Here is a 125,307-nt window from a genome sequence, read left to right as displayed (position 1 = left end):
TTTGCTCATATAAATTAGGAAAAATTAAACAGGGTGATATCCCAGCTACTTGTATATTTCGACCGAAACTCATTCAGCCACCAGAGGGAATTCCCACCACCTTATACGCAGATGATTCCACGATATTGACGTCAGGCATGCATGGGTTCGAAAGTAAACAGATGTTTCACGGGTATTTCCCGCTTCTTCTTTGCAAGGACTTTACAAACGAGTACAGACTGTATCTTAATATCACCGTCGATTCCAACTGTCAGCAACCACAGAATTTTAGTCGTTAGAAATGACTGCCTCTGCTCCTTCACTTAATCACAAGGTCAGATGTTTTCGTAATAACGGCACTTTCTTTGTGACCGTCCAGATCTTGTAGTAATAAAACACAGATTAATATAAAAGTTAGAGTTCAACAGGTTCCGAGGTCCGAGCTGTTGAAAATTAATTAGGTATTTACGTTTTCTGATCACTTTTTTGGCAATGTTTACAATCTGAAGGAATATTTCCAAAGAATATCACAATTTGATAAATTTAAACACATGTTTTTATTACAAAATAATAATGCATCACATGATATTTAGTGCTGATGACAGTTCGGTGAAATTTATAGTTTAGAACCAGAGGAACTTGAAGACCCATACTTAGCCAATTGCATATCCAGTGATGGCGGATTTACTAGTTTTCGAATCACATTAAATTTTGGGTTGTTTTTATCGCGCAGCAAATTAAAAATTATGCTCTCACTAGTGGTAATTACACAACCAGCTTCACGTAAGCGATCTAATGCCAAATCTCGGTCCTGATTCAGACGGGAAGTGCAACAATCGGCTACAATATAAACATTAATACCGCAGCTTAAGAAATCGATTGCGGTTTGTTCGATACATACATGAGACTGGAATAAAATAAGAAAAGTAGATAAGAGTGCATGGATTTCAGTAAGTTTTAACTTTGAAGCAACTTTCACAACAAGGTGGATCTTGTGTTGTTAATGAAGACTCATACACATATGCCTCCGAAAACAGGAATTTTACCTCCAATCCATAGAGTACAATATCACAAGGTTTCTCTCCGTATATTGTTTTTATTTTATTTTCCAATTCTGGTACAAGCATACTGAACTGGGTTTTACTTATAATAGCTGCAGCATGCGATATATCTAAATCGGGAACAGTTTTTCCAAGCTTTTCAGGAAATTGCTCTGACACTATAAGAGGAATTTCAAACTCTTTACCGGCTTTGGTCTGCAAACAGAACTTTTACTATTAAATCAAAGGTCAAAAATATATTATATAAAATCAACCAGGTTTCTTACCAATTTGTTAGCATTCGTCACTAACCCCTCGAATAGTGGAATTACTGGTCGAAATTTCTCCTGGATATCACAGAGAAGGAATAGAGTTTTTTTGGGGTTAAGAAAACGTAAACGATGCGCCATGTTTACTGAATTTAAATTATAATTTAACAAATAGTTGGTGACAAAATTTCAATATAAGTTGATTGTACGTAAAGACAAAATGTTTATTTTATTTAACATGTAATTCAACTATGACTATAACACTTCTAACTATTTATGGCGATAAACTATATGAGATATCTGAATAAACTTTTTAAAAAACTAAATTCTTAAACTTCGAACCAGAAACCATCGCACATAAATAAACATCAGCTGTTTAATTTGTTAAATGCTTTGAAATATTCCTTTGTCATTCAAAATTACGGAGTATCTCGGCAGGCAATAGATGTTGTCTAGATAACTCTTTTATTTCATCATTGCTGGCGTTATTGTGGAGACAAATTTTTCATCAGTGCTGTGAGTTTATAGATAAAGAAAATCAACATATTTCTCTTTTTAGTTTTGACATTGTGCAGTCAATATTATATTGTCACTTTTCTTCAGTCTACGTTTTGTATTTTTAAACAACAATATTTTTCTAAGGGCATAAAAGTTCTTGCTGAAGTTAAAGTATTCGTCTGCTTCGTCTTTCTTACTCACCATTCAAATACAAAGTTGATAAGAACGAAGATATGTTTCGTCTGCAGTTGACAAATTTCATTCACGTTCTTTCAATCGAAATTATTAAATTTATTTCAGATCAAACCAGAATTTGCGAAGGATAGGATATCAATCAGACCATTAAAATCTGCTGAAATATTTCGCAAAACCTGGTAGCTGAACTTGTTCTCTTTTTATTTTGTAAACTAGGTTCTTTGTAGATCCGTCGGCGTATGTACTTTAAAGCGCCCATACACGAGCACACAAGTGCGTTCGATCGGTATGTGTGCGCTTGCGGTTTATCGTGTATGGGCTTGTTCGCGTACCGATCCATGTTCGCGAAAATGTTTGATTTTTACGATCGGTGCGCGAACATGTTTATCGTGTATGGCGTTGTCGGCGCACAAAATCTCATTTCTCTCGTGTCGCCGAACAGTGAAGATCGCGGACAATGGCAAGTGTTAAGGGCTTCAAAAAATCGATTTTTTTGAGGATTTTTTTGGGAGGGAAAGAAATAATTGATTCAAGCGAAATTTCTAGGCTTTATAGTTATATATTTGAACATCTTTCACAAATTTTTTGGATACGAAATCTTTGATATTCTGCCTTTGGGAAGCAATTACGCGATGCATCTCGCATGTACATTTTTCGGACGGCGGCCAGGATGCAGGTCGCAATTTCTATCGGAAACAAAAAATTCGAAGAGATTCATATTTTTTATTAATTTATCTTCTAGTTAAACTAAGAAAATTCCAAAAAAGTGTAAAATTTAAAATTTTATTAAAAATTGAATAAATAGTGGCTTTTGGCCAAAAAAATTTTACTTTATGCTGTTTAAAAATATGTTAAAACTTGACTTTTCTTAATATTTTTTTAGTTTAAATATAAGATAATTTTATGTCAATGATAATAAACTTTGCCCTAATTCCATACGACGTTTAGTTTTTTTCTATCCTGCCCGCCAATTAAGAATAATCGTAAAAATGAAAATCACGCTTCAAAGTGTAAACACAATGGCTACGACAGACTGCAGCGGCACGACAGTGAACTGAAAACGTCGTTGTTCATCTTACTACATGTACATTTTGAGAAGCAACAACAACACAATGGCCGACAAAACAACGCAGTTGTCCATTTTGCATGTACACAATTTCGTTGTGGCCATACTAATACCTTTCACTTCAATGAAATTTTAATATTTTGTTCAAAGTGAAATTTTTTATGCAAAAAATAAGTAAATAGGTAAATATTTTTGCTTTAAATTATCACTTGTTATTACAAATGATATAATAGGGCTATAATATAGCTATTTTATGCTTTTATTTGTAAAATAACGTCAAGTTTGTTAGAGCTGTGAATAATTTTACATTTTACATATTAGTGGCATCACCACTCTACCTCCTCTTTCTATCTTCCATTCTACTGTCAACTCTACTGTCGTCGTACTGTCGTTGGCAAAAATAGGAAGATATTGAAGTTAGCGAGAACGACAACTGTCGGCCTGCAGTCGTGTAGTCCTGCAGCTGTCAAAATAACACTGCCCATAAGAACGTGTGTATTTTAATATTTGACAGATGTAGTTTGCAGTCTGTCGTAGCCATTGTGTTTACACTTTCAAAGTTTTCGCTTTTTGCATACATTACATATACATAGTGTAAGAAAAATAAAAGTTGGAATAACTTATTAACGAAATACAAAGAAATAGATAAAAGAGCTATATTAGAAATAAATTCCAAGAAATGTTCCGCTTGTCTGTCGCACATGTTAACTCTGTGAAGAACGAACGCAAAATGGATTTGTGTGTCGTGTATGGGCAATCGAATTCATACCGATCGAACGCACTTGTGTGCCCGTGTATGGGCTCTATTACGCATTCGCCTAACTTTGGACATATTTTGATATTACGACTAATACCATGTTCAGACCGACACTTAATCACTCGATTTCGGCTGTTGAATGGATTATCCCACTAATCTTAAAAATTTATCAAGATTTCGCCATACAAAAATGACAGTTCCAAATCACTTCATTGAAATGATTTCAAACTGATCCACGCTAAATCTCTCTGTGCGACTCTGATTTTGCGCAATCTACTTGTCAGCACTGGAAATCTGTTACATTATCACAGCTGATTAAACACTACAAAGGGGAAAAATGTAAACAAACAAATTTTTATTAGAGCAATGAATCTAATTTCTGCTAAATTGCTAAATTGCTCTATTTATTAGAATTAGAATTTATTTTGTGACAAAATTTTTAAATAAAGATTTATCTTTACCCAATTTTAAGAATAAAATTTTGTGTGCTTCACATTTGTAGTTTTTATTTTCCTTTTTTAGTGGTTGCAATGAGCTAAATATTTTATACTAAAATAAGATTTTTTAAGCAGATTCGCATTAAGAGGCTCTAAAGTTAGAACGATTAGAAAGTTTTTAATTACAAATTAGAATTTGGGGCTTAAATATTGGCGTTTGTATATACGTTTATTTTTATAGTTTTAAGTATTATATTAAGATACTGTGATAAGAAGTGATATTGTTTTTGTTATTTTTTTTTATACTATTATACATATATGAATTGTTATCGTTTTTTTTTTCATTTTTTTATGTAAATAAATTTTTAATGGGTGATATAGGCCTACTGGGGAACCGAGCACCCAAAAATAACTTCGGTAACGCGCCCTTTTGCATTCCTCATAGGTGGTGTGGAAAATACGAATTGGGTGTTTTACTTAAAATGTCCAAAAAATAGCTTTTTTCCTGATCTGGCTACAATGAAAAATGTCATAAAAAACGCTAATTTTAAGGCGCTCTCACACTAGAATAAGTTTAAAATCCCATTTTTCCTGGCCGGACCTTTATACATTTACGAATAAAAATATATTTATGTTTAAATAATACTCTGCAGCATGCTGATCCTGAGTCATTCTTCCACATTTTTAAGGGGCTATACCAGTGTGACACTCTCAAAAAAAAAAATGTTTTTTATTTGCTTTTTCGATAGCTTATATTTCCATAAATATCCTGTGAAATCGGGAAGGTCGTATCTTGAATAGTTTTGGAATGGCAGCGTTCTAAAGAGCGACCGTTCGGAGGTGCAAACATACAAGTATATAGTAAGAGAACAGAGCGCGTTTTTCTCGAAACGACATTTTTCAAAATTGCTGGCGTCATAACTCAACGAGAAATTGACGGATCGACTTCAAATTAAAACTGAGTATTTTTGAATACATTTACTATACCTACAATCTTTTTGATTGATTGAATTTGGCATTAAAAAAACGAAAATTTTTTACCTAAAAAAATTCGATTTTTTTTTCAAAATTACGCCACTTTGTTAATTTTTGATATTTTTCAAAGATCGTAGGTCATTGTATAAAAAATATCTTTAAGTTTAATAAACTTCAAATTTTTCTGTTTTAGCTACTCATTCGGCCGGAATCACGCAAGCAGTTGGGGCACTTTTTTTTGGCACCTCCGAACACAGCCCATAACTCTGTTATTTTTCTAAATTTTTGTAAAAAAAAATCTTAAAATGTAGCTGAAAATATACCTTATTACGTTCAAAGAAGTTCGAAATATTCAATCGCGTACTTTCTCTTAAAAAAATTCACGAAAATCGCCAAATTTTTCATGCGTCACACTGGTACCCTTAAATCATAAAACTAAATAAAATTATTATATACATATGCACCAAAATTCAATATATTTGAAAAATTACTCACTTTTCTTGATAGTCCATTTCTTTATTTTTTCTTGTTTGTATTTGTAAAACATTTGTTTCACAGCTTTTTACCTTATGTGGTGAGTTTTTCGTGCTTTTTTCTTGCGAGGTTTGAGCAAGAATAACTCCACAAATCAGTTGTGAGGTTTTCTCAGGATAGGGCTGCAAAGCTCTATCAATCAAATAATTTTGATATTGTGAAAATGGGTGAAATTGGAATTGTATATAAAGACAATGTTCAAACCTGTTAAGAGGGTCGCAAGTAGTGTCCAACCGATGCCCAATTTTTGGCCGATGTCGGTGCCATTTTATTAAAAAAACTACATGAATATTATTACGTTAATGGACAAATCTATTTTACTAACTTTGTAAGTACATATGTATATTCAAATGCGTACATTTAAGTCCCAAATTTACTTAAAGAAATTGCATTATAATTTTCGAGCCTCTTTGTTCTTGCTTATCTCTTTAAACAAGTTTTACTTTTCAGTTCGCAATAAGTATCCACTTAAACGGTAGGATAACAACCTATAAGTGGGAAACACACAAAACTTTATTTTTAAAATTAGGAACAGAAGGTTCTTATTAAAAAAATTAGTTAAAAAATAAATTCTTATCCTAATGAAAAGGGCTGTAACTATTTTTAGGTCACAATTTTCCCAGTAAAGAAAGGGTCTAACTTTTTCCATTTTATTAAAAAAATGTCTTTTATTCCAATTTTATGTCAATTACTTTGTTTCCAAGGATTTACAAAGGCCATATGTATAACATTGGTTTATAATTATATATATTAATTTGAAGTACTTGTGAAAAAACTGATTTCATGAAAAAATAAAATTCACATACACATATACATACCTTTAAAATAAAGAAGAAAATGCTCTTTGAAATTTCTATATTATTATGTATTGAAATCAGAGTTGTATTAGTCAATTTATGATAGGAATTATTTACCGCGATATGATAACAATTTTGCAAAGGCATTGCTAACTGGAGCAGTTTGTTGAGGTGGAGCCATTAAGTCCTTTTCTGCAACTGTTTTTAAACTAAGGCGTGGCTTAAAAATTTGTATGTACTGTGTAAGTATTCCAATGCCAAATAAAATGTAATTAAAAATTAAATTAATTATTTTGTTCACTACTTTGAATAAAAAAATATTTAATAACTTTTGAAAAATATTAATTTTTTGTTTGACCTTGTATATACTGCATATAATGATTTTCGTTTTTCTAACAAACCTTATGTGTCTGTCAGTATAGGACTTTGTTCACATTTTTTAAATTCTTTATTTATTATTCAAAATATATATCGTCCCCCTCATCCCCCTTGGCGCCAATACACTTGTGCCAACGTTTTTTTCTAATCCTCGAAACAGTTGTTAAAGCAAATTTTCGGAATAGCCAATTGACTCAAAACGGTATTCTGGTCTAGAAATTTAAAAAAATCGAAATTTGTTTTTTTTTTTATATTTTCAAATTTTAACTATTCAAGAATATGTGTACAAGAGGATTTTTCAAAATTCAAATTATTTTCGGAGATATAGGCGTTTTTCTGACCGGCATCCAAACTGATTCGGCGGAACTAATCGAACAAAGACTTTACGACGAAACTTTAAACGCGTTTTTTCTCAAAACTGACTTTTTCGGAAAAATACCCACGATTTTTTCAGGTTCTACTGGACCGATTTACTTGAAATTTTTATAGAGTCCTCTTTATAGGCTTGTCTATTGGTTGAAACCTAAACCCATCCCCAAAGTTTTATATATTTTATTATTTTTAAAAAATCGAATATCAGAAAAAGTGATCCAAAAAACTTTTTTTTCAGGCAGTCGCCATTGCATTTGAAAAAAAATATCCCATTTCTTCAAAATAGTTCCGGCCAGTGCGACATTATTCTAGATTAATAATCAAAATTTTTTTTTTTGGTTTCAGATAACTATGAGGGTTGAAATCATGGGTATGGTATTGGATAAAATTTTTATGTAGCCCCCACTTGAGTAATCAGCTCATAAAAAAATTTTTGAAATTTAGAAAAATTACCTGAAATTCATGCTCTATACCAGAATAACCCTTAAGTTTGCTGAATAGCCAGAGGTCAAACTGAGCTAAATCAGGTGAATACGGTGGCTGCGACACGATATTTGATTTGTTTATTTTCATGTGATATTTGCCACAGAAGTCACTGACAGTCATACTAACCTAAAAAAAATATTTCGACGAATGGGTTTTCGTGCAAAATTTAAATTAAAAAAGTCTTACTATTTTTTGCCTATTTTTAGTTCATAGATTTCTTTTTCCATCTGACTTTGAGTTGATAAAAATGTGTGATAAATTAATTAGATTAAGAAGATTTCTTTCTTAAATATATAAATATTTCATCTGCGTGTAAATATTTTTGAACACTTTTGAAACTACCCACAGTAGTTTCGAATCGCTGAAGTCACTTCATAAAATAAAGTCTCAGATCCCAACAATTCTTTCTATGATACGTGTGACTAAAACATTTTTTAAATGCTCTTGGTTTCTGAATAAAAGCAAATGCAATTCGACGAATATTCATTTTATCTATTATAAAAGGTTCATGGGTTCTTCATATAAGTGGTGAACGTGAGAGTTTTCGATTTCAGCATGGTGTAGCAAATTTGGTCAATAATTTCACCTCCTTACACGAAGCGTTGAAGTGGAATGCTCCACTTATCTCTTCGTCTCAAATGAGCTTCACCGACGCTGCCTTTACTTTCAAACACTGCTTATAAATACATACATATGTATGTATGTGTGTAAGCATGTGTTACTAGCAACGTAACTGCAAGGATATCATGCACATTCTTTTGTCATCTAGCACAGTTCAACGTACTAATCAAGTGTCACCGGCATTTGCCCCAACAGCAGCCAATAGAAATGCATAAGTAAACAAACCATACTCATAGACGAGTAGTTATATAAAAGAGCCTATGTTTTTGAACATTTCTGCAAATATTTACATGTGTGCATATAAGTACTTATGTATATGCGTGTATGTATTTGCATGCAACTTAAAAATGCGGAAGCATCAACATTCAAGTCGCCATCAGCAAACTTTTATAAGCGTTCTGTTTTCTTTTGACACAAAAAAGGGCGTAGAATATTGTGATTAAGCTATTTGTACCTAAAATGGTCATTGAGCAGATTTCTTCGGCTAAAGCGTAAAAATGTGTAACCTCGCAGTGAATTCTGAGACAAGTCAATAAATGGTACAATAAAATCCGACAGAAATCAGGCTGTCGGGAAAAAATTAAGTCAACAACAAAAACCACAATGTGTACAATTTATGAAAATATTAATAATGTGCGTAAATCACTTGACTTCAAAAGTTTAATACGATTAAAACTAATAAAAACTTTATATAAAACTCTTCCGGATAGTGAATCAAAAAAATGTTTCGAGATATTCAGTTCAAAATAAAAAGTGATTTCTCCGTTTTTCGAAGTTAGCTTTCAATATCGAAATGTTTGCTTTCAAAATTCGTAACTGAGCAAAATTGAAATATTAATAATTATCGAATGTAAATGACTAAAAAACTAAAAAGTATGAAAATTACTGAAAACTAAAAACTGGAACATAATCTACCTTTTCCTCTTATTTCAATAACGTAGAGAATATCATTTTTCGGTAAAGTTGAAATATCAAAGTTGGATGTTCAAAAAATAATAAATTATATTTCCAAAAGTACTAGCTTCATTATTTTATATCATTGTAAAAGTAATGAAGTGCTCTTTCTTCTGATATGCATATTTATATATTTTCCATGTTAAACAAGTAAAGAAGGAGAAGTAAGTTCGGGTATAACCGAACATTTCATAATCTTGCAACTGGATTAAAACCAGGGAAGTACCTTCAAGTACATAAGGTTTGTTAGTAATAAAGGGTCTAGGGCGAGTTTTCACCCGATTTTATTAAGGGGGTATTCTGGTTTAGAAGCCCGAATTTTAGGTATTTTTTTTGACGCGATAAAAAAAAATCAAAATTTATTTTGAATATAAATTTTTTACATGCTTTTTATTGATATTCTAAGAATACAAAACAAAATAATATAAGAAAAAAAATTGAATTAAAAAAAAAATTTTTTTTTACAAAATGGTGGAGGTTTGAAAAAAAAGTTTCGTATTTCCCTGTTTTTTGTGGTTCGGAATTTAAAAAAAAAAAAAAATTCTTTCGAAAACTCTTCGTAGTGCGATACTAAAATGTATAAGAAAGCTCTGGTAAAATTTCATGTGAATCGGTTGAGTAGAACTTGAGATATCATGCACACTGTTTCTAGAAAAGTAGTTATGAGAAAAACGAGTTTAAAGTTTGAGAACTAGTCGCGCGCAGTCGGAGTCGGAGTCACAAAATGAACTGTAACTCGGAAAATAATTTGAATTTCGAAAAATCCTCTTAGGGACATTTTCTTGAAGGGTTATACTATAAAAATATGCAAAAAAAAAATCGATTTTTTTGAATTTCTAAACCAGAATACCCCCTTAAGATAACTCACATATTGGCCGATATATGCGGTATACAGTCACCCCGAAGTTGGAAAATCTTTATATAAGGTATAAGGGGGCTAAGGGAAGAATTGACCCGATTCAACCCATTTGTAACACGCAGACACACTAGTATTATCATGAAAGGATTCTCTCAAAATTTCAATTATATCCCATACATTGACCGATATTTTCGGCCAAAAGTCAACTATAGACACTGGGGTCGACATATGCGGTACCTAGGGGTTTGAACAGTTTATGTTGGATTTGAACAATTTTTAGTCATAAGGTGTCATACTTTAAGGAAATTATTACTGCATAATTTTATTCCGTAACGTTTGCAGAAGTCCAGACGCTGAACCCACTTTTCGATGGTTTTCAAGCATAAATCGGCCGATACAGCTGCAATTTCACGTTCGATATTCGTACGAAGTTCATCAATCGTCGCTGGCTTGTTGACAAAGACCATAAACTTAACGTCGCCCACAGAAAATAGTCCAACGTCGTCAAATCGATCGAGTCGGCCAATTGATTATGCCATTTCGTGAGATAACACGTTCACCACACTTGGTTTTCAATAAATCGATTGTGACATTCGCTGTGACGCTTGAGGTGCCGTCCTGTTGGAACCACATATTGTCCATGTCCATATCATCCAATTCGGGTCAAAAATATTCGGTTATCATTGAGCGGTAGCGATTCCCATTCACAGTAACGTACCGGTCCTGATCATTACGGAAGAACTACGGCCCAATGACGTAGCCGGCCCATAAACCGCACCAAGCCGTAATTTTTTCGGGATGCAAAGGTGACTCATGGAGAACGTGTGAATTGTTGCCTGACCAATAACGCATATTTTGCCTATTGACGAAGCCACTCAGACAGAAATGTTCCTCATCGCTGAAAATGATTTTTCGATGAAAATCTGGATATTTTCAAGTAGTTGCTCAGCCTAATTCCTGAACATATGTACGACAATTCTGGTAGTCAAGCGGTTTCAGTTCTTGCGTCAATTTGATCTTGTAAGGATGAAGATCTTTTCGCAAAATTCGCCACAACGACGTCACAGAGATGCCCAACGCTTGAGAACGACGTATGGAAGGCTGATTTGGGTCTTCCTCAATTGATGTGTTAGCGACAGCTATATTCTCCTATGGGCACTTCTTTGCCTCACTGGCACGGGAACATTTTGTACCGTGCCTGTGGATTCAAATTTTCCTACTAGAGGCCCAATTGTTGATCTCGTAAAAATTTCGGTTACGTTCGAATTTAACTCTTCCTTTCTTTTTAAACAATGTTTGTAGAAACAAGTAAGGAAGGGCTAAGTTCGGGTGTCACCGAACATTTTTTTTTTTGATAAGGATTTAAATCGTCTTTCAGATCCTATAAAGTTTTATATATATAAATGATATTATGTCGATAAGAGATTTAGCCATGTCAGTCTGGAATTGTCTGCCTGTCTGTATATATTGGAAGAAACTGAAGATTTCATATTTTTAAGATATCGTTTTGAAAATTTAACATAAATGTCATTTTCTCTTGAAATCTGCTCATTTGTAGGAACCCGATATCGGAAGGTTTATGGTCCATAATGGGCGCCATACAAATTTGAACGATCGGAAAAAGTTCTTGTATGGACAACTTTCACATTTGACAAGATATATTCACGTAAAATTTTGTGTTTCTATGTTATTTTAGTAAGGTTAACACTTTTGTGATTTCCGAAGCGTGGTTAAGCCGATTTTTTCCATTTTTTGTATATCAGATCTGTATAGGTTGACTATAGCATATATTACGTCCAAATTCCATACAAACTGAACACATAGTTACTAACAGAAATGCACCTGTGAAGGGTATTTAGCTTCGGTGCAACCGAAGTTAACGTTTTTTCTTGCTTTTTTTTACTAGCGGCACAATTGTTGATCTCGCAAAAATTTCGGTTACGTTCGAATTTAACCTTTCCTTTCTTTTTAAACAATGTTTGTAGAAAAATTATCAACAACGTTAAATGCAGATGTTGATGTCATCCCAAATATTACTTTAAAGAATGGATTTCTAAACATGGAATTCTTTATATTATACCTAAAATAATAACAATAAGAGTTTTCTATGCAATATTTCCCTTGTTGGTGCATATCACTTTGTGAATTTTCACCATCCGTTAAAGTGAAATAAGCAATTGCAGAAGTACATTTTCATTGATGGCATGAAATAAGCGTTCGCCTAGATTAGATAGATATACAATACTTACATACATGTAAAAAAAAGTTTTCCTATTTGTAGCCATATGCAAATATGTAAATATGTAAATATGTATACATGTATGTATTTGTCCTGGTCGTGAAAGAGAATTGTTCAATTGGTTTGCAACAAATTCTTGCTTAGATGCCATAAAGGCACACCGCGCCGTGTGAGTTTTGGGGTGCACTTTTTATTTATTTGCATTGTAGCGACTTGGCTTGCGGGTCTTATGAGTTTTCAGAATGTGGAATTGCGAACTTCGGTAAGAATTGGCAAGTGAATTCCTCGTATATTTCGTGTAACGCATACAAGTTGTTGTGTGTTGCCACTGACACTTATTATTTTCATTCCATAAAACTTTGAAATGGTTTTCTTGCGTATCAAACGAGTGAGCGCTGTGCAGAGTATTTAAAAAGAAGGAGAAATGTGCAAGATATACTCGTACTATAACAAGTAGGGAAGACCTAAGTTTGGGTCTAACTAAATATTTCATACTCTTGCAATGCGCAAGGATCAAAGATGGGAAATACCTTTAGATACCTTTTAGGCGAAAGAATCTAACATTTTCCGACGAAACCGTGAATGAATTACGATCATGGACTCTAACTATGTACATATATATCTGCGCCAAACTTAACCGAACAGGCTATGTTTAATGCAAAACGTCAATTAGAAGACCGCAATTAGTAACATGACAATAAGTCTGAAGTCTATACCAACTTGAATAACGGAAATGTGCATTAAAATATTACATATTTTCGGTATAGAACTAAAGTACATCCAATATTATGCGTTCAGTTAATTATGTTAAGATATTCTACATATTGTATTATCCAATATTATATAATAAGGCCAATTGGAAGTTTGAAAATCTTTTATTAGGTACATGGGAGATAGATGTATTTTGGCATTTCTACATGTTATTAATAAAAATAGATGCCCTCTGAATTTCATTAAGGTAATTCATATACCATCACCAATCTACATATGGGGAGTAAAGTCAGCCGGACTGCCACTGTTGACAGTAATAACTTCGAAGTCGTAGATAATTTCGTCTCTCTTGGAACCAGTATTAACACCAACAACAATGTCAGCCTCGAAATCCAAAGCAGAATAACTCTTGCCAACGGTGCTACTTCGGACTGAGTAGACAATTAAGAAGTAAAGTCCTCTCTCGGCGAACAAAAATTAAACTCTATAAGTCACTCAATATTCCTGTACGGCTATATAGTGCAGAGGTAAAAAAAGGTGACGGCAGCAGATGAGTCGACGTTACGAGCTTTGGAGAGAAAGGTTCTGCTGAAGATTTATGGTTCTTTGCGTGTTGGCCACGCGGAATATCGCATTCGATGGAACGATGAGCTGTATGAGACATTGAAATAGTTCAGCGAATTAAGAGCTGCGCTGGCAAGATGGATGAAAACACACCAGCTCTGAAAGTATTCGACGCAGTACCCGCCGGGGGAATCAGTGGAGGAAGATCTTCATTCCGTTGGAAAGAGCAGTTGGAGACTTCGTTTGGAATCTCCAATTGGCGCCAAGCAGCGAAAAGGAAGAACGACTGGCGCACTTTTGTAAACTCGGCTATACCCGCGTAAACGGTGTCTACGTCAATCAAGAAGAAGAAGCATAAAGATACACTGTTGTGAGTAAAATGCGCTCTGTCATTTTTATTGAGATGCCTCATATGTTGGCCGATTATTCCGGAAAAAGTCAACCGCAAGTTCGAAAATCTTTCTAATAGGTATGATGGGAGTAGGGAAAATGTTGACCTGATGCATGCTATACAGACATACTATTATCAGGAAAATATTCTCTCAGAATTTTAATAATATATCTCAGACTTTTACCGATATTTTCGGTTCAAACATACCTGAAAAGCACTATTTGTGCAAAGTTTTATCTCGATATATTTGGGGTACTTACAACGTGTCATAAAGCATCGTAAAATCAAAAAATCATAAACTTTTATGCTAATGTAAAAAATTTGTGGATTGATTGAACGCTATGTTTTCGGATCCTTACATTTTATAACTTTATGAGATTATGTGAAATCCCTAATTCATTAGTGCTTGATTTGTATACTGGAAAGTGAAACAATCAGATATATAAATGATCAGTCGAGTTGAGTCGTTTTAGCCATGTTCATCTGGCTGTTCGCATATATATTCGTGAAGTAGTCCCTCAATTCTTGAGTTATCGGTATGAAATTTTATATGCGCACTTTCTCAACAATAGGCTGCTTATTTTTCGGAACCGCCGATATCGGACAACTATAGCATATATCTGCCATACAAAATAAACGATCGGAATAAAGTGCTTGTGTGGAAAACTTTCTCATTCAACGACTTCAAGAAAGAGATTATTAACCAAAGCAATACAATTTCTGATCAAAATCAGAATAAAGATTTTCATTTGATACCGTTTTATGCTGTAAAAAAATACACCTGGGAAAGTTATACAGGGTGCGCCATCTAACGTTTTAAATTTGAATTATCTATATTTCAACATTGGAAACGTCAAATACCATTCGGAAAGTGACAGATATTCAGTAAAAAGTCTAAAATTTACGAAATGGGGCGCTATTCACTAGAAGAAAACTGGGAAATATTGAAAATTTGAAAGTTTGAACGAGGATGGTCAATTTTACCGAAAAATCATCTTTTCGGACGAGGCTCATTTCCGCCTCGATGGTTACGTTAACAAGCAGAATTGTCACATTTCGGTCGCTACGTGCCATACAGCAAACGCTACACTAAATCTTTTACGCCCTATCTTCGAAAATCGTATAATCAGCAAAAGAGGTGATGTGAATTGGCCTCCCAGAAACTGCGAGTTAACTCCGTTGGACTATTTTCTGTGAGGAGCTGTAAAAGATAAATGTTACGCCAACCATCCAGAAACAATTCAAGATCTAAAGTACGAGATTCAAGCTGCTGTAGCTGCCATAAGGCCTGAAACCATCGAGAAAGTACTCCAAAATTGGGTGGTTCGGATAAGCTACTGTAAACTCAGCCGTGGTGGTCATTTGTCCAAAATTGTTTTCCACAAATAAATTTCATAAAACAACCTTTTAAATAAATGTTAGACCTTTGAAAAATATCAAGCCGTTTTTTCTTTATTGACTTTTTAAATTTAAAAGTTTATATGGCCCATCCGTTAGTATTATAGTGGCAATGAAGCCGAAGTAAACTTTTTTCTTGTTTAACATAAAGATCTTAGTGAATGAATATAATTGCAATGATTTTACATCACGCACCTATTTTATATGTGTATGTGTATTTATTCGTAATTCATTTGTTGTTTTATTGTATGGTTTTAAACTGGTTTAATGGTTAGCATGGCATGAATCAATTATGTACATATGGTAAGAGTACATTCATTTAGAGAGTTTCCATGAAGCTTTACTCTCTGTTATAATAATGCGTGTATGTTTACAAATTCGTGAGTTATAGTTTTTAAAAGCTTTTAACTTTAATAATGGGGACCTAATTGCACAGGTGAGTCCTTCATTAGCAAATAAAATAACTGAATGCTGACGGAAACTAAACGTTTTGTAATTTTAAATAGAGTTTCCAATTTGAAGTTATTTTGTTGTGTAACAGTTAGTTCTGTCGATAATGTTGTAAGCATTAAACTTTCAATAAACAACGATTGAAGGTGAGCTGGACGAAATTAAATTTTGACGTGTGTTTTTTGTTAGTTAAAGTGAATTTTTTGCTATGTTATATATTCATGTCAGCCGAACGGAAGATTGATTGCGCTGATTGTTGTTTTACACTCTCAACCTGTTTAAGTATCTTGGTTCTTGGGTGCTTCTCTGAGAACTTTTCTTGGAATCTAACACTTGACATACTATGTAACCCCTCTCAAATATTTTTGGTACTTACTATTCAGATAAAATAATACAAATACATATTATGATCAATTTTAGACCTAATTGTGTACACACATAAGTAGATAAGTCTGTTGAATTAAATATGCCCGAGTTTATTGGCTTGCTGTCAAATCGCGCTGCGTAGACTGGCGCTTACGTGCTTGCCTAAGTTCATTCGCTGATTTATAAATCGCAGATTAACTTAACATTTCACTTTGGAGGCCTCTCCCTCTTGTGTGGGCTTTGGAGTCGAAGTCAGACGAAAGTACTTAGCGTAAAGTATCTTAAGTAAAATAGGCAAGAAAATGAACTCGTTGATAGGAGTGAATAGAATGACTAACAAGTTAGGCACGGAAAATAAGAAAAACGAATCAGCTATGCACATACACATCTAAGTATGTATATAAAAGTTGTTCAACTGAGACAGGCTAATCCTTCAAATAAATTGTATATACGCAATGTTTTTTTACTGTTAGGAGACTTAACCAACATTATTTATGCATATAGAACGTATGTACAGTTATGCATATTTACGAAGGGATCCGGTTGTATCATTCTACACGTGTTAGGATGTTAATATGTATGTATGTTAGGCATAGTTACTTAAGCACCTATTACATAGTTACGACATTTGGTGTAAGGCTCTGAAAGCATATCATCGAACAACTCCGTTACTCAATGTAAGTATGTGTATTATATGTGATACATGAGTTAGTGTAATATTTTCTTCTTACATTAAATATACATACTATGTATATTTCTCCAAAAACGGACCTCAGTTGATGCAAAAGTTACATACTTTTATAAATTTTAACGAAGAACCTTGTTCAACTTCAAGATATTCATTCGGGTTAGAATTGAATTATCGGAATAAGAAAACAACTCGCTTTGTGAGATGGAATTTACAAAATAATTTAGAGTCAAATTATGTAGAACGGATGGTTGGATTCCACATTCGCTACGAACTTAATCGATTCCGAACAATTTGGGCAACAATAAATTATATTGTTTTATTCCTTATAAGTTTGAAGACGTTGTGATAAGCTGAAAGCGTTTTGTCGATTTGTAAGAGTCTTATTATCGAGTATACAGGGTTTGTCCGAAAGATATAGGACTGAGTCGATTTAAAAACAAGAAAAAACGTTAACTTCGGCGGCACCGAAGCTAATATACCCTTCACAGGTGCATTTCTTTTAGTAATTATGTGTTCAGTTTGTATGGTAGCTATATGCTATAGTTAACCGATCTGACCACTTTCTACGGAGATTACATTGTTGCTTTAGAAAATAATCTATGCCAAATTTGGTGAAGATACATTGTCAAATGTGAAAGTTTTCCATACAAAAACTTGATTCCGATCGTTCAGTTTATATGGCAGCTATATGTTATAGTAGTCCGATATCGGCCGTTCCGACAAATAAGCAGCTTCTTGAAGAGAAAATGACGTTTGCAAAATTTCAAAACGATGTCTTAAAAACTGAGGGACTAGTTCGAATATATACAGACAGACAGACGGACCGACAGACAGACGGACATGGCTAAATCGACTCAACTCAACATACTGATCATTTATATATATACTTTATAGGGTCTCCGACGCTTCTTTCTGGGTGTTACAAACATCGTGACAAACTTAATATACCCTGTTCAGGATGTAAAAAATATTTAACCAATGGTTACAATTCTTTAAAAACTTTCAAAATAGGCTCCTTCTGCGTCGATGCAGCGCTACCAGCGCGATTTTCAAGCATTGAAGGCGTCACGGAACGCATTCTCCGGAATAGACTTGAGAGCCGCGGTGTATGCTCCTGGATCCCCTGTGGCGGCGTGTGTCACTCGGAAGATTGCTTCTTTGTCTCGGGATCATACTCAAACATCCATGACTCGTCACCTGTGATTACGTTATTCAAAAATTGGAGGTCACTTTCACACATGTTCAAATTTTCTTGGCACACTTCCACTCGCCGCAATTTCTGGTCGTCAGTGAGCACTTTTGGGACCATCTTCGCGCACACCTTGCGCATGTTCAAGTGCTCCGTCACAATGTCATGAACCACAGATTTTAATAAATTTAACATCTGGTCAATTAAACGAATATTTAGTCGACGGTCTGAGTTCAAAACTTTGCGCACACGAGTCACATTGTCGGTGTTTGTCGCAGTCACACCTCTTCTCGGCCCTCCAAAAAGACCTGATGCCACCGAAACTCACCACTTCGTGCTAAAGCAACATCTGGGTGCGCCTGCTTGATCATACCAAACGTCTCTGTTGCAGATTTACCGAGTTGCATACAGAATTTAATAGCGTACCTCTGCTCTAACGAACGCTGCATTTTTTGGTGCAAGCCGAAATTCGTCGCGAGAAATGTTTGTCCTGACTCTCCAGGTGCTCGGAGACAACTAGCCAGCAGCTCGTTCGATAGCTGGGAAGGCCCTCTACCGAATCCTGTTGGTGCGCGTACGCTTCGAAGTACAGTCGCGGCGGAAGAAAATCAGTCCTATTACTTTCCGGACAAACTCTGTATAGGAGGTTTTAGGTATCATAACGGACCGGCGTTCTAAGCTGTCCAAGTGATATCCCACTGAGTATCGACCTCTTAACCTAATCTAAGTTCTTGTGATGTACTACAATTATTTGACAAAGCGAATTATCAATGTTTTTTATAAATTCGAGTATATTTGAGTTCGTATAATGTCAAAAGTTTAAGATATTCGACTTTGACAAGTTCTCTTAATACGTAGATTGCTTTTTATATTTCGGACTTCGAGAACAAGAACAAATTTTAATCATCAGAAATTGCTTTACTATTTTTCAAAATATTTTTTACTAAGATCTATACACTCTTGCATGTATTTTGAAACAATTTTCGAAGTACTTTTGTGACTGCGATTGAGGTATCTCCAAAACATGCCTTTTGAAAGCACCAACCGCCTCTTTAGGTGTTGCAAAACGTTGATTTCTGAGTTTATTTTTTACGAACGGGGAAAAAAGAAGTCATTCGGTGTAGTCAGGACTACACGGAGAATGACTCATGAAATCAATGTTTTGAGTGTTCAAAAATGCAGTTCCTTTAGTCGATGTGTAAAAGCTTGCATTGCCGTGGTGAAGAGTGATCTGTCTTCGGCGGTTTTTTTGATTTCTTGAAAGACAACTGGCAAACAAATCGTTTTATACCACTCGGAATTTACTTTTCTACGCTGTTTCAGACATATGGTATGGAGACATGTCCAGTTTTTCCAAAAAAGTGTTCGTACGCGAACAACGTTTGTTGGATTCGGCTCATCTTGAAATACACATTTATTCATCATTCTCGAATCAAAGCGTTAACATATCTATGGCGAATATTTTACAAATAACATTTTATTAGATTACCGAAAATATTTATCAAAAACCTTACCTCCTATCCTGTACCCAACATCATTCAGTTTTTTCTGAAAAATCATAGGACACAATTTCTGCTCTCTTTGGGTCTTATTTGTAATCAGTTATGCGTGGAAACTATGTAGATTTGCTCATTTAACCCAGTGAGATCAAAAGTATCGGTTTATATATAAATTTTTTGATATACTAATTTATAATTATGAAAGTTACTAGGAAAATAACGAGAATATTTTATATACATATAAAAATAAGTTTGGTTTTTTGTCTGTTCGCTATAGCTGACTAAACCGTTGCATGAAATGAAAAATGGCCTGAATCACTTTGAAGGGATTCCAATGATGGATGGTAAAAATTTAGAAAATGTTATTTTTTGACCGACTTACGAGCGTAAATTCAAAAAAAAATCATTACATGTTAATAAAAGAGAATGTTAAATTTAGACAGAGAATGTTATTTAACATTTAACTAAACTGTAACACACTGTTCGTGATAAGGGCAAAAAAATTTTCAGAATTTTCGAGGAAAATATACTACAATACCAAGTGAAACATGTTTCTCTTTGTTTACATTTTTTGAACAACAGTTATAATACTTGTAGATCGAATAAATTTTACAAATAAAAGGTAACATTGTTCAGTTATTTTCAATACTAAATTAAATACATGAACTTATACTCGTAAGACGGCAACAAAACAAAGAATTTAACGGAATATTGTCGTGTCAAGTGAGTGCATATTTAGCAGATTTATGTATTTATATGCTTGATCGTCACGACCTAACAGCACGTACTTATTTTCAAACAAAAGTTGACAGCACTCATGGATTTCATCACAAAAATTCATGTTTTTGGTGCGTTGTTGAATGTACTCTGTGGAGTGGCAGAAAGGCGGTTTGCCTCATGCTCATATTTTGATTTGGTTGGTTGGTTGATGAATAAAATAACACCGGATGAAGTTGATGGTGTCGTTTCGGCAGAAATGCCCGATGCAACGACAGATCCAGAATTGTTTAATGCCGTTGTTAAAAATATGATCCATGGCCCATGTGGAGAGCTTAACGTTCACTCGCCATGCATGTTTGATGCTTTGGTTTCGGACAGTGTTACTGGGAATGACGGTTATCCGTTATATCGACGCCGATCAACTGAAGATAATGGTAGATCAACGGTGATTAAAGTAAGAAGTCAAGATATTGAAGTAGACAATCGTTGGATCGTACCATATTCTCCGTTGTTGTCGAAAGTGTTTAAATAATTTTATCAGCAAAAAATAAAGATGTTAACGAATTAAATACAGCAATACAACTTAATGTACCAGAGATGTGGTTTCGTATAAATCTTTGGATACTGTGACGAATAAGGAAGATGTGGTGAATTATCCTATCGAATTTCTGAATTCACATGATTTGCCAGGGTTACCACTGCATAATCTTCAATCGCATAAGAAACGCCAATGCGCATTGAAATTTTATGGTGACAGACGGCAGAATTGTGCATTTAGACAGCTGATTGTGAAATTTGTTTATTTATTAAATGTCAAGAATCGATTCTTAATCGACTTCGACTACTGAAGATCGATTCTCAAAAATCGATTAGTTTACGAGAAAACTCGATTCTCGAGTAAAATTCGAATCGACTTTACCATCCCTACTGGCAGCCATCGCGTGCACATATAATAACCTCCGCACAATACTCACCACAAAAAAAAATGATTTTTTTTTCCATGTTATTTACATATGTATATGGAAAACAGAAAATTTGAAACAGTCACCTCTTAATATTAATATTAAGAGCTCATCTTTTGAGTGACTTTCTTTTTCACATTTTCGAAAGTTTTTAGCCTGTTTTTCAGTTGAAAAAAAGGCTGCCTCAGAATGACACACCCTAATGTACACGCACACCCTTAATTTCTGTGTTCTGGAAATCAGCACCTCAGGTTAGTTAACAAATACAAGTACATCTTCATAAAAAAGTATGATTAATGAAGCGCTATTTGCCAGTTAAGACACAGTATCAATGTTATTTTGAAAACGTCATTGCATAAATAAAAAAATGCATTCCATTTCTTGTCGCACTGGAAATAAGAGTTTGCAACAATTAACTCTCACAGGCCGCTGATAACAATATAATATCTCGATAAGCTAATCTTATCTTTTGGAACGGTGGAAATATTGGAAGCTAGAATATTACACATGGGGTGGAACTGAAAGCAGTGCTTACCTTTGCGACAGTCGAAATAGATATCAGCATAGTTTCGTAGCTTTGTAAATATTTGTGATGATTTGCCGGCAACTCTCTTTTGTTATACTTACATTGGCATTGACGCGCTGCGTCATAGCTGAAGCTATCGATGAAATCGAACTAGAACGTTTTTGTTATCCTGAGCAACATAAAAATACCCGTAAATCTTGTGAATGTAGTAATGAAGATTCGCCTCCATGGGGAATACGCTCCATAAACATAGATTGTAGTTACAAGATGATGAAAACAAGCGATTTTTCTGAAGTGCTGCCGCTCTATGTGAATACTTTGGATTTGTCGTGGAACAAAATGGATGAAGTGCCCACATTAGCTAGTGACAGTTTGCGTGTGCTGAATGTTATGCACAACAACATTACCAAATTAACCAACAAAAAGTTTGTCAAGGTTTCTAATCTCCGTGAACTCTACTTGGGCTGGAACAGCATACAATCAATCGAGTTGAGCACTTTCGACGAGTTAGCACACCTACAAGTACTGGATTTATCACACAATAATGTCCATACGTTGGGCCTACAGTTGTTCCGTTCGTTGATTATACTGGAGACTTTGGATTTGTCATGGAATCGACTATTAAACCAAACTGAGGGAATTCAAGACCAGGACTTTTATCGTACTTTTGGTGTAAATACGAAACTTAAGACCTTGCGCATGCAAGCCTGTAGTTTAAGAGATCTGGTTTTACCCGAAAAGGTGCCACTCATAAAATTAGATTTACGACGCAATTTGCTAGAAAAAATTCCAACGAAGCTTCCTGTTACCTTGGAGATACTTGATATCAGTGCTAATCTATTCCAGAACATTTCGTCAGTGATTACAGCTAATTTGTCATCCACGATGAGTGAGTTATTGATGGAGGATATGCCGCGTCTGCAGTCTGTCGAAGAGAATGCTTTCGAAACACTGATTGGATTGAAAAAGATCAGTTTTCAGAACAGTCGCCGTTTAACAAAGTTCAGTAGCAACACATTTGGTTCTGATGTTGGTCGCTTTCCAGCGTTACGAACACTGATTTTTCGTGGCACTTCAATTGGCTCATTTAATTCTACTTTGGAGCCTATTTTCAAACAACTCACCGAGTTGGATTTCAATGGTGTACCGCTTATCTGCGACTGCGAATTAGTATGGATCAAAGAGATACAATTAGAAACTAATGGTCGTTGCTATCATCCCTCCCAGTTGAGGGGAGAATCCCTAACGAGTGTCGATAAATCAGAATTCAGTTGCCCTAAATGGCCTCACTGGGTCGGCGGGCTCTTCATTTTCGGACTTATATTGCTGTGTACCGTTGGAATTTGTGCAGTAGTTATGTGTCTACGGCCGAATAGGGGTGGGGTTATTCTACGTCGGCATGTGGGGTCAGGCAGCCCATATGCCAGAGTTACCATTGAACCAAACAGACAGGAAAACTATTACTGATACATACAATTATGTACTAAGTTTAGTTTATACAAATGCCTACATATGTACATACATATGTACAAAGGGGTTTAAATGTATTAATAAATATTATATATGTTATATTGATATGTGTTTGGTTAAGTATTAGGAAATAAAGATTAGTCAAATAAAGTATTAATACGATATGATTAATATAATAAAAATGTATTTATTTCAAAGCATATACATATATTTTCTTATTTTACGAATATATGTAAATATGAAATTTAGTTCGCATTTGTATCTTTCTGATAACGAAATCTTATCTTTGTGTATACAGTTCAACAAGTGTGAGTTCATTGTACAAAGGTTTCCCCGTGAAACCGCACACTTTGTATCCCTGAATATTCCTCCATTATAATCGAATTATAAGCAGTTTTTTACGGAAAATGACGCTCTGAACACATAGAGAGCGACAGACTTCAAGCGACATCTCTCAAATATGAAAATACATACGTTCTTAAGGTCACAGTTATGTAGTTGTGCAGCTGTCTCAATAACTGTGTCCTTAAATTAAATTCGGGGAAGTTAAAAAAAGTTACATCTGTTGATGGAATATTGTCTCTAGCGGAAAAATGGCTAAAAGCGGTCGATCAAAATGGTACATATTTGTTTATTTATTTATTCGTATAAATATAAAAAAAATTAAATTGAAGTTTGATTAAAAATACGAAAAAATGTTTTCGACTACCAATATTTTGTGTATCATCTTAAGTCAGTAACTCTTTTCGGAAAAACTGTTGCGTTTGGATATATACAAAATTGTGAATGGACTACGATCATATCTGGTATCTTATTAATTTATATTAGCTGTCTTCGAGCCAAGCGCTACTCTTCAGTGGATCAAATAAGTATTATTATTGAAGATTACGTACTCACATACTTTTATTGATAAATTTTAATCGCGTCAACGAAAATTATATTAAAATCATATTTAAATGAGAAATAACAAAAATCATCGACAGCATAATTTTTAGGAAAACACGCCCATTTCCATTTCCATTTAATCAAAATATTACACATTATGACCAATATGTAAAATGTATAGTGTTGGAAGTATATACATATGTATGTATAATACAATAATTTGGACATTGCTTAGGTATACTTAATACCATGTTCAGACCGAAAATGTAAGAGATTAGATTATATTTAAGTATTTCATAACCCAATAGTGTTCTCACTGCCGTTAGAAAGATCAAAAAACAGCTGTTATTGTCGTTCAAGAATACACATCGCTCAATATTTATCAAAAGAAAAGATTGTCATATAGTATTTTGAAATAAAAAGACGGCTTTTTTAATATTTTCCATATAATAGAAATAATGGATGCATTTTTTCATTTGTTAAGTCGATTTTCAGATGAAATTAGATTCATTGCTTTAAAAAAAAATTTGTTTGTTTACATTTTTTCCCTTTGTAGTGTCTAAATCAGCTGTGATAATGTAACAGATTTCCAGTGCTGACAAGTAGATTGCGCAAAATCAGAGTCGCACAGAGAGATTTAGCGTGGATCAGTTTCAAATCATTTCAATGAAGTGATTTGGAACTGTCATTTTTGTATGGCGAAATCTTGATAAATTTTTAAGATTAGTGGGATAATCCATTCAACAGCCGAAATCGTGTGATTAAGTGTCAGTCTGAACATGGTATAAAAGCACATTTTCAAAAAGTCAACGATCATACGTTTGATCATAAAGCTGGTTAGAAAAATATTATATTTAGTACAAGTAAATGGTAGTATGGATAATTCGTGTATAGTTTATGGTATTGACCTTATTCCAGGAGTTTGAAATTGTATAATTAATTAATGTTATTAGATATATGGGCCCTAAGGCATGTATTGACCTATTGTAACTATCTTTTGAAAAAATAATATACTTTCTGGGTTTCAGCTTTCATCCTGTTCAACCCACTTTTGACATACAGGCCAAAGTTATCAGGAAAAGATTTGCTCCGAATTTCAATAACTGTAGGAACTGCTGTTCACATATTTAGTCCCTGCGGGCTGGAACAGTTGCGGTCCGATTTTGACAATGTTTGTTATAAAGTGATCCTCAAAGTGTTATTCCGATACATTTTTTGGTGCTTGATTTGCATACTGGAAAGTAAAAGAATCAGATGAAATTTAAAATTGTATAATGATAATGTAATACTTCGAGCAAAATATTTTAATTTATTACTGACTAGTTATGGAACTTTATAAATTTTCGTTTAATTGCGTTTGGTGGGCGATTACGCCCATCTACGAACTTGTTCTCACTTTTTTACCAAGTAACAAGTTCATTAAGGCATTATATGCCATAGGTTTACTTAGTTTCGTTACTACATGTATGAAATAAACTAACTAAAGTACTGTTACATTGAGAGGACCAAAATAACATCTAAGAAAACAGGCCTATCAAATGGCGTTAGTCGATCCTTTGGCAATTAACCCATCACAGGCTGTGAAAGCGTATCTTGAAATTTAACAAATGGACCCGTGTTGGAACAAGGCGGCATGGGCAAGTTTCAGCTTTCAACTCTTTGACGGTCAGACATCTTTCTACTTGTTTGCGACGACACTTGTTAATAAAATGGACGGCCAAGCGATTGACCGATTCCGTTTAGGTAAATGTGAGAACTTTGTTATATAGTATGTATATATGTTAAAAGATGAGTGCATTGTTAATATTACAAATTTCGGGTGAAGTTCTTCGCACTTTTCCCACAGGTCAGGCATTCCTTTAGTTGCCGAGGCCATTCGAAATATTCTTAAACTGACGACGCCTCTTATTTCACTCATCCCATCGCTCTGCTTTTTATATATAGAATCGAATTTGAAGAAAATTTGAGGCTCTTGGACAGCGTTCGTGGTCATAATTTTCTGGCATAATTTTGTTAACACAATCGTTTCACTCTACGCTCGGCTTCGACTAGCCTTTCTCGGCTTTGGAGTAACTCTCGGGCAACTGAACATTTTCTCGTTCTGCGGGCTTGAGGATTTGCGGACACATTTATCTTCGTCATGTTCGACAAGTAGTGCTCGGCGTACCCCAAACTCTCGCCGCTAAAGTAATCCGCCATTAGATTATGAAGTTATCCATTCATAGCTTTTTCAAACGTTCTTCATCAACATCAGCTTACTGCAAGCCTTGAATCGGAAATTGTAAATTTTGGATACCGTAGACATGACGCAACTTATATTTCCGGTTTAAACCGTCAATGTTAATGGCAACGATAGTTGTGTTCTGGCTAGCGGCTCTTCCTCCCAATCACTTTATTCATACTCAGCTTTAGTAACCCTGTACTCCAAGCTGCTCAATCCAACATAGTTATAGATGATTCTTCTTACAGTAGAGCGGAAGCCTTATTCTACAAACACTTTCTGACTGTACAACTGAATACTGTCTGTTGGGATAGGTGGAATCTCAACTGGTTGTGACCTTAAAATGATCCTCGATGGTTCATGTAACACATAATTTTGCACTCTTCGGCATCCGCACTGTAGATATACGTAAATACATTAGATTTGCCACTAAATCTTTAATTGTGGGATAGACCGTAGTAACACGGCTAAGTTTTTATCTTTATTCTAATATACATACATATATGGTATTTCCCATATTGGGCGTAACTGAAATGTAATGAGTAATTCTGGACATCCAAGTCGATATGCCAAGGTGTCCATAACTTCAGACCCTTATCCGTATGGATTAGTGCACTGTCTCGATAGCCTCTCTCTTTAAGCGTCCCTGCAGACAGTTGTAAGCTGCAGTTGACTGTGGCGGCGAACGTAGACTACTGGTTAGTTTTCTGCACGTTCGATCGAGTTTCGGTAAATATTAAATTTTTCTCGGTAGTGTAAGCAAATATGTCTGGTATCAGTTTAAAAGTTTGCCGATGGAAATCGACTTTGATCCGCCCTCTACTTGCTTGGCTCACACTGGCGTTCGCTTTCCTTCAACCTTATCTTGGTGCTGCGCCTCTGTCTACTCAGGGCGTTGATCTATGACAACGACCGTTTGTTGCTGATTCTATACTGTGACTTTGGTAGATATGCGATATACGATTCGATCCCTTATTGAAATAATTGTGGTTTAACTGTAGTAATACGTTAATTGCCTTTTATATTGCGTTATTACAGAACAAAAACAAATATTGATCGTCGAAAAATGCTTTACTATTTTTCAAAATATTTCTGACCGAATTCTCAAAGCACTTTTGCCACTCTCATTGAGGTATCTCCAAAACATGCGTTCTGATCGCCTCTTTAGGTGTCGAAAAACGTTGACCTGTTAGTTTATCTTTCGTGCTCATTCTTAAAAATCTATGATTCACCATCAGCCACGTTGTCATAGACTTGTCTCGAAGTACCGTAATGGTATATTTTAACATTTCCATCGACTAATAATCAAATGTTTATACAATCTTGTATCCATGATGATCCTACTGATGCCAATACATAGTTGTTTCAATCGCACGATAGGTCACATGACAATGTTGCAATATCAGTTTGCGCACGGCACCGTACTATCAATATACACTGGTCCTTAATGGAGCTCCATATTCAAAAATTAAGTTAAGTTCATCGATGAGCGCACTGTTCCTGCATTAATTCCAATTTTTGTGCAAGATAAATATTTTAAGTAACTGTAATCAACACAAATAGCTTTACTATGTCAAAATGTTCCGAATACTTACATATAACATCCAAAATTTCAAACTTTACGATAAATATAAGTTGGAAGTTGCCAAAGCTTGAAATGTAAAAGGAAACCTACGTATTTATAAGCGAAAATGTACTCATCGCAATGTCTCAACCATTTTTCGGCCTGCTGGAATTGAGTGAATTGTAATAGGAGTTTGAAGAACTAGGACTGAAAATTTGAGCCCTTAATATTAACATTAAGGGCTGGACCAAGGCATGTAAAAATTTTCCATAGAAAATATAGGACAATCGTGATTTTTTATCTTTAAATTTCTGAATTTGGAATTTTCATAGATAGTATATAATAAAAAAGCTATGAAAATTCCATACAGCCTTAACTAAAAAGCCGAATATCTCGAGAGGTATTAATGATAGCAAATAAAATTTCCTACAAGTTTGGCATGTACATTTTTTCTATAGCTCTGGTCATTTACGAGATATGTACTAAATATACAAAAAATGCTAATTTCGTGGAAAAATCAGGTTTGGAGCCCCGTACTACCTCGCCGGTGTGAGTTTCGACTTTGCCGCAATGGGCACTTTTGTAGAGTGTTCAATTCTGAGGAATATGTGTCTAAAGTCAAAGCGATGTCATAAAATGCCTCTGAGCTATCTCTGAGCTATAGAAATTTAAAGATAAAAAATCACGATTGTCGTGTATTTTCAATTGAAAACTTTTACATGCCTTGGGCCAGTCCTTAATACTAATATTAAGGGCTCAAATTTTCAGGGAAGTTTTTTAGGGTATTTCCACGGAAATTTCATGACGAAACTGAAAAAAATGAATAGATCAAAAAAAAAAAAACACCCTAATGAATATACTATGCAGTATACCATTTTCGGCTTCTGGTAAAAAGTAAATGGATCTGTCTAATATGTCTAAATTGATATAGTGTTATTTCACACTTTAACTGGTTATTTTATTAATCAGCCGTATTTAACTTCTGTTATAAAAAGCAATCATATCATGCTTTGAAAATTATAATCGAAATAACGAATAAAATATATTTTGCTCAAAAGTTTTGTTTGTGAAATATTCTTCACATTTATGCCTCTTCTAATTCAATTCAATGACTATGAAATCATTCAGTTCTTTGAACATATACATACATATATGTATATATATGTATATCTGCGTTTCTTTCGAAAGTTTCAATGACATGACGTGATTGTCTATTTCTCTATTTATTAATGTAGTGGAAAATTAAAATTATTCCTTTAAATTCAATTCATTTAAATTGCTCTCCAACGGCCGAGTTGGATTTTCTTCGCGAATCGTCCGAAAAGGAAAATATTAATTTTTCTTGCGAAACGTGGGAAAATCGCTGCAGTGCTTAAGCGAGTAACTACTTGAATATTAATGATTCGAAAGATATCGCTTTCTCGGAGGCTGGGCTGTGTAGGTTGCGAGCACAAAGGGAAAAATTCTAGGGTGTGCACATTTGCCAGCTATTCAGCCGTGCGTGTGTCAAGGTGGGATAATTTACTCAAGTTTGGTATCGACAAACGCTTCTACTATAAACGAAGCAACAGAGAGATGTTACAAGCAATTTGCTGTAATTCAAGGACGACAGAGTTCAAGCTGAAACTTGTGTGTGATTAGTGTGCTTTTTTGCTCGCTAACTCGAAAGGCATTTCTCTTGCCACTGTCAAATCGACTGCGATTGACTAATGTTTAATGATTTTGTTTAAAATCATGAGTTGTGTTAGAAATCCTTTTGGTGGCGAGCTGAACGTATTTTATCGTCCAGCATTACAATAATGCTTAAAACTGAATGAACTTACAGATAAGATAATAAGTTACTTACATCCATTTGTACAACCATTAAACAACTTGCGTCAAGGAATTTTTCAGAAAAATTACAAATCATCTTAAAAATTACCATTTTTTCGTTTTTTATAGCCAACTTAACTTCTTCACGCGCTTTCTAATATGATTTTTTCAGCGGTCATCGGGAGAAATCAGCGTTTTTAAGCATTGTTGGCTGCCATTATAGTTGCAGTAGATCTACTGTTCCAGAGCATAACCTATGTATATTAGAAAAGTGATTAAAACAGTGTTACTGAACTTACTGCTTAGTCACTTTCCGTGTTCATTGGCATCGAGTTACTTCATGATCAGACTACTATTTTTGTCTTGTAAAGCTGGTAAGCCTACAAGAAAAGGCATCATTGAGCACTATAGAAATATGCCAAGCTTTCTTCAGTGTTGGGATTCATAAAGGTACATATGTCTTCAGACAACTGTGAGGGATCTGCCAAATAAGCCAAGCTAAGATAATCCATATTTCACATCTACCTTTTTTTCCAAATTTTTATATTTCTCACAGAAATTGGTATCTTGTAGAACACCAAATTGAAAGAAATATCAGTTTATTTTATGAAAAAAGGAAAAAAGAGTGGTTCTTTTTATATTAATTATAAGTTATTTATACATAGTTAATTTCATTCTGGGGTTGTATGTATGCCCACATAAGTAAACATACATATATCTGAGAACTTAGGCGTGTGAATTTATAGATGCATTTGCACAGATAATTTTATTGTCACCGTTATTATTCGAGGTTATATTTATTTTCTTTATTTTTTAGTAAATCTACCGCAATTGAAGATTGAATTCGGTTTGCGTGTGTGTCTTCTTCGCTCGCGATTTGCGTTTCTCCTTCAAATTAGATACTTTATGTGGCACTTCTGACAGGGTTAAACTGAGTTCACGCTTGTAGAGTGAAGTGACTAAGCTCATGGGTTTGACAGGCGACACAAGATTAGTTGATGGTTTTTTTCTGTGGGCAATGAAATTGTAATTAAGCAGATTAATTGAGATTCAAATAAGAGCGCATGAAAAAGTCTCCATTCAATCCGAGATGATGCCATTGTCTGTATTGTCATTAATGTAATGGCGAAGTTAATTTAAGACATAAACTTTAATGAATATTATGTAAGTGGCTATTGCCGAAAGTCTTGTTGCATTCGGCTACATCAAACGTTAAAGTGCAGTATATACTTATGATGGTATTAGACTGTGGAATTTTGGACATTAATCGTATTTGTAGATACTACCGAACTACGTATATCAACTTTCATCCCTATTATAACCTCTCTTTTGGTAGCACTCATTTTCAGATTCTTTTCAGTTATTTAACATTCGAAAGTCATGAAACTCAGTCATTCAATTCTCATCGAAGTAGGAACTCAAAGGAAAATCTAAATTCAAATGCTTTAATCCACGTCCAATACGACACTAAATTGGAGAAGTGTATAAGAACTATGCTTATAAGCGCTAATTCATTTGGCCGAACTGTCTGTTTGTGGACTAGAATACCTCCTTAAGTTAAATAAATTCAACTTTCGACAATTTGCAGCAAAGTAATTTTGTAAATTTGTTTGTCTTGCTTTCACAAGTTGTCACAATATCAGAAAATGGGGGGAAAATTACTACACTAACAAGTAAGGAAGGGCTAAGTTCGGGTGTCACCGAACATTTTATACTCTCGCATGATAAAGTGATAATCGAGATTTCATTATACGTCATTTACATATTTTTCAAATACCGTATTTGTGTAAAGTTTTATTCCGCTATCATCATTGGTTCCTAATGTACATATATATTATACAGAGAAGGCATCAGATGGAATTCAAAATAGCGTTATATTGGAAAAAGGCGTGGATGTGAACCGATTTCACCCATATTTCGTACATGTCATCAGGTTGTTAAGAAAATATTATATTCCGAATTTCATAGACATCGGTTGAGTAGTTCCTGAGATATGGTTTTTGGTCCATAAGTGGGCGACGCCACACCCATTTTCAATTTTTAAAAAAGGCCTGGGTGCAACTTCCTTCTGCAATTTCTTCCGTAAAATTTAGTGTTCCTGACGTTTTTTGTTAGTCGGTTAACGCACTTTTAGTGATTTTCAACATAACCTTTGTATGGGAGGTGGGCGTCGTTATTATTCGAGTTCTTCCATCTTTGAACTGTATATGGAAATGCCTGAAGAAAACGACTCTATAGAGTTTGGTTGACATAGCTACAGTAGTTTCCGAGATATGTACAAAAAACTTAGTAGGGGGCGGGGCCACACCCACTTTTCCAAAAAAATTACGTCCAAATATGCCGCTCTCCAATGCGATCCTTTGTGCCAAATTTCACTTTAATATCTTTATTTGTGGCTTAGTTATGACACTTTATATGTTTTCGATTTTCGCCATTTTGTAGGCGTGGCAGTGGGCCGATTTTGCCCATCTTCGAACTTAACCTTCTTATGGAGCCAAGAAATACATGTACCAAGTTTCATCATGATATCTCAATTTTTACTCAAGTTACAGCTTGCACGGACGGACGGACAGACAGACATCCGGATTTCAACTCTACTCGTCAGTCTGATCACTTTGGTATACATAACCCTGTATCTGAATCTTTTACAACCGTTATGTGAACAAAACTATAATACTCTCCTTAACAACTTTGTTGCGAGAGTATACAAATTACTTATAAAAGTATATCTTTGTGCCTAAAATAAATAAAATTTGGCAAAAACTTGGCATTTTAGTATGTGACCTGTTAATAGTATGTGGTTTTGGGAAAAATGAATAAAATCTGGTCTATACTACCCCAACTGCCATATACTACTATATAATGCTTTTAGTTTTTCTAACAAACATTATGTGTCTGTCAGTATAAGAGTTATATTTAGTATATGTACTTGTATATATAAGATTGCTTGGATTTCGATACTCAGGTTGACGTTTTACACCATAAAGTATTTTCTTGGCTTTGATTCTTGTAAGTTGCAAGAGTATAAAATGTTCGGTTGCACCCGAATTTAACCCTTCCTTACTTGTTTTAATTTAATTTGTTGAAATATTAATGATTCCAACAAATAAAATGTAGTCATCAGAAAGAAGAGACAAGGGCGCCCAAAAATTACGATGGAGAGAGTTGGTAAAAGAGTTTTGGATATTTCCAATTCTCATCCAATTAAACCAGTTCCAAAAATTCGCGCACAGCTTACAATTCGGGCAAGAAAACCCCCTTAGTGCACACCGTCCGTAATAGATTGCGCAACGCCAAGCGCAGCCAGAAAGTTGCTCTACCTAGTTGAGGCAAATAGGAAAAGATACAAGCATTTTATGAAGAGTGCATATTAAAATCTCCAAATGTTTGGCCTAAAGTGCTCTGAACTGATGAGTCGATAATTAGACTTCGTTATTAATATGGCACGGTTTTCGTTTAGAACCAAATAAGAACTGCGATAAAGTGCACCTTAAGTGCATAGTTAAGTCAGTGGTAAATAGCTGAATGGTTTGGGAATGCTTATCCTCGAATGGGTCCGGCAATATGGTACGGGAAGGTAAAGTTGCTGTAGTAGTGTATTTAAATACTTTAAAATTGCACGCCATCCCCGAGAGTCAAAGTTTGATTTTCTTCTTCAACAGGGACACCGAATACGCTAAAAATGAATATACATATGTGTACATACATACTTGTACAATATTTATGCATATCTACATATTTTATATTTTTAATTAATTTATTTAAGAAATCGAAAATGTACTATATAATATACACATTATAGATCTGAATGTGAAACAATGTGCCTGCGTATGTGCGTATGTGTGACTCAAGTGTATGCTTCTCACAACTTTGTGTGTTGCTTAGATTCAGATGGTGGCCTTTGGTGTGCACGCATTCAAACATTTGACAAAAGCAAAACAGACAGAGTCAAGCAGCAATATTACAGACAAATTTATCTCTTAATATTTATATAAATATATACACATATGTATATAAATATATATATACATATGTATATACATATATATGTACGGATATGTTTGTGGCAACTATGACGGATGTTACAGTTTTGTGGCGCCACTTTTGTGCACGCCCCACAAAGGTCCTTCTTGTCCAAATGATGTTATTGGCTCTCTTCTCCGAATTTGTTGATATGACTGTGAGTAAGCTGATGACGGAGATAAAAGGATAAAGAGAGAATATTTTATTTATAGGGTAATACACTTCAACATGTCGCTTCTTATGTAGGGTCGTAAAATCTTGAATTTTACGTTTGTTAAAGGAATTACTAGTCCGATAGAAGAGTATGTATTTTTTGGTAGAAAATTACCTTGTGTTGAGAGAATTCCATGAGATAAAGACGTGATTTGCTCAAAATTCGTTAAAAGTGAAAGTTATTAAGTCATGGAATTCTGTTGGAGGAACTTTCTTACATAGGGTCAAATGTAAAAAAATATGATAGATGGACAACAATTCCTATCCCGATTCGGCAAGTTTGACCATGGTAACACTGAATGTATGACTCGGTGAGCTATCTTTGGGAAACAGCGCTTGGAGCATTTTGTTTTTAAGTGTATGTATGTAGATTACACCTTGGGAATCCCAAAATACGGCTGATTGAACAGTCGTGGCTTTCTTCGGAACAGGTTCGACAAACACAATTCCCAAAGGGCTAAGGGACACATGTACCAAGTACAGACGGACGGACATCACTCTGTCAACTCTTGCCGTCATTCTATATACATATGTATACATTATTGACTTGCAAAGATCCATGACTGGGAAATTCCTTTAGATGCTGGGGAAGCTTTGTATTGAAAAATGTTGCGGAAGACTTAAACACACATATATATATATGTATATAATATATATATATATATATAGTATTTTCTTGACTTATAATAGATGTGTAATTAATATGCCATGGACTAATAAAATGCTCCCAGGGTTTCATCATAGTACCTCACATACAATTACCAATTATATAGAGTAAAGTCAGCCGGATGTTCGAAAATATTTATATTAGGTATGTGGGGGCTCAGGGAAGTACTGATCCGATTCAATCTATTTTTGACACACAGACATACTATTGTCATGAAAGGATTATATTAGGATTTATATATTTTATATATGTATCTCACAAAATGGCAGATATTTTTGGTAAAATGTCAACTATATGTACTGGGGTCCAGATATTTGGTACCTAGGGACTTGAATAGTTACGGTTCGATTTGGATAATTTTTGCTCAAAAGGTGGCATACTTCAAAGATACTATTCGTGCAAAGTTTTATTCCGTTATATTAATTGCTCCATATTTTTTATACCGGAAAGTAAAAGAATCAAGTGGAATTTAAAATTCTGTTATAAGGGAAGGCGGTGTGATTGTAGTCCGATTTCATCCATTCTTGCACTGTGATAAACGAATATTAAAAGAAGGTCAAATACTTAATTTGGTTGAAATCGATCAAACGGGTAACGAGATATGTGATTGCACTTAAAAGTGGGCGGGGTCACGACCATTATCTAACTCTAAACCCGGCTTCTATAAAACTGTTTAAACCATATTTGGGGTAAAATATAATGTTTCTAGCTTATTTATTGTGCTTATTGATTGCGCTTTTAGTAGATTTTAACTGTACCGTTATACGAGGAGTGACCGAAGTTATCATTTGATTTCATACATTTTCGCACTATAGGTAGGATATAATAGGTATAAGCTTGAATGGTTTAGGAGATATAAACATTAAACCTATTGTAGCCGGGGCCGCGCTCACTTTTTCAAAACTTTTAGTCCGTTTAATGATGTTCTGTGGGTGTGGCAGTGGTCCGATTACGCTCATCTACAAACTCGATTTATCTTTCTGCCAAGGAACCCCTGTACCAACTTTCGTTACGATATCTCAATTTTTACTCAAACTATCAATTGCACAGACAGACATACGAGTCGAATTTCAACTCAACAGAAATAATCTAATAAAAACTCCTGAAACATTGCTAATTGACAGAAAATTGCTAAATACTGCAAAATCAAATATATATAAAAATATAAATTATAAAAGTTTGCACAGTTACTCTTTTCAGCAAGTGATTAATTCAAGTTTAGATAAAAATCAAGATTTTACTATTCAAAAAACACCAGAATCAGATAGAGAGGCAAATCAGACACCATTAAAAACAAAAAAAAAAAGATTTGAAATAAAAACAAAACATTAGAATGATTTTGAAATATCAAAATTGAAATTACTATCAAACAATTTCAAAAATTTTCAAAACCAAGAAGGAAATCAGTTAATATTTACAGATAGAACATTTAAATTTATTATAACGCATTTCAAAAAAATGCCTGAAACACTTACAATTAGACAAATGCGAATTCCCGAAAAAGAAAGCCAATTATCTTGGTTCCATTGTAACTCCCAATGAAATCAAACCGAATTCCCTCAAAGTCCAAGGCCTAGTTTTATACCCAATTTAAACAAAAGTAAACGAGTTCAGCGCATTCCTTCGATTAACCGCCTATTACCATAAATGTATTCCAAATTACGCTGACATGGCAAAACCCATGACCAATTGAACAAAAATAGAGGTTAAAAACTCTATTATGTATAGGTAAAACTATTATGCTATGTAGCAACATGTTACAAGGGTATACAAATTTTAATTTGTTCGGCCTCCTAGAATTGTTCGTTTAAATAATATCTTCAAATATAAAATATCATATTACTTGAAATAGGCTAAATCAAAGGAATCATATGTGTAACCCATTTTTGTGAATTTTTTTTATAGAAAGTCCTCTATCGAATATTTCGAAGCTCTTTGGACATAATCAGATATATTTTCAGCTATATTTTAAGATTTTTTTTTTACAAAAATGTTGAAAAATAACGGAATCATGGCTGTCTTCGGAGGTGCCAAAACAAAGTGCCCCAACTGCTGACAAGATTCCGGCCGAACGAGCAGCTTAAACAAAAATATTCAAAAAGGTTTGGTAAAAAATGTTCGTTTTTTTAATGCCAAATTGACAATTTGCAACCAGTCGAAAAGATCGTAGATTTGTGTAGTAGAATTATGCAACAATACTCAGTTTTATTTTGAAGCTGATTGGTCAATTTCTCGTTGAGTTATGATGTCAGCAATTTTGAAAAATGTCGTTTCGAGAAAAACGCATTTAAAGTTTCACACTTCATCTTTTAGTGACGAAGGATATGTACATATGTACATATATGTCTATACCTGCGGGCGGTCGCTCTTTAGATCGCTGCCATTTAAAAACTAATCAAGATACGACCTTGCCGATTTCACAGGATATAAAATAAACTATCCAAAAAGCAGAAAAATTTTTTTTTTTTGAAAGTGTCACACTGGTATAGCCCCTTAAGGCAGTTATGCAAACCATTTATGTTAGTATTAGTAATTAAGTTTAGAGTTATCTAAAGTAGGTTATTTATGATCCCACAAAATACACATAATAGTTTTGTTCTCTTAACGGTTTATTGTTGTAGCAAGTAAGCACACCTGTCCGAATTGAATTTAATTTGATTAGTCATATAATAATATTTAAAAATAACATTTGACTTCGAATGCTAATTTAAACCAAAAATGTAAATAACTTAATGAACTTGTGCTACAACTCTTGCCTCTCATTACATATCAAAGTATTGTGCATACTATATGTTATTAAATTGGTGCTTCAATACTACAAATACTTGAAATTTACCCAATGTACATAAAGGGGTAAAAAATCTTCCCCCTGTATTTTCCCAGCAGTAATTGATTTAAATTGAACCGTTGCAAATGTAAAATTTACAAGTAATTTGCATTAAATTACCCACATGCCAATTTAGCATATTACTTCTTGAGTATTTATTACGGTTATAATATCATCAGCCGGTTACCTAGGATATTATTACAATAAACGAAAGAGCAGAGGCGAGAGAGAAGAGAGCGCGCAAGCGTAGCAACAAAACGCTCAACTGGCAGCTGCTGAAAGGATAGAAAATCGCAGTCGAATTTGAACAACATCAGAAGTTAATTCGGGGTGAGATGTGGGTGACAATTCTAGCCATGTGGCGGTTGTTTTTGTGTGCCAGTGCCCTAGTGCCATTTGTAGATTTGGCGGTCGGTTCAGTCAGTACAGCTCTCCGATTCCGAAGCTTGTACGTAACTTAGCACTCCGAATTCTGGCCTCAGTTGCTCTGGTCGTGGGTGCAAATGTGTATGAGAAACAGCATTCACTTCATATCTGCGCTGGTTATCACTGCGGCATCTCAGTCATCTTTTAGTGACGAAGGAGTTCGGTTTGTTTTAACGGAAACGTGAATTCGAGTTAGTGGCTCTGGTATGAGCTGTGAGTAAAAAAATGGAAAAGGCCTCGCCTTAATTCAGTGGATATATGTTTTCAATACAACCCTAAATCAATGAATTGCTGTTAATGGCTTTTAAGTGACAAGTAAAACTGTGCTAACAAAAACAACTGAAATTTGGCAAACACAGCTGAGGCACTGCAAATAAAATTAATACGCTTTGTGTTAATTATTTGTTAACGCGTCTAGAATGCAAAGGTGGCAGTGACAGCCCAAAATTCCCATAAATCAGCACATAATTAATATTAAAAGTCAAGTGAAAGGTGTAGCACAGCTCTTTCCATTCTTAAAAAGGTCCACTGTAGTATTCGGATGCTTCGCGTGACCCATGAACACCTGTACACGAGGAGAAAAAAACACGGATTACATACATACATATGTACATTGCTATGTACTTGAAAAACTTTCTTCCATATGGCAAATATTAAAGCGTTAGGCGTTCAACCAGCTGAGTATTGATACACAGCACATTTGCTCATATCGTTCATGTATGTATGTATTATAAGTTAGTTGATTTATATGAAATATTTCATTGCACAATTATTAAAATTTACGTTATTTTTGGCCAGTTCAAAAATTGTAAGACTTCTTTACGGTTAACTCTTTCCAATGGTGTTTGTAAAAGTATGGCAAATTAAAGTAGATAGTCTACCGAAATTTGTCTTTATGTCGGTCTTTTTTAAGCTTTAATCGAATAATTAAGTTGGCAACCTACATAGGTGTACACATATAATGTATGTATGTATCACCGACGCTTAAAAACCCGAAAAAGACACGCAGAAATGAAAATTCCTTGTTGCCCCTATTTATCTTCCACTATTATGTTTGATAGGATAATGGAGTTCAAACTTTTTTTATACTCTCGCAACAAAGTTGCTAAGGAGAGTATTATAGTTTTGTTCACATAACGGTTGTTTGTAAACTAAAAGAGTCAGATATAGGGTTATATATATACCAAAGTGATCAGACTGACGAGTAGAGTTGAAATCCAGATGTCTGTCTGTCCGTCCGTCCGTGCAAGCTGTAACTTGAGTAAAAATTGAGATATCATGATGAAACTTGGTACACGTATTTCTTGGCTCCATAAGAAGGTTAAGTTCGAAGATGGGAAAAATCGGCCCACTGCCACGCCCACAAAATGGCGAAAACCGAAAACCTATAAAGTGTCATAACTAAGCCATAAATAAAGATATTAAAGTGAAATTTGGCACAAAGGATGCATTAGGGAGGGGCATATTTGGACGCACTTTTTTTGGAAAAGTGGGCGTGGCCCCGCCCCCTACAAAATTTTGTGTACATATCTCGGAAACTACTATAGCTATGTCAAATAAACTCTATAGAGTCGTTTCCTTCAGGCATTTCCATATACAGTTCAAAAATGGAAGAAATCGGATAATAACCACGCCCACCTCCCATACAAAGGTTATGTTGAAAATCACTAAAAGTGCGTTAACCGACTAACAAAAAACGTCAGAAACACTAAATTTTGCGAAAGAAATAGCAGAAGGAAGCTGCACCCAGGCTTTTTTAAAAATTGAAAATGGGTGTGGCATCGCCCACTTATGGACCAAAAACCATATCTCAGGAACTACTAAACCGATTTCAATGAAATTCGGTATATAATATTTTCTTAACACCCTGATGACATGTACGAAATATGGGTGAAATCGGTTCACATCCACGCTTTCTTCCAATATAACGCTATTTTGAATTCCATCTGATGCCTTCTCTGTATAATATATACATTAGGAACCAATGATGATAGCGGAATAAAACTTTACACAAATACGGTATTTGAAAAATATGTAAATGACGGATAATGAAATCTCGATTATCACTTTATCATGCGGGAGTATAAAATGTTCGGTGACACCCGAACTTAGCCCTTCCTTACTTGTTTCAGTATGTGTATTATATGTACATACATACTTGTCAAGAATCGATTCTTAATCGACTTCGACTACTGAAGATCGATTCCGAAAAATCGATTATTTTACGAGCAAACTCGATTCTCGAGTAGAATCCGAATCGAGTTTACCATCCCTATTGGCAGCCATCGCGTGCACATATAATAACCTCCGCACAATAACCACCACAAAAAAAATGATTTTTTTCCATGTTATTTATATGGAAAACAGAAAATTTGAAACAGGCACCTCTTAATATTAATATTAAGAGCTCATCTTTTGAGTGACTTTTGTTTTCACATTTTCGAAAGTTTTTAGTTTTTCAGTTGAAAAAAAAGGTTGACTCAGAATGACACACCTTAATGTACATACTATTGTTAGGAACGGATTCTCTCCGCATTTCTGTAATATATCTCACAGATTGACCTACTCATATTCCCGGTAGGTTCACTATAGGATTTGGGGTCCATATATCCAGTACAGCCCGATATGATTAATTTTTAGTCATAAGTTGGCACACTTCAACGAAAATAAAACTTTACAAGCTAAATATCATAATTCATATAATACTTTATAAGCTGTTGGACAGCAAATACATATTTGTAAATAATATGTGTAAATAAAATATACGCTTAATGTTTATATATTTATTTAATTTACATAAGAGTTTTGAAAATAGCTAAAATTAATATATAGCGCTGAGGCTTCTATTATAAAATTTAACTAAAAAGAAAATTCTTATTCTTACGAATAAATTGGTGTTGTTGTTGTCACAGTAGGAATATTCTCTGACACTTTTTAATTTAGCAAATTAAATCTGTTCCCCATCTATCCTATGACAAGTTTAATCTTTCTTTTAATTAATTTAAACCTGTCAACTTGGCTTTGTTGAATGAAATAAAATTATGTTGAAATGCAGGTTTATACATTATATGCTTGGGCAGGGAGTAGCGTGTGTCATCATCAGGTTGTAGGTATGGCCTGGTCGTTGTAGACCTTGCAATTCGTGCCAAGAAAAATCAGGTACCACTTTGTCCTTGCACACACTTGCTATTATTTGATGAAACTATGCAATTGAAACAGTTTCGCTTTGTGGAACGGGCTCGGAGTTTTCCTTAATTATGAATTTTGGCGTACCGTAATCCCTTAGATTTATTAAAAAGTTTACAAAACGTGTAAGGCGTAATCCTTACACTTGTTCCACCTCCTCTTCTAATATGTCCGAAAATATGTTCAGAATTGTCCCGGCAAAGTCTTCTTGTCTAGAGTTTAGTGAAGCCTGGCTGAGACAAAACAAAACCCGCCAAAAAACTCTTAAAATACTAATAATTAAAATAACCAGTCTCTAGTCTCTATAATTAAAATTCAACTAGTTACTTTTGTATATAATTGAAAGCTGGTCACAAAACTAAAAAGAACTCTTGTTGCCATTTTGAATATACTGAATAGAGAACATCATAGATATTAATCGATTGTCGTTTCTTTATATTTTGTAAGCAACTCAAACACGAAAAGGTTAAAAATAAACCAATTTTACATAAATTTCGTAAATATTATGAAACAAAATCAACATATATTTTTAATTGATAATTACTTTTTTTTAATATTTGTTACCGACATATTTATTTTCATTCAAGTGTAAAAACATCTCTGAATAATGAAATGTAATAATTGTGACTGTTTACAGAATAAATATCCCTACTTTCTCACTTATAAATTTTAACTTTTTGTTTGACGACGAAAATATTTTTGGTTGGCAAAACAGCTTCAAAATTACTAATATTGAAATTATCAAATAATTTATTAAACAAGAAAAAACGTAAACTTCGGTTGCACAGAAGCTATGTATTGTATATTTCTTCAGGGTGTTACAATCTTCTTTGCCACTTAAAATTAAATACCCTATTCAGGATATTAAAAAAATAATAATTTTACCTTTTCCTGAATAAAGTAATCTGACAGCATTAAATTAAGATACAACAAATGCTTTTAATGTCAACCGCTAAACAATAAAAAACTGAAAAGGCAATCGAGAAGAAACAATTTAAAAACGAGTATGATGTAAAAAGGTGCTATTGAGCAGATAAGTAAAGACCCTACGGTGAAATTTCAAATTTGTATGGCAAAATACCAGAATATCGTGACTATAATTGATACAACCAGAACAGCATCAGATTGAAACCAATTTTTCGGAAAGTTGGTTTAGAGAGCTTAATAATTCTCTTTTGAGCTGATATGATATCTACCAAATCTCGTATTAGTTATCTCCAAGAGCACTAAAGTGGAAAAATACTTTGCCACGTTGCCTTGCTTAAACTTTTCAAGGACATCTGGCTCTATAACTTGCCTCTACCTTTGCAAAAGTTTGCATTGGCTGTCCACTTTCCATCCCACGCAAAGATATTTGCGCCATTTCTCACGGGGGCCCCTGTTAATCTTATGTTAGTAATCTGCAAAATGCCTGATTGCTGTCTTCAGGTTTTATCCTTCTCGCCATTTGGCAGGAAGTTAACTTGCGGGTCATTCAGGGACCACAACTGCTACTTTCGAAATTTATGTCAGCTGTATGTGTGTATGCGTGCAATTCCACGCTTTTTATGTGTAAATAAAAATGAATGTAGAAAATAAGACAGCCAACTTTTTTGTAAGCAAAAGCCCGAAATACAAATGTGTATTGTAAACAGCTGATGCGGAAAGTTTAAACCAAGCGACGGCAGCGAACATACCGAACATCAGGCACGGTTCAGTGAACATTGAAACGTTGAACGTCCATACAACTTCTTTCTCGATTTGTTGTTGGTTCTGTTATGCATTTCATGTTGAGTAGGTGTGGATGTCAGCTTTTTGGTTGTTGATTATCGTCACCTGAAGTACTGTGGTCTGTAAGTTTTGCATATATAACAACCATAAGAGTCTTCACATTATTAACAAGAAAGAGAAATTCACCTTCTCGGCCTTTCTCAGTCAGTCAACAGCATTGCCATTGAAGTTTTATCGCTGTTCCATCAACCGAAAGTAACACAGACAAAGATGCCATAAAGGACCTGGCAGTAGCATGGTAGAGCAAAATGCAAAATGTTGACGTTGACTACAGACGTGCACATTCATTCAAACCAAACCTGTCGTCCTTCTACTTTGGCGCGAAATGTGGTCTCGGCTTGTGGCAGACGCAATTAGAAATTCGTAATAAGTATTTTTATGATCTCACTGATGTTAGCAGCCGAACGCAGAGGGCAGGCAGCTAAATTTATTTATGGGCATGAGATGAGCGCGTCTCTCGACTGCAGGCAGTTAGCAGCCGACAGTTAGTTCGTTGTAGATTCCTAATTAAATTTGACGACTTAAATGTTGCAATAAGCGGACACTTCGCTGTCACCATCGAAAGCTCGAAGGAAGCTAAAATATATGGGTTTACATTAGGTTGGAACCACAACTCAGCTTTGTGGTCAAATCTACTCAACTATTATCAGCAAATGTGACCATGCCAGAAGAAAAAAGAAGAAGAGGCACAATTGTGGACACAGACAAAAGGGTTGAAAGCAAATATGTAGTAAAAGCATCTGTGAAATACTTCTTAGTCCATATTTATAAGTGGCAACAGAAAAAACACCCCGAATATGGATAAATAATCAGCGTGCCAAGCTGAGTAGATTTAGCCATGTCCATCTGTTTGCTTGTATATACGTGACTAGTGCCGCAGTTTTTGAGGTATCGCACTGAAATTTTGCACATGTTTTTATTTCACCAAGAAGCTGTTAATTTTTGAGCAATTTCAAGCCAGCAATCCACTATAGGACTGATATCATACAAACTTATCGTTCAAAACCAAGTTCTTGTGCGGAAATCTATTTTACTAGATACTTATCTTCACGAAATTTGGCACGGATTTTTTTCTAACATAACGTTACAATATCCGAATATATTATTTACATCAGACTGCCATCGCATATACTAATCAAAGTTAAGAGTGGAATACGTTCCCAAGCACACTTTGGTCTAGTCCTTCCCCTGGCCACAATGTATGCAATATAGTGATTTTTGGCTAACTGCTTGACACTACTACGAGTATATTTATAATGGTCAATATGTTTGTTATTTAACTTTATCAAACTGATATATTTTTTTAACCACAATGCGGTTTAGCGCTGAATATAAATGAATGACAAGCATTCATTTTCTATTTAGCCACGTATGGTAATTGCCAAACGTTTGAAAGTAAAAATAAAAGAAAATAATGAATTATCCAAAAGGGAACAGCACGAAGTAAAATAATTGGGTCGCCTACTTAAGGGGTTAGGGGTAGTCGGAGGCACGAAAAAATGAGAATTTTCTGTTTTTTTTACTATTAAATCGTGTTATTTTACCAAAGTAGTAATATGCCATTATTATAGAATGTGTAGACTTGAAGTTAAATTTCAAAAAAAAAAAATAATTAATTTCCAAAGTTATAGTTGTTTGTGTTGACCCAGTTCCCAAAAAAATGTACTTGCGGTGACAACCATAAGTCCTTGGAGATTTATCTAAAATCAATCGGACAAAAAAAATTAGTTTTATAAATAGATAATCCTGGGCCTGATCGAAGGATTTTTTATTTTTTCAAAAATTAACAAAATGGCGGCCTCAGGAATTTTTTTTCTAAATTTTTGGGAAAAAATCAACAGTTAATTGATCTTAAAAAATCGAAATTTTTGAAAAAACAAAAATCCTTCAATCAGGCCCGAGTTTATTATGTTATTACCTAAAAGCTGTATAAATTTCATTAAAATCTACAGAGCGGTTTTCGAGTTATAGTTGTCACCAGTTCAAAAAACATAGTTTTGAGAAAAGCACGTTTAAAGTTTCACACTAGCGCGTTGAAGTGCCCCAGTTCTTTTTGTTATTTGTCGAATAACTCAAAAACTAGTAATCGGATCAAAGTGAAATTTTCAGGGCATATTTTTAAGATATTACACTTAAGGGGGTATTCTACTCTAGAAGCATGAATTTCGGGTAATTTTTAAAGTGTCGTAAAAAAAGGCAATTAATATTTTTATTATCCATTTTTTATGGTGTTTTTATTGATATCTTAAGAATACAGAAAAAAAATTTTACAAAAAAATATTAAACATTAAAATAATTAGAGGGGGGGAGAGACAGGTGTAAAAAAAAAAATGGCGCATCCTGGTGACATTGATCTCCTGGTGGTCTGAAAACAAAAATCAAAAGAAATTCTTAATCACTAAGGATGCTGTTATAGTCCCTATTTCAGGGAACACGAAAAAAAATTTGTTTGAAAAATGGCGACTGTCTGATAATAAAAATCATTTTTTATATATTTTTTTTTGAAATTCCTGAATTTTTTTTAAATATTAAAAACAAAAATTTTGACACGATGCTGGTAGAAACGATAAAGGATTATATGAAGAAGATTCACACAAAATTTCAAGTAAATCGGTTGTATAGAACTTGAGATAATGCCGGTACCGCGGTCGATACAAATCTAGTGAATGTATTTGTTATCGATTGTTAAAAAAAAATTAACGGTTTTTCAAATTTGAAAATTTTAATTAAATGCCGCTAGCGAAGCCAAATTGGCCACAGTGTACCGTTTAGTTTCGAGAAAATCGTGTTTAAAAAATTCGATACGGCCGAACCGGGCTAGGTACTGCATCACTAAAGTAATTGTAGCTCTTAAAATAATTTTAATTTTTAAAAATTCTTTGGAGGATATATTCTATTATTCTTAAGGGTCTAAACTTTAAATATATGAAAAAAAATCGAATTTTTCAAAATTCTAAAGTAGAATACCCTCTTAACGAAAATGCAAAAAAAAAAATAATTTTTTGAAAATTCTGACTATCCCTAACCCCTTAATTCTCAGGGTCATAACTATACTATTCGATTCCGGCAAGTTTTGTAGGTAGCTGTGGTTAAAATTTATGTAAGCTGCCTCTTTTTAGCTACAAAAGGGTTAACCGAACCGCTCGATGAAACTAATTTTTTAAAAACATTACAATCAATAAAATATTTGTATTAATTCAGTTTTCTTAAAAAAAATTGCATTCAAGTATCTTTTTCCGGCAAAACATATCTTGTGTTGTCTGAGGCAAAATATTGGCCACATACTTTTTTTATTTCGACTGAATATCGAAAATTTTTTGCGTTAACCGAGAAAAGTATCTCATTATACTAGTAACTCGTCGGCCTAATGTTTACCATTTTTTCCCAACTTTCCAATGAGTTGATTCAACGTATAAATTTATTACACATTTTTATAAAAAATAATTTGCTTAAGTATCTTGAACAAAGAATAGCGGAGGAGAACCCCTATATTTCAGTTTCTTGCACCAAATTATAGCCTTTTTTATCTTATTTCGTAGCTTATGCTTCAGTTAGTGACCGACGCAAAACAGTAGACCTAATCAGCTGATACGACCTAACTTATGAGAGCGCAATGTAAATCAACAGTCACCAATGCTTCTAACATCTACTGTATGTGGATATCCACTAAAATTGGATTTTTATCGTAAAAGTGCATCAGCTGATTACTGAATGCAAACCTGTGTTAGGTGTGCCAGTATCGATATTTTGTGGTAGCTAAAAATTAAACTAGAATATATTTGAAATATTTTTAAATTAACTAAAAGTCACAGCCGAATATGTACAATTATTTATAAATCGGTGGACTATTTTTAATAGTTGTATTTTAGTTTTGATCTTTAACATTATGAAAATTTTTGACTGAAAGTTAGATATTTACCAAACCGTGTAAGCGAATTGTGCAGTGGCACCATTGAACACATGAGAACAATAGATTTTTATAGTTCGTTGTCACTCTGGGCACAACTTTTGACACATTTCTTTTGTTACGAGCGGTAATTACGGAAGGGCGGGACGTTGGTCACTAACTGAAGCATTAGTTTTAACCCAATGATATTTCTGCTGAAGCGCAGTTTACAAGCAAACACCAATGTACATTTTATAGTGCTTGAAATTCAATTATGTATGTATGTTCTCGAAAACTATCCAACAGGTTAGATACAGAATAAACTTGTAGTAGCAACATAACACAATTCTCTTTGAATTTCAATATTATGTCTCACTGATTAACCGAAATTTACGGTAAAAAATCAGCCGTGGGGGGAAGAGAACGGTTATACTTTCATGTTGCGAGAGTATAAATATTGCAGATCATCAGCTTGTGCCCATTTCATTGGTTTCTTTAAACCTTCTAGTGTTATAACTTCGTACTTCACCTTAAAAAGTGAAATTAGATAAAATGGTTGGTGTAGTATAGATACGTTTCATAGCTCGTGATGTCCATTTTTTTTATCCGCTCATTTTAAGGGGGTATTCTTGTCTGGGATTTTGAAAAAAATCGATTGTTTTTTTGCATATCTTGAAAGTTTAGACTTTTAAAAATATGACCTTGGAAGGATTTTTCAAAATTCGACTTATTTTCGGAGATACAGCCGATTTTGTGACGTGGCGTCCGTGTTCACTAGAATTGTCTCCTAAACCTTAAACGCGTTTTTCTCAAAACTGACTTTTTCGGAACGATACCCACGATTTCTCAGGTTCTACTAGACCGATTTACTTGAAATTTTTATAGAGTCTTCTTTATAGGCTTGTCTATGGTTGGAACTAGCCCCATCCCCAAATTTTTATTTTTATTATTTTTAAAAAATTCGAAATACTCAGAAAAATTGATCCAAAAAAACTTTTTTTTCAGGCAGTCGCCATTTCGTGAAAAAAATTTTTTCCCACTTTTCCGTAGTTCCGGCCATTGCGACATTATTCTAGATTAATATTTTTTTTTTGTTTTTTGGTTTCAGATAACTAGGAGGGTTGAAATCATGGGTTTGGTCACGTGGAAATTTTTAGAGCCCCCTCACTTCGTCAGCTCATAAGTTTTGAAATTTTTTACTTTTTTTAGTTTTTAATTTTTTTCTGTACTCTTCTAAAATTAACAAATAACTAATAAAAAATGGATTGTAAAGATATTAACTGCCTTGTTTTTTTCGAAACTTTAAAAATTACCTGAAATTCATGCTTCTAGACCAGAATACCCCCTTAAACTTAAATTCAAAGGTTTCAATAGCACTAATCTATCTACTCAATAGTAATGTTCGAAATACTTGCTCGGCATATGATTGAGGTACATCATTTATATACTATATATAAAAAACTGTACTTTAAATGGAACGTTGATGAAGGAGCCTCTCAGAACAGCGGAAACGCTTTGCACAGGAAACGCTTTAAATATTAACGCAGCTGTGATTTTCAACGGAAGGCTTAATGCAAAACGCGTAAAGCCTTAGTTGCACGTATATTTATGTATGCCCTTAAGTATGCGTGTATGCAAAATAATTTGCATTTATGTACATGTAGATATCTCGTCCTTATTATTGCTCATTCAATGATCACATTTGCGAATGACTGAGTTGTCATCAGCATGTATTGTTGGATTTATGAATACACTGAAAAATCGCTTACGTACTACGTTCATTTGAGGAGTGCCACAAAGAGGATGTACGAAAAAACTGGTCTCCCCTGGTTGCTTTACATACATGTATGTGTGTATGTGCGTATTTTGAATGCACCAAATCTACAATAATTTCAATGATATCTCAAAAACTGAAAGACTAGTTACTATATATACAATGGGACATGCCTAAACCGACTCGGCTCGTCACGGTGATCATTTATATACAATACATATATACTTTATATATACATAGGTCTCCGAAGTTTTCTAAAAACTAAGCTTTTGAACTAAAAAAACTGGTTTGTTTGTCGACTATTCTTCGTTACTCGGTAAACTCTGTTAATTTTACAAAAACAAAGCGCACGTATAAAACTACCAAGTAACGACTAACGAATTAACAAAAATAGTCTAAATACATCTACTTCAAATCTTGTATGTCATGATTTTAATTCTCATTCCTGCACATTTGATTTATCTGATTAACTTTTGAAAATTAGAAACTCTATATCATTTAGAAAAGTTCATAAATGAAAAAAAGCATACATACATACATATTTTCTTTAAAGATATTCAACGCATTCGCATTTGAGCAGTGTTCTGATTTTGACACTACCATCTACTATAATATGAGAATACTAGATAATATACGCAATTGCCTGCGGTAGCTGGACGATATTCTCTCGTAGAGTTGAATTTGGTATCCTGTTGTCGAGTGGCAGCTGCTCACGTGCAATTAAAGCTGCGTAGTAGGGAGTAGATTAAACCAGATTATACACCAAGAAATAAATACTTTAAACAATAGAAATGTTTTTAAACCAATTTCAGCCAATTATATTCAGCTCTTCTGGATGTATTGCTGTATTATTTTACGATTCTTTATTACTATGTATGTTATATCATAATTATGGTGAAGGAAGTTTTATATAAGTTTAGTCTTAAGGGATCGTCTCAGTGTGAAATTTTCGAGAAATCGATTTCTTTTTGTTGCATTATCGGATATTAAACACTGTAGTAAACATTCTCTCAAATTCATTATCGAAAATCAAATTATTTCAGACGCTACAGCGTTTCTTGTAGAAAGGAAAGAGAGTGGGGAACATAGTGACTTCAATCTTTAAACGCGGTTTTCTCAGAATGATTTTCACTCTCAAATGCAGATATCTAGTTCCAATTTGGAGAGAACAATTTTAACGTCATTCGCTATCACGCTATGGAAGCTTTTATTTTTCTTTTGAAATCTTTTTATTTTTTTTCTACGAAAAACTGTCGAAAAAAGGGCCAAATTCGATATTATTTGTTCAAACCGCTGCCATTTTGCCAAATTTCAAAAAAACAGAAAAAAACTTCCATAGCGAGATAACGACTTTCCCGCAGAGTAATAATCTTTTTGAAATTTTTACTTCTCATCAAAATTGCGGCCGCAATCGTGGACATTGTACAGGACTTTTTTTAACGCGTAATTTCAACAATTTATTTAACTATTACATACCTAATAAATAAACTTAAAAAAATCATTTTGTATTCGTGATTAATGTATTTATTAAAAAAAAAATACGGCCGATTAGTTAATTTCAAAATAAAAAAAAATCGAGAAATCCCTTAAATTTCAGTGTAATCTTGCAACATTCTTGTGTATGCGTATATGAAAAGTGCATTTCCTGTGCATTTTGTGCTGTTGCTTGAAGTTGTTGCATTGCACAATCGACGATGCTCCTGCATAACTACATATTTAAAAAGAACGGGGATTGGAGAATAATATGCCATCCTTTCAAGCCCCATAAAATCTTTGTGTTATCAATCCATCAATTCAGCTGAATGTGAGACTTCGTTCCCTCTTTATCAGAAAAAATGGCTTACAGTCTAAACTTCATATTATTTGTATTGAGATTTATAACATTATGAAATCTTGAAACTTCTTTGCAAAATAAGTTGAGGAAGTAAGAAACCAAAGAAAATGTTGGTTGCTCGAAAAGGGAGGCGCTTAGGTCCATTGTGCTACCGGGTGAAATCCCCTATCTCGGCACCCGACCAACCGATTTCGATAAAATTTGGTACGTAATATTCTTCCTACATTCCTACGTCACAGTGTGAAATCGGACTAAAACCACGCCTACTTCCCATATAACACAATTTTAAATTACGCTTGAAAATGTCGATCAATGTGTGATATACATATACATATAACTGAAATTAAGAGATATCAGACCAATAGTTCCCTTAGCCCCCATATACTTAATATAAAGATTTTCGAACTTCCAGGTGACCTTACTTTGTATGATTGTTTTTACACCTTAAAACATTTCTCTGGCTTTGATTTTAGCAAGCTGCAAGAGTAAAAAATGTTCGGTTGCACCCGAACTTGGCCTTTCTTTACTTGTTATTACAAAATTTTGTTGCACTCAATGTAACTTATTTAAATATTTAAATAAAGCCAGGTGGAATCGATGTCGAACGAAATGATAGAGAAGACGTGCGACAAATGGAATGTTGTGAGTGAATCTGCTACGAGAACCATTCTGTTTGTCAGCTCGTGGTATACAGGTGCGGTGTGGAGTGATGTACATATGTGGTGTATTGTTGTGTGTTATATTAGGGTGTGCCATTAGTTTCCCTCACGGTGCGATATACTTCGTCGGGGGAGCTTAACTCATTTAAACATTGACAAAAATTTAATCCTCAATATAAAAATTTCCAATATTAAAATCACCAAACTCAAAAAAGTGTTCTAAGCGAAAGAATCGATAATATCCCTGTATTGGATAGAATAACCTTGTATTCTTTGATAGCTCCGACGGAGGCCATCGATGCAAAGAAGTGCTTTGGGCATGAAAAATATTGGGATTTTCAAGTCTGGCCCTTATTTCCACATTTAAATTTATTTTAACTTTAGCCTTGATTTTTATACTGCAAATATTTTTGGCTGAAATTATTGGCCAGAAAAATAAGTCATTCGTGACCAAAACTTATGTAAAATGGTGTCTATGGTCGAAATTATCCAAGCTAGGCAATTGATTGAAGTCCTTCATACAAATAAACATCATTTTAAATGACATATTTAATGGAATTCATATAAAAAGAAAGATGAATAACTTTAAGAGTTCCTTGGAACCAATTTCATCCAAAAGCGTTCTTTTGGTATTAAGGTGAATCCGGAAATGGACTCCATTAGGTTTTCGCATGTTTTCTCTGTCCGCGCAATTTTAAAATTCAAGATAATATGGTAAATAATTGCCTTGACCTCCATCAGTGCCAGCCGATTTCCTGATAAGCATATTCATAAAACATTTAATGAAATTAGCATATTGGTGATGATGTTTTCTCATATCTTCTTACCTATACACATTCTAGGACCCACACCGAACGGTAAATAGCTCATTGGGTTAATTTTACTTTTATTTTCATCAGAAAATCGTTCGGGGTCAAACTGGTTCGGATTAGGATAGTATTCGGGATCACGATGAATGCCAATTATGGGTACAAATATATTGTCTCCTTTCTTAATTTTAGCAATAAAACTTCCTTCGTCATCCTTAAGACTATAATCCGCAGAACAAATACGATCTGTTATGGTTACTGGAGGCCATTTTCGCAAAGACTCCGATATAACCATATCCATATACCTCATCTTCATAAGTGAATCGTAGTTTAAGGGGTTTCCGTCCAGTGAATTTTGCGTATGCAAAATCTCTAAGTAAAGTCTATCTTGAATTTCGGGGTTGTCAAGCAACTCGTGCGCTGTGAAACACAAACAAGCGGATACGGTTTCAAATCCGGCAACGAAGAAGAGCGTACACTGAGCCAAAAGGTCTTCATCAGTAAATTCAGCATGTTCTCCCTTCAAATTCGATGTTTCCTCTTCATAGTGCTGTTTAGCTTCCATCAATAGGTGTATCATATCGGGGCGTACAATTCTGTGTTCCTTTCGGTATTTCATAGCATCAATTACCAAATGATTGAAGTAATTAAGAATTTTGTCATCAAACAATTTTATGCGTAACACCTGAAAGACAGAACCAATCATAAATTACCATTTTTAAAATGTGAGGAACTTACCTTCATCACTTTCGGAACAAGTCCAAATAAAACAGCTTTAAATAAAACGAGCCCAGTAAACTCAGTAACCGCTTTTCCGGTCCGATAGAACTCGTTGTTTTGATCGTTGAATGAATTGATTCGTATGCCGAATGCTGTGGATGCAATAGCATCATTTGTGAATCGGGTGAAAAAATCTTTCATTTCGATGTCCACATCGTTATTGCCACTCGCTTGAATCTCACTGGTGATATAGTTAACCGCTTCAATCACACATTCGTTGATCAGCGTAAACATCAAACGCATTTTGCTTCCCGTGAACGCGGGTGACAAACAATTTCGCATTTCCCGCCACTTTTGATCTTTCAAAACGATCAAACTTTTCGAGAAAAATGTTTCGCCACTCTCTCCTCCGACAGAATTGTGATTTGGGAATGAATCAAAGTCTTTTATACCCACCTTTTTGATGAGTTCCAAGTCACGAATGTAAATGTTGCAATCACGCATCGAATAAATTCCATAAATTTTACTGGATATAATCAAAAATACTTTTAGAATGTGCCAGTTTTCAAACTATCGATAGCATTACTGATCAATCGGTGGATTATTATTTATATATGATTTATTATATGAGTTCTGGATTCTAGCATTTCTTTACTAATATATTTTATTTCAAACATTAAGTTAAACATCGCTGTTTTAGACGTAACTCATTCCTAATCGACATTATCGATAAATCGAATCAATCTTCATATTATCAAAAACATTAATGAATTACTAACAGGCTGAGACAAAAGCGGGGTTTTAATTTAAATCGTACAAGTGAGATATGTCATTTCTACAATATTCGGCAGAGATTGTACGAATAACAATATCATTGTCCAATTATCAGAAATTCAGATGTCAAGCCTAAAAAAACTAGCATATTCTGTATAACTTGTCACGAGGGCTAGTTCTTATTCAAATGTAAATAATAACAGGTAAGGAAAGGCTAAGTTAGGTTGTAAAAACCTTTTCACTCAGTCACACACTGATCACACAAATCTTTGATCAATTAAGGTGTGGTATATCTAATATTTTATTTTTCCTAAATTTTTTCAAGATTCGCAAATTGCCTTTAATTAAAGCCAACCAGGAAACTTAATTAATTAAGATTGCCTTTATATATACATATATTTTGGCAATATCAATTCTGGCAACTCAACCATTATCGCAAAGTTTTTTAATTAAATTTATCAAAGACCCCTGTTTATCGATGGTATGGTGGATTCAATCGAGGTCCCAGATCACTCCAAGAGGGATTTCGTGAAGTTCATCCAAAATCAGTTGCTGTTCCGGAAACAATTGATGCTGTGCTCAAACTAATATTGCCAAATTGTCCTGCGACCTATCGTGAGATTTGGACAACTATAGGCATTAATGAAATCAGTATACATTTAATATTGCATGAACATTTCATTGTAAATTTTTTTTTTTGCTGGATCTCACAAAATTTGTCAATCGCTCAAAAAACGATCGACACGGTCGAGAGAAGTGTTTAAAAAATACGATAGCAGGGCTTCGAAATACGTTTATGAAATCGTCACAGATGATGAACGTGGATGACGCCGAAATTAAACAGCAGTCGATGGTATGGCTGAAATGAGCCGAATCCAGTAAAAGTTGTTCGCGCATAAAGTAATTTCAAGAATATGGGTGCCCGCTTTTTTTTGGAAAAACTGTACATATCGCAACCATATCATAAGAAAAACGCAGAACGGGAAATTCTGAGTGATACACAACCATTTATTCGCCAGTTGCCTTTAATTACTTAATTAATTAAACTACTTATACATATATATTTTGGTAAAATATCAACTATTAGATCGCAGTCCACTTGTACGATCTTTGGGGGCTTGAAAAATTGGAAAAAAATTGACAAGTATATTGGGACATAAAATGGCTCCATAAGAAGGCTTTTGAATAAATTAAGATGGGCAAAATTATGAGTGCCACTTTTTGGCGAAAACCGAAAGTATTTAGAAAAAAGGAAAATATATAACCTGAGTAATGTCTAAAGATAATACAATCAGTCCGTGAAATTCTGTCGCCAAAACATCCCATATAATGATTTCCGTTTTTCCACCTGAATTTAAACCGTTCAAATTTATCAAAATGTGATATTTTGACGAAATTAAAAGGACAACCTTCTTAAAAATTGTGTGGGGCTGAATTAGAATGGAATTGGTATATGCTTAAGTCTAAATCTCATATCCCGAATATAAAGAATTTCGATTGTCTGAATGACGTTTTCCACATTAACTCAATATCTTTATATGTACATATATATAAATCTTCTGACCGTGTGTTTGTAATTGAACTGCTTCTTAACGGCTGGACCGATTGTGATGAAATTTTTTGTGTGTATTCAAAGAGATTCGAGAATGGTTTAGATTCACAATTTGGTCCACTGGAAAATGTTTTTTAAATTAATTTTTCACTTGTAATCAATTGCTAATTTTGGAATGTTTCACCGATAGATTGCGCTACCATCGCAGTATCCAATATTCAAACCTTAAATTGGCGTAAACGTGCAATAAACAAAACGATGCCAAAGTAATAAGTAATAAATTGGGAGATTCAATACATCTATGGGTAGCTATAACATTTTTTTCATACTTGCTAACTATTGGAGGGGGTATCTTGACAGGCAATTTAAAATTGCAAAAGATCTGGCATAAAAAAATAGCGGCATAACTGAAGTGTTGATAAAAAGGTCTATTAAAATTTGAGATATACAGACATTTTTTCGAAGCATTGTAAGACTGATGCCATAACCTTGCCAGCCGATTTTTTTGTCTTTCCACGCTTGAGAACCGTTTCTTAATATGCAGTTCACCAGGCTGACAATCGATTGGACTTGATTGATTTCTCTGATGCACAGCCCAAATTCAATAGTATTTTTACCCCAAAAACCAATTCTTTCTTAACGCACGAAATGCTTTATGATTCATTTTTGTTGCTTCACCAAAAATGCGATTATTCCTTAACTAATACTTATCATCTAACTAATAGAAATCATATAGATGGTATTAGTAGTACTACCTATGTATCAGCCACAGTAAAACACGGGCGGGTCCTCTAGTATAGTATATTAATGTATGACTACGTATCACTCATTTGAAGATTTTTTAAATAAAATTTTAGCTGACGCGAACTAAAATTTAGCAATTTGATTGTAATCGATTCATCTTTAATCGAACAATGGATGTTTAATTCTTTCGTAACTCGTAGGGGTTGTACCTTTTTGAAACACTGTGATGTACCTACTTATGTACTATATACTATATATAATCACTTATCGCTTTTGATATTATAGCCAAACAAAAACAAACATTTGTTCACCTGTTTTTATAAGCTTGATATCGTTCGATAATAAATTTTATGAAAGATGATTTTCCCAGGAAAATTTTGGTATCTAAATTTCCAATCAAAGGAGTTGGCTGGTCGTGCGGTATCCCTCGATCACGAAATATATAATATTTAGAAACACTCCACTTGTAAAATAAAAACACAACAAGTGTCAAAAGAATTAGTACTTCTACGAGAGCCATCAGTGAGTGTGCAAATAATTAATTGTATTTTTTTTTAACGATAAAGCGATCGAAGCTTTATAAACACCGCACGGAGCGAGATATGTCGAATTAATAAATATTGTTATTGAAATATTTCACAATTTACACAGCAATCGCAATACAGCCGACATTTATCGCTACTAGGCGCTCTCACTCAATTCCAATCCAATTAAGTAGTGAGCGACTTTGCTGAAATTGTTCAATTGTGTGCGGGCATAAACTGAGAAGAGAGAAGCAAAACAAAGAATGCAATAGATGTTTGTGATGATGAAGCGACGCACATAGGATCATTTGGTCTCAAAAACCGTACAAAATTATTTAAAGTGATTTTATGAATGAAAATTAATAAAAATGCATGATTGAATATAATAATGCAATATATTAACATAAAACAAACAAGGAAGGGCTAATTTCGGGTGCAACCGAACATTTTATATTGAATATATTTGAGTAGAAGGTAATGCCGACCAGATTTGATCTATTTTTGCTCATCCAACATACTACCAATATGCCACGAACTCAAAAAAATGTTAGCTCGGTTTCAATTAGGTACCTTACATACAATCACTAATCATATGGAGCAAGGTCAAGTGGATGTCCGAAAATCTTGGTAATAGTTATATGTATATAGGTTTTGGGTTTTCAAGTTTTTGCGCATTGTATCTATTTTAGGCGCAAAGAAACACTGTTATGAATAAAACATGTTATGCAATTTTCATTGAGTTTTGACAGAATGAAATACTATTGCCAGAAAAGGATTCTGTGCGAATTTCAATTTCATATCTTACACATTGAACGATATTTTCGGTCAAAAGCCAACTATTGGTATCGGGTCCACATGTTTGGTACCTAGGGGCTTGAACAGTTTTGGTTGGATTTGGACAATTATTGGTCAAAAGGTGGCTTACTTTAAGGGAATTATTGCCGCAAAATTTTATTCCGTTATATTAATTAATTCTTTATTTGTGTACTGGATAGTGAAAGAATCAAATGGATTTTTAAATTGTGTTATATGAGAAGTAGGCGTGGTTGTAGTCCGATTACGCTCGTTTTCACGAGTAGCATAGGAATGTGAAAGGAATGTTACGTTCTAAATTTTGTCGAAATCGGTCGGTCCGGTCTCGAGATATGGGACCCAGAAAGTGGGCGGTGCCATGCCCATTGTCCAATTTTCACACCGACTCCGATAGAGCCACCTTATACCATCTATACACCATCCGTATATAATAATTTAGCAGGATTTCAGTATTTAATAAAAAAAAAATAAATAAAGCAGTACTCATTTTATGCAAGTGACCAACCTAATTCAACGCGCTTTTTTTAAAGGGGGGAAAGACGGGGAAAATGTTTAAGCTTATATGTTAAGTAGAAACCCTGTAGTTTACTAAGAAAAATAATTCAAAGCTCGACCTCGCCCGACACTACAACAAAAACACTTATTTCTAAAAAATTAAAAAAAAAATTTGGTTTTTTTAATGATTCATTGATTTCCCGAAAAAACAATACAATACAATAACTAAATTAATTTTCATATAATTAATATTAAATATATACCATGTTGTCCAGAATCCATAAAAATATTTTCCAGAATTCCATTCACGCAACACAAAAAACCACTTGCAATTTCGAGAACAATATAGAGTTCCGCGAATAAGCACCTGCGTTCTAAACGAAATCCAGGTTCCGACTACTTGTGTTGCAATATAGCGAGCTGAAGGTCATTGGTTGATTGTAGAACGGTTACTTAGGTACTAGAAAAATCAATTTTGAATAGCATTGCTGAAGTTTGTAATTTTCATTTTTGTCCGGTGTTTGAAGGAAAATGCTCCTATGTGCGACGGGGTCACCGGTGAAAAGCGTTGCTGGAAATGTGAAGCACACACTTGTGAATATATTTTGATACATGGTTTCTATGTTTCTTTTTCGATTATTTCAATAAATCTTTTTACGATATCATTCATATCATACGTTTTTTTTTTTAAACTGCAAAATCGAACTACAACCAGGCCTACTTCCCATAAACCACAATTTTAAATTCCATACGATTCTTTCAGTTTCTAGGGTACAAATCAAGAAGCAATAAATGTAACTAGATGAAACTTTTCACGAATAATGCTTATATGGTAAGACAGCTTATGACTAAAAATTGTCCAAAGTCCACTTTTAGGTAAAATTACATATCTCAGGACCTGCCCGACCGAATTCAGACAGAATCCTTTCTTAACAGTAGTTATTCTGTGTATCAAAAATGGGTTTAATCAGTTCAATACTTCTCTGATTGGGCGAAAACTTGACCTAGCTCCCATATAACCATTACGAGAATTTTCGAACATTCGGCTGACTCTTCTGCATATGTTTGGTGGTTGTATGTGAGGTACCTTAAATGAATACAAAATCACTAATATTAAAAAAAAAATTCATTTCACGCGGAAAAAGTTGGGGTCGAAAGGGTTAATGAAACCCAAGGAACATTGTTTAGTAAATGTCATGGTAATAGGATAAAATTAGGTCGATACTACCTCAACACCATTATACTACATGTAATGATTTTCATTTTTTTTTGTGTATGAGTTTTTCAGTGTATGAGTTATATAGAGTGTATGTATATATAAAATTGTTTAAATTCCGATGCTCTGGTTGACGTTTTACATCTTAAGGTATTTCCCTGGCTTTGTTTTTTGTAAGTTGCAAGAGTATAAAATGTTCGGTTGCACCCGAACTAAGCTCTTCCTTACTCGTTTAAGATGTTTGTATATGGATATTATAGTTTAATCAGAGCTCGCAGTAATTTCCGGGGCTTTCGGTTACAGCCGAACTTAACCCTGCGTTACTTCAAGAACAGGAGATGTTCAAAATTAATGCCAAGTCCAGGTTCAACTGTAACAATCACAATTTACCAATTCTAACGGTATTTTTGAAGAAAACATTAGATCCTTCAATGGAACGTATAAATAATTGTAACTATATGAGTTTGCATGACTTCAGACTTCTCCACAAACCCTCACAAATCTATGAATATAAACGTAAAAGAATGGGCGTCGAAGTGAGCATCTTCGAAACACTGAAACACATATTCCTACAAACATTCAGACATTATTAGACGGAGGGTAGAAAATACTCATTATTCGGTGCAGATAGAAAAAATTGACAAATGTACAAAATGGCGGAAACCGAAAACCTATAAAGTGTCATAACTAAGCCATAAATAAAGATAAGTGAAATTTGGCACAAAGGATTGCATTAGGGAGGGGCATATTTGGACGCAATTTTTTTTGGAAAAGTGGGCGTGGCCCCGCCCCCTACTAAGTTTTTTGTACATATCTCGGAAACTACTATAGCTATGTCAACCAAACTCTACACAGTCGTTTTCCTCAGGCATTTCCATATACAGTTCAAAAATGGAAGAAATCGGATAATAACCACGCCCACCTCCCATACAAAGGTAATGTTGAAAATCACTAAAAGTGCGTTAACCGACTAACAAAAAACGTCAGAAACACTAAATTTTACGAAAGAAATGGCAGAAGGATGCTGCACCCAGGCTTTTTTTAAAAATTGAAAATGGGTGTGGCCTCGCCCACTTATGGACCAAAACCATATCTCAGGAACTACTAGACCGATTTCAATGAAATTCGGTATATAATATTTTCTCAACACCCTGATGACATGTACAAAATATGGGTAAAATCGGTTCACAACCACGCCTTCTTCCAATATAACGCTATTTTGAATTCCATCTGATGCCTTCTCTGTATAATATATACATTAGGAACCAATGATGATAGCGGAATAAAACTTTACACAAATACCGTATTTGAAAAATATGTAAATGACGTATAATGAAATCTCAATTATCACTTTATCATGCGAGAGTATAAAATGTTCGGTGACACCCGAACTTAGCCCTTCCTTACTTGTTTTACTTACCTATAATATAAAAATGAATCGCAAAATGTGTTGCTAAGCGCATAACTCAACAACGCCTGGACCAATTTGACCAATTTTTTTTGTAAATGTTCGTTGAAGTTTAAAGATGGAAAACCCCTAAAAACAGACCTTCTCTTGAAAGTTTGTTTGTTAGTAACGCTAAGGCTCGAGAACGTCTGCACCAATCTTGATAAAATTTTCAGAGGGTGTTCGTTGTGGATTGGGGAAGGTTAAGGAATGAAAAAACCTTATACTTTCATGAGTAAAAGTCGAATAATTGGACAATTCCAAAAAGTAACCTGGCAATATTACGATTCTTTTGGCGCCGCGATTTGATGGTACGGATGGATAGAGGAGGTCCTCAGGATTAAAAAATGTATACACGAAGAGATGGTGCTAATGTCGGCCGGCGTTTTTTTTGCCATCAACGTATGGCAGCCCAAGACACATGAACGAGTACTCCCAGAATGCGATGACATACGTGTGGAATTATGGATCGCGGTCAATCAGCAAGCGATCGTCACGATGTCACAGCACGACTTTTCAGACAACAGCTACGATGTTTGATGGACTTTATCTTGAAGCAACGTATGGTATATATGGTGCTGTTAGATGCTGGATGTACTCTGTTGAGTTGCAAAAAAGAGGTTTGTCGCACGCACGCATTCTTCATTGGATGGAGGATGGTGGTTACACCAGATCAAATTGATGAAATCATTTCTGCGGAAGTTCCTGATGTAGAGAAAGATACAGTATTATACGAAGCGATGAAAACCAATATGGTTCATGGACCTTGCGGACACCACAATCCCGCTTCGGTTTTTATGTCTGACAACAAATGTACGAAACATTATCCCATTGCTTTTCTTTCGGAAACGCAAACTGGAAATGACCAGACGACAATGGCCGAATACTTAGCATTCAACTTAGAGGAGTGAATATCGAAGTCGACAACACATGAATCGTACCATAGTCGCAACTGTTGTCTAATTCACATTCAAAATTCATGTCAATGCTGAATATTGCAGTTTGGTGAAATCGATCAAATACGTTTGCAAATACGTCATCAAAGAAAGCAACATGGCGGTTATTGGCCTTGCGCTTTGTAGTTGACGAGTTTTTTCTCAACTTACGTCAGTGATTCGTTTGCGAGAACATTGCTCTATATATTCGGAAATGCATGGAATGCATCGTCGAAGAAATAGTTACGAAGAAAGCAAGGCCAACCAGTAGATTGACATCCAGGTGTGTTCCCAACTAATGCCTTAGGACGAATTTACACAATCCGCCCGAAAAACGACGATTGCTTCTACAAGTATCTTCGGTTGATATTGATAAATGTACGTGGTTCAATTTCATTTGTCATTGCGTACTGTGAATGGTACAATGGTGTGCAATATTTGAGAAGCATGCCAGTAATTACAATTGCTGGCACATGATAATCAATGGAATCAAACGATGAACGATTCGATAGCTACTTCGCATGCCACTGAAGTGATCATTTCGACATATTAACCATCAAATTCGCGTAAATTATGGGATACGAAAAAATGGCATTACCGATGACATTTTACAATTCGCTAAGAATTGAAAATAGGCAAATTCCAGTTGATACTACCAGTGGTTTGATATCAATTCCACCTGCCTTTTGTCAATTCACTTCAACGAATAATGAACTTATCACGAATGTTTGTGCCAGTATTGGCCAAATTATCGTAACTGCGACTGCTTGAGTGCACGCGCAATTTTAGGTGCCAAAAATACGAAGCCATGAATTATCCAGTGGAATTTCTAAAATCTTAGAAGAGGCTTAGTATGCCGCCGCATTATTTGCGTCTCAAAGTTGGATCTGTCATTATTAGCTAGTTGTCAAAAAAGTCTTGCGGTATTTTCGCTAGTTGGCGCTGAAAGCGCGTAATTTTATTCGTCGAATTCCTCGGGTCATGCTATACCTTTTTGGAAAGCTCATTTCACGCGCTAACACGTGTTTGATTGATTGTTGTTTCTTTTAAGTCGTTCGTGAGTTATAGCGTCGCAAACATGGAGCAAAATAAAGAGAAAATACGGCATATTTTACAGTACTACTACGATAAAGGCAAAAATGCATCTCAAGCCGCCAATAAAATTTTGCAGTTTATGGACCCGATACAGTTTCTATTTCCACCGCACAACGATGGTTTCAACGTTTTCGTTCTGGTGTAGAGGTGGTCGAAGATGCGCCACGCTCCGGAAGGCCTGTCGTCGAAAATTGCGATAAAATCGCTGAATTGGTCGAAAGAGACCGGCATAGTAGCAGCCGTAGCATCGGTCAAGAGCTGGGCATGAGTCATCAAAAATTCATTTCAATTTCAATTAAAAAAAAATTCAATAAAAATACCGCAAGACTTTTTTGACAACCCATTATTTCGCAATCTTTATGCACCGAAATTTTGTAATGGAACCCTACTGATTGTGCTGTAGCTTTCATATATCGGGTGATTTTTTAAGAGCTTGATAACTTTTTTTAAAAAAAAACGCATAAAATTTGCAAAATCTCATCGGTTCTTTATTTGAAACGTTAGATTGGTTCATGACATTTACTTTTTGAAGATAATTTCATTTAAATGTTGACTCATGTGGTTTCAACAAGATGGCGCTACATGCCACACAGCTCGCGATTCTATGGCCATTTTGAGGGAAAACTTCGGAGAACAATTCATCTCAAGAAATGGACCCGTAAGTTGGCCACCAAGATCATGCGATTTAACGCCTTTAGACTATTTTTTGTGGGGCTACGTCAAGTCTAAAGTCTACAGAAATAAGCCAGCAACTATTCCAGCTTTGGAAGACAACATTTCCGAAGATATTCGGGCTATTCCGGCCGAAATGCTCGAAAAAGTTGCCCAAAATTGGACTTTCCGAATGGACCACCTAAGACGCAGCCGCGGTCAACATTTAAATGAAATTATCTTCAAAAAGTAAATGTCATGAACCAATCTAACGTTTCAAATAAAGAACCGATGAGATTTTGCAAATTTTATGCGTTTTTTTTTAAAAAAAAGTTATCAAGCTCTTAAAAAATCACCCGAAGGGGCAGAATGCATGATTCTACGAATTCCTTTAAGTTCCAGCGATTTGTCATTTTAGTTCGAAAGTATTCAGTTTCGAGTTGGAAAACAATCTTCTCTGTACATTTACGCACCGGAACAGAAACCAAAAGATGTTGTTTATCAGGATGCGTTACATAGAAAAAAGTTTAGAAAAATCGAAAATAAATGACTTTTAACACAACGTAAATTCAACTTTCTTTTCATTTCAAAACACATAATTTCACGCAGGACAACTCCTTCGGGGTCAGCTAGTTCAATAATTTTTTATAATAATTTTATATAATAGTTTTGCTCACTTAACGGTTGTTTGTAACATCTATAATATATATATAAATAAATGCGAAATTCGTAGTTGCCAAAATGCTCGAATGACGAAATTTTGTTAAAGATCTACTATATAAGATCGGCCGGATTGTGCAGCAGGCACAGTTCTAGGTAACAGTTGTGAGCTAAGATAATGAGTAATAAAACATTAAATTGTTGGAATTAGAAATAAAGACACAATTTTAACAATCCAGTGATCGAACAAAAGGGTGAATTACAAGACTTATAGAGAAATCCGTTACAATATTTTTTTGTTTCATTTTTGCTTTATCTTGTTAGAGACCGTTCTTGTAGAGCAGTAAATTTCCTACAAAACTAAGTTTACCATTTTATAATTTTTTTCATTAAGTTATAAAATTCATAAAAAAAATTTGCAAAGTAACAATTTATACGTACATACATAGTATGTATGTCTGCTTGCAGTAGAATTATTTGAAATATGACATGTGACGATGGTCAAAAGGCCGGAGTCTACAATATTGCATTGGCAATTCAGAAAGCCGTCATATCAAAATACCACGTGTGATATTAGGGTCGAACAAGAAAGTCCCCGCTGCCTATATATCAGAAACCAAATGTCGTTTAGACATGTTCAAAAAAGTGGAGATTCGCTGGGTCAAGTTAAAAGGTCCATTTGCTGTTTATATTGATAATTTATTAATTTTATTGTTTATTCTATGAACTTTTTTCGCTGCAGACCATTAGCTGCTGCTTAAATTATTCCTGTATGCTTTGAGAATCTGAGAGCGGAAGCAATATATGGATAAGTATAGACACCTAGTAAATAAAGAACGGTTTCTTATGCTTTGTTTTACATATTTGTAAAAGAGAGAACAGCACTTTATTATTATTGAAAAAAAGAGAGTATATTAAGTAAATTAAAAAAATATAAAAAACAAACAATTATTCAATCTCATATGCAAAACTCTTTACAGTTACATAAGTATATACAAGAATTCATAAACATAGACACATGCTTTGCATAAACAATAGTAAATTAAAATTCTAATCGGCTACTCACTAAAGCAACTAGAATAACAATATTTTGATGTACATATGTATGTACATATTTGCGAATTTGACATGTTCGATTCAAGATTATGCGCGTGGAATAAGGCGAACCCAGAACCCGCCCATCGGGTTTATTTGAAAACCACGTATATCATCCATTATGTTTTTCACCGTTTTCGGAGAACGCACCAACTTGAAGTCCAATATCATATAGTACATCATAGCCTTGGCTTGCATCAATGCATACCTATTACCTAAATCAAAAAATAATTGTTCACTTGAGTAAATATAATATAAGTCAGCATGTATACATATGTATGTATGTATGTATGTTTTGTAACTAACCTATGCACATTCGTGGCCCCACACCGAATGGCAGGTACGTAAAGGGTTTAATATTGTCTTTGTTTTCATCGCTAAAACGTTCAGGATTAAATGCGTCGGGATCCTCGAAATACTTTTCATTATAGTGCAGACCAATGATGGGAAACCACACATAGTCATCAGTTTTAAATTTAAATACCAAGTTTCCATCATCATCAGTGAGGTCGTAATCCTTAGAGCACAAGCGATCTGTAAATCCAGCAAGATTCCATTTACGTAATGTTTCGGAAGTGACCATGTCCATGTACTTCATTTTCATCACTGCCTCGTAAGTTAAAGGTTTTCCGTTAAGTTCCTCACGCACCTCTAGTGCCTCTTCGTATAATCGTTCTTGTACTTCAGGATTTTCCATTAGCTCATGACAGATTACCGAGGTGAAATTGGCATTATTTTCAAAAGCGGCGAAAAAGAAAATAAAGCATTGTGCTACAATGTCATCGTCAGACCAGTTTTGGTCGGACTCCTGTTTGGCTTCGATCAATAACTGGATCATATCCGGCCTATGGATTTTATTCTCTTGTCGATATTTCATTGTGTCTATAACTAGTCGTTTGAAGTAATCCGTTTTATCGGTATCAAATATTTTATACCCCAGGATCTGTAGGCGAAATATAAATACAATTACATATGTATGTAAGTATATATTACTGATTTTTTTCGAGTATACGTAACAAATACCTTTTGTACAATGGGCATTGTATTAGAAACAAAGAATTTGAGCATTTGTTTGCCGCGGAAATTTGAAATCGATTGTCCGATCATGTAGAACTCATTGTTCTTATCCTCATAAGAATTGATCTTCAAACCAAATGCAGTTGAGGCAATAATATCATTTGACAAGCGCGTAAACCAACCTTTGAGTTCTATATCGTGACTCTTTCCACCTTTGGTCGCATCACGAAGCCTTCCTAAACATTCATTCAGACATTCGTTCATCAAACTAAACATGGCGCGCATCTTGGCGGCGGTAAAGATCGGAGAAAGTGTGTTGCGCATATTTTTCCAGCGTTGATCCTTCATTACAGTCAGCATTCCGTTAATGAGAGGATCGTCGTCGGCTTTAAAAAACGGTGTGTGGTTTACGAAGAAATCAAAATCTTTTACAGTCATCTTTTTGATATAATCGGGATTTTGTACCACGAATACAGGAGAACGAAAATTGTAGAACCCGACAATATCGCTGAAAAATAAATACAAGTAGGTTAACATTGTCTGCCCTTAAATTCATTGTTTACACATAAAATTAGTTATAATAAAATACATACTAATAAATGTGTCTGTCCAATTTTGCACATTTTTATAGCACTAGTACATATATTAAAGAATATGGGAAATTGAAACGATATTTGATGAAGTTAGACTTCTTGGAAGTAAGAAGAATGTTTTAATTCTTGAACTTGACAATATGAATATGGACAATATAACAAGCGCTAATACAACAAAAAAGAACAGTAAAAAGTATATAATAAAATATAATTAATATTTTAATTGTGGAATCTGAATAAACAAGTTGATTAATGCAAAGTGTATTATTATTTTTAAGATAATTGTAAAAAATATGCATAGTGTTGTCAGGAGACTGATTAAATGCAATGTACCATAGCGCAAATGCATACATACATACATACATGTATGTATGGTTTCAGGATGTTGCTTGCCCGATTTGAGGGATAAATTGGAATCATACTTCTTGGGATAAAATAATATCATTTTCGATTTCGATTTATTTATTTTTTGTTTGTTTTGTGCAGTGAATAATGAAGAGGATTATTTAGTATAATATATATTCCAAAGTATTTTAGAACATTGACATTTCATTTGGGCAAGATAAACGTTCATTAGGATAACTGACTATATGGTGTAACAACGCTGCCTGAATGATCCTCTACACCTTATGATTATTACTAAAAAAATACAAAAAATACCTTACAAGAACTTGATTTCGAGCGGTCAGTTTATATGACTGCCTATATGCTAAAGAGTATCATAATTCGGGGCTTCCGAAGTGAAAAGCTTCTTGCAGAGAAAAAGGCAAGTGCAAAACTTTAGATCGATATCTCAAAAACTGAGGGACTAGTTCGTTTATGTACTGGCGGCCGGTCAGACAGACGGGCATGGATAAATCGACTGAGCTGGTCATGCGGATCATTTGTATATTTATTCGTTTTGGGTGTTACAAACATCATGACAAACTTAATATACCCTGTTCAGGGTATAGAGGGTTTCAGATTTTCGAAACCTTACTTTACATGTGTACTATTGTAGTTTGGATGAAGGCCTCGTAAAATCCTCACCATCTTTTACCAAGAAACCAAATATTAAAACTTATTTTTTTTTAATTAATATTCGAAAAGTTGCATACTTCAGTTGAAGCACACTTACTCATACAAGTATATTGTTTATGTTTTTGAATAATAAATACATATGTACATAAGTACTTATTTACGTATTCCAATAAATAAAGTGTGCTCAGTAAAAGTGCCCATACACGAGCACACAAGTGCGTTCGATCGGTATGAATTCGTTTGCCCATACACGACACACAAATCCATTTTGCGTTCGTTCTTCACAGAGTTAACATGTGCGGCAGGGAAGCGGAACATTTCTTCGAATTTATTTCTAATGTAGCACTTTTATCTATTTCTTTGTATTTCGTAAATAAGTTATTCCAACTTTTATTTTTCTCAATTTTATTTTTATATTTATCACTTTTCATTTGCCAAATTGCCAATTCATTTTTTATAACATCAATAAATTCTGATACGTAATCTTTATTAAGGGGGGAGCCTGCTTTAGAAGCTTCAAACAATTGTTTTTTTTTTTGCTTAAATTTCCTTAAAAATTATCTAAGAATATGTCCCAAAGTTATAGATAGGAATTCGAAATATTATCGAAGCTAGAAGGGAAGTGACCAAAAGGCATAACTTTGAAGCGTGATTTCTCGGTTTTTCATTTTCACGATTATTCTTAATTGGCGGGCAGGATAGAAAAAAAACTAAACGTCGTATGGAATTAGGGCAAAGTTTATTATCATTGGCATACAATTAACTTCTATTTCAACTAAAAAAAATTTTAAGAAAAGTCAAGTTTTAACATACTTTTAAACAGCATAAAGTAAAATTTTTTTGGTCAAAAGCCACTATTTATTCAATTTTTAAAAAAATTTTAAAATTTTACACTTTTTTTTGGAATTTTCTTAGTTTAACTAGAAGATAAATTCATAAAAAATATGAATCTCTTTGAATTTTTTGTTTCCAATAGAAATTGCGACCTGCATCCTGCCCGCCGTCCGAAAAATGCACATGCGAGATGCATCGGGCAATTGCTTCCCAAAGGCAGAATATCAAAGATTTCGTATCCAAAAAATTTGTGAAAGGTGTTCAAATATATAACTATAAAGTCTAGAAATTTGGCTTGAATCAGTTATTTCTTTACCTCCCAAAAAAATCCTGAAAAAAATCGATTTTTTGAAGCCTCGAAAGCAGGCTCTCCCCTTAACACTTGCCATTGTCCGCGCTCTTCACTGTTCGGCGACACGAGAGAAACGAGATTTTGTGCGCAGACAACGCCATATACGATGCACATGTTCGCGCTCCGATCGTAAAAAATCAAACATTTTCGCGAACATGGATCGGTACGCGAACAAGCCCATACACGATAAATCGCAAGCGCACACATACCGATCGAACGAACTTGTGTGCTCGTGTATGGGCACTTTAACGTGGTGATTAGATACATTTGTTATCGAAGGAAAGGTTTGTTATTGTTATATTTTGCCAATTGCATTGTGCGCAATTATATTTACATATACAATAAAATATCAAATGTTCACTGTAGTATTGTGCAATATCAGTGGGAATTCTATATCACAGGAGCTAAAGATTAGAATTGTAGGTTTTATTTTTATTAACTATGATGTGGTATGCCGACATCGCGTGGGTCATACTTATACCAAAATGTGGGCTTAGCTTAGCTTCGTTCGAAAATTGAGGGGATATATTGACATTGTTCAGGATAAAAGTATTTACTAACTTTAAGTAACTTAGAGCTAAAATGTATGTAAAGGTTGCATCCAACTAAATAAAAAGAGTGCAAAATTTCCACAATATCCATATATCGAAACTTTCTTTTAGGGTATAATTTTTTATCACTCAAAATATTTATAAAAGTGATTTTGAAGTGAAAATCTGTATTTAAGAGAATTTAATAGTATTTAAGCATCCAACCGAAAATATTTAAATGAGAAACGAATATTTCCGACCAGGTGTGCGCTAAGAAGCTCGTACATATGTAAGTACATATACAGATGCTCAGATAGGATTACCGTAAAAATATATACTTACATATGTATGTATATGCATATGCAATGTACTTGCATATCATTCCACTTGATTGCAACAAAGTGGATGACAATGAACACCACGTAGAGCAAGGAGAGAACAACTATGCTATGCTGCGATTGCGCCGTTACTTTTGTAACGAGAATACTTTTATGTACATAAGTAATACAAAGCATGTACTCACTGATCTTTATTGCGTTGATAAAATTTGAGGACCGTCTTATTGAAGCCTTCTCTATTCAACACCACCGCCCCCGCGTTACCCACCAGAGGCCAAGGCTCTTCGTAAGGCACTCCACGCTCTTTAAATGTATTGTATTTAAATGTAGCCCATTTGTAGAAAATGTATAGGAGTAGCAAGGACACAAGTCCCAATTCGATAAACACCATGTTATCCTTCTTCTCTTAGTTTTTCGTATGGATTAGAGCTCTAAATTTATTACCCAACTATTCACTTCAATGGTTCAAGCATTACTGAATTCATAGACTAGACAATATTTGTTTTGCACTACAAAGCATTTCATAAAATGTTTTAATGCGAATGAGAAAGAGCTTTTTGTGCAAACACGAAAACCACTTCTCCTTTGTGTGTGAGTACGTAAAAGCTTAACAATCTTAAAGATTCAAAACCTCTATAATGGGAGAATTAGTTTACAGAGGGGGCGGACACACTTTAAAGCACAGCCGAACATTATATACATACATATGTATCTGGTTTTGATCAATTTTATTATACCAGTTTTTGACATTAATAAACCGGTGAAAAACATTTCATTTGGTATAAAAGTATCCTAAAGTCGTTAATGTCATTGTTTATAGTGCAGAGAAAGCTCTTAATGAGCAAACGAGAGCAAATGAGCGCAAAACACAATAAGTTAAAAGATAAGAACAAACAACGATAAATGGTGATATATAATAATATACAGCTTCAGAATATTCTTATGAATACAAAGTATAAGTCTGCCAACAAATTTGTACAAGCGATTACATTTTTTATCAAAAATTTCGTTAAAATGAAATATTGGAGGGAAATAAGTTAACATTCTGAGACTTAAGCATTTCGGTATTTTGGTATATATTAATTATATATGGTTAAATTAAATATTTTGTGAAAATTTGAACTTGTTTCTTCTTTCCATTGCTGTACAGCAACTATTCATATCTTTACAAGATTTGAAAAAAGAAACAAATTTGTCTGGTTCCTTCCTTTTCCACCCATTTCTCATTTTTTGTATTTTTCTTCTCCTTGTTCGAGGATTTCCTTATTTGTATTGAAGGCGAAAATCACTGGTTCGAATCAAATCTGAACTTACGTTTTACAGAGGTGAAACTATATAATTTACGAGTATTCGAGAATAATTCTACCCGGCCCCTGTATTTGAAATCATAATACATATATAAATCGTAATTAATGGTTGGATCGTCCACATACGTGAAATGTTTCGTAGTATAACTCATCTTTTGCTTTGAAACAACTCTCAATCTCGCTTTGTTTCAGTATCCATTTTCTTGAAGTCTAGGAACATTGCTATCGAATAACTCCAAACACTGCACAGAATAATTAAATAATATTGTTTTGGTCGTTCGTGCAGAGCTTTCGGTTACTCAAAAAATCATGAATAATAGTATGTCCAACATGCTCCCTGTAATTTCATCATAGATGTGTTCGTTCTAAAGAAATTTGTATAACACTGTTGGTAAAAGTTCCATTAAAGACTGAATTTGAGAGAGCTTGTTTTTTATTAGAGATATGTATGTACATATATGTACATATGTGCTTGAAATGGAAAAAATCAGTTGAAAACTTGCCTTAGCCCCTGTATGACTAATATCACGATTTTCAAACATCAGGTTGACTTTACTTCTTATATTGATGGTATGTGCGGTACCTTAATGAAACTCAGAGATGATCTTTTTCTGTTAATAATAACTGGTGATAGCAAAAATAGTTAAAAGCAGTTCAATACTACGCCTATCTCTCATATGGCTCAAATGGCTCAATATGTAAAATATCTTAATTAAAATTAATCGGAATACACTTGCCAGATGTTGCTGCAGAGTATAATAGTTTTGTTCACCTAATGGTTGTTTGTATCACCTAAAAATAATTGAGTTAGATATATATGTATAAATGATCATTTTGAACATGTGGGCCCCGCCCATAGTGGATTCAATGTACATATCTCTAAAACCGCTCAAGCTACAATTACCACATTCGCTCAGGATAAATCCCTATAGTATCCTTGCCGACACTGCAAACATGGATGAAATCAGATGATAACCTACAACAGTTTTTTTAAAAACTATACTTTCCTGTGTATCAAAAATGGAATGGTTGAATCGGGCCAATACTTTCTTAGTCCTCCTATAGCGTGTTTTACCCCTAACAGTGTATGTTTGTGCCTAAAATGGATAAAATCAGGCGATATGACTAATATTAGTATTTTCGAACATCCACAGTTGTCTTTACTCCATGGTATTGGTGTGTGAGGTACCTTGATGAAACCCTGGGAGCATTTTATTAGTTTAAGGCATATTAATACCTCCAAAATAAGTCAGGAAATTACAAAATTTGATTATAATTTATTCACGATTTCATCGAATAATAAGTAGATGTTTAATTCTTTCGCAACATTTCCCAGTTTTTGGTCTTTGCAAGTTGCAAGAGCATAAAATGTTCGGATGCACCCGAACTTAGCCCTTCCTTACTTGTTCTTAATTGTTTACAAACATAAGCGCAAGGTTTGTTATATACATACATACATACATATAGTACATATACATAAGTATGTTAGTCTTTGATGCGTGGAATTGTGAGCGAGAATATGGAAGCTAGACTTCGAAAGCTCCACTGGGTTTCATAATTTAATTTAATCAATTATTTCATGTCTTAAAGACTTGCCCTGTCGAAAAAATCGCATATTTAAGAACATTTAAAAACTGAAACGGAGTATACTGTGAGCAAAAAATAATAAGACTTTGTAATCAAGATTTCGCGCGAATACCCATTTGACGAAATATTTTTTTCTAGGTTGGTAATCATTAGTTTTTAGTATACAAGTATACTTGTCTTTCTGCAGTACATAAAGTCCATTCGGCGGAAATTCGGAAATTATTCAACAAAGAAATGCCATAAAATTTTGTGCGCGGAATCAAATTTCTGGTACCAAAGCGTTCAGAAAGATGGAATAGGCGTTCGGTGATAAATGCTTGTTGTGAATAAGTGTTTTTAACAGATTTTACTGGCATCGTTGGGATACCGGAAGGATCAGTAAAAACTATTTTGAAAGATCACTTGGGCCTACAAACAGTGAAAGCACGATTGGTTTCAAAATCACTAAATTTTTTCGAAAAACGTGTCGCGTTAATGACTGTGAAACAATGCTTTCCGACTACCAGGATGTCATAAAACGTATCACTGGCGATGGGAGTTGGATCTATGCTTGCGACCGAATATCGTGACAAAGATAAGCCGAAGCCGAAAAAACTACGCAAAGCAGGCCAAACATCCAAGTTATGCTGACAGTTTTCTTCGATTATCTAAGTGTGTGCACTCCGAATGCTTTCCGACCGGCCAAACTGTCAACAAGGAATACTATTTGAGTGTTGTACGTCGTTTACACAAAGCTATTCGTAAAAAGAGTCGCATACTCCATTGATTCGACAAACTAAAGTGACCTCTTCTGGGGAACCGTTTTGAGTCAATTGAAGACAATAACTGAATGACTATTCCGGAATTTACTGTTCCGAGCTGTCTTACTATTTTTTGCTCATAGTAGTATTTTATTAATTTTAACTGGAGCATTTCGATTGGAGAACTAATTTTTTTGATGGAATAATTGGTTTTCGAATTGTTTGAAAACGCTTTGTTTCCCTATTGCTTCACGAGTGTTGTTGAAATTGAGTGTTGAATAATTAGTACAAAAGTGTAATAACCAATTTATTTATTTATGCCACCACTGTCTATACTATTTCTATAAGTGTGTAGGAATATGATAACATATGTATATGATTATACATAGTATTAAAATATATAGTTATATACAAGGCTTCCACGCAATGGCATTACATGTAATAAAGATAATTTATGTCAATAAATGTTGAACATTAGCAGGATAGCGCCTTCATGGATCCCGAGGTACTATACGAACCCAAAATCCACCAATAGGATTGATTTGGAACCCACGAACATCTTCCATAATATTCTTCACCGTTTTCGGAGATCGTTCGAGTTTGAAATCCAATATCAGATAGTACATCATTGCCTTGGCTTGCATCAATGCGTATCGATTACCTGTTACGTATATTATTAGACAACACACCAATAGTTACCTACTTCAGTGTTACTTACCAATGCACATTCGCGGCCCTACACCAAAAGGCAAATAAGTGTAAGTCTTAATATTTTGTTTATTTTCATCATTGAAACGTTCGGGATTAAATGAGCTGGGATCTTCAAAGTATCTTTCGTCGTTATGCAATCCCACCACCGGAAACCCCACATAGTCGCCAGCTTTAAATTTAAAGACAACATTCCCATCGTCGTCGGTAAGATCGTAATCTTTGGAGCATAAGCGATCAATCATGCCTGCAAAGGACCATTTGCGTAATGTTTCCGAAGTGACCATGTCCATGTACTTCATTTTCATCACTGCCTCGTAAGTTAAGGGTTTTCCGTTAAGTTCCTCACGCACCTCTAGTGCCTCTTCGTATAAACGTTCTTGCGCATCAGAATTTTCCATCAGCTCATGACAGATTGCCGCAGTAAAATTGGCATTATTTTCAAACGCGGCGAAAAAGAAAATAAAGCACTGTGCCACTAAATCATCATCGGACCAATTTTCATCCGACTCCTGTTTGGCTTCGATCAATAACTGAATCATATCCGGTCTGTGGATTTTATTCTCTTGTCGATATTTCATTGTGTCTATAACTAAACGTTTAAAATAATCTGTTTTTTCGGCGTCGAATACTTTAAAACCCAGGATCTGTAATCAATATTTAAGGTTTTTATATTTATTAGTAAAGCATACAGAAATATATATCATTTTCATTCGAAATTATGTTTCTAAAACGTACTTTTTGTAATAATGGCATTGTGTTTGCGATAAAGAACTTTAGCATTTGTTTGCCGCGAAAATTGACGATGCCTTGGCCGATTGAGTAGAATCGATTATTCTGATCTTCGTACGAATTGACTTTCAAGCCAAATGCAGTGGAGGCGATAATATCATTAGACAAGCGTGTGAACCAACCTTTGAGTTCTACATCATGACTTTTGCCACCCTTAGTTGCTTCCCTTAAGCGGTTTAAACTCTCATTGAAACATTCGTTCATCAAGCTAAACATGGCGCGCATCTTGGCGGCGGTAAATATGGGTGAAAGTGTGTTGCGCATATTTTTCCAACGCTGATCCTTCATCACGGTCAGCATTCCATTAATAAGGGGATCATCTTCGGATTTAAAAAACGGAACATGATTTACAAAAAAATCAAAGTCCTTCACGGTCATCTTTTTTATGTAATCTGGATTCTGAACCATAAAAATTGGCGAGCGAAAATTATAAAAACCGACAATGTCACTAAAAATTAAAAAAAAATATGTAAATAATGAGTTAGTAATTCAATTACTGTTGCAACATGTTGCAATAACAAAACTCCACAATAAGATACACGACTTTTATTTGGTACAACGAATATAATCAAGGAGCATCTATGATTGAACAAAATTTTAGGTGGTGGTGGCCACACCCTTTAAAAAGTTTAATGAACTATACATATATTCTGTAATGTAACCCTATGCGAAATATTAATTCTCATCTATGTGGCATCACCGACACATAAAAAGCAACACTTGAATTTCAACCGCCAACGCGAACGCAACCTCCCGTGCGATATTATCATTTTTTCCAGTAAACTTTGTGAACTATAATTTAACTTTTAAATAAACAAAGACCGTTCTGAAAAATAGAAAGTGTCCGAATAAAAACCTTTCAATCCTAACTCATTCAAGCTATAAGATCCAAATTTACTCAGGGAAAATGGCTTTGGTAAATCTACCCACCCTGTGGAAACGGGTAAATACGGATTATAACACCTCCTACTCCTCACATAACGGTTTTGTTAACAACTACTACAAGTGCGCTAAATCTTTAACCAAATGCACCAGAGACATAAATTTTGGATCCGAGATGGTATGAAAGAGCTTTAATGGAGACAGTATCAAATCTGAACGATGGGTGTGTCACCGCCCACATTTAAGAGAAACCCCCTATCTTGGGACTTACTCCACCGATATCGACAAAATTTAGTACGGAGTATTATCTTGACATATTTATATATCAGGGCCAAATCGGACTACAACGACGCCTACATATCTCATTTAACACATTTTCAAAATTTCATCTGATTTTTTACTTTCCAGTATACAAATCAGGAACTAATCAATGTATCTCGATAACACTCTGTACGAACTGGTGTCTTTACCAAATCTGAACACAACTAGCTATGCTATGCCCCCAGATACCGAGTATGTGGACTGCATTTCTATTGTGAAAATATTTTTCCGCAGCTTTGACGTTTGCAATTTACGTGAATAAAAAGTATTCGGTTACATCTGAACTTAGCTCTTCCTTGCTTGTTTTATTTACCTCATTATATTGCTTTTCGATAAAGCAATAAGCGATTGATTTCTCACATTTCTAGAAAAACGAATCATAGATGTGTTACTGCACAGATGTGACTTCGTAATAGAGCCAAATACCCGTGCGCAAAGAGTAGTCGTCTGAATAATGATTAGTCAACAAGCAATCGTAAACATTTCGTTTGCAATTATTTATTTCGCGAAGGGGGGAAATATGAAATAAGGTCTGTTATCAAACTGCATAATAAATATAGGAAAATCAGTATGATGAATTTGAAAAACAAATTTAAATTGCTTATATTGGATAGATACAAGTTTTTGACATGATTCAGAGATTCGAAAACTAATTAATATTTTTATTTTTTATCTATCATTTTTCATTCCATGAATGGCTCGTGAACGAAGATTTAATAATACTTATACATAAATATATGTATGTATGCATGCGTACGCGTGTACTTGTCGTGTAGATTGTCGCATTATCTTGACACTGAAACAGAGGTACTTAAAGTGATTAATTATATGTGATAACTTTTATAACGGACACCACTACGTATAAGGCGATAAATTTCATCAAGCTACAATTAATTTCATTAGAATATATATACATATATGTAAATGTATCGATGAATGAATCATCCCTGCATCAAATCTAATTCTGACAATTGATATTTCAACATACATATATGTATGTAGATAACAAAATTATACCCCCATACGAGATTAATATTTTGGTCGAAAATTTGGTTATGAAACGTTTCGACTACGCAGTGTTTTCAGACCAAATTCTTTATATATTCGCTACTTTTAGGGGAAGTGAACGTGTAGACCCATACAACGCAATGCTGATTAAGATTGTTACATGAAGATATAAATGTGTGTGCAAAATTGCTTCCTCACACTGGTGGTATATTGTATTGCAACTTTATCCATTACGAAGAGAACAATCTATACGGCATTTACCTTACTTATCCACAGAGGTCATTTCGAAACCACAGACTAGTCAGATTTGGAATAAATTTGTAATTTCTAAAGTAATTGAATAAAGTACATTAATTGGGTTTTGCCACCCTGCATGTCATGTCATTGCCTAAGCAAAAGTTGAAGGAAAAACACGCATGCTCTTTACTCGCACGGTCTTGAAAAAGCTGCAGAACATTGTTGCCCTAAGACAGGTCACAACTTAGTGGCTTCTCATTTGAGCCGGATGGGCATAAGTAACGACGATACATGCAATAAGTGAATGGTAGGTATGAGAGAGATACTGTCCAGCCTTACCACGAACTCGTCTTAGATATCTATGCTTCGTTGTTCAAGGGTCTGGATGAAGAGTCAAAATTAGATATCAAGTCGCTTTTAAAGTTCGCAAAAATTAAACTGAACCACCATCTGGGTATACTAAAGACCAGTAGGTCCATGTAAGGTGTGACAACTGAACGGTATAACCTAATCTAACCAATTTCGAATTTTGTTAAATGCATTTGATATCGATCGAAAAAATTTCATCATCACAACAACAGTTTTCTTAAATAGTTTTTTATGTAAAATAATGCATTTGCTGAAAGAACGGTAAAACGGTTTCGGATCGCTTTTAAAAACATTCATTGCGCTAAACACACGTTTAACATCTGCAGTAGAGTATGGTAAAGGGAAGAACGAAATGGGGAAAATTGCCAAATACTCAAAAGGATTCAGTATAATGCCATTGAATAAAATTAACATTTCTCTAACCACAATCAACACTGATCAAAATTTCAGAATCTGCGACACATTTTTTCGCAAAAGGTAGTAAGTCACATTTCAATTGGGTTACGTATTCGATGAAGATCGCTTTTATGTTATATAAAAATTGCTTTTTTTGCGTTTCAAAATTACTGGAAAGTTTAGCTCTTTAGAAAAGTTTAAATATTACTATTTTACGTTATTCACCACTTACAGATAAAAACACTGGAAAGAACACAAGGCACGTACGGTTTTTTTTCGACTTTTTAGTTTTCAAAAAGCACTAAGTTTTCAACTAAGAAGAGACTAATACAAGTATGGTTCAGATCTTTTTTTCAGTATCTTCGTTTGAACAGAGGCAAATACATTATACTACATACATACACACAATATGTATGGCTTTGAAGTGCACAAAATGTATAAAAGGATCAGAGAAGCATTGAGATGCATACACATTGTATGCCGAATGTATTACACAATCTCTTATTATGCCTCTTAATTATATATTTTATTTACTAAATTTTTCCAACGAAATTGTTTGATTTTCCCTACACAGTTATGCTAAATTAAAATTTCGCAATAAGCTACAAGTTAATTTCTAAAGAAGACACTAATTGTTCACGTGAAAATAAGTGTGATTTTAAGATTTCCAATATCCACTCACTGATTGCGGTTGCGCTGATAAAATTTCAACACAGTCTTATTAAAGCCTTCCTTATTTAATACTACCGCCCCGGCGTTGCCAGTTAAGGGCCAAGGTTCTTCGTAAGGTACTCCACGCTCTTTGAATGTGTTGAATGTAAGTGTTGCCCATTTGTAGAAAATGTACAGGAGTAGCACGGACACAAGTCCCAATTCGATAAAAACCATGTTGGTAATACAAATATTTCTTCTTTTAGAATGTTCAATTTAGAGCTGAATTGAAAATTTTATTTCGCAACCGTTCACATTGAAAGTTTAAACAACACTAAAACAATATAAAAGTTCTTCTGATTGTTAGGGACGGGGAACACCAACAATTACTGTCATCGAAATGCATATAACAGCTTTATGCACAATTGCGAGGAGAACTCTCTGTACAGACAATTTTGATATTGTGTTGGAATGTCTATAGAAAGCTCAATTTACTAATGAATGAGAACGAAAGCCAACCGAGTGACTGAAGACTTAGATGATTAACGTACAACTTTTGATTCGCTTTGCTTCAGACTTTTTCCTTTTTAAAATGCGATGCTCATTTTGTACTGCGCAACAAGTTGCAGTGGTGCGCACGCCTCAATACTACTACATTTTACGTTTGCGGTGGACAAACATTGGTCGACTTCCTAAACGCAGGTTGCAATGCATATATACAATGCATATAGTTCCTAAAGTCATACTTGAATTTTCTGGCAACGCCTAATGTTCCTAATTAGTTGGCAACTCAGTTTTAAACGCATCAGATGTTTAAAGCGTGCATCAATTTTATTTGGTATGCAGAACAGACAATGGCAGAGTAAATAATTTTTATTTATTGTAACTAATTTAAATTGTGTTATCATTTCGTTTTATCTTATATTATAGAGAAAAAAGTGGACACACGAGCGGAAGAAATTATTAATAACAACAAGGCTTCGCCATGAAGCAGAATTTTCCGGCAAAAAAAGAAAGAGAAATACAATTTGGGAGTCGATTTTAAGGGAAATGAGGGACGTTGAGAGCTCGTTTCCATTTTCAAGAGATGAAATAACGAGGTGTTTTCTCAACATAAGAAGTGGTGATTTGGTGGAATATTTAATTCACCGCTTACTAGTGCTCTACGAAATGGGCTCCTTTGCCACACTGATGCGTCATGACATCGTCCGGGACAGCCGACAAAGACGTCCAGAAATTTCATATCGCTGTCAACAATGGCCTATACAAATTGCTTATTATAATTTGCCAAGAGATGAGTATACATGTGTAATTACCTGTGCAATGATGGAAAACGTCCCTTTTCTGTTATAGAAACTTATTGCATCATTTTTTGGTTGTGATATGGGAATGTGCGTTCCATCAATGCATCCTTATACAAAAGGAAATATATTGTGGCGACGTTGAGAAAACCCATCAGCGATCTTTTTTTGAGCTGCAGTAGTAGTTGGAAATTTTATTATTGTCGATTTTAGACGACATATAAGTTTGAGGATTTTAATAAATGCTCTATAAGTGGCGCCCATTCCTACATCAAATCTGTCACTAATTTGTCGAAATGATGTATTATTGGCAAACTTTCAAATTGTCAAATACAATGCCTTTTCCATGGAAACTGCAGTACGACCTGTTGATGATTCGGTCCACATTGGTTGTAGCATAGTCATCAGCCTCTGAAATTGCAGCGAACATGTTTTATGTTATCCATATTTGAAATTCAATTGTGTACTTACCTTGAACGTGCTTCTTCGCATCCGAAAATGGGAATAAAATATATCGTCTTCCATCAATACAATAGATCCACAAAAATTTTTATTTTTCACCACCTTTCTTCTTCTTAAATTCAAAGTCCTTAATAAAAACTGCCGCTTCTTTTTTTCTTTTCAATTAGTTTTTTTATTAACTTAATATTTGAAGAATTAGCTAAAGCTAATCCTTCAGCATTTGCTAATAAAATTAATGAATAATTTCTTCTCTCGTCCATATTAACTCAAAATTTCGTTATTTGTAATAACAGTCATTATTTGACCTATGTTTTATGTATGAGTTTTACGATGACGTTCCTAAACGTCATTTATATGCAAAGCATTTATTTGCAACGCAGAGTTGCGTTGAAAATCAGCTTTGCATTTCATACGCATTTTTTCGAGTTATGCATCGCAACTTGCTTTTAGGAAGTCGGCCATTGCTATAGATTTTCGTACGTCCCTAGCGTACGTGTTCAGCCGCTTTCGTGTGCGTGTGATATTTTTCGCAGTAGCAGAATTATCAGTCAAACACGCGTGTTTGGATTTTTATTGCGTTGAGCGCTACTGCTATAGAGTATAATAGTTTTAAACGATTTGCTCAGTTCATCCGATCTGAACAATTTTTTTGGAGATTATATTATTACCATAAGCAGTAATCCATGTAAAATTTCATGAAGATGCCACGTCAAATGCGAAAGTTTTCCATACAAGCTCTTGATTACGATCGTTCGGTTTATATGGCAGCTATAAGGTATAGTGAGCCGATCTGAAGAATTTCTGCCGATATTACATTATTTCTATAAACAATAACTCATACCAAATTTCGTGAAGATATATCGTCAAATGAGGAAGTTTCCTATGCAAGCATTTGATTCCGATCATTCAGTTGCTATGGCAGCTATATGCTATAGTTAACCGATCTGAACAATTTCTTCGGAGATTACATTGCTGCCTTAGAAAATAATCTTTACCAAATTTCGTGAATATATCTTGTCAAATCCAAAAGTTTTCCTTACCAGCACTAGAATCCGATCGTTCAGTTTCTATAGCAGCTATATGCTATAGTAAGCCGATCTGAACAATTTCTTCGTATATTACTTAATTGTCCTAGAAAATAACCTGTGTCAACTTTTGTGAAGATACATTGACAAATGTGAAAGTTTTCCATACAAGAACTTGATTCCGATCGTTCAGTTTGTGTGGCAGCTAAATGTTATAGTGGTCCAATGTCAGACAAATGAGCAGCTTCTTGAAAAGAAAATAACGCTTGCAAAATTTCAAAACGATATCTTAACAAGTAAGGAAGGGCTACGTTCGGGTGTCACCGAACATTTTATACTCTCGCATGATAAAGTGATAATAATTTACATATTTTTTTTTATTTTGCTGTAAAATTAATTAGATTGGAGCAATTTATGTACTTTGAGTATTGAATTCTATTTTCATTTCCTAATGTATATGTATATTATACAGAGAAGGCATCAGATGAAATTCAAAACGCCCTTTTTTCCAAAAAAATTACGTCCAAATATGCATGTCCTCCTAATGCGATCCTTTGTGCCAAATTTCACTTTAATATCTTTATTTATGGCTTAGTTATGACACTTTATAGGTTTTGCTATTTTTCCGCCATTTTGTGGGCGTGGCTGAGTTTTTGTTAGTCGGTTTCGCCCATTTTCGAACTTGACCTTCTTATAGAGCCAAGAAATACGTGTACCAAGTTTCATCATGATATCTCAATTTTTACTCTAGTTACAGCTTGCACGGACGGACGGACATCCGGATTTTAACTCTACTCGTCGCCCTGATCACTTTGGTATATATAACCTTATATCTGACTCTTTTGGTTTTAGGACTTACAACCAACCGTTATGTGAACAAAACTTAATACCTTCTTATAGCAACTGTTGTTTCGAGATATAAAAACTGAGGCACTAGTATGTAATATACGGACAGACAGACGGACATAACGCTAAATCGACTCAGCTCAATACACTGATCATTTATATATATACTTTATAGAGTCTCCTTGGCTTCCTTCTGGATGTTACAAACTTCGTGGCAAACTTAATATACCCTGTTCAGGGTATGACAAGTAAGGAAGAGCTAAGGGTGCAACCGAACATTTTATACTCTTGCAACCTGCAAAAATCAAAGCCGGAAAATTTTTAATACATAGACATACCATTATAAGAGAAGGATTACTCCTTAATCTCAGTTATACTTATATATCACACATTGACCGACATTTTCGATGAAAAGTCAACAATAGGTAGCGGGGTCCAAATACTCGGTACCTATGGGCTTGAACAGTTTTTGTTGAATTTGGACAATTTTTGGTCATTAGGTGGCATACACTAAAGGCATTATTCGGGCAAAGCTTTATCTCGTTATATTAATTACTTCTTAATTTGTGTACTGGAAAGTGAAAGAATCTAGTGGAATTTAAAATTATGTTATTTGGAAAATATTTCGCCCATTTTCTCAACGGGACATGGAAATATGAAAAAAATACCACATACCAAATCGAAATCGGGCAGTCAGGTCCCGAGATATGGGATTTCAAAAAAAGTAGGCGGTGCCGCGCCCATCGTCCAATGTTTACCCCGGTCCCTATAAAACCTTGTCATACCATTACGCCTCTCGCGCAGTTAGTTATTGATTTATCGCGCTTGAAGTAGTTTTGGATTGTACCGATAAATGGGGAGAGAACGGGGTTTCCATCCGATTGCTTCCATTTTCACACTATCGCTAGGAGTTCTTCGTATATTCGTGCTGAGCGAATTTGGCTGTTGTAGCTTAAATGGTTTAGGAGATATATATAGTACATTCAACTTATTAGAGGGCGGGGCCATGCCCACTTTTAAAAAAAAAAATTCCTACAGGTGCCCCTTGCTACTGAAATCATCTGTGCCAAATATCAGTTCTATATCTTAATTTAGTGCGTAGTTATGGCACTTTATAGGTTTTCGGTTAATGGCAATTTGTGGGCGTGGCAGTGGTCCGATTACGCCCATAATTTGTCATAACTAAGCCGCACATTAAGATATAAAACTGTAATTTGGTAAAACGAATTGCATTAACCGAGGAACCTCTTGTTGAGAAATGTTTAAAAGGTGGACGTGGCCTCGCCCCCAACAGATTTAATCTTCCAAACTATTCGAGCTATAGGACCCAAATTTGCATAGGACAAATTCTTTCAATTCTTTTTAGAACAATGTGAAAATAGCTTAAATCGGATGATATCCCCACACACTCCCCATATAACGTGGTTGTTAAAAACTACTGAATGCCCGATAAATCAGTAACTAAGTGTACCAGAGACATTAAATTTGACACTCGGAGTGGTCTACCGCCCAAAAATTGTCGAAATCGGGCTATATCCCCAACACATATAGCTGACTGGCTGCCGAAAATATCTGTTGTGAGATATGTAATTGAAATTAAAGGAAAATGTTTCTTTAATAATGATATCCCCTTGTGGCAAAAATGGGGTTAATGAGATCAATACTTCCTTTAGCCCCATATGTATACCTTGTATAAATAATTTCGAACTTCCATTGTGAGAACTTATTTTTCTATAACACTTTGTGTCTAAAATGTATAAAATAAAGTGAAATTTTACCTAGCCGCTATATAACTAATATTAGAATATTCGAACATCTGGCTGACTTTGGTCTTGGTGAATATAGATAAAATCGTGTTAATACTACCCCAACTCACATACATACATTACATATACAAATGATTTTCGATAGAATTATATCTTAATAAAATTGCTTAAAAATAAATTCTTAAATATATCTGAGCAAAATCAAAACATCGTTTTTTTTCTTATCTCCAAAAATTTTAAATCGATTCGAGTAAAATTTTAAGATTTAGACCTTTCGGAAGTTTTGCATATCAAGCCACGTCAGCGTGCAGTGCTCCGTTTTTGAACTCGGTGGACACGATTTCTCGACAGTTATGGACCGTTTTAGTTCGAATTATGTACACATCTTTAAAATAACACTATCTAGTTATTGAACGAAGGATTTTTTTCATTACGACTTTTTTTAAGCCAATAAATGCCGAAAATTTGACAAAAAAAAAAAGTTTAGAATTTTTTTAATAAAAATTTTAATTTTTTTCTTTGTTCAAATACGAGATTTATGTATGTACTAACGGAATATTTTTGGTTATTTAATTTTAGATAAACCAATAATCAGTTATGCTGTCGACTGCGAGAGCACTTTTTTGTGAGAAACTAACATTTTAATATCAAACTTTCAGGAGACATTGCTCATATATGTACCTTTGATTTTTTTATTTAAAAAATGTCGTAAAAATACCATTTTTGTACCTCTGCATGGTTAAAATGTGATACTTTAATATACATATGTACAAGTTTTTTTTAATTATGTGGTTTAGCACTGAATTAGAACGGAATTTTTCTATACCTTGATGTAAACCTCCAAAATATAGTAAATTTGATTGTAATTTATTCACGATTTCTATGAATAATAAATTTTGAATTGATTTGCAACATTTTTTAATACAAAGTTTTACCACCAGCCAAAGCCAAGCTGATTCTTGCATGTTAAGTATAAATAACTTAGGCCTTCCTCCTTTAATATTATTTATTATTAAAGAAGTCAAAACTTCTTTAGCATCCTTGAAAGTCGATCAAATGAAAAAGTGACAGTAACGAGAGGCAGACAGATAAATTTATCAGTTTTAACCTGGGAAAAAATTATATAACCGCACAATTTGTAGCAGTATAAAATTTCAGTTACATCCTAACCTAGCCAATTCTTACTTGTTTTTATACACCTACATAACTATAACTTCGCCTTGTATTTTCAATTCATCAACTAGTATTATTCTTTCATAGACATTGCAAAGATGTATTATATGTGCTTGAAATAAAAATGGATTATATAAGAGCCCAGTTGGAAGGCAAAATCTAAATATCAATATCAAAAACAAACAAGCGACAACAACTGCCAACAGGTGTGCGAACAAAAATATCTCCCGAAGAAACAAAATCACGAAAATGCTCAGTTTTCAAAGTTTTTTGCAATTTCATCGCTTAGAAGATTCGCTGATGAGCACAAAAGACTAACGCTGATCAACATTCTCAAAACGCACAGAGCCAAAAGCAATAAATGACTTCTTAGAATTTAACCTATATGGTAAGTTAGTTAGCGATTAGTTTAAATATTGTACAGTTATTTGTTGAAATTAGCAAGAATGTGAATGAATAAATACAGTGAAGTCTCCCGTAAGCGGACATTGTCGGGATCTTCCTTTCTGGCCGTCTAATAGATTATCCTTAATAAACATCAAACAATTTTGGGACCGGCCAATGTGCACGGTTAAAGGAGATGTCTGTTTATTAGAGCTTTCACTGTATTAATAAAATTCATTAACATTCTCTGAAAGTGGTAACTGTTCGAAGCATACATTAGGAGAAACAAGTCAAATCACTTAATACTTAAGTATAGAAAGTATTAGTTGAAATATTTAGGGTATACGATATGCGATAAGCCATGACGTTGCACAATGGGCGAAACAACTAACTTCGCAGGAATTTATTAATAACTTCAGCAAAAATTACAGTTACACCTGAAATCAAAATTGAAATAGAAATAATTTGTATATTTTATTTTATTAATTATAAAACTGTTATATTTGGGACTTGGCTAGATTCCATGGGTTCTAAGGCTTTTCTTTACCACTTTTCATAAATTTTTGTTTTTGCTTTGAACTGAAAAAAAAACATTTTTCGCACAACAATACAAATCTTTATTATCGCCTTCAAACCAGGCTCTTATTAAGCCAATGCAAGCATACCAACGTTGTTCGCGCCTATCTGACATCTTCTTCTTCTTAATTGGCGTAGACACCGCTTACGCGATTATAGCCGAGTTAACAACGGTGCGCCAGTCGTTTCTTCTTTTCGCTACGTGGCGCCAATTGGATATTCCAAGCGTAGCCAGGTCCTTCTCCACCTGGTCCTTCCAACGGAGTGGAGGTCTTCCTCTTCCTCTGCTTCCCCCGGTGGGTACGGCGTCGAATACTTTCAGAGCTGGAGTGTTTTCGTCCATTCGGACAACGTGACCTAGCCAGCGTAGCCACTGTCTTTTAATTCGCTGAACTATGTCAATGTCGTCATATATCTCGTACAGCTCTTCGTTCCATCGAATGCGATATTCGCCGTGGCCAACGCGCAAGGGACCATAAATCTTTCGCAGAACTTTTCTCTCGAAAACTCGCAACATCGACTCATCAGTTGTTGTCATCGTCCAAGCCTCTGCACCATATAGCAGGACGGAAATTATGAGTGACTTATAGAGTTTGGTTTTTGTTCGTCGAGAGAGGACTTTAATTCTCAACATCACATCACGACATCACATTTCTAAACATATGTTTGAAGCTTCATGGGCAGCACTTATGTGCTTGCTGTCAAACCAGCTTCCGTTATATCTCTCTCTTCAATAAAGGGATTCAACCGCATAGCACGCTTTTCACTTCAATCCGCGTTAATATTATTCATCTTCCGCGAACACTACTAAACATTAACTTATTTTGGTTCTTTGAGCCGGATATCATTGCATATTAATGACATTCCGCTAATCCGCTTTCATTTTCAACATTTTCAATATTCATCATGTTTTCGGCTAAAATTCGCGACACCGCGCTAAATGCGAAGTGGATGCTCTAGACGGTAGACACTGAGGTAATAACTACTTACCTCCAATTGTTGTAGGAGCAATGGATTCGCTCACATGTGCCGACAAGAACGTTTTCATTGAGGGGCAGGCATGCCTACAAGGTGAGGAGTAGTACAGCGCCGCCAAAGCTAACCTGAAACGCCTGTACGCAACTCAAAGGCAGCAGACATTGCAAACTACCGTTCATGATTCACCTGCTCCTGTACCGCTTCCAAAACTACAGCTGCCGTCATTTAGTGGTGATCCCACTCAATGGCTTCATTTTCATTATAATTTTTGCTCTCTCATTCATACGAATGTCAATTTGTTGGGCGGACAAAAATTGCAATATTTACGAAACTGTTTGAATGGGGAAGCATTCGAATTGGTGAGTAGCTTAGCAGTATGTGATAGCAAATATGCTGAAGTTTGGGACTAATTGACCGAGAGGTACAAGGTCATCCGTGTCATGGTGGACAGTCACGAAATTGGGAGCGTAGCCGAGGATACTGCTAAGGGAATAAAGCAAGTACTAAATTCCATACTTCAACACGTTGGTGCTCTACGTGCAGTCGAGCGATCAGTCGAATTCTGGGATGACTGGCTTAAAACTCTCTTGCCTTTTATACGTATGACTCGGCTAATTCCGCTCGTTTGCGGATTGCGTCCCTCGCGTCGGCTGGGCGGGAGGAGGGTAATCGTTGGGTATTATTATTATTATTATTTTTAAATGTTTTTTTATAAAATATTATGCATTGTAACGAATTTCTCGATAAATCGTTTACCTTGTAACGCACTCTAGAGTTCGATAACCTATGTTTTGTGCTTCAACTGGGAAATCGCAACGAGAGGAATATGAAAAAGTATGTGGCATGCAACTCAGATTCTCTTGAACGAAGTATCGTCAATAAAATTACTTCACACTCTTGAAGAAAACAAGAAAGAAATCCCGATCTTCTGATAAATAGAAAATTTTGCCATTGATTAGGCCCCAAACATACTTGTTTGCGAAAAATTTTAACAAGTGGACGGAAGCTATTCATGTTACTATGCTATCATATAGCATATGTACTTAGTACTTATGTACTTCACTTTGTTGAATACACTTTGTTACGAACAAAATTTTAACTTAATGATTACATTCTATCTATTTATTCGTTATCAGTTATCACTCGAAAAACGTATTTTCATTTGTTAAATTCTTTAAAAATTTATTTTTGGATTATAAGAACGAAAAAACAAAACCGCTGATTTTGATAAGTATTGTCAATTATTTGTAACACTTTCGACGATTTATTATTTTTGGGCTATCGTCATAACCTCAGATATGTCAGCATTCACTGTCGGCATTTGGCGGATTCACGAGGGGGTTTAGAATTTGTATTTGTGTTTCTTTCATCCACTGTTTAGAACCCAAAGCTTTTTTATACTCTTGCAAACAGTTGCCCCATGGTACCTATATTATAGTTTTATTCACCTAACGGTTGCACGTATCACCTAAAACTAAACCAGATAGATGTAGGGTTATAAATATATAAATGATCAGGGTGACGAGAAAAGTTGAAACCCGGTTGACTGTCTGTCTGTCCGTCCGTCCGTGCAAACTGTAACTTGAGTAAAAATTGAGTTATCTTGTTGAAACTTGGTATGCAAGTTTTTTAGTACAAACAAAGTTTGAGTTCGTAGATGGGCGTAATTGAACCACTGCCACGCCCACAAATCGCCATTAATCGAAAACCTATAAAGTGCCATAACTAAGCACTAAATTAACATATAAAACTCATATTTGGCACAGATGATAGCAGTAGCAAGTGGCACCTGTGAGAACAAAATTTTGAAAAAAGTGGGCGTGGCCCCGCCCTCTAATAAGTTTAATGTGTATATTGGATGGAAATCCCGTTCCTTCCCCATTTAACGGTACTGTTCAAAACTACTTAAAGCCCGATAATCAATAACTAAATGCGCGAGAGACGTAAAAATTTGCCGCCAGGATGGTATGACAAGGCTTTAAAGGGGCCGGGGAAAAATTGGGCAAAGGGCGATGTGGCATTATTTCATATTCTTAAGTCACGTTGTGAAAATGAGCCACAAAGCCGTAGAGCACAATTTTAAATTCCATTTGAATCGTTCAGTTTCCAGTACACAAATCAAGAAGCAATTAATATAACGGGATAGTACTTTGCACGAATAATGCCTATAGTGTGTGCCAACGTATGACCCAAAAACTGCTCAAGGTACCTATAGTTGACTCTTGATCGAAAATGTAGGTCAATGTGTGAGATAATGGGTTGTCAAAAAAGTCTTGCGGTATTTTTTATTGATTTTTTTTTTATTGAAATTGAAATGAATTTTTGATGACTCATGCCCAGCTCTTGACCGATGCTACGGCTGCTACTATGCCGGTCTCTTTCGACCAATTCAGCGATTTTATCGCAATTTTCGACGACAGGCCTTCCGGAGCGTGGCGCATCTTCGACCACCTCTACACCAGAACGAAAACGTTGAAACCATCGTTGTGCGGTGGAAATGGAAACTGTATCGGGTCTATAAACTGCACAAATTTTATTGGCGGCTTGAGATGCATTTTTGCCTTTATTGTAGTAGTACTGTAAAATATGCCGTATTTTCTCTTTATTTCAATCAGGGACAAACCTTCCCTGACAATGATATGTCTGTATGTCAAAAATAGGTTGAATTAGACCAACACTTCCCTTAGCCCCCATATACCTAATTTAAAGATTTTCGAACTTCCGGGTGACTTTGTATCGCATATATCGGCCAATAAGTGAGTTGTCCCAATACAAATAAGATAGCGTGTTTTTTTCATAACAGTGTATCTTTGTGCCTAAAATAAATAAAATTTGCAACTTGACATAGCCCCTATATAACTAATATCAGGCTTTTCGAATATCCGGCTGACTTTACTCTATATTTTTGATTTTTAGTATGTGACATGCTAATAGTATTATGTATTGGAAAAAATAGATAAAATCGGATCTATACTACTCCAACCACCGTATTCTACATAAAATAATTTTCGTTTTTCTAACAAACCTTATGTTTCTGTCAGTATATGAGTTATATGTATATAGTATATGTATTAGGGTGTGTCATTCTGAGTCAACCTTTTTTTTTCAACTGAAAAACAGGCTAAAAACTTTCGAAAATGTGAAAAAAGTCACTCAAAAGATGAGCTCTTAATATTAATATTAAGAGGTGCCTGTTTCAAATTTTCTATTTTCCATATAAATTACATGGAAAAAAATCATTTCTTTTGTGGTGGGTATTGTGCGGAGGTTATTATATGTGCACGCGATGGCTGCCTGTAGGGATGGTAAACTCGATTCCGATTCTACTCGAGAATCGAGTTTTCTCGTAAAATAATCGATTTTTCGAATGTCAAGAATCGATTCTTAATCGACTTCGACTACTGAAGATCGATTCCGAAAATAAAAGTATAAAGTTACATTCAAAGCATAGGGTAACTGTGAGAGTGACACGTCGCGATGACAGAGTAAAAATAAAGATACTGTTTTTTTTGTCACTCCTACGTCGCAATGTGTCGCTCTCACAGTTTGCCCTATGCTTCAACTGTGACATATCAAAGACTGAAGAGTATTCGAGTAAAAATTAATATTTTTCATTGTTATTCAGATTAATAAATTGTGAGTGTACAACTCTTTATCTTTTATAAAAAATTTTGTAAAAAAATTTATTGAAGTATTTTTCTGAATATTAAAAAACAGCGAAGATCGTTTTGCCGCCCCCAAGACGTTGCGCCCGGGGCGACGGCCCCCTTCATTCTGTTAATAACAAACATATGTACATTTTCTTTAATTAAAGGAAAAAATTGAAAAGCAATAATTTAAACAAAGGCTTTATGCAAATTTCCGCGCGTTGCCATAATTGGCGGGAAAAACGGTTGGCAGCAACTGATGGAACATACTATATATAAGTTGTGTTTGAAGCTTTACAACTGCTCTCCAATACGCCAAGTTCAAAGTTGAAATTTGAATTTATGGCTGCTAAATTAGCCCGCAGTCATATTATTAGAAAAAGAATCTCTCCAAATTTCTATAACATATCTCTCAGATTGACCGATATTTTCGATAAAAAGTTCGCAATTGGTACTTTGATTCACATATTCGGTAGTTTTGGTTTTTTTTGGGACAATTTTTGGTCACTGTGGCCTACTTTTAACTAAGCACTATTCGGACAAAGCTTTATCTCTATACATTCATGCTAGGCTTGAATTCTGGAAAGTGAAATTATCAGAGGGAATTTAATATTGAGTTATACATATGGGATGTGGGTGCGGATGTAGTTCGTTTCGTTTGTTTTCGCACTGGAATATAGGAATGTTAAGGTGACATTACATGGTCGACATCGGTCGAGTTGTTCCTGAGACATGAATTTTTCACCGAATGTGAGCGGTGCGCTGCGCTTCGTCCATTTTTGACCTCGGTTCCTATAAAATCCTCTTGTATCATCTCAGGTGCAAAATTTATTGCCTCTGGAACATTTATTTATTGACTTATCGCGCTTTTAGTAGTTTTTAACGAAACCGTTATATGGGAAGTGGGCGGGGTTAGACCCCGATTTCATCTAATTTTACAAATGATCTGAGCTTCTTGGATTTTATACCTTAAGTGGTTTTGGGGATGTGTACATTAAGGTCTTAGAGGGCAAGGCCAAGGTCTTTTTTAATTTTTAGCCTACCGGTGCCCCTCCTCTGTGCCAAATTACAGTTTTGTATCTTAATTTAGTGATTAGTTATGGCACTTATACGTTTTCGTTTATTAGCGTTTTTTGGGCGTGAGAGTGGTCCGATTACACCTATCTACGAACTCGTCCTTTCTTTTTTTGCCAAGAAACATGTGTACCATGTTCCATTATGATATCTATGATTTTTACTCAAGCTACAGCTTGCACGGATGGACGGACAGTTAGTAGCTCAAGATCAACTCGTCTCGTCATCCTCATCATTTAGATATACATAACTCCACTTCTATTTCGATGTGACGAAAGTCCGGCTCTTAAGGCCACAGCTACAAATCACTTGCCCTACCATTGCCTTTTCCCATTTATAAATTTTTTGCGTTTAAATTTTGAGGCCACATTATCTCAAATATTGGAGTAGTAAAATTTTGGATCAGGAAGCTGTTTGAAATCCAATTTAATGTAAGTTTCGTCGTTCATAACTATACATCCTTTACATTTGCTCAACACTATGCCATATACCAAACGGGCACGAGATTTTGCTACACATTAATTTTTCTTCGATCTGTTGGGATATTTTGTGGCATGGTAGGCAACTAACCCCGCATTTATGCGTTTGTGTCTCGCTGTTTTAAATCTTTTCAAATTCGAGTATTTGCAACCAAATTTTTTGCCACATCTTTTTTTGCTCTCTCGTAAATTAATATTGTTTTATATCGTTTTATTAAATTGGGCACTGTTGTTTTTGGTAATTTCAGAACTTTTGCAATCTTCGAACAGGACCAAGATGGATTTTCAATCATTTTGTGCACAATTAGTTTTCGATTTATGTACAACTTCCATCACATATAAAAACTGACAAAATCACTGCGTAGAAATAAAACTTTTATGAAATAACATTACCATAATTGTCAAATACAAGGTGCGTTTCAAAGTAAACAGAAACTTTTGAATCTAGCGTCCCCTGGTGGCGCCATCTATGTATATGTCGACTGGTGCGTTAGAATCTGCTATTTTTATCGATTGTTCAGTGAGAATTTTATGACATTTAATTGATTGGAAGTGAAGCTATTGCGTTTTAAGTGTCAGTATGTTTGTGTTATCGGTGCGAAAATGAGCTTCGAACAAAGAGCCAATATTACATTTTGTTTTAAAATTGGTAAAACTTTTACGGAAACGTTCCAATTGATGAAACAAGTTTATGACGAAGATTGCCTATCCCGAGCAGTGGTGTCAACGTTTTCAAAGTGTTCGTGAAGACATAAATGACGATCAACATGTGGGCCAATTACAATCCGTGATCACCAGATATTCCATCGAAACTGTGCATGAATTAATCAAAAATCAGCCGAAATCAGCATTGAAATTCATGGAAATGGAATTGAACATCTCCAAAACATCGATTTATCGCATTTTGACCGAATATTTGAGCTTACGAAAGGTGTTTGCACAGTTTGTTCCGTTCAAATTGACTGAAGACCAAAAATTGCTCAGAATCCGTTTCATCGATCGACGCTTGTGACTGATTATTTGACCAAAAATCACATTTTAACCATTAACCACTCCCCGTATTCACCTGATATGGCACCGTGCGACTTCGGAAAAATGCATTTGCCCATGAAAGGCAATGATGGCGGTCATACCGGCCAACGAGCTAAAACACTCGTTCGACATGCTTTTGGACCATACAAAAAACTGTATTGAAGCAGAAGGAGACTATTTTGAATAAAATAAATTGATTTTGCCGAAAAAAACCATTTGTTCTGTTTTTTTTTTTAAGTCCTGTTTATTTTGGAACGTACCTTGTACATACATATGTATGTGAAAATGAGTTGAATTCGATGATTAGTGATGCGACAGTAGTCGCTAGGTGGCGTACCGTTTTGGCGTGAACCATGCTTTATTACTTTCAGAATAAATTAACCATTCACGACTTTGATTTTCTACGTTCTTCAAAGTACTAAGAACTAGCTCCTGTTTTATCCATATAAAATATTTAGAATTTTTGAAATCCGTAACTTCATTCACACTAGTTATAAAATAAAAAAGGAATTTGATTGTATTTCTTCGGTAACTTGTGTTGAAAAATCTAATTAGGGCTAGCATTATTTTTTAAATGTTCAATAATTTAGTCTAATAAAAATTTAAACATTTAATGGAAAGAAAACTATTATTAACAATTGCATTCAAATATTTACGGCAGATGAACAAGTTGCTTGAGAATCCTTACTGATACGTTGAGTTTTTCATAAAATTTTATATAATTCTGGTGGGAAAACCAAGATGATTATTGTACTAGTAGACGTTTTCATTGCCGAATTTATTAATATATCATCTAGATTTCGACTTGAGTACGGATCTTCCGATATAAAAACAGAACAGATTATAACTTAAGGGCGGGTTTTTCGGGATTCATAATTTAATATAAAGTATTAAAAAAAATATATATATATATATGTATATATTCTTATCAGAAATACTGTATTTTTCCATTCCAGGTGTCATAATGGACGACATAATTTTTCAGAGCTCTAATCCGAATTCCGTATATGTGCTCAATTCTAATTACCGATATTATGGGGTAAGCTTAAAAATATGTAACTGAACAAATATGCAAATGCCAGAAAACTTAAAGAAGTCGACAATTACATTCGTTTTTTGTTCACCTCCATAGTAATGATATTCCTATTAAATTTTCACTTTATCAAACTCATGTTTCTTCCTATGCAGCAAATTATTTCATTTAAAATCGTTGTTAATATTTCGTTTTCGCTTTCTTAGAACTTTGCCCGCCTAAATTTGATCGAACCGAATGACGTGATCAGTAAAAACCAGTCATATTGTCAACACGCAGCGCTTACGAGTTCTGGCCATCGCAGTTGTTCTGCGGCTACTCGGCCAACGCAGCATAAACTGCGTCATTTTGGAAAGTTTTGTGACGTTCCGGAAGCAATCGGAAATCCTGTAACGACAGCGCCTACCACAACAATAAATCCACCCGCACCGACATGCTTGGCATCTACGGATGCATTTCAAAAATTCTTCAATCGCAGTTATGTAGCAAATACCGGTGGTTGTGACAGCCTTCATTCACTGCACACCGATTGCTATTGCGGAAGAGCAGCTGGTGCATGCACAGATACGAACTCGATGCAAAATACTTGCAAAAACAAACCTAATAACAACAATAAGAAAAAGAATATTAATTTAAAACCTTCCCTAATCGCAAAAAAAACGAAATTCCGAAAATTCATTGAGGAAGAAAAATGGAAGACCGGCGACGAATGCATTTTGGAAAACGAATACCAAAATAAGTGAGTTTGCTATTGAATATTTAAATTGAATTATGAAAATAACTTATTTTTTATTTCAATTACTGAATTTCCTAATGAGCTCAATTCGTCTCCCCTTTATTCTCAAAAGAAATTTGAGATCTATTATTATGTTTTAAAAAATATATCATTAACTGTACTTCAGCTTCCATTCCCTCCTAAAACTAGAAGTTTTAATTTATTATTATTTCCCCTTAACTTTATTTTGTACCAGCCACAATGTTCGTGTTGAATTTACCGGTTCCAGTACACCTACTGAATTCCGTACCAACTCAAGTGTGAAGGAATCAAATACCGCTGAGTCAACTACACTAACCGCTTCAATGGCCGCAATGGCAACTTGTGGGCCATTGAACAACATCGTCAAGCATTACTGGAATGGAAAAATGGAGCCAAATGCAACGGGTAGCGAGAGAAAGAAACATCAGCAGCAGAACCAATCGAATAATTGGAGCGGAAGCGGTGATAGCAACAATCAACAACACCAAGCCCCACAACAACTAGAGGTGTTGAAGTCAACCCACCAACAAAAAACCAATTACGAGCTTTACAAGGAAGCATCCGATCTGCTTGGATTGCCTTGCACACTTTGTGATAACTGCCGATGCCTCGAATGTCAGGTAAGTCAGAGTGGGACATTAGATATGAGACACTAATATACAAGTGTCTGCGTGCTTAGAAGAATATACTATAAATTTACTCCCTTTTAGTCGTAGAATGTATGTATATGTATTTAATAAGTTATTTGCTGTTGGAAGCAGATCTACAGCGCTAAAAGTGGCCACTTAATTTCTTGCTTATCAATTATGGGAACGCAGTGTAGATAAATCTAGTATTCGTTAAAAGCAATGATATGTGTAAATTACTAGAAAAACCTTAGTCTATTAGTGCAATGAAGGTATCTCACTTACTCGCATTGCCGAGATGGCCACTTTAAAGCAATGTTATGAGAGGCATTACTCAGAATGCGGATATAATATTCGAATTTGCCTCCGTTTCCAGTGTACTTGATGATCTAGTACGAAATACTTGTAGTTTAGAATAGTTAAAAATTTGGTTCAGATTTGCTAAGTTGTAAAAAAGTGGTTGTCACGTCTTTCGTATTAGTTTTTAAAAATTAATCATAAATTAAGATAATGAATTTGGATAGTTTATGGGATGAGCACAAATGATCAAATTTAATTCTATAATAATACCATTTTAGGGGCATAGCAATGTTTTCACGAGCTTCAACTATGAAGTTACAGTCATGAACAGTAAAATAGCACACTTTGAGTCAGGACCAATCTTGTGCGTCCCTTCTAAGTCTATTAACAACCTTAACAAAAAAATATATAACTTTTGAAAAATGTTCATGCCATTTTGATGTTTTTTTACACTTATTAAAAAATATTACAATAAGTAGTAAAATAAAAACAAATTAATTATTTAAATATTTTCGTGCCCTTAATTTGGAAAAATCGTACACAACTGTTTTAAGAGTTCGTTCCACTGCATATTCAGTTGATAATGTTGCCAAGCCTGTCAGTCCTTCTTCACACATCGTCGTAAATAACTTTAGAACGATGTAACTACATATATTAATTCGTTTGAATAAATATAGTTTCAGAGTTTTTTTTGTGTTTTTTCAAGTAACCAATCCTAAATTGTTCACTAAAACTAACGCAAACTAACGGCAATGCCTAATTCTAAAACGTTCAAATGCCTCAAAAACTATAATACTTAAACCTGTTATAGTGTGTTGCCGTGTTATGCTCCAAATATTTTTCAATTATAAATATTAAATTACGTAGTTTTGATCAAAACACTATTTCTTGTAAATATTATTAAATGTTCAAAATATATATGCATATATAAATAGTAATCTGCATCTTATTATTGCTCCATAAATTTTCAATGGAGTTCCAAATTTATGGCGTTATATTTTTTTTCCTCGAACAATTCAAAATTTTGGCAATCTGAGTTCGATTTTCGCCTTTTTTATGAGGATCAAAAATCATCCCCTTTTTAAGAGTACAAAGCAAATTTCTACCCATTTAATTGTTTTGCAACTACGGTTAAAACAATGTCTTTTTTACGACTGCCAATTAATAATGAACATTTGTAAGAATAACTAATATACTAGAAATAAAACTGAAAACGGATTTGAAAAATTAATTTTCAAATACTTCTATTTCTCTGACAATGACTGTATGTACAGGGTTTTCCAATAAGACTTATATGATTGATTCTGAAAAATCAAGTCGTTTGTCATTAATAGCGCGTTGAATATTGACTTTTAAAGCTTGAAGAGAAATTCCACCCGACCAAAAACGACACAAAACCGACCGGTACCATTTCAAATATTTTAATGTGTACAATGTTCTTTACCAAAAAAAGTTAATGTCAATCTGTTTTCCACATAGATCATTAAACAATTCCTTTATTGTATTTTTGACTTTTTGACTAATGCCGGTATTCTGCTTGTCACGATTGTCTCATGTCTCTAATTGTCACAATCGTAATTTAGTGAGTCTGTTAGTCAGAGTCTCATTTTGGTATTCTGGCAGATACAGTATAGTAGTAAAAGTCAATTTAATCTTTTCGTGATCAGAAAATTATTAATTTTAAAGTATATTTTTCATTTATAGAGCAGCTACTTCGATTGCGATGATTCGGACAGCCTCTCTGAAGTGTCTAACTCAGATGAGTACGATGAGGACACAACGAACGTGCTTAACAACTCGGTTGAGCTGGTAATGTATGCTAATTGCTACAGTGATAATACGATGACTGGCAATGGAATATCGACAATACAGCAACGACAACAGCAAAAATGGTCTAGTTGTTCCCAGGAGCGACGACAGCCCAATTTCACTTGCCCTGATGTAAATTGCAATGCAAGAGAATTCGGTGGTGTTGATCAAGATAGTTACAACTTGGTTGCCAGAGGCGGCGATGAAGCTGCCAATGGCATTGAGCGAATAGACATCGTCAATCAAAATGTATTACACTCAGTACAGAGCAATGAGCTAGAAAATTGTTCAAGTTTCAATGGGCTTAGTTTAAGTGATGCCAATACTGAGATGCCCCTAGACACTGGCAGCGAAAGCCGAGGATAGAAGCACTTTTGTGGAAACGTTGCAGAGGTAAGGGTTAAGTTACTTTTTTCTAAGATTAAGGCAGGAGAAGGGACTCATACATTTGTTTATCTGCTACAAGCATGGCTTTAGCTATAGAATGTTAACATTCGCTAATCGAGTTGGACATTTAATTTTCCATTTATTTCTCGAAATTTCATTTCAAACTTACTTGTTGTTTAAAACGTTTAAGTCAACGGCATACGGTGTAATATATAAATAATTGGCATTAATTTGCAAAATTTTTTTTTTAACTTTTAATCTAGTACGGTTTCAAGATCACTGTCTTGTAATTATGTTTGTTTTTACCACACTTAGCACCATTGTTGAAATGAACATACACAGTAGTAACTGGGAAATCCACCTATTCGATAACTCTTACCTATACATTTTGTTCGCATGATATGTACATTGCTGAAATAGATATATCCAGCGATGATACCGACTTTAGTCCAGTTTGTCGCAAACAATTGCGCTTGTTATCAAGTAGCGACGAATAATTATGTAGCTATGTAAATATTTCTTCCTTATTTTTATTCTAATTTTTCTGTTCTTAATTTTGGATTAACAGATTTCTTTTGTTTTTTGCTTAATCTACCAATTTTTCACCTGTATGAATTATGTATTTTAAGATTTAATGCTCAATAAAGTGCCATATGAAGATACAATTTGTATGCATATCTGAAATTTTATAGTTTTCAACATTTTTTACGTGGATTTTCGAAGTAAATATACATAGTTCTTTATTTCATCTTACACGGTTTTCAGATGACATGGAACGTATCCCCAATTTTACTATAGGAAACGCCTCTTTTTTTACACGGATTTCTGAGGAACGTATCTACCGTGTAAAAAAAGAGTTGGGTGTATTAAGCATATGAGGGTTAAGGGAACTATTGGTCCGATTCAAACCATTTTTGACATACCATTATAAGTGAATCTCAGTTATATATATCACACATTGACCGAAATTTTAAATATTCTGTACCTAGGAGCAACAGTTTTTTTTTGGATTTAAACAAAATTTGGTCATAAGGTGGCACACACTAAAGACATTATTTGTGCAAAGTTTTATAATGTTATAATAATTTTTTCTTGATTTGTGTACTGGAAACTGAACGATTCAAGTGGAATTTAAAATTGTGCTAAATAGGAAGTACGCGTCCATAACATCTCGGTGTTAAAATTTAATGTCTCTCACGTATTTAGTTATTGATTTATCATGTTTTTAGTAGTTTTTAATAGTACCGTTATATGAGGAGTGAGCGGGGTTATCCTTCGAATTCATCCATTTTCACACTGTCGGTAGAAATTCTTATAAAATTTGCACTCAGAAAATTTGGTTAGATGGCGGCGCCAAGCCAACTTTTTCAAAATTGTTTGCTTGGTCTAACAAATAACTGCTCTAGGTTGTGAAGTTATATTTAAAATTCAATTTTAATCTTCTTCTTCTTAATTGGCGTAGACACCGCTTACGCGATTATAGCCGAGTTAACAACAGCGCGCCAGTCGTTTCTTCTTTTCGCTACGTGGCGCCAATTGGATATTCCAAGCGAAGCCAGGTACTTCTCCACTTGGTCCTTCCAACGGAGTGGAGGTCTTCCACTTCCTCTGCTTCCCCCGGCGGGTACTGCGTCGAATACTTTCAGAGCTGGAGTGTTTTCGTCCATCCGGACAACATGACCTAGCCAGCGTAGCCGCTGTCTTTTAATTCGCTGAACTATGTCAATGTCGTCATATATCTCGTACAGCTCATCGTTCCATCGAATGCGATATTCGCCGTGGCCAATGCGCAGAATTTTTTTCTCGAAAACTCGTAACGTCGACTCATCGGTTGCTGTCATCGTCCAAGCCTCTGCACCATATAGCAGGACGGGAATTATGAGCGACTTATAGAGTTTGGCTTTTGTGCGTCGAGAGAGGACTTTACTTTTCAATTGCCTACTCAGTCCGAAGTACCACCTGTTGGCAAAAGCAATCCTGCGTTGGATGTTGGCAAGAGCGCGAAGAGTTTTAAATGAAAATAATTTGTTTGGGCGTATGAGCAGAAAGAAACCCGCTATTGTCGAAAAAGAATATTAAAGAGCGTTTGCCATTGGCTTATAGTCACAGATCAAAAGGTTTACATTTTTGGAAAAAGATGCTTTTGACGATACTAAACTAAACCGGTTTGGTCCTTATGGAAAAACATTTGTACATCGAGATAAAAACCTATAAATCAATCCAAGATATACCAAAACACGGTATAGCGTGGAGTTGGGCCACTAGTAAAGATAGAGGGTAATATGGATAAATTTGTATATCTTGATTTACTAAGGAATACAAAGGATCCATATATGTACTTGTGCTGTTATGGCAGTAAATTAGATCTTTATGCACCCTAACGACCTCAATCATACAGCAACTGAGATAAGAAAACTGGCTTACGCACAAAAAAATTCCATTTCTCAATTGTCCAGAGCAAATGCCAGAACTAAACCCATCAATTATTTATATATACTACATAGAATATTGATTTCGTTTTTTTATCAAACCTTATGTCGAATTCGAAAACATTTATCCTTATTTGCCAATACTACATACTATTAACATGCCACATTCTAGTAAAATGTTCCCTGAGATTCAGTAAGATATAATCGCCAATCATATGGAGTAAAGTCATCCGGATGTTTGTTGTATGGGAGCTAGGTCAAGTTTTCGCCCAATTTCATTTATATTGCGCTCAAAGAAACACTGTTAGCAGTAAATTACCTCATTTTCACTGAGATCATATGACCCGATTCAACCCATTTTTGACAGATAGATATACCACTGTCAGGAAAGGATTATCCCTGAATTGTACAAGGTATATCTTACACATTGACCGTTGCTTGTGGTAAAAAGTCAACTATAGGTGCTGATTTCAAAATATTCGGTACCTACAGGGTCCGGCACTCAAACCAATTTTAGACCTTTCGCGCAGCTGTCGCACTGAAATCAGCTGTTTATAAATTTTCTGAATGACAGTTCGGAGTATTGTTCACAAGTGTACAAAAGCGTTTTGCAAAAAATGAACGCAAAAAAAAGTGATCAGCGATGGAATTCAAACGTAACATTTACTTCTTTCAATCGCGACGTTAAGGAACAAACATCTCGGAAGAACCGAAAACTGATATTTGGAAAGGAAAAATGATAGTCATTAAAATAAAATAAATTAATACAATCTAAATAAACATTTTATTTATTGTTTAGATACATACTATATATAAAATAAGTAAGGAAGGACTAAGTTCGGGTGCAACCGAACATTTTCAATATTTCATTACAATACTTTTCGGTGTAAAACGTTAACCAGACGATCGAAATCCAAGCAATTTTATATATGTATACATATGCTAGAAATATCTCATATACTGATAGACACATAAAGTTTGTTAGAAAAACAAATATCATTTTATGTAGAATACTGTAGTGAGGGTAGTATAGGCCCGATTTTATCTATTTTTCCCAATACCACATACTATTAACTAAAAAACAAATCATATAGAGTAAAATCAGCCGGATGTTCGAAAAGCCTGATATTAATTATATAGGAGCTATGTCAAGTGTTTGCTAAATTTTATCTATTTTAGGCACAAAGATACACTGTTATGAGTAAGACATGCTCTCTCATTTTCATTGAGATAACTCACATATTGGCCGATATACCTGTATGCCGTACAAAGTTACTCGGAAATTCGAAAAACTTTATATTAGATATATGGGAGCTAAGGGCAGTATTGGCCCAATTCAACCCATTTTTAACATACAAACACACCATTGCCAAAGAAATATTATCCCTGAATTGCAATTATATATCTCACACATTGAATGATATTTTCGGTCAAAATTCAACTACAGATACTGGGGTCCACATATTCAGTATTTAGAGTCATAAGATGCCTTACTTTAAAGGAATTATTACTGCAAAATTTTATCCCGTTATATTAATTACTTCTTTATTTGTATACTTAAAACTGAAAGTATCAAATGGAATTTGAATTTGTGTTATATGGGAAGTTGGCGTGGTTGTAGTTCGATTTCCCCCTATTTTTACACTGTACACTAAGTATATGAGAAGAATCTCACGTACAAAATTTTGAAATCGATAGACCGGGTCTCAATTTTAATACCGGTTCTCATAAAGCCCTCTCATACCGTCTCGGAGGTAAATTTTAATGTCTATGGCTTAATTGCACAGTACAACAGCTAATCTGGGGGTGAGAAATTCCAAGTCAGGGTGATGGTACTAGGTCAGTATAGTAAAACCCTCAAAGGGTTTAGCGTGCGTATGTGTCAGTTTTTTTATGACCTTTTAAATTTTTTCTTATGTTATAGTGAACGAAAATTGGGTCCCAAATATAGTGTGCAAAAGCTGCTACAACCGTCTACTGGTTTGGAAAAATAGATAATAGTGGTTCGCGAGTTATGTTAAACTACGTTTTCGCCAAAATGTTACAACTAAGCGAAAAAACATCAAGATAAGGAAAAAAATTAAAACGGTCATAAAAAAACTGACACATACGAACGCCAAATCCTTTGAGGGTTTTACTATACTGACCTAGTACCATCACCCTGACTTGGAATTTCTCACCCCCCAGACAATAATCCCAAAAATGATCCACAGTGTTATCTATTGATTTATTGCGCTTTTAGTAGTTTTTAACAGTATCGTAATATGGGTATTCCGATTTCATCCATTTTCATACCTTCGGTAGCAGTTCTTATAGTATTCGAGCTTAGCAAATTCGTTTGTTGTAGCTTTAGTGGTTTAGGAGATATATACATTAAACATCTTAGATGGCGGAGCTACGCCCACTTTTTCAAAATTATTAACCCAAAGGTGCCCCTTGTTATTGCGATCCTTTGTGCTAAAATACAGTTTTATATCTTAATTTAGTGCTTAATTGCGGCAATTTATAAGTTTTCGGTTAATGTCGTTTGGTGGGCGTGGCAGTGGTCCGATTACGCCCATCTACGAACTCGTATTTTTTGTACTTAGAAACCGGCATGTAAAGTTTCATTAAGATTTTTTACTCAAGTTACAGTTTGCACGGACGGGCGGACAGACAGACAGTCATCCGGATTTCAACTTTTCTCGTCATCCTAATCATTTATATATACATAAATAACCCTATATCTAACTCGATTAGTTTTAAGTGCTACGTACAACCGTGATAGGTGAGCAAAACTATGATGCTCTGTAGCAACAGGTTGCAAGAGTATAAAATAAGCATTTTCTCTTTTAGTAAATTTAGCTAAGCGCAGGATTAAAGCGCTGTATGAGGTCGTTTTTGCGTGGAATTATAAAATATTGTCGTTCAAACCAGAAATACTATTTTTTAATAAAGAGATTACTTAGAGCAACACTGCTCCATCCATCTTCCTTATACCTCATGCATAATATCGTGTTAATTGGGTAAAGGACTTTTCAATTCTTAAAAAAAAACTATTACAAAGCCATTCAAGCCAAAAAACCAACGTTGCCATTAAAAAAGCAATAAAACCTGACCACTACATTTCGTATGTAGGACAATTTTCCACAGTAGCTGACGTTAATTTGAGGGGTGAGTGTGTTTCACAGCAATATAATTTCTCGAAAGGACTGGCATCAAATCGACAAAGCAATTCTCAATGTTTATGAGCTTAAAATGAGTCTCAGAGTATTTACTTCATTCAGGGTTAATTTCTGGCGACACGAAATGCCAACAAAGGATATTGTGTATTTATGTATCTCAGAGCTTGGAAAAGCGGGCGATGCAAGAGGAAAGAAAGGACAGACCACAAAACCTGCGCTGAAAATTGATTGTGTGGAAGTGTGTTGTAAATGTTTGAAAAAAGAGCGGAAAAGTAAAGGAAATGGAGCAAACCGCAATTGACGAAAGCGGACGCAGAAGAACACAGAAACCGCAACGAGCAAAAACGCAAACTGTTTTTACGCATTGTTCGCAATTGTAAAATTATGGAAATACAAACAAAAGTGTCCTTTTAGTGAATAGTCATGAGGCAGTCATCGTGAGCTCCATTAAAGATTACGCGCTCAACAAAGGATAATGAATTTCACATACTTATTTATGTTTATAAAGGGTGTCCCAAAATCAACGCAAAATTGGAATTGAATTGAAAACATAGTATTTAATCTTTCGATTGTAAAAAGAAATCTGTTGGTGTTAAAACAGTTCATTTCCAAAAGACTATGGTCCAATTATGCCTTCAACCCAAAATTCACACCAAACAGGAACACGTTGTGGATACATTTATTTTTGGAATATTGTTAAGTAATTATGACACGTTATTCTATCATCTAACGCCTCATTTTAACTAAGCCTAAACTGTCATCTTTTTTTTTTTTGTTTTTTAGGGTTGTCAACACTTTACTACTACTATATGTAGCACATAACCAGCGTATGCAAGTGCAGTACTTTTTTTTTTTTTTTTTTTTACGAGGAGGAAGCATCGAAAGCCTGAACCCATGTCAGTGTGGAACTTTAATCCGAACTAAACCTCCTACTGTCTTGTACCGAACCCCCGGTACCACCGTCAAGTATTACGTCGGGAGGAAGGTTGAGTATTACTCATACGTACGTGATGGTCCTAATGCATTCAGTAACAAGCTGCATTTACTTGGCCCTACCTCGGTTTGTCTTATACCCCCCTAGTACAGTGATTGTCACCAAAATCTTCCTGTCTGCTCCAGTCATGGTTTGTGTGTCGCGTCTTAGTTGTTCGTTGGAATTTGGAGTAGTCTTCTACGTTGTTGTTGTCCAGCTCTTTGGCGTTTCATAATTTTTGCTGCCACTTCGGACACGGCTTTCCACTTATCTAGTGATTCTACCATTTGAGACACTAGATTTTCTGGGGTTAGGTCTACCCCGAATGCGTTTCTCAAAGATTGCCTTTCTTCGTCGTATTTCGCACATAGGAAAATTGTGTGCTCCACATTCTCGATGATCTCGCCTCGCCAGTACTTGTATTTGTACATATGTAGGTGCATGCATCTAATGAAAAGTATAACAAAAGTATTTGCATGCAGCCTGTGATTTTCAAACATATCGCATACCAAAAAAACTCTGTATACTGGCATTAAGTCCCTTCAGTAAGAAACTGTAGCAAGCTGCGTACAAGAGTTCGCATGAAATATAAACTAAATATTTACAAGGCCTGAATAAATCCCAAGGGAGCGGAAGTAAATCACATTTCACTCGACATTGTCCCCTGCGCGCCGCTTTGGCCGCTGTATGTGATACCATACAGCCCCTACATTGCAGCTTCCCACAAAGCGTGCAGCGGCAAATACCAGTGCGTGGTGAATGAGCAACTCCACCGCGGCATTAATTAAATCAAGCTCCATTTAACATGGCGGTCAGTGAGCTTGGACGGCCTCTGCGGCCAGTTGCGGTGCCCCACCACCGCTTTGAAAGCTCGTTGCGTACTCTCGCGTGACCCTGATAAAACTTGCACTTGTATTTTGTATGTTTCATATATTTGAATTAAAATTTGTGATTTCTGCAATGAAGAATACATCTGATTTTGAAGGTGGATTAAGTATTTTTCATCTTAGTGAAAACATTTGTAAGACTTGAGCTTGGCAAGATTGTGGTAGGCCTTGAACATTTGGCCTCCAAATCCTTTGCCTAGTCATGCAAAGTTTTCGCTCTGCTGCCGACGTGTGTGCACCTGCTACTTTCATCGCCAACTCTTGCAGATTTGCACTTACGCTTTCATATTTGAGGTTTGTGACAGAATATACTTGTATGCGTCGAACTTTGAATTGGCTGCAAGCCAAAGAGTTGGCGGTTCACAGTGGTGCGTGATCAACAATACAAATTAAAATCTTAAAATATGTCGGTTTTAGTCCTCCGTTAAGGCCTCATGGCCTAACAATTCCTTTTTAGAGCAATTTTAATTATAATTTTAACGCATAATTTTCTGAAAAGTATATTTCAGTGTCTTATATTCTGTGGGAGATGCGTGAAATTGCTGTAATTGCAATTTGTACTTTCAGAACATTGAATAACTAAATATAAGCGCAGTATCGTGTGCTGAAGTTATTACAATTTCAAATATTTCCTGACTATAGTGAGGAAGTCATTGAAAACTAATTCAACTCCCGGTAAAAAGTAATTGAAACACATTTCTACAGGCTTGGAGCCTGAAGTTCCTTGACATAGGAAAATTAGATTACATATACTATGCTAATCCTGGCTAACGTTTTATAATAATTTTTCTTCAGAATTTACCTAAAATAGTGTATTAAATGAAATTTAATTTCGGTAAGGGTATTTCCTCAATAAAAACGACAGTGGCGTAGCTACAACTTCGGGCGCCCGGGCAATGATGTTCTGCCGCCCCCCTTTATCTACCTACCTAAATATCTTCGATATTAAGGACATATATAAAATTTAGGAAGGCCACGCAAATTCTGAAGTTCCAAAAGATATAGGGCGAAAATGGGTTTTTTTATGGCTTTTAATAAGATGTCTTGTAAATTTACTATCAATTTCCGCAAAAACCCTCTCACAATACGGTTATAAATTTACGGTCTTGTAAATTTACTATCAATTTCCTCAAAAACCCTCTCACAATACGGTTTTTGAGGAAATTGATAGTAAATTTACAAGACATCTTATTAAAAGCCATAAAAAAACCCATTTTCGCCCTATATCTTGTACACTTTTGACACAATTTTCAGGAGTTTTTGCCCGAATTGGAGTTTTAAAAAACAGCGAAGATCGTTTTGCCGCCCCCAAGACGTTGCGCCCAAGGCGACGAGTGTTTAAGGTCATTTTTCGGAATGCTCTTGAGAATATCGGTCGTCGCCTTCGGGCAAATGAAGTTTTCCAAATAGGTAAAAATCACAGGGTGCCAGATCAGGTGAGTAGGGTGAGTGATTAATGGTTAATATGGAGTTTTTTGTCAAAAAATCAGTGACAAGCGTCGACCGATTACACGGCGCATTGTCGTGCAAAAAGCGCCAGGACCCTGCCTCACGGTATTGTGGTCGAGCACGACGAATGCGTGACAAAAGACGCTTCATAACACCAAGGTAAAACACAGCATTAATCGTTTGGCCAGGTGGGACGAACTCTCGGTGTACAATACCCTCGGAATCGTAAAAACAAATCAGCATTGTCTTTATTTTTGACTTCTGAAGACGACCGACTTCTGATCGTCACAGAGGTCCTCACGACCTTCTTGGAATCGCTTAAACCACTTGTGCACATTACTACGGGATAGGTACTGATCACCATAAACTTTTTTCAACATTTGAAATGTTTCAGTAAACGTTTTCCCAAGTTTAAAACAAAATTTAATATTTGCTCTTTGCATTTTACGACCGATGACCAAAAGCTGTCACTTTTTGATCGATAACATCGATTGTAGTTATCCAATTGTCTTAAAATTTTTACGAAATGTCAACAAGAGATCAAACTTTTTATTTCATATACCCACCAATAGGTGGCGCCACCAGAAACAGTTATATTTAAAAAGTTCTGTTTCTTTTGCGACGGACCTTGCATTTATCATAGATTTATTTTATTTATGTTGTTTTCTTCATGCGTTTTACTGTCACCGAGAAAAGAGGGAATAAGTGTCTTCACTAGCAATTGAGTGGCAATATATCACCCACCACGAGACCGCTGCACCAATTGTCGTTTGCTCGTCGAATGCAAATAATCGAAAACGATCTATTTGGCAGTGCTCGGGACAAGCATTGAAACTGTTTGAAACACCGCATTGTCACGCATACATATGTACATATAGTATGTATAGTATGAAATACAGATTTCGCATTGTTGGCGTACATGAACTTAAATAAGTTTTCTTTAATTGCATTATCACCTGTATACGAATGTTCCTCAGTCAAGTCAACAAAATGGAAATATTTAAATTTTTTAATGTTCATTTTCTTCTGCACTCCTGGAAGAATTACGTTATAAGAGAGGATTCAGCTTTCTATTCATGACATACAAACATATGTATGTGATCATATTGCGCAAAGAAATTATTCAGAAGGAAAAGTCACGCCCATATTTTAGAACTTTCTAAGTCACATATCCATCTCTGTACTTAGATAATTTCTATCAAATTCATGTTTAGTAGTTATGTCACTTTAGAAATTTTCGACGAACAGCTTTTTATGGTCATGCTACTGGTTCGATTGCACCTCCTTAGAGCAGAGCATAACTCAAGCCATCAAATACCTCAATTTTGACTCAAGCATCAAATCACGTCAAGTGGAACCAGAAAGTTTTGCAAATCACCGATTTTGAAAATTAGCACTCAATGAGCAACCAGACGTAATATGAAATTTCGTCAAATGTTGAATTTTAGAGCACAATAAAATTGTAAAATTATTTTCTCATAAACTACTGCATATAAGTCGATGAAATTTTTGAACTCAAAGTAAAATGTTTGTGCTATATTATAGATCTATTTTCACGATCAATTTGTTTAAATAATAATATATAATATAATAATAATAATTTTTTCATACACTTTTCTTAAACAATTGAAATTTTTCATGCGTTTTTCCCGCTAAAAATTTGGAAAGTACGTGACACAACGCGGAAAAGATTCAGCTTTAATAATAATCAGCAAAAAAATTTCATTTATGCCGTTCTGCAGATATTGATTTTTTTCCCCCATTGCTCTATCCCAACGCAGGATGCGCTAAGCTTCCGACATTTGTGCCACAAGAAAAGCATGAAATTATACATAATGTGTGAGCATATAAAACCAGAATAATGTAAAATAATTGGATGCAGAAGACGTGGTTTGACTCTCAAGTTATAGATTGAACGGCCATCCAAACTGCTTAGGAAATCTCCCAAGCTTTTTTCGAAAGTGATGAAGAAGAAGTCGACGAAAACACTCCAGCTCTGAAAGTATTCGACGCAGTACCCGCCGGAGGAAGCAGAGGAAGAGGAAGACCAAGTGGAGAAGGACCTGGATTCGCTTGGAATATCCAATTGGCGCCACGTAGCGAAAAGAAGAAACGACTGGCGCGCTGTTGTTAACTCGGCTATAATCGCGTAATAGCCTTGACAGACGGCAGCGTTAATCCGGATTAACTGCGCACTTAATCAGATCCAAATTTGTAGGTGACAGACGGCAACTATGCGAGTTTGAAACTCTCATAAACAGCTCATTGTCCTTTTTATAATATTTTCAATGAAAATTGGTAGAAGATAAACATTACGGTTGTTAGCCGACCAATTTTTACCAAACCATTTTTTATTACAAAAACATATCAACACATTATTTTTAAAACTGCATCATAACATAGAAGTTTTATTGATATTATATTGAGAATTTGATAAACAGCTATCAGGGTTGCTTGTTCACAATAGATGAAAATTGGCCATTTTTAACAATGTTGCCAACGAAAATCTCACAAACTCCCTAAAATTTTGAGAGTTATTTTTGGATTCAGCAACGGAGTTAGCTGTGGTAACTCCTGAATTAATCCCGAAAAATGCAATTAATCTGGTTTAACGCTGCCGTCTGTCAATGCTAAAAGCGGTGTCTACGCCAATTAAGAAGAAGAAGAAGAAGTCTTCCGTCACATTATACGCCCACAAGACGAACCAATCATAAAAATAACATCTTGTATAATATGTGATAAAGATGTCATTCCACTTTCTATGTCAACAAAAAAGTAAAGAATGAATAACATTAGTATCTCTCTAAATTTAATTATTTTCATAATCGATTCGAATATAATGTAATAAAAATATTTTATTGCAATCTTGCTTTAAAATGCTTTATAAAATTCGAAAGAATGTATCCTCTGAGTTTAAGTTGAAAACATCCACAATAGAAACTACTCGTAACTCATTAGTCCCTTTTGGATTGAGATTAAAGTGATTATCACTTTACTTATTTCCCATTGAGTAAGTGAACAAAGATGCGATTAATTGATTTCAAGTAGACGCTGAAATCAAATAGCTCTATGCAAGTAGGTGTATGCGGTCAGGAAAGCTGCAATAACACTAGCCAACGTTGTTTACTAAAATTACTCAAAGTAGCAACAATGGAAACAACATAACAGTGTTCAAGCAATTAGTTGTCATGCCCCTTGCCAGGGCTCAATAACTTATTTCAGCCACTTTGTGTGGCTTTCTCTTTCGCCCAAAGCCACACTGCAAAAGTTATGTGCGAGCTCTTACAGTTCCTGACAGACAATGGATAAAGTTTACTATTGTTCTTTCAACAAGCCACATTAGTGCATCATCCTCCGCTTTCGTTCCGCTGCTTGGATCCTGCCCACACGCTTTCTTGTAGCTTTAAAATGTTTACACAAATGAGTGGACGGTCCTTCACTTAGCAACTGCCCCTTTTGAGACAAGTTAATTGCTTTCTGTGATTCTTTCATATTTCATTCAGATATGGACTTTTATCGCAGCAGACGATATTTTAAATATTCGGCGACCAAAACTAAGCTAATTGGTAAGCAAGAATGTATACATATGTCTGCAAATTCCGACAAACTGAATAAAATGAACAAATACACATTTAAATTAATTTAATATGAAAATTGCGATATTTATCAAAAGAAACAAGGACTGGTGTTACAATGTTAGTCGGAACTACATAACCTCGGGTGGTTCATTCTCTTGAGATTAAAATAATACAATCTATCCAGAACGACTAATGATGAATAAATAGAAAATACATGTTTGATTTTCATATTTTTTAAATATTTTGAGAAGTGTAAAACTCGTTGGTAATTTTTTATAAAGGGTGTCCAAAAATTAACGCACGATTAAATTTGCCGCTATTTATGTACTAAAGCGTTGTCAAACCCTAAAAAAAACAAATCGACAGCTCTCAGTTTAGGGTTAGTAAAAATGCAGCGTTGCACGAATAGAACAAAGTGTCTTCATTATTGAATAATATTTCAAATTTCTTTAACAAAAGGATTATGATTCTTGGAGCAAAATCATCTTAAGCGATAATGTACATTTTCACCATGATGGCAAACCCATCAAATTAATCGCCAAAGTTGCGGCTTTTGGGGTTATGAGAACCCACATATGATTTTTTGAAAAACAAATGCATTAACAACGTGTCACCAAGTGGATTCTGGGCTGAAGGCATAATTGAGAAGTCCCGGCAGTAACAGCTGTCAGATAATTATTATGAATTATATTATTTTGATTAAAGCAACTTTTGTTATTGAGAAAAAAAGTCTTAAAAAGAATTTCGCGTGTTGATAAAATATTGTTTTTTGAAACGAAAAAAATACTGTTGAAGCAGAAACTTGCTTTGATGACCAGTTTATACTTGGTGAAATGAGCACCTAACACGGTGAACGCAGTGGACGTCCAAAATAAGTTGTTACCAACGAAAACATCACAAAAGTCCCCAAAAACATTTTTAATGACCGCAAAGTGAAGTTGCTCAAGATAGTAGGAACTCTAAAGATATCAACTGAACATTTACATCATATCATTCACAAATAGTTGGGTTTGAGAGAGTTCTGTGGGTGCCTCGCATGCTCACTTTTGACCAAAAACAACGATAAGTTGATGATTTGGAGCATGGTTTGGAGATGTTCAAGCGTAATAAACCAGAGTTTTTGCGACTATACCTGACAATGGATAAGACATGGCTTCATCATTTTACTCCGAAATCCAATGCACACGATGAACACGCTACAAAGCGAGATAAAACGCAATTGTCGGCAGGCAACGTGGTCTGTATTTTGGGAAGGACCATCAACAGCGAATATTAAGTAGCATTATGTATTATCGCATTTGGAAAAAAGTGTCGTTCCACCAAAACAATGCACCGTCTCAGAAGTCAGTGAAAACGATAGCAAAAATCCATGAATTGGGCTTCGAATTGCTTCCGCATCCTCATCCATCGTTTTACCAGAACTGGCCCCAGGAGCTACTTCCTGTTCTCAGATCTTAAAAGAATGCGCGCTGGGAAGACAAATCATACTACAAAAATGATATCTAAAAGTTGGAAGGGCCTTACCTTTTTAGAAATGTGGCTAGACAAGCAGTGACTGCTAATTGTGTTAGCTGTCGCGACATGATTACCCAGTTCTTTTTGCCAACTTTGGATGATGTTGATGTGTCCAATATCAGGTCATGTACTCTCTCGTTGTGGTGATCACAATTGGTCCCCTAGATCGTGTGATTTAACACCATTAGATTCATTTTCATGAGGTTATTTAAAATCACAGGTCTATTGTAACAAGGCCACAACGACGCTTGATTTTAAGGATGAAATTTCGACAAACGAGTGCGTATGTGTATGGAATGCCACACAGGTCGTTTGTCAGATATGTTATTCAATAAATAATCCTATCCTATATACTTTATGATTCAATAAAAAATTACAATCGAAAGTCTAAAAACTGTGTATTCTATTTAATTCCAATTACCCAGGGTAGATAATTTTTGAAAGCTTAAATGATAACAAAAAAGTGAAAATTTTTAACGCAATCTATGGGCAAGAAAAGGAAGGGAAGGGGCGTGGTTGAATTTTTAAGGGTTATAACGGTTTACATAGCTTGATTTCCGGCAAACCTGGGTAATGTCCAAATTAAGGCAAAATCCCGTCGCTTTCTCAGCCGCCTAAGCACCCCATATAATGATTTCCGTTTTTCCACCTGACTTTATACCGTTCAAATTGGTCAAAATCAGATATTTTAATGAAACAAATGATCTAAACCTCATATCCCTACTGTAAAGAATTTCGATCCTCTGGTTGACGTTTTCCACAGTTAATATCACAGTGTTTTCCAAAGTAAAAAAATACCTTTAAAAAAAACAGAACAAATGGTTTTTTCGACAAATCAAATTATTTTATTCAAAATAGTCTCCTTCTGCTTCAATACAGCTTTTGCACGGTCCAAAAGCATGTCGAACAAGTATTATAGCTCGTTGGCCGGTATGGCCGCCAGTATGCCGGTGCAAGCCTTTTGAATGGCCTCTACGTCTGCATAACGCTTTCCTTTCAGGGGAAAATGCATTTTTCCGAAAAAGAAGAAGTCGCACGGTGCCATATCAGATGAATACGGGGAGTGGTTAATGGTTAAAATGTGATTTTTGGTCAAATAATCGGTCACAAGTGTCGATCGATGAGACGGCGCATTATCGTGCAACAAACGCCAACTTTCATCTTCGCGATATTCGGGTCGAACACGTCGAATACGGCGCACCAATCAAAACTCCAAGGTGGAATACCGCATTAACGTTTTGGCCGGGTGTAACAAATTCTTTGTGGACTATACCTTTGGAATCATAAAAACAAATCAGCATTGTCTTCACTTTTGACTTCTCCATGCGCGATTTTTTGGGTTTCGTCTCGTCCGGTGCCTTCCATTCAGCACTCTGGCGTTTCGTTTCGGGATCATATTGGAAACACCACGTTTCGTCACCAGTCACAATATAGTAAATGAAGTTTTTGTCCTTTTTGACCTCTTTAATGATGTCCTTCGAATGTTGGATTCTGAGCAATTTTTGGTCGTCAGTCAATTTGTGCGGAACAAACCGTGCACACACCTTTCGTAAGCTCAAATGTTCGGTCAAAATGCGATAAATCGATGTTTTGGAGATGTTCAATTCCATTTCCATGAATTTCAATGCTGATTTCGGCTGATTTTTGATTAATTCATGCACAGTTTCGATGGAATTTCTGGTGATCGCGGATTGTAATTGGCCCACATGTTGATCGTCATTTATGTCCTCACAAACACTTTGAAAACGTTGAAACCACTGCTCGGGATAGGCAATCTTCGCCATAAACTTCTTTCATCAATTGAAACGTTTCGGTAAAAGTTTTACCAATTTTAAAACAAAATGTAATATTGGCTCTTTGTTCGAAGCTCATTTTCGCACCGATAACACAAACATACTGATACTTAAAACGCAATAACTTCACTTCCAATCAATGAAATGTCATGAAATTCTCACTGGACAATTGATAAAGATAGCAGATTCTAACGCACCAGTCGACATACATATATTAAAGTGAATAATTGTTAAAATAAAACGCATTACTCTTTAAATCCGTAAGTGATAAACTTAAGGAATAAAAAAATGTTTTCTTATTTGATGACCAAGTGTTCTATTTATGTGTCCATGGCTGTATATGTATGTATGAGGTAGATATTCACAGAAAATATTGAAATGTTTGAAATACTTCATTCCACCAAGTTTGTTGGAATAGCTATAAGGGTTGTGATTACAGGGTGGGTCCTCGTCCACTTTTAAAAAATGTTCAGCCCACACATGTCTCTCTTCACTGCGATACCTTGTATCAAATAAAGGATTTGCATCATAATTTCAAGTTTAGTTCTAGCCTTTTTTAAGTTTTAGCTTAACGGCATTTTGAGAGCGTGACAAACTTCCAATTACGCTCATCTGTAACCAAGGAACAAGTATACTTACATAGTTCCATCAAGATACATAATTTTTTAGCCAAACTATCCCTTCCACGGACGGACGGGCAGACAGACAGTCACTCGGAATTCAACTCGTCTATAGCATTGGATATACAATAGTTTAATTGGAAACATGTTCTCGAGAATACCATATGTGAGTATTGCGAATAGTTACTTCAATCAATTCAAACCTTCTCCTAATCCCACTCTACCTGATATACTGATTTCCGACTTTCCAGCTGATGTTAAAGCCTTTGTGTGATATTTTTTAAAGTAGAATATGAATGAAATCTATCTAGACAGTGATACCTAATACTTTGATTCCAAATTTTTTGGTTGAATTTTTCTGATCTACACAAGTTCGGGTGCAACCAACCATTTTATACTCTTGCCACTTGCAAGAACCAAAGCTCGCGAAATTCCTTCAGGTGGTGGCAAATATTTATATTTAAATATGTTGCGAAAGAATTAAACTTAGTTTTACTGCTATATATTAATTCGCGCCAGCTAAAATTATATTAAAAACATCTTCAAATTATTGATATACAGTGGACCAAAAAAGTTTTTACGACACGACAATGAATACGAGGTGTGTTCAAAAAGTATCGCCAATTTTGTGTTTTTTCAAAATTATTTATTTTTTCATGAATATCTATTTTGTCCCCTTCAAAGTAATCCCCATGAGATATTATACACTTGTGCCAACGGTTTTTCCAATCTTCGAAGCACTTCAAAAAATCATTTTTTTTTTTATCTTCTTCAGCTCCTCCTTCGATGCCGTCTTTATCTCGTCAAGAGAAGCGTAACGTCGTCCTTTCATGGGCCTCTTCAGTTTAGGGAACAAGAAAAAGTCACAGGGGGCCAGATCTGGGGAATACGGTGGCTGCGGCATCATTAGTGTGTTGTTTTTGGCCAAAAAGTCGCGCACAAGCAACGATGTGTGAGCAGGGGCGTTATCGTGGTGCAAAAGCCAATTTTTGTTCTTCCACAAATCCGGGCGTTTCTGGCGGATTGCTTCGCGCAAATTGCGCATATCTTGCAGGTAATATTCCTTATTGACCGTTCTTCCCTGTGGCAAGAACTCATGATGCACCACGCCCCTGCAATCGAAGAAAACTGTCAGCAAAACTTTCACATTCGACCGAACTTGGCGCGCTTTTTTCGGTCTTGGTTCGTGCGGCAGCTTCCATTGAGATGATTGAGCTTTGGTTTCCACGTCATAACCATAAACCCACGATTCGTCACCAGTTATGACCCTCTGGAGCAAATTTGGGTCGTCGCGGACAAAATTTAACATCTCATTAGCAATGTTCATGCCATGCTGTTTTTGGTCACAATTGAGCAATTTTGGTACGAATTTCGCGGCGACCCGTCTCATGCCCAAATCATTGATAAAAATCGAATGGCACGAGCCAATCGATATGTTTAGGTCCTCAGCAACTTCTCTAACGGTGATTCGACGATTGGCCAATACCATTTTCTCCACTTCATTAATTTTTTCGTCTGTTGTTGAAGTGCACGGGCGTCCGGCACGCTCTTCGTCGTTCACATCTTCTCGGCCTTCTGAGAACATTTTGTACCACCGATAAACGTTGCTTCGGTCCAAGGTAGCTTCTCCGTATGCCATAGTCAACATTCGGAATGCATCCGCGCACTTAACTTCGTTTTTCACACAAAATTTGATACAGGTCCTTTGATCCATTTTTTTGAAAAGGTAAAAATCGAAGACGATCCAAAACGCGTGCAAGCAAAGCAGCTGTCAACAATTAAATGAACATTCAAAATGGCCGAGCTTGTCGGCATAAGTGAGAGACATGAGTACCAACATAACGCCACAAAAAATTCGAGATTCGAATATACGTAATCCGCGAAAATTCAAAATTCGCGACACTTTTTGAACACACCTCGTAAATCCATTTCAAAAGATGTATATTTAACATTAAATTTAGCATATCAAAATATTTTTTTTTTACACAAACAAAAAAAAATGAATGCTAAAGCTTAAAATGAGCATAATTTATATCAAAAAAGTTTACGTACACTAATGATTATTTATATAAATCAAAAGTAATTGCAATAGTTTTAGCTGTTTTTTGCCTACATTTTGCTGCTATTATTCTCCCAAGACATCGATGTATGCTCCCCACTCAATTTCTAGTATTATTTCCGGATATTTTGACCCACTAAGTCCATGATCCAGCTTTTTGGCCTTATTTTGATGATATTCGATGTTTTCGAATACGGTTTTCCAAAGAGTTCCAGATATTTTGAATAGGATTAATGTATGGTGATTGCGGGACCTATGGAGTTATTTTTAATTCCATAGCAACCCTGCACGTACAAGATAAGACGGGTGTTTTGGGTCGTTATCCTGTTGTAAATAGAAGTGGGCGCTATTAACAGCCGATTTAAGCAAAATTAAAATTAAAATTTTTTTCTTAAAATGTTCAGATACATGTGTTTATATTGGAAACGACCGATGGCCAGATTGAAATCTTACCAAAAAAATATGTAAACGGAGGGATTTGTTGCATCGTTCATGATCACTAATTAAAAATGTAAAGCAATGAAAATTAAAGAAAAAGTGAAATTTAAATGATTTTGATGAAACATTTTACAATGTGTTGCATCATAGTATTCATTTTCAATGGAAAATGATTAAAAACTTTTATTAACTGACAGCTAAAAAGCTTAAGTTCTTTTAATGGGTATTGAAAGGTCAAAAGTCAGTTGTTTTAACATTCCATAAAAGATTTAAATAATTTCTCCGCATATTAAATAACCACTATATAGTAATTTTTTTGTACTAAATGTTGGGTGTTTTAATTTAAATGCCCAAAAATTATTATTTTGTCCGATCTGGTCAGAATGGAAAATGTTATAAAAAATGCTAATTTTGAGGCGCTCGCACACTGGAATAAGTTGGACATCCCTTTATCCCTGCTAATACCTTTCACTTCAATGAAATTTTAATATTTTGTTCAAAGTGAAATTTTTTATGCAAAAAATAAGTAAACAAGTAAATTAATTTGTTTTTATTTTAAATTAACAATTGTTATTGCAAATGATATAACAGGACTATTTTATGCTTCTCATTGTAAAATAACGTCAGGTTTGCTAGAGCTTTGAATAATTTTACATTTTACATATTAGTGGCATCCCTACTCCTCTACTGTCGTCGGCAAATTTAAAAATATTTTTAAATTAGCGAGAACGACAACTGAGTGCCTGCTGTCGTGTAGTCGTGCAGCTGTCTAAATACTGTGTCCATAAGAACGTGTGTATTTTAATATTTGTCAGCTGTCGCTCTCTTTGTGTTCAGCACTTAAGTCTACGACATAGAATATACATAAGTTAATAAGATACCGATTTTATTGTAAACCAATCGTTTTCTTCGGATAATGAATGTTAAGTCCTTTCACAACATTTTTAATATAAAGTTTTGCTACAACAGAAAGTTATTGCCCGCCTTTGAGCTTTACGAATTTCGAAAGTATTAATGTTCGGTTACAGCCGAACTTTGCGCTTCCTTACTTGTTTATATTTATCATTATAATCAATTTTATTCCACCCAGTTTAAAATGACATACTCTCTTTATTTTCAGATATAATCAAATGTGGACTATAACCCGTTAACAACAATTTGTCGTTCAATAGTGTTTTCAGCCCAAATGTGTTTTATTATGTTTTTATTAATGTGGTTACCATAGCGTCAACATACACTAGAAAAAGTAATGCATTATTATCAATTACGTATATGTACTATAAATAGTGTAGTTGGTATCAGCTAGTTACTAAAGCGTTTAAATTTTTTTTTTTCCTAGTATTGGTATTAGAAGCCAACACTGACTTATCGGTTATATAATTTGATAACAGCTATACCATATATGTATGTATGTATTAGCAGAAATATTGGATTAACAATTTGTTGAATGTAGACTGATCAATTTAAATTGCTTGTAAAATTTAGAAGAAGGCACGTAAAGTTCTTTGACAGATATTTCCTACAAATTTTAAAAACTGTATAAAAATAAAGAATTTCATGAAGCACACTTTTTACTTACCACCAAATTATTTTCAATGATCGTAAATTTATCATGTTTCGTTCAATACATTTCTGAAAATTTCGTATTGCGAAAATTCTATATAAGGTGCTCGTCGCGTGAGCCCGAATTCAAGTTGTGAGTGAAATCAATAAAAATCCATCTATTTTGAAGCTACTTGCTGGATCGCTCTCGGTGGCATCTCATTTTAATTTTTTAAACTAGCCGATTTTTTCTGCGTGTCTATTATACTTTGTGATGTACGTCTAGATGTTTCAGTTTCAAATGACATACGTACATATGTATGGGAACTCACCTCCTACTAATTGCGCTATGTCTACAACGTTGTTAGAAAGTCCACGTTCTAGTTTAGCTATAAAAAGTTAACGCCAAGTTCATATTATTATTTTTACCTTAAGAATTAAATGATTCAAATCAAAAAATCTATTGGCTCATCAAATTTAAATATATAGTACGTATTAGTAACAATGTATATGCTTAATATATATGTATGTAGCTAAAATAAGTGAAACAATTTACTCATATAATCAAAATAAATTTACTTACATATACATATTGTCTTTTATTACATAAGTACTATGTACAAAAATGAAACATATTTACTAAACTCATTTGTGCCAAATAAATTAAAAAAATATATATCGACATTTCGCCTTAAAAATTAGAATTGAAAATATTAAAATTATGCGAGAGATGTATGAATACTTATGAAGAAATATTTACCTATGAAAAATGCACATTCGACATTGTGCGCATTCGTAACGAAGCATGTAAACAATGTATGAGTATTATATACATACATACATATGTATATATATGAACTAAGCTTTCATGTTAAAATAACCTTTTAAGTTAATTAATATATACTATATATAAATATATATATAATTAGTAAACTAGTTTGTGCTAATTTACTTTATATTATAGTGTAAGCATCCACGGAAAAGTAGTTTCGCTAAGGTTGCCATATGCTCAATAAATTATCGAATATGTATTGTGTACAAAGTAATAGTACTTCGATAAAAAGTGTTATTGGACTCATTTGGTGCGCTGAACACGAAAATTAACTTCCATTTTGGTTCCATACAAGTTTTGTCAAAAAAATACTTTTAGAGCCTCCTTCAGAAACACACCCAAAAAAAACAAAATACAGTTGAACTACTCTAACTCGAATCATCATAATCCGCATAAAAACTTCGAGTTAGAGAGACTTCGAGTTATAGCATCATTCATTAAAACGCAAAATTTTGCAAAAAGCTGTACAATACAGATTTATTCACACTTGGACTTATTTACTTCACATAAAGGTTTGCCTATGCACAATAAACTTGTATTCTGTAATTGTTGGCTGAACATATATTTTTGATTGTTTGCTTCAGTTCAAAGTGATTACAATATGTTTAGTGCTTTGTAGTGATCATCAGTTGTATTAACATTCATGCATGGAATGCATTACATCTTTTTTGGAGGGCGGTTGTATATTAGAAGTCATATTCGTTGGATATGTAATATTCGGTTATACAGTATCATCTGTTATAAATCCGGCTAAACAAATTTCAATATAATCTGTAATATTTCAAGGGATAAATACACGCGGCGACTTCTAGCAGCCGTTTACTGCAAGCGACTTAGAGAATCACAGGCCTATTTAAATATTTTATTTGTGGAAGAAAATTTTTATGACATTTGCCTTAGAAGCATGTAAACAATGTATAAGTGTAATATACCTACATAAATGAACTACAGTGGTACCTCGACATACGAGTTTAATTCGTTCCGCAACCTTGCTCGTATCTTGAATTACTCGTATCTCGAAGCAAATTTCCCCATACAAAACAATTGAACTACCATTAATCCGTTCCAACCTCCAAAATGTCACCCCAGCTATTTTTGTTACGTGGTTTTGAATAATAAAAACGTATTTATAAATATCAAATATTTATTACACAAAAACAAAAAAGAGAATGTAAAGAAATAAATTAGATATCCTCACTGGTCTTTGCCTTTTTTGCTACATTTTTCTCGCTTTCACCTGTAGGCCGTTTAGAAAAAAACATGTCCAAGGAGGTTTGTTTCTTCCTCTACTGAAACACCGGGTTCCAATTCTTCATAGATCCTTTCAACTGCACAACTTATCACAGCGGAAGCACGCTGCTAACTGATCGTGATGGCGCGACCGGACTCGTATCTCGAAATTCGCTCGTAATTAAAAGCAAAAATCACTTGCTCGTCGGCTCGTATCTCGAAAAACTCGTATGTTGGGGCACTCGTATGTCGAGGTACCACTGTATTACCATTCAAGAGTTCTAGTTATGGCTAAAACTTAACTTATAAATGCTATTGCCAATTTAAGACTTCAATTTATGGAGAACTTCAATTTCAAGAAGAGTTATGGAAGTTCAACTGTATAATATTCTTTTTTGTTTATCGATTACATAACATAAGCAAGTTTCAAGCATTGTAAAATTATTAAAAATGCAGAAGCGAAAGATCATTTCTAGAAGTATGATTTTCACAAAAGGTATCCGTTTGTGATGCACTTCAATCGCCAAACCTTCATCTACTGTCGTTTTCTTGTTCAGCAAGCGCAAACAAGGTATTTAGAATGTAAATAATTTCAAAACTATTCAATAAAGTAAAAAGTTCACAATTACGGGTTTGTTGTTATTTGTTTTACGATTATTAAGTGAAGTAATCAAAAAGGTAATATTCATACCCATAGATGTTTTAATTTCATGATTTTCTTCAATATTTATACGGTCTCCGACGTTTGCTTCCTTAATATACTCGGGTCAGGGTATACAAATAATACCAGAAAAGTGTATCTAAGGAGTTTTTGAATGAACATAATTTTTAGTGATGAAAAAACCAAAACATAAGAAATGCAGCTTCGATATGTACAAAAATAATATAATATTTATTGCCGTCAATAAGTAAATATGCATTGATATTAAGTTATTCACGTTGTCAAACACAAAAAAAAAAATGTGTGGCATTTAGTGACAGTGTTGATAGCCTTAAAATATATGGAAAAACCCTGGACCCAAATAAAATCTTTATGTCTTCAAGAGAGCTATATCTAAAAATATTCAATTCCCTCCACCACGTTTTCAGTACAACTATATATGATCTGCTGCTAACCGTTTATTAATTTTGGCTTTCACTGCGTTCATTACTGTCGATCCTCGATTTTCATTTTCATCACAGTTCCGCCAACACTCACTTCATTCTTGAAAAATGTTAACACAGCCTTTAGGACGCCGCGTGGAATCTGATTGGGCCAGGTATCCGTATCGAACTCGACAGTTTTTATATAATACTCTCCAGCTGGTAAAGGACATAGCCCCTCATCCGGTATGAACGGGAAGTTCGTATTTTCTCCCTGTTTTAGAGAAGGTTGTACGATTTTTGTGTACAAATCTTTGAATCCATCGCAAACTCTAGTCATTGGCACACCCATTGGTAGTTGCTTGTATTGACCATCACCCTGTGGACTCGAAAATAGTTCTACTTGAAATTTAAAGTTATCACTATCCAGGTCCTGCAGTATTGCGACCGAACCATTCAAAAAACGTTGGCGCCCCACAGTTTTTAAATTAGACATGTCGACGCAAGTTTCCCTCAGTCCTTTAAATGGTTCAAGCGCTTCATTTTGTACCGTATACGGTTGTTCAGCCTGAAATTATAAAGCAAGTGATCTGAGAGTGATTTCCTTCATTTGTATAAAATACATTATGCCTTTATATATTTACAATCATATTACCAAGCAAAACCAAATTAGGCCAATGAATATAATCGTGACAGTCAAAATCCTCATATCGCCAATGAGAACTATTTTTAAACTAGATCCAAAACGCAAGTTGTGTAGTCAGTAGATTCATCATCTGGTATATATAGGTATGTAGCTCGAGGTGAGCGAACCAGACAAACGCCATTGATATCGAAAACATGAAATAGTACATTTACACTTGTAATGCTTTCGTGTAGTTTGTTTTTAATTAAAAATAAAAACGTTCTGTTATGCAACAATGTTAGTTCTAACCTACTGTTATCACGGGCTCCAAATCACATTCCCGCTACATTTAGAAAAAAATGGTAGTTTGTAAAACGTATTACATGGAAAAAATTTATTTTTTAGTGTTTTGTAATAATAAAAATTTACACTACAAATTTGATGAAATTCGAATGGACAGAGGAACTCTACATTTTCTCAACATGCTGGACCGAAACAGCGAACTTGATTTACGTCAGATAACATATCAGATCGATCGGTGGTTAAAGTATTGCAGCAACTTTGTGGAAATGGAACGAGGAACAGAAGGAGAATGAAATTGAAGGTTCCTTACAACACCATACTCTGTACTTTTTTTACAAAATTTATACCAATTGAATTAGAGACAATCCATACATTAATTCATATATGTGACCTGGTCTACGGAATGGGGGCTTAGGTGTCAAAAAATCAATTTTCACTTTTTAGTTGATTCGGATGGAAGATGAGATGCTTTTTCACGTGATAGAATCCAAAAGGTCATAACTTGTTTGAAAGTTCCCTAAAAATGGAAAGGAGAACAATTAATGAGATAACGAGAAACTGACGAAACGAGTTGTTTATTTTTAACAGCTGTTTCCCAGAAAACTCTTTCCCCTTTTCGTAGACCAGGTCACATATATTTCGTGAACTACACGGAGCAGTCTCCGAAGCCGCACAATATCACTTACTAAAAATTGGAATAGCCCTTATGCTTGCCTCTCTGAAATCAGAAGATGGACTCCGGTGTATGGGAAGCACTCCAAATTCTCAAATATAATACAATGTGGGCCACATTTACTTAAAATGCCGTCCTGGTCAACTGTAAAAATTATCATATGTACAATTAATTCATTCTTTAATTAGAGAATAATGATCACATAATTTACACATTTTTGTGCAAATAAATCTTAATGTCAACAAACAAAATTATTGCCTAAGAAGCGTAAGTTTTAGTAAATCTTTTTGTATTATCTCAACATATTCAAAATCAGAAATCCAATGACGAATAAAATCATATGACGACCAACAACTCAATTTTTATAAGACAATTTAAATGAATATAGAATAGACTATTCAGCCGATTTCCACTCATAGTTTTACGTAAATAGTTTTTGACCTTTTTCTAACACGAAAATGAAAGTTCTGTGCTGCATTTGGTCATAGATGGGGCGACGAATATTCCATATGCTATCTCCATGTTTGGAAACCAGGTGTAAGAGTGTCAAAACGTCGGATGATGAATTGCGTTCCAACTTTTTGTCAGAACAATATTAATGAAAGTGCACCACCAACATGCTAATCAATGAAAAATTGTGGTCCAAGCTGTAAATTTTCTTGAAACGTCCTGACCTTTTACAAATTTCTTTGGAATTTATATTGCCGAATTCAGTGATGAAATGTTTTGTTGACTTTTGGCTTCACATCTATTCCGCAATTTGAAATTGAGGTTGTCAAGAATGAAGTTAACAGTGTTAACTTGAAAATAATCTCTTCCTGACAATCGAACTTCCCTGTCTCATGTTCGTCTGCCTATAACCTACCCCTTCTTTTCTTGGAAATAGAAGTTTTATATTTTTCATTCTCTGAAAATGCCATCGCTTTATTTTCATAAACTTCGAGCTGCACTGTGTATTAAACTGTATTGAAAAAGAACCTGTTCAGGAGTATTTTCTACTGCGTAAACCCCAACCAAATTCGTCGAATTACCTGTACAATGAGATTGCTCAGAATAAATTATTGATACATTGTTCGCGTTATCATATGTTTGACTTCGACAACGTGCAATACGAGTATTAAGATCACAGAATTCAAGAACAGATATCACAGCACAGAACGAATATTCTGCTTTTGTCCAGAATTCATAATCTTAGTAAGATGAAATTTACTCAAGGTGCGATACAGGAATAAAGGGTTGTTAAACTTATTCCAGTGTGAGAGCGCCTCAAAATTAGCGTTTTTTATAACATTTTCCATTCAGGCCAGATTGAACAAAATTACAATTTTTGGGCATTTATCAACTCAATACCCAACATTTAGTATGAATAAAAATTACTATATAGCGGTTATTTATTATATGGAGAAACTATTTAAATCTTTTTTAAAGAATATTATTGACTTTTGTCCCGATAATTGGATTTAAGCTTGTTAGCTCTCAATCATTAAACGTTTTTAATCACATTGAAAATAAAACTATGATCAAATTACAAAACGTTTCATCAAATATCTTTAAATTTTACAAATTTATTTAATTTTCATTTTTATAAGTGGTCTTGAATGATGCAACTAATCCCTCCGTTTACATATTCTTTTGGTAAAATTTGTCCTCGTTTCCAATTGCTAAATACCTCCTGAACTCGATCAACTGTCAAAGTTTAGGTGGTTTTGAATAATTGCTCTCTCACTTCCAGTGAGAGAGGAGTTTAACATCTCTTTATCTCTGGTGCGATATATAGGCGATGTATCTGCCATTATAATATTAGTAGTAAATACTGCAAACCTGAATTAGCAAACTGATGTCGAAGAAGTGACTTAATTTGAAATTGCGACGTGAAAAAATTTGATTTTATTTTTTAAACTTTTCCGCACCCCCCTCCAGAATCTGCTGCCCTGTGCACGAGCACTAAGAGCAACCAGTGTAAATCCAGCGCTGGATACAATAGTCTTAGGATCGTTATCCGTCCCATAAATTGAATTAAATATACATATATATTTCATAACTACGAATGCTTGAATGAGTAGTTAGCCACTTTTCGATATTTTAAACCAATTACTAGAACTTTAAT

At 34.8% G+C, this 125,307-nt stretch overlaps 6 protein-coding genes across 11 annotated transcripts; 2 read left to right on the top strand and 4 right to left on the bottom strand.

Moving 5' to 3' along the window:
• Positions 1-512: 512 nt before the first annotated feature.
• On the bottom strand, positions 513-1,683 carry LOC126755049 (isochorismatase domain-containing protein 1). Its single transcript, XM_050467332.1, has 3 exons — positions 1,307-1,683; positions 1,026-1,235; positions 513-886 (listed from the first exon to the last, which is right to left on the bottom strand). Exons 1-3 carry the CDS (start codon positions 1,427-1,429, stop codon positions 596-598), a joined length of 624 nt encoding a protein of 207 aa, XP_050323289.1. The 5' UTR covers positions 1,430-1,683; the 3' UTR covers positions 513-595.
• A 20,226-nt stretch (positions 1,684-21,909) lies between these two features.
• Positions 21,910-23,543, top strand: LOC126755042 (leucine-rich repeat neuronal protein 1). The gene has a single exon (XM_050467321.1). It carries the CDS (start codon positions 21,990-21,992, stop codon positions 23,388-23,390), a length of 1,401 nt encoding a protein of 466 aa, XP_050323278.1. The 5' UTR covers positions 21,910-21,989; the 3' UTR covers positions 23,391-23,543.
• Positions 23,544-38,106: 14,563 nt separating this feature from the next.
• Positions 38,107-121,144, top strand: LOC126755040 (uncharacterized). Of its 5 annotated transcripts, XM_050467317.1 has the most exons (8): positions 38,108-38,748; positions 84,332-84,429; positions 85,013-85,313; positions 94,052-94,134; positions 94,335-94,867; positions 95,100-95,505; positions 97,516-98,013; positions 118,033-121,144. In XM_050467317.1, exons 4-7 carry the CDS (start codon positions 94,060-94,062, stop codon positions 97,984-97,986), a joined length of 1,485 nt encoding a protein of 494 aa, XP_050323274.1. In that variant the 5' UTR covers positions 38,108-38,748; positions 84,332-84,429; positions 85,013-85,313; positions 94,052-94,059; the 3' UTR covers positions 97,987-98,013; positions 118,033-121,144. The 5 variants fall into 5 exon arrangements, with proteins under 5 accessions (XP_050323277.1, XP_050323274.1, XP_050323273.1 ...); XM_050467316.1 differs by lacking the exon at positions 84,332-84,429; XM_050467318.1 differs by lacking the exon at positions 84,332-84,429 and having other exon boundaries at positions 38,108-38,752.
• Positions 51,660-78,709, bottom strand: LOC126754796 (uncharacterized). Its single transcript, XM_050466923.1, has 11 exons — positions 78,384-78,709; positions 74,435-74,936; positions 73,707-74,343; positions 73,481-73,649; positions 65,694-66,195; positions 64,977-65,613; positions 64,743-64,885; positions 56,051-56,274; positions 52,688-53,195; positions 51,968-52,634; positions 51,660-51,895 (listed from the first exon to the last, which is right to left on the bottom strand). The coding sequence occupies exons 1-11, from the start codon at positions 78,587-78,589 to the stop codon at positions 51,726-51,728; spliced, it is 4,365 nt and encodes a 1,454-aa protein (XP_050322880.1). The 5' UTR covers positions 78,590-78,709; the 3' UTR covers positions 51,660-51,725.
• LOC126755039 (cytochrome P450 9b2) lies at positions 64,475-69,835 on the bottom strand. The gene is made up of 4 exons (XM_050467315.1): positions 69,540-69,835; positions 65,694-66,195; positions 64,977-65,613; positions 64,475-64,885 (listed from the first exon to the last, which is right to left on the bottom strand). The coding sequence occupies exons 1-4, from the start codon at positions 69,743-69,745 to the stop codon at positions 64,719-64,721; spliced, it is 1,512 nt and encodes a 503-aa protein (XP_050323272.1). The 5' UTR covers positions 69,746-69,835; the 3' UTR covers positions 64,475-64,718.
• A 230-nt stretch (positions 121,145-121,374) lies between the features above and the next one.
• LOC126755051 (uncharacterized) lies at positions 121,375-122,980 on the bottom strand. 2 transcript variants are annotated; one of them, XM_050467335.1, is made up of 2 exons: positions 122,244-122,980; positions 121,375-122,167 (listed from the first exon to the last, which is right to left on the bottom strand). In XM_050467335.1, exons 1-2 carry the CDS (start codon positions 122,247-122,249, stop codon positions 121,664-121,666), a joined length of 510 nt encoding a protein of 169 aa, XP_050323292.1. In that variant the 5' UTR covers positions 122,250-122,980; the 3' UTR covers positions 121,375-121,663. The 2 variants fall into 2 exon arrangements, with proteins under 2 accessions (XP_050323292.1, XP_050323291.1); XM_050467334.1 differs by having other exon boundaries at positions 122,255-122,976.
• Between the last annotated feature and the right edge of the window lie 2,327 nt (positions 122,981-125,307).

This window comes from Bactrocera neohumeralis, chromosome 4 (assembly GCF_024586455.1).
Source record: "Bactrocera neohumeralis isolate Rockhampton chromosome 4, APGP_CSIRO_Bneo_wtdbg2-racon-allhic-juicebox.fasta_v2, whole genome shotgun sequence".
In the NCBI taxonomy this organism is placed as follows: domain Eukaryota; kingdom Metazoa; phylum Arthropoda; class Insecta; order Diptera; family Tephritidae; genus Bactrocera; species Bactrocera neohumeralis.
Note: the sequence above shows the minus strand (reverse complement) of the source record. Positions and strands in the feature narration are given on the sequence as shown.

Bases quoted from the DNA above. Each gene is read 5' to 3' on its own strand.
- LOC126755049 (XM_050467332.1), bottom strand. From the start codon at position 1,429: ATGGCGCATCGTTTACGTTTTCTTAACCCCAAAAAAACTCTATTCCTT. The intron at 1,236-1,306 runs GTAAGAAACCTG...TTCTGTTTGCAG, and splicing joins TGACGAATGCTAACAAATTG to ACCAAAGCCGGTAAAGAGTT. The intron at 887-1,025 runs GTAAAATTCCTG...ATTTTATTCCAG, and splicing joins TTGTACTCTATGGATTGGAG to TCTCATGTATGTATCGAACA.
- LOC126755042 (XM_050467321.1), top strand. From the start codon at position 21,990: ATGATTTGCCGGCAACTCTCTTTTGTTATACTTACATTGGCATTGACG.
- LOC126755039 (XM_050467315.1), bottom strand. From the start codon at position 69,745: ATGGTGTTTATCGAATTGGGACTTGTGTCCTTGCTACTCCTATACATT. The intron at 66,196-69,539 runs GTGAGTACATGC...TTTATTTTTCAG, and splicing joins TATCAACGCAATAAAGATCA to CGATATTGTCGGGTTCTACA. The intron at 64,886-64,976 runs GTTAGTTACAAA...TTTTTGATTTAG, and splicing joins GGGGCCACGAATGTGCATAG to GTAATAGGTATGCATTGATG.
- LOC126754796 (XM_050466923.1), bottom strand. From the start codon at position 78,589: ATGGTTTTTATCGAATTGGGACTTGTGTCCGTGCTACTCCTGTACATT. The intron at 74,937-78,383 runs GTGAGTGGATAT...TTTAATTTTTAG, and splicing joins TATCAGCGCAACCGCAATCA to TGACATTGTCGGTTTTTATA. The intron at 51,896-51,967 runs GTAAGAAGATAT...TATGCTTATCAG, and splicing joins GGGTCCTAGAATGTGTATAG to GAAATCGGCTGGCACTGATG.
- LOC126755040 (XM_050467320.1), top strand. From the start codon at position 94,060: ATGGACGACATAATTTTTCAGAGCTCTAATCCGAATTCCGTATATGTG. The intron at 94,868-95,099 runs GTGAGTTTGCTA...ATTTTGTACCAG, and splicing joins GAAAACGAATACCAAAATAA to CCACAATGTTCGTGTTGAAT. The intron at 95,506-97,515 runs GTAAGTCAGAGT...TTTCATTTATAG, and splicing joins GCCGATGCCTCGAATGTCAG to AGCAGCTACTTCGATTGCGA.
- LOC126755051 (XM_050467334.1), bottom strand. From the start codon at position 122,308: ATGAGGATTTTGACTGTCACGATTATATTCATTGGCCTAATTTGGTTT. The intron at 122,168-122,254 runs GTAATATGATTG...TTATAATTTCAG, and splicing joins GCCTAATTTGGTTTTGCTTG to GCTGAACAACCGTATACGGT.